This window comes from Agelaius phoeniceus, chromosome 3 (assembly GCF_051311805.1).
Source record: "Agelaius phoeniceus isolate bAgePho1 chromosome 3, bAgePho1.hap1, whole genome shotgun sequence".
Lineage (NCBI taxonomy): Eukaryota > Metazoa > Chordata > Aves > Passeriformes > Icteridae > Agelaius > Agelaius phoeniceus.
This window is the reverse complement of record NC_135267.1, coordinates 113,806,946-113,951,124: the sequence shown is the minus strand read 5'-3', so window position 1 is coordinate 113,951,124 and position 144,179 is coordinate 113,806,946. Positions and strand designations below refer to the sequence as shown.

General features: G+C 45.6%; 1 long non-coding RNA gene across 1 annotated transcript; it reads left to right on the top strand.

The window, feature by feature from the left end:
• The first annotated feature begins 57,218 nt into the window (after window positions 1-57,218).
• LOC143693745 (uncharacterized) lies at window positions 57,219-128,270 on the top strand. Its single transcript, XR_013181687.1, has 3 exons — window positions 57,219-57,322; window positions 126,565-126,691; window positions 128,187-128,270. It is a non-coding gene; the product is annotated as an uncharacterized LOC143693745 (long non-coding RNA).
• The last annotated feature ends 15,909 nt before the right edge of the window (window positions 128,271-144,179 follow it).

Here is a 144,179-nt window from a genome sequence, read left to right as displayed (position 1 = left end):
GTTCCTGGGCTGTGGGCAGCAGGGCCTGTGCACAGAATGACTTTGTGGATTTCTGGTCCGGGAGAAATTGGCTTCAAAATCCCCTGCCCCAGAGGTAGGTTTGTTTCAGCCTTTCTGCTCGGTGCCCTGGGATAATGTACAACACATGGCAGCAGTTTAGCTGGAAAACCACTGGAGCATATGTATGTGATTATACATATGTGTGTGCACACGTGCATGCATGTATAGATATATTTATAGTTCTGTGTTTGCATATACAGTGATACGAATTTATTTTAAAATCTAAACCTACAAGTGTTTTTAAAATGGTTGTCAGGCAAATCCCCCCTTTTAGACATTTTTGCTGTGACTTGTCTCATCTGAGCATGCCAATCGTGTCCCGTTTCATAAATGATGGGATGGTCAGTGATTTAACTAACATAACCTAATGCATCAAGGCAACACTGAGGTTACTGTCGGCTTAGGAAGGCAGAAATTGAGACCTTAGAAACTCAGATCCTCCTCTATATTTTTAAAGTCTTCTTTGATTGGTTTTTCCTTCTTATTTTTTTTCTTTTCATTGCAAAGTCCTTGTGCAGGAGAGGGGTTCTTAAATTCAGCTGAAATACTGTGTGCATTGAACACAGGCAGGGGAGACAGCCTCTCTTCAGGCCTGGACAGTGCATGTCTGGTTTTTGGGGCAGATCCTCCCTGGAACAGGGTCACAGTGAGTGGTTCATTCCCTGTAAACAGGTTGGGTGTCTTTTGTTTCTGCCTTGTTTGAGCTCGTGTCAGAGCCTGTCTCTGGAAACATGGCAGCTCAGTGAGGAGGGTGGGATGAGCTGACTCTCAGAAGTAATGGCACAAAACGAGTGGCAGCCAGCCCTGCTCAGACAGCCACCAGAGGCTTCTGGGCCCAGGGGAGAGCTGTGAGCTGCGTTGCCTACCAGGAGAAATCCCTCTGTGGTTTTATCTGAGGGGTTTTCCGGGCGTGCTTCTTTCCAAGGAGGGTGCACTGCTCTTCAAAACCTGGAGTATCTAATTTTTACAGCATCATTCAGCCTTGTGGCAGCGTCAGAGTAATGAATTCAGGAAGTGTGTGGCGAGGATTGTCTGTGCAAGAGGGTGCAGGCAGTACTTAACTCCCCATCGATTGCCAGTGACTGATAAACAAGTGAGTGCCTCCTGATCAACCCCAAAGGGTGCTGCAGGCCCCAGGCTCTTCAGGTGTGGCACTGGGGCCAGCATCTGCAGCAGCAGCATTTCAGCACCTTTCCCTTTGGAACAGTCAACTAAACAGGATTTGCTTTTTCTCTCACTGGGATGGTCCTCTCCAAGGGTAGCGAGTGTTGGAGAACTCCTCCGAGGTGGCTGCACATGCAGGGCTGGGCTGTGTCCAGCTGCAGGACCCAGCATTGTGCCCAGGTGCCACTGATGTCACACACACTGTGCTGGCCCCCTGGGAGTGCAGCCCTGCACCGTGTGGAGGAGGATTATGGCTGTGAACGGGGCAGTCGGGTGACCAAACACACTCCGTTTGTCACAGCTGCTCCTTCCCGGGCCTGATGCAATGCGTCTCTGTTGTATGCACATTTATAAATTACCAAATGATGAATATGGGGCCATACCACAGCAGAGTCTTCCTCTTGACAAAGTGCTGTGCCTATTCCCAGCTCTCCCTGGCCTCTGTTTTTGTTAATTTTACACTGAAGGATCAACATGCCCAGGATGCACGCGTGCATCCATCTCTCTCCCTCTCAAAGGAAATTAGTGCTTTCCTGTCACCGCAGGTGATATGAGAAGGGGAGGAAGTACACAAACTGATTTATCTGGAGCTGTCAGCTGTTTTGAGGATGTTGACTACTAAGGGTGTCAGCTCCTCCTCAGTAGTTGGCTGACTCTGAAGAAGACCCCATTCCTCATTAAAAGAGCACTGAGCTGCACTTGAAAGTGACTTTCCCACTTGTTCTCGTCTCACAAACATCACAATAACAGATTCACTGTTTAAAGTGGCATGATCTTCATGCCAGGCCCAGGCAGCTTTGTAAAATACACCTCTGCAGCACTCGGTAGCATCGGTACCATCCATGCAAAATTCATTTGAGGTATAAACTAGAGACTATCATCACAGATGACAGTTATAGCAAATCAGCACGCTGTGTACAGTTTCATCCTTTATTCACATTATGTATCATAATAAACGTCGTCCTAGCAACACAGTTTGTTGAGAGTCAAACACAATACCCCACAATGCCTTGCCACAGATGGATGTGAAGAATTGTGGCTCTAAGAGCCTGGTGGAGCCTGAAAAGGAATCAACAATTCCTACTGTCACTTTAGGGGGCTCTTTCCTCCTCCCAGCAGAGCCTTGGGAGAGAGGTGAGCAGGGAGCCTGTGTGAGCTGGGGGTCTCTGCTGCACGCTGGTCCGTGTGGGAGCAAAGTGGAGTGTCAGAAGCACTGGGAACTCAGTCAAAATGTGTCAGGGCTCAAAACTGGAAGGCTTGAGGAGGAAGAGGAGGGATTGTCATCTGGTTAAACTGAGAAATATTGGGGGAGAAATATTACTCAGGTACAAGACTACATCTTCTTTCTTTTTTAATAACTGTTTAGTGAAAAAGCACTTCCAAGGTATTGAAAGTGAAAGAAAAAGAGATCCTAATGTAAAAATATATGCCTTTGGTATAGAATTCCACTCAGACCTAAGAGAGATGTTTCTGAGTGGAGTCGGGTGTGATTCACATAACATTTTGCCATCCCCTGGGGAATGTCATCTCCTTCTGATGTCTCCATTTGCAGGAAAGGCTTCATTGCAGGTGCAGCACGAGGCTCCCACACCAAAGGGCTGCGCTCGCTTTCAGACCCTGACGCGCTCTTGCTCTGTGAGATACAGCAGCACATTTTCTCTAATCCTTGCCCTGGCACCTGCTCCAGCATGTGTTTTTCCTTATCCCTGCTCATGATAGCCCCTGCTCACATGCTCTGTATTACAGAGGAGCTGCTGCCTCCCCGGGGTGCCGGTCAGCCCACGGTGGGGATGCTGCTTCCTCAACACTGAACCCCTGGGTGAGGCCACAGGATGCTGTCCCCTGTCCCTAATGCAAATCATGTGTTTCTGCTGCTGGGAAAACTATGGGAAGAGAGGCTCCAGCTCCTGGCTGAGGTGTGTCCTCAGAGAGCCTAATGAAGGATTCTATTACATTGAAAAAAAGCCTTTCCAGGATGAAACATTATTTTCAGATGACCCTGATTAATTTTTTTTCCCTCCTCTTACTATTTTGCACAAAATTGTCACAATGTCTCTCTGAAATGGAAATACATTAATCAATATGCTGTTAGAAAAAAGGAAACATCTTGGAAAATCACCTTAAGTGTTGCTAAGATGCACCTGATTTCTGAATGAGCATGGAGCCACTCTCACGGCAATCCTTGTCCAGTGTGCAGCTCAGCAGTTCAACAGCAACAGAGCCAGTGAGACACAAATGCCAGCAGAGATAAAGACAACCCTTCCTTGCACAAATCCCTTGGGAGAGGAGGTAACACAGATACCACAGGAGTTCAGCCTTTACACAAAGCAAAGTGTAGTGCCAAGGAAAGGCCTGAAACTTTGAAGCCTGGACATCAGTCCACAACAGAGCCCTTCCAGCCTGAGGAGAGGTTTATTTCTTCCTCAAGGGTGTCATAAAACAGGATCATCCATCATCCCTCAAAGTCTCTATCTGGATCCAGAAATAGGTTTTGGGCTCAACTCTGCATAATTCATTGTTGTTGTGGAGTAGTCCTGTAAACCAAAATATGTTCTCTTGGGCATTTTTAAAGTTTGTGCAGGTTCTGGTGTTACAGGAAGAACATTTGGGTTCCTGTGGGAGGGAACCCACAGCACCACCAAACAAACAAAAAAAAAACAAAAATAAAAAAAAAAACCAAAAAAAAAGAAAGCCCTTATGGTTATGAATCAGAATTTTATATACTTTTCCATTCTCCTCTCCAGGAGCGATTCCAGTGCACAATAATTAAGCAGGAGCCCGTGCCGAGCGCGGTGCGCCCCCGCCCGCGGAGCGGTGCCTGGCTGATCCCATTGTCTGCGCCCTGAAAGCCGGGCCCGCAGTTAATAATTAGTGAGCAGCGCTTAAATGGAACGGCACAGCCGATCCCCTGGCAGGCTGGCAGAGGCGGTGGCTGAGCCAGCCAGGACTTTGTCATCTTGGCAGGGAGCAGGGGAGCTCGCTGCCATCCCGCAGCCACCGCGCCGGGCAGGGGACCTGGCGCTGGCACCGCGCTCAGCCCTCCAAAGAGGCACGGGCAGGAGGGCAAGGGAAAGGGGTTTTGCCATCTTCTGTAGGGGGAAATAAAAAGGGAAAAAGGGACTGACTCTTTTTTGGTGTGTGGAGGTTTCCCGGAGATGTCTCTCAGGTTCATATTTATTGTTTATTGCCCGTAAAACTGTGTTTCTATGCTTCACAAAGCCATCATTTCGATGTAGTCTGCCTAGCCTGAAATGATAAATGAAAGCAATGAAGGGAGAGGAAGGGTGTTCTGGTGATTAAAACTCTGGATTTGACTTGAGAAAGTAGGTTTCAGCTCCATCTCTGCCACAAACTTTGGGGTGACTTTTGACCAGTCGTTTAATCTCCTTGGGCTTATGAGGCCTGCAGAGAACAGGGATTTCTCCCTTTTGAATTTTTTTTTTGTGGGTGCTTTTATTTCCCTTGTCTGGCTAGGCTGTCCAAGTCTTTCCATTGGGAATCCTTTTTACTATGTAAAATGTGGCCAGAATGGGGTGCCACAGTAATTTGAGCTCCTGTTCTCGGTATTTTAACAATGCATTCATGGATATACAGAGGGAAAATAGTACAGTAATTAGAAAGGATGTGAATGGTGAGAGTGTGAACAGTGGCAAACCTCAGAGAGATCCTTTCCTGACTGGAGCAGGTTTATTTCCCTCAGTGGTGATTGAAATTAATATGGGCTCTTATTTTATGGAGGTACTCGTAAACTGGAGGAAGTGTGATGGCCTGTAGATGTAAAAGGTCAGAATAAATGATCTAATAGTCCTTTTTAGCCTTAAAACTATGAAGGAAAATGAAGACTTTTAAGAATTATTCTTTTTCCACAGTTAGACAGGAAATGGAGATGGGATGGCAGATCTAACCCCCAAGGTCGGACACTGCCTATCCCTGTCCCTTTGCTCATTCCTATGCCAGTAGGTTTCCAGTGGGGCTGGAAGTCCCAGAGGGTCTCAGAGCCACCTCCCTAAAGGGTGCCTGAAAGGCAGCAGAAAAAAACCCTATTGTCAGGAGGCTTTAATTCACTGTTACAGGTGATCACCTCTCCGTTGGAAGTGTAAGGGTCCATAAATCAAGAAATGGTTGAAAACTTCTGCTCTGGTCTTTGCCAGCGGTTAAAGACAGCTCACGACAGCCACATTTATGTGCCCATCTTGACTCTCCGTGCCTGCTCCTATTGCTGAACAGGGCACTTCTTGCCACCACTGTCAAACCAGCCTGTGGCCCTCTTTTAATTTTCCCTTTTTCTACTTACCCTGCAATTAAATACCCCCAAAGTGACGAACACACAAAGAGCTTAATCCACAGCCCAGTTGCACACCAGACACACGAGTGCACCTTGGTGGGAAGCTCTCCAGACAAAGGCACATAATCGCTCATCAGGGCCATTGTTTTTGCTACACGTGTGGTCTGGATCAAGGGCTCGGCATGCACTTGGCAGTGCAGTGATTCCCTTGGGGTTTGGAGGTTCCAAACTCGGACCAGTAGCCTTCTTTTGGCCATTTCCTTTACCATCTCCAGGCAGGGAAGCACATGCCACGAGCAATTCACACTGCGAGGGTGATGTTACAGCCCCCGGCATTACTGTCTTGTCAGGATGGAGGTACCTGGACAGGGACCTCTCCCTTCCCAAGCCCTATCCAGGTAAGGTCCCAATCCACAGGCCATGCAGGATCGTTGTGCTCCCTGGAACTCTCCTATAAATTTGTCTAATGGTGTTTACAATCCATTTGTATTCCTGGCCTCTTCTACCTGCTGTGCGCTAAGTTGCATAATTTAGTTATTCTTTGCAAAATGTTTCTTATGAGCCGGTTTAACCCTGCTGCCTCATAATTGGGTGTGCCCTGGTTCTTATGCTGTGAGAAATAATGACTACTTCTTTTCTGTTTGCTTTCCCTATACTGTTCATGATTTTATAGACTTTATTGTGTGTTGTCTGATTTTCCTCTATCATTTTGTAGCTTGAAGGGCCACATTTTTTACAGAAGTCAGCACAATGGGAGATAAGTAGAGGATTTGGTGGGTTATTGCAGACCTTGAAATGTAGAAGAAAAATTGATCATCAGCTGAGCAAAACATTAAACTTTAGACTTTTTTTAAAAAAAAAAAAGAGTTTAAAACCCCCAAACCTTTAAAAGACCAGTTTGACATTTGACATTAGTTCCATTTCAACATTGAATTCTTTTGTTTTTGTGCAAGCTGACAACTAAATGTCAGAGTCCAAGAGATTTTATATAAAAGGCTTGAGACATTTTTGGTTTGAGAGCTACAAAACGTTTGCATAGTCCTCTGCAATTTTCCTCCTCAACCTGCCCATTCATTCAGATAAAAATCTCAGCAAATCTGCAGCTTCCCCACCCAAAAGGCCTGGTTTTACCCAGGTAGGAAGAGAAGTTGGCTTTAAAAATGTAGCCTAAACCACACATATTAGACTGAATATAAAAACTCTCACAACACAAATCTGTCCAAGGTCTCGTGCCAGGCAGATTTCCCATGGATTTTACTTGATGTGCACTAAACACTCCACCAAACAAAGCCCATCCAGCAACGTGAACTCAAGAGCTGTTTAACACTGTAGATTTTCCCCTTGTATAACAATTATGGAAACAGGCTCACTAATTGACATCGGATGCGACACTGTGAATATGTGAATGGTGTTCAATAGCCATCATAATTCCTCATTTTACTGCTTTTGGTGGCGTAGCCAGTGGTTGTGTGTAGCAGGAGAGAATACAAAACACGCCGTTCTAGCGCCAAACTACCTGAAGATTATTGCTGTTCCCTGCTGGCCAAGTGCGCCTGGATTTTCTCACCTCTTCAAGCTCAGGTCTTTGCTCCTTTATTTATGTTTTATAAGAGGAAGAAACTAATTAATCTCTTTCCCGAAGAAATGCAGGCGTGTGCTTGTTCCCACCTGAATTTTGCTGAGGGTGAATTCCTCACTGCTGCGGTTTTGAGTCCTTGGAAATGAATGGAAATGGATTTGCCTGCTCCTGATGTCTGGGCTGGCCTCGGGTCCTTTTGGGGACCCAAGAGGGTAAAACTTATTGGTGAGAGGTTTGTCCCTTGTGTGCCTGCCAGACCCATGGGTGCTGGGAAGATTCCTTGTCCATAGCACAAATATTGTCCAGCATAGTTTGATGGTTGTCTGTGACTGCACTTGAGAGGTCCAGCTAATCTAAGCAAGCTTTTGCTTCCTTCCCATCCTGGTAGTGTGGGATTCAGTCTTAGTCTCTCTATTCTGAGTCTGCCTAAAAACTGATTTTTAGTCATAAAAGGAAGAATTCATTTAAAAATTGATTCAACCCACATATATAGACTTTGCTTGAAATATTCAATATCCAGTAGGAAATCCCTTGTATTGTATGCTGGCTTTATTTAGAGTAAATCTAGGAAGATCAAGACACATTTTAATATACAAATTACATTTGTTTTTGAGCTACAGTATTCTATCTGGACTCAGCCTGCTTCCATTTTTTTAAACATTAATCTTGCTTTTCCCCCCTAATCCTTTCTTTGCTACAATGAGCTTTCACTATGTGTGTGTGGGGAGGGAAAGCCCTATTAGATTATAACATTTTATGAGTTGTCAACGATATAATGACATTAGCCACCTGACTGAGAAAGTAAAAACCTTTGTGGTGTCACATAACAGGTTAGAATGGGCTGGTAAGCCCTTGTGAAATAAACAGGGTGAAAAAAAAAATCCTCCAAAATGTGTATTTAAATGGGTGGCTCTAACCCCTCCCTGCTTATTAGACCACTGAGAGCACATTAAATATTTTATATGTATATATCTTTCTGCTGCTCCAAAATAGATAGAGATAGGCACACGCACATCAGTACATGCACACAGGCATAGACACACAAGTCTTTCAAAATCAGAAAGGTCTCAAATTTAATTGGAATGGAAAATGCTAACTAATTGGCATCCAAATTTGATTTACTGTAGAAACCTCATATTTGTTTGAAACACAACACTGTGTCTTGGAACACAAGCCCAGTCCTTCAAAAATCATACATGAGAACTGTGGAAGAATCAATTAAAGTTGATTTGGCAGATCTGCTTTTGACAAATATAAAGAAATCTCTGATTAGGCTGAGAAGAAAAGAATCCCTCTTTCGTGCTCTCTCTATTCTCTCCCTCTTTAAAGGCAGTAGATGTCAGAAGGGGGTGGGTAGTGATATGCAAAACATGGCCTCCATAACCAAAGTAGCCTGCAAAATTAGGTGTCAGCATGCAAAGCTTATTGATGTATGAATGCGGAAAATGAAAGCCGGCAGTAGACAGACGGGGCTAAAGGTGAGACAGCCACAGTGAAAGCAGCTGTACATCTACGTCAAGGTGTTGCTATATGAGCCTGCTTTTTTCTGGAGGGCCACAGCCTAACAAGCTGTGCCTGGCCATAAAATGATGAAACAATACAATGTAGGCACACACTGTGTGAATACCAAATAAATTGACTCGGGTCCCCCCCACACCCCTTCAAAGTAGGCCTGTGTGTTCATTAATAAATTCATATTCTGAGTTTTCAATAAAAGAAGAAAATGCAGTGTAAACTGGAGTTACTTAGTGACACCCAGCTCATTGCTTTTTATTGTTGCTTGCAGCTACGAAGCCTTCGCTGTGCACTAGTAGAATTTATTACTGTCTGTCTTTGTGGCAAGTTGGCGAAGTGAGCCTTTTGAAGAAAATTGACCCACACTTCATGAATATGATGAAAAATGCCAATAACACTACAAAGACAAAGCTCTTGACATTAGTGTGCAAAGAACTAAGAGACGGTAATGAAAATATTGCAATTACAAATCATATCCCTCCTCCCCAGCCGAGGGGCGCGGGCATCTGGGGGCTGCTGGGGAGCCCCAGGACCCTGCTGGACGTGGGGTGGGCTGGAGAATGAGGGGGGGGCAGGCACCTTTTCACTGCCTGGCCCCCTCCCCATCCTCCATGCTCTGTAGGAGGGAAGGGGTGAGAAGAGGAAAGCAAGCAAAGTGCTTAATCCAACAAGGATTTCCCTCCTGGAAGGTTGGCCCTCTTCCCTCCGAGCCTGCGCGCGGAGGGAGAGTGGTCTTGTTGCTAAGGCACAAGATTAGCAGCCGTGGGGTCCAGCTTGTGCCTGCCCTTTGTCCATGCTCCTCCTAGAAGCTCCTGGACACAAACCACTACAAGATGGTGCCTTAATTTTCCCCCTCTGTAAAATATTTTTTTTCTTTTTTTCTTTATGAATGGAGCCTCTCTGACTGGTATCTCCTCTGAGCTGCCTCATTCTGCTTGTGTGCCTGCACCCCTCCACCTTTTGGTATTGCAGTAACAAGGATAAGTTAAAAATTAGCATTTTACAAGCAGAAAGGTCTGTCTCACGGTCTCTGTCCTGGAAAGAGACAAGAAGAAGGAATGTGACAGGCAAAAGTTCTCCATTTAATTCTTAACCTGGTGATATGCAACTTGATCAGTGAAAATCCATAAGGAACAAATAGGCTGGGCTTTTTTTTCCCCACCCAGCAGCTGATGGAGCACTGGAACAAGGAAGCTAAGAGAAAACGAGCTAAAAAAAATAAAATAATTAAAATCAGCAATGAAAGGTTGTTTAGCCCTATGTTGAAAATTTGCCACTTTCTGAACTTATCATCAATCAAATTTTCCGTCACCAAGATAAACTGTAAGTGCCAGGCGCTTTGTTTATGCATTCTGCTCTTATATTTATTGTGGAGAGACCTGCTAAAAATCAAATAAAAGGCAAGCATGCTATCTACTAAATTTGGATGTGACAGTCATAGGTAAAATATCTTGCCACGCTGGAATACTGGTGCCTGAACAAATCAATTAAGCCTTCCTGTTCTCGTGGTCCTCTTTCTGTTTGTAGGGGGTGACACTTGTAAGTGACAGCAAACCACAACTTTTCCTTTGTGATATGTGGTCACTGATGAGACAGATAATTGTGAAGTCAACCAGAGCAATTCTGCAGGTCTGTATGAACTGATAGACTTCAAATATGAGCTGGAACTCTCAGTACCTGGGAATTGCTTTTCCATCAGGCCTGTGCCACTTGTGGATCCTTTGTGTGATTCCCGATGTATTTTTGAGATCCAGGTCCAGCCTCAAAGTGCTCGGACCTCTGAATGCACATCAGGGTTATCTCAGCACCTTGAGCATCTCTTTTCTCATGGTGTGGTGTCATTTTTCTGTCCTGGTCATGGAAGACCTGCCACATCTGAGGAGTCATCAGTACCTGTGCCCCTGGATGGCTGAATCCTTCCATGGAACAGCCTCATTAGAGGCACCATGAACCCAGAGGGAGGAAATGACTCTGCTTTGAGGAGAACTAAACTGGATGTGATACACTTTTCCATGTTTTATAAATCACTTAGAGTTTTACAGTAAATTATGAGGACAAAAGAGATTGAAAAGGAAAGTGAGTAAAGAAGCATCCAAACAGCAGGAGCAGCTACTGTATAACAGGTGAAAAAATAGCAAAATGGACTGATTATGTCTGAACATCCATCCTTCTGAAGCAACTGCAGGTTAGAAATCATTGCTTGTGTTATATGGCTTTGGAAACAAGGCCGGTGCAGAAAGCTCTGGAGGAAAATATGAGACCACCACATAGATCAGAATGATGCAAGTATAAAGAAGAAAAAAAAAGAGCCAGAGAGAGCCAGCAGATTGTCCAGCTATAAAGAGCAGCATTGAAATCCAGAGGAAACTTTCATCAAAGGCTGACTTAGGTGCAAGGGTTCAGACCTGGCTAAGGAGCAGCTCATTTTTTGTTGCTGCAGAGCAAGACCTGTCCCCCCAGATCAGAGTGAGCGAGCGAATGTTCTCTTGCTCCGTGGAACGAGGCAGTGGCACAGTCTGGCCACAGATGGGGAATCTCACAAGTAATGATGGAGCCATTAGATAACATATTGGAGTGACTCTGCTGAGCAGGCTGAGTGCCTGCTCAGTGAAAAAAAAAGAGAGGAAGAGAAAACACTGTGTAATCATACAGCCACCCTATTCTACCTTCTCCTTCCTTCTTTCTTTCTTTCTGTCTCCATCAGCATGAGGCTTCTGCACCTCCTTCCTTTCCAGAGCACTTTGTGGCTTGTCTCTCTGGCAGGTGATGTCCCATTTACAGTGAATAACCTTCCACAGGAAGCTACAAGTTTCATGATGGGACACTCCTTCCTGCTGCTGGGAACATGGACCAGCCTTGTAGTGAGCTGATCCCCCGATCAAAAATGTTTGTTCACCTCATTCCTTGTATTTCACAAAAAGTGCAGCCAGGTAATGGGATGGTTTATTTGATGTAATTGATTATGGGTAATGATGACTGGAAATCCAGCTGTGACACTGCAGGACTTGTCTGCAAGTCAGATACAAGGAGATGTTTTTCAGGTCTTGGCATGTTTAGCATTTTGGGATGAACAATTTATCTAGCTGGGTTCATTCTGCTGCTCCCAGAACTGATTGTATATTAGCATGTCTCATGAAAATCATGCGTGACATTACTCTTGCATCTATATATTGAAAATAAATGAAACTGGGGCCGGATAAAAGCCCTTTGAAGTCGGTGGAAATGTCTCCCATCAACTTCAATATGAACAGATGAACACGGAAATACAGGATTGGAAAGGACCTCCTGGGTCACTGAGTCAGTCCTCTGCTGTCCCCTGCACATCCCTTCTCCATTGGTTGTTTCTCTTTGGCCTGTCTAAGGCTGAGGATGTGCTCAGCATATTGCTGGAATGGTTATCCAGAGTGAGATTTCTGCATTACAGGTAACCAGAGGCTCCTGAGCTGCGTTTGATTTGTCAGCTCCTACAGGCGGGAGCAATTCCCAGCGCGTCACTTTAAAATCACAGTCAGGTGGATGAGCGCAGGTGTTGGCAGGGCTGGAGGGGTACAGGGCTATCTGCATTCCCTCTGTGTGTTTGTCACAACTCTGAATACTCACATCACAGTTCCCAGTAAGTGGTGGATGCGATTCTTCATCCTTGCAGCAAAGAGTGGGGACAGATTGCAAAAAAATGAAAGGGCCCCAGTTTTGTGGCAACCTTAAAAGTTGCAGGTAAAGGAAGCCCATGTTGTTTGGGTTCTTTCTTTATTTTTGCACAGTGTTCCAAATGCTGAAAGTGAAAAGAAATTATTGAAAGGCAGGACAAGGAAGATTTTATGCCATTTTATTCAATGACAATTATTTATAAGGAAAAAATAGAAGAAAGGGCTGGAAAGGGTTAAAATTAAAAGCTGTTTCTAAAGCCTGCAATAATAATACAATAGACTGCTGGTAGCCACAGGCAGAATTTACTGTCCTTGGTCTAGTGAACCAGTATTAACCCTTCAAGTGTCCATGATGGCTCCGTGCACAGTGTCACTTTCTGCTCCAGTGTATGGATGTATGCTTTCTGTCAGATTGCTCAATTAATTATAATTGTCCTACCTTTAAAGGGATGGCCCTGGGCATACTAGGGGGTGTGGCCCTCATGGGGTTTTATTTCAAGCCATATCCTACTGTCTCCCACTCAGTCAATGAATCTTACTCATCAATATTTAATGACCCAAGTGTACCTTCCTTTTTTTTTCCCCTTTAAATTATTCTTCTACACAGCTAGACAGGTGCATTGTCTTCCTGTTACGTTCTGGCGGCAGAGAAGATGCTGCCTCGCTCTGTGTTAGCATCTAAGGAAGAGGTGGCTTGGAGCCACCCAAAATTTTGAGCAATGGGCATTGCAGACCTCCTGTGCTGCCTCTGAGATGTGACAATAGGTGTCTCACTACAGACTCATTGCCCAACAGGTTTTCAGCAGCTTCAAAGCTGCTTTCACCAGATCTAGCACATGGGAAGAAATCGTTTTAAGGAACAGGGCAGGAGAGACATCTCAAAGACTGTCCTTACTTTATTCTGTAGTGCCATCTCAGCTGCTCTGAAAGCTACCAGTGACACATATTGTGCTGTTTACACCTTGGTATACTCTTGGACAAGAACCACATCCTGTGTATTATTGATATTTTATGACAAAGTAAAGCAATTTTAAAACATCAGGCCGCCCATCTGCTCAGAACTACTTTTCACAATATTCAAAATAGATGTGTTTCCCTTTTCTGTTTTCATATGAGGGAAATGCAGACCACAGTTAGGTTATGAGACTGGGGGCCAGGAATTTTTCTACTTTTAATCCTGTCTTTGACATTGATTCCTTCATTAGCCTTGGGCAAGTCATTTCACTTGGATATATTTGAATCACCACATCTATAAAATGGAGATGCAGTGAGGTGTCATGGAGATTTATTAGGCTGTGTCTGCAGCATACTTTGAAGAAGTCAAACCTCATACACCTGTTAATGAATGGAATTTTAAAATATGAATGAAAACATTTTCTCGTTTCAGAAGCCCAAGTTCTGAAGGAGTGTCCCACAGACCCATGACTCCTGCCACAGTCAGCAGGTAGGATTTTACACTCACTGCATAAACTCATCCAGGAAAAATTACCTGGAACTTAACATTGTGGCAGCACCATGGTCAGAAATGTGTCGTTATATTGCTGGATATCTTATTGTTCCTGAGAAATGAAAAAAAGCAGTTTTTACAGTTAAAAAGTCAGGAGTAGTTTAGAGAGTTGGTGCTCTGGGAGTGGAAGATATAGAGGGAAATTAGATTCCTGCATAATTTGATCACTAAGGAGTAAAACTCTAGGCTTGTGTGAGTGTTTTGCTAGCAGCCTGGATGAAGCCAAGATCTCATCCGAGTGACAAGTAAGCTTCAGTGGGAGATTTGGAGGATTCATGAGGACTTGGAGCCTTTCCTGGCGGCTTGGTCTGGTGAAGGTCAGTAATTAGCAGAAGTGTCTTTAGCCCGAAGAGGAGCTTGTGAGATGAGTTGGTCCCATTTTGCAGTGCCTGCAGTGACTCAAAAGTTTTGGCGTGGGCAGAAAGGCATGAAAAAGGATGTGTGGCCCTGTCTGCCGCCCCAGCCTGAGCCACACACCTGGGGATGAGACACAGCTCAGCTTTGGCACCGGCCAGACCCGAAACAAGCCTGTACCACAGTTGCATTGTCTTTACTCATGCCGGACTTTCTGCAGACAAGAATAAACCCCTCCGTGAGTAACCTGTGCATGACTCACCAGCTGTACCACAGCCAGACCTCCAGGAGCTGTGGGAAGCCTCGGTGCACTGAGGCATGCTGGAGATGAGCTCTGACCCCTCTCAGCAGCCAGCAGGGCTCACACAGAATCTCGGGGCACGAGGTGACCTCTGCAGAGCTGGGGCAGCGGGGGCACAGCGTGGTCCCCAGCCCTGCTGCTGCCCTCCCCCTGCTCAGCCACTTCCCTGGGCCCTGCAGGCTGCCAGCTACCAACCCATCATTGCTGCTGCCCTCCCAGCATCCCTGCACAAAGCAGTGCTGCAGGGATTTTCAGGAAACCTGATGGAGCAAAGTGGTGGTGGGACAGCAGGGAGTGGGAACAGGTGATAGGAGCTCAGCCTAAAGAGAGGAAGACACCTCTCTTAGGAAACTGGGGTGTAAATGTGTTACAAGGAGATTGAGCAGCAATAGGAAGGGTGAGTCTCCTGCAGAAGACAAAGTAAGCCCCAAAAGTCATGGTGCAATGATAAGATCGAGTTCATTTTAGTCGCCCAAAGCAGTTTGAATTAAGCTCTTCCCTGTCCAGGCATATCTAACACAGAGCTCAGCTGTGACTGTTTCCTATGAGGAAAGCTGGAAACTTGCTTCTCCGGCCCCTGCTTAACTTCACAGTCATAACCAAACCCATTGTTTCTGCTAACATATAATATTACAAAAAGGATGTTAAAAAAGTCAAGAATTTCCCTGCATGGTCTGGTTGCAACACAAGTTTTAAGACTGTGTTCGGGCCTTGCTACTCTGTGAGCAGAAAGCAGCTGGGAGTGTTTCAGAGGGAGCTTGCTTAGCCCTGGGGGAATGGGTGAAGAGGGTGTTTCTGTGACTTGTTTGCAAACCCCTGTGGCTGTTTTGAGGAGAGGCTCCTGGGATTTTACACAGTCATGTACATCCCTTCTGACTCGGAAAGATGGCTTCTGTCCAGCGTTTGGCAAAAAAAAAAAAAAGAAAAAAGAAAGGAGGGGCCCCCTTCAAAGGCTGAGTTTCGCTGGTTTAGAAATAAAATGTGGTTAATGAAACCACCATTCACCACCCTCCCTGCAGTGCTCCTCTGCCCATTCCTACATTAAGTAAGGAAAATGAGGAATGAACGCAAATGTATCCAAGTTTGTTGTGGGCAGCCCTGTGGTAATAAGAGAGCCTTGGGCTCCAGAGGCACCTGGAAGTGCAGATAAGATCAGATGAGGTCAAAGAGGGAGCCTGGCAGCCTGGTCCTGCTGTGTGGAGCGTGGTGAGCCGCAGCCCAGCTTGCCAGGAGCAGGTGCCACTGGCCTCTCTTCAGCTCTGCACCCTGCCAGTCAGGGGCTGGGTCCTTTCCCTGAGAGACCATGGCCCGTAGAGGAGGGAAATTGAACAAAAGTGAAGTGATTTCCTCTTTCCTCAGCATCTCCAAGTTGCTGCGTGCTTGCTAAGCTTCGGTTTTCTCTTTCTGAATCTGGCAGTGTCATTTCCACACTGCAAGCCTGTTTCACCGTGTTTCTGGCAAACCCCTTTGGTTAGACTTGTTTCACCACATCTTGGTCTCTTTTTATAGCCTACATCTGCCAGGAAAGCTCTGTCATTCTTCGTCCTCCTCTCTGCTGTGTTCATTTCCAGCTGGGCCCAAAATGCCCTTGTGCTCCTGCAGTAGTGCAAAGCCTCCTGGCTCGGTGCTCAGAGCAGGAGGGATAGAGGGAGCGTAGTCCTTACACCACTGGATATAAGTGGTGTTCAGAAGTGGGAAGAGGAGGAAAAAGAAGGTCCCCAGCACACACAAAGTAGGCTGTGGGACTTGCACTCCCCTTCTCAGTGACATCCCTTCAAGATGCCCCAGGCACCTCCAAGTTTACACGTGTCCACTCCTGGCTCATTCTGGTGGACAGGAGCTTTTCTCCAGAAGAAATTCCACATTTGTGACTTTCAGGGCTTCATTTTTCCTCCCTTTCCCTGTTACTCGTCTTGTTATGGATGAGAATTGTGTTGGGGCAAACCACTGTGTTTAAACCTGGGACAGAACTGAAGCACAGCTGTATTTTGGTCACTGGATTTCTATAGCCATAGTGGAAGAGTGCCAGAAATATGTATTAATACATATAAAGTTGTTTAATTGCTGTTCTGTTGACAAGGTGGCAGATGTATCTATGGCAGAATCCATGGATACTTTGTACCAGGCCAAAAGGGAGCATAAAAGTCCTTTTGACCATGGTTTTGCTACAATCTCTTAGTTGGACCATGTTTGACAAAAGGCTTTCTTGAAGTTCTTTGGAGAAAGTTGAGTTTTCAGCAAACTTGTTTGGGGTGAATCTGGGATGGCTGGAAATGTGGGTATAAAATTGAGGTTTTGTGTAACATCTGCTCAAAGTCACACCAGGGCTGTGCTTGCTGCTCACTTAAAGAGCTGAAACCATTTTCTATGCACAGACCATCTCCATCTTCCAGAAACTTGGGCACAGATGGACCAAGGTGAGAATTTAATATGGGAGCAACAGTTATATTCCAGTTGCTTGCTAGGGGTGAATTTGGATTCCTGATCCCAAGTATCCATTTTTGACATTTTTGCTGTTGTATTTCTGCCTTGAAAGCAATGAACAAATTCCCTTTGGCCTCGGTGGGCTCCAGAGGAGAAAGCACACTGAGATAGAGGAAAGGCAGATGTGGGAGCCAGATCTCTGCTCTTCACACCAGAGCCCATCTCGCTCCTCTGTATCTCGCCTGTACAGAGACAAATCAAAATTCAGGGACTTGTGCCACACTCTCTTCATAATGCATGTGTACAAATATTTGCATGCAGCAGTGGTTCAAAGGAGCCTGGAGATAGTATCTTAACTGTGGTGCTTTCCCAGACCATTGCTGCGCTTTGCCTTTGTGAATAAAGGCAGTAGTGTCTGCAGTCAGGAGATCTCTCATATAGATTTAATCTGGCTGTTTTCCTCCCTGGGGAGCAGAGTTGAGGATAGCGAAGTTCAAGGTAGCGTGTGTTTGAGTTTTGCAAGCAGAATAGACATGGAAATTTGAAGCCTAAGTTGCACATTCCAGCCTTCTTATGGAAATGGCAAGCAAAGAGGAAGCAGAGCCTTTGGTACTGATCATGTGCCAGTTTTTAAATACCAATACAGATCCAGAGAGTTTATTTCCAAACACCCCATGTGTGTATGGGCACACAGGCGCTGGTATGGATGCACACCTATGTGAGATGTTTATAAACAGTGCCCCACCCCTCTCTGCTTATAGATCCCATTGATGATTGCTTTATTCATCTTGTGGCAGACCCATTTAAATGAAAATACATTCCCTTGCTACCATAAATTCTGTGCTATGGGGAAGCAGCAGAGTGCTCTAGCTGTACCTCCATGGAGAAATTCCCTGTTGAGGAGAGGAGCATTATACAGGGAACAATTGACAGCCCTTCACTTCAGTGGGTACATTTCTCTGTACAGCTGCATCACCACTAATGATAAATGAGTAATGTTTGATAGCTGGCTCCATTGCCTGACAGCTACAGTTTTGGCCAGAGGGCCACGACAGGCTTTAGACTTCTGTTCAAAATGAGTTAAACATATTAGGTATTACGAAGCCACAGAAGCCTCGAGAATGAGTGCTGAAATGAGTTATCAAGGTATGCTCCTGGGTACACAACTTGCAAAGCAGATGTCATTCTAATAATGTGTGATATAGAACATGTCTGGCCTAAACCCTGCTGGATGAAATATGAAGCCCCGTTGGTGATATTTAATACCATTTTATGAGGTGCCATCTTATAAAGACAATGCCCGCCTTATGTGGAATGCTTAAGGTATTTTGCCAAAGGCACTGGGAGGTATCTGAACTAAGTAGAATTTTTATTATTTTATAAGCCTTTACTTTGTAATATTTCTGTTTCTACATTATTGTGGTACTAGCTGCACTAACCCTTTGTCTAGTGAACTTCATGAGTGGTTTGCTGATAGATTGACTGATAGCCACAGCTGCCTGCAAAGGCCAGCTCCTACCTAAATATATTCCTAGCAAAAAAACAGAGTAAAGTAGAAAGCAGACTTCAAAAGGAAATAAAGCTTTACAGGAGGCACTCTTGGAAAAGAGGTCCTTGAAGCTATGAGATACAGAGGTTTCAGTGTTTATTAAGGGAGTAAGGCCTGGCAAGGTTGTGAGTTTGTGTATTACAGCTGCAACATTCATTTTGTCTTGAATTCCTGTTGTAAACTTTGACCTCCTGTTGAGATTTCTGGGTCCCTTTGCCGATATCCCAAGGACATACCTCGAGTTGCCTCGTTTCGGGAAGACGATGAGTGTTCTCACTCTCCAGTTCTCCCTTTATTTACATATTTTCATTTAAGGCTGCTTTTGTGGAACCAAATTGCCTCCTAGTTCAGGTCTGCTGGAAAGCAGAGTCAGAGTGAGTGCAAGCGGTTATTCTGAGCAAATTAGGTATCTCCTCCCCGGGATGCAAAGCCCGTGCTGACAGCACTGTGGAGCTAAAGACCCCAGTGGGGGTGATACTTACATTTCAGTGATGCTGAGTCAGTGCAAATGGGCTCTGTGCTCAGAACCCATCGCTGCTGCCAGAGGATCTGGTCTGCTGCATCAAGGGAGCAGTTCTCTTGTCTTAATCCTACATCGTTCTGTATCTCACAGTTCTTCTAGTCTTCCATGCTTCTCTGTTTTGCCTCTCTGAGAAGATAGTGCCCATGACCTAGAAAGCAGCCACTTCTCAGAGCACTCATCAGGGAAGGCTGATGCAGCCCAGCTTTTGCTCGGGCAGGCGAGGGACCCCAGTTCTCCTCCCTCCAGGGTCTCCTGCTCAGCCACGACCTGACTTGATGAACCTCACAGAATCAGGTCCTTGTGACTCCTGCTGATTTGCTTGTCTGAATAGACATCAGCACTAAAGAAATTACTCAGCTTGGTGTGTCAGTGACCACCACATAGAATTTCCAGCTAGAAAGACATCCCTGAGCTAAAATTTGTGGCGGTTCTTGCTCTTAATCCTAATGCTCTCCTTCTGCCTCCCTGGGTAAGTGATCTCTCAATGTGTGGTAGTGCAGCCTGATGCAAGGAGGTGTTAGGTTAATTCCCTTTGATAAAACCCTACTAACTTTTTTTTGCCCTTGAAAAACTTGCTTTCCCTTCCTAATGCATCATCCTGCAAGCCCAAGGTTCACAGATATTCAGATTCATCTTCCTTTATACCATAAACATGCCAGATTTATATAATCCATTTGGACACTGGCAAGTGATGACTATCAGAGGCAGAATGGGTACTGAGGGGCCCATAGTTATACAGTAACATCAGCCTGGCAGCAGCTCATCCATCGTGCTGGATGATCTGTCCATCTCCCTGCCTATGGCTTGTAGCACATAAAACACAGAGGAAAAGTCAGACCAAATATTCTGCGAGTGACGCTCGTCTCGTCTCAGCCCGGCTCTTCCAGCCCCAGTTTTAAATGCACTCGTGGACCAACTGTCTGGTCGAGACGCTGCTTTTGGAAAGAAACATGTCTTAGAAATTCCTGAAAGTCGCTGCTCAGTGTGTGACATGTCAAGTTACATCTGCTGTGTCACGAAACATCAGCGTGTTGCGAAAGACCATAATGCAAGGTGACAAGACACGCTGTAAACAGTTTCGGTCGATGTTTTTATTTATCCCAGAGCAAATTTCATGCAATATCACGATCGCGGGGAGAATTCACCTTCTGTTCCATCACTCAGCAAAACTTTTGCCTGTGGTGCTGTGACCCTGAACATTTTGGGTGTGGGGATAGGTCAGCTTTCGAGCCGAGCGCTCTCGGGATCACCACCCCTGCCCCAGCACGCAGTGGTGGGTCTGTGCTCGCCGACCCCAGGGACCCCTGAGGGGTCAGGAGTGCTGGGGTGGCATTTCCCCCAGCCTCAGCTGTGTCCCACCACCCACTCATGTGCTGCACGGGGAATTCCCCCCCTGTCTCCCAGCAAACGCGTGGCCGGGCGCGGGGCTCCCCGAAAGGAGCTGTGCAGGATGACTCAGGGTTCCCACGATGTGCTGGGCCCTTCCTGGGGCTTTCTTTGCCTCTCAGAGAAAGCTCATAAACCCATTTGCAAATCCTCCGTTTGAGCTGTACAGGTGGCTCATGTTTATCGAGGTTTTCTACTTGGAGCTCATTTCCTTAAAATCTGTCCTTATGTTTGCTAAAATCCCCACAGTCTCTGTTCCAAGCTGCACAAGGCTTTTAGCTCCTTTTTTCCTCTCAGCATTTTTTGCCTATATTGTTGCAGGAGTCAAATGGGGAAATGCACAGAGCTGGGAGATTAAAGATGTAAATTTTATAAACAGAAATCAAAGGTCCTAAATCCTGAGCAAAGAAAAGCCTACATAAGTATGAACATTAAAAAACATACATAAATAGTACTTCAAGGCTGAATGTGTTAAATTATTCAACAGTTAAGTCATAAGTGTTCTTAAACTTAAGTATAAAAATGCCCTTGACAATATTTCATAGCCGTGCATTTCTTTAAAATATTTAGCATTCTCATTAAAGAGAATGACTTTATTTTATATATTAGTTACACTCCTGCTTGTTAATATGAAGGAATTTAGTAGCAAAGAGCATTCTTATGTATATAAGCCAAAGACAATTTACATATAAAGTTGGACGACTATTCACTTTTTATTTATTCCTGGATCATCTGCATCCACACAGAGCTATATAGCATTTAAACAAATTTGTTCCTTAATGTGTAGTATTAATATCTCCTGCCCCAAAATATCATTTGCTAATGCCATCCCAGAGACAGGTTCATTCAAAGCTACATGGAAGTTCTTGCCTTTGAAAGACTTAATGAACCTTACATTTTTGGTATACTGCACAGTGTAATGCCTATTACATATTCATTGCCAGAATGGAAGATTTCCTTTAACTCTGAGCTTCCTGGTCTAGTTCACTGTAAAACATTGTCAAAAGTCACAAGAGACTTTCACTGAAAATTGTGACTCTTGATAGCAGGATGTAATGGGGAGGTTTAGAATAGAAGAACCAGTGGTATATGGGCCCAGGGGGAATCATTCTGACAGACAAATGGATGGATAATACAGTTTTTGACATAATGGGATGAAAAAGTTTATGCCAGAAAGAACTGAATTAAAGTTATTACTTTGAGGAAATTTTGAAGTTCTCAAGACCAGCGGTATTACCTGCATGCATTTCATTTTACTGCATCTCTGCATAACAAGTTTTTAAACAGGCTTGGTTTTGAATTGATTTATAAGCTTACTCACAAATCTGCAATCAAAACTGTAGCTACTTTCCTGGAAGTAACCCCAGTAATGTCATTTTACAGGGGGTTGTTTTGGGAGCAGGATTTTTTGATCTCTCTGGTTTTTGCAAGTCCTGCATCATCAGTTTGCCTCTCAGCTCCCTTTTGTTAGGACAGCAAAACAAAAAAGGCTATTATTCTGCATTTTCCTCTGGAATAGTAGGAGGTTGCACAGAGCTATGTTATTTTGTATAAATTTCTTTTTCTCAGTGCTTTGTGAACTTTGGAGATTCTCAGCTCTGAGATCCCCGAGTCCTGGTGAGACACAGAAATCGGCCGATTCACAAACCATCGCAAATCCAAGGCCTCAGTTAATCGAGGCCATGAAAAAAAAAAAAGAAAAAAAAAAAAGAAAAAAAAAGAAAAAAAAAGGGGCACTGTACGTTTTTCTGTGTGTTATTTTTAGGTGCTGGCAGGGCTGGGCTGGCAGTCAGACACGTTTCTGAGGGGTGCTGTGTGCACGTGTGCACCCAAGGGTTTGACCGCAGGTCCCTGGAGAGGGGACGGTGCAATAACAGCCGCTGCTGCCCGGAGCCTCTGCCCGAGCTGAGTCTCATTTTGGCTGGCAGGGACTGAGCCAACGGCTGAAACACAGAAATGAGAGCGGCAGAGAGAGGCCCTCAGAATGGCAGAGATGAAAAATGTGTTAGCAGAGAACAATGAAGTGATGGTAAATCTGAGATGCAGGCACCAGTCACCACTTGTACCATGCTGTTGTCAGAAGTGTGTCGAGATATCGGAGAGAGCAGGCTGAGAAAGGGAAGCTAATTATACCACATTATTCACTTCTGCTCATTAGGTGTAGTACAAAGGCCCTGCTTTTTATGTATATATTAAAGTGCTCAGGACTACAGGAATAGATAACTTCATGTTTCTTTTGTCTCTCTAGTGGGTCAGTCCAGACAGAAAAATTGTGTTTTCACCGACATCCAACTTTCCATCCTGCAGAATTAGGGATTTCCTCCTGCATCACCCCTAACAAATAGAAAAAGACAACTCCCCTCCCTCTTGAAACCCAGCAAGCAAAGCTCCTGTTCCTTGTGACAATTCCTCACCCAGTGCCTGTGTGAGGGTGTGTGGGATGGTTCCCACCTTCTCCCCTCTGCTCAGTGTAGACACCAGTGTCCATGAAAAAGCCCTTCCTGCTTAATCCCACTTCCCCACATGGCTCCAGGGGCAATTTGACAGCCCCTAACCTTCTCCATGACTGACATCCATACCTGTCCCCTCGTGCAGCCACTTGTCCCTCCACCATCCTGAGGCCACAGATACCTCTCCAGCTGGGTGCCAATGAAATGAATTCAGCCATTTAATAAACTTTGGGTGGTACATATAGCACATTCTGCCTTAGATGTTTTACCTGCCTCACAATCCTTCTATTGCATTTGGATCTCTAAATGAGCCATTAGGAAATGATGAAGGGGAAGGCAGAGGATCAGTTTATTGAAATTATTTATATATGAGAAATACCTGACTTTTTTTGAAATTCATGGCTCTTTAATGCTCAAGTCACAGAGAACACATTAAATCTAAGAGGAGAGGAACAGGTATTGCACTTCCACACTGAGGTGAATGATATCAGATTTGGGCATTGAAACCTATCCTTCTCCACAACGAAAATTGCCTTGCTCTTCTAATTATGAGCATCACAAAAGTCACTGCTTCAGTGAAATACCCTGCAGCTACACAAAAGGATAGACTGGAGAAGCACACATCTACCAATAAGTGGCACTGAGCATCTACTCCATTTCTCACACAGGTTGGCATATCTCTCAGTGGTCCATCTGGTAGAATTGGATGGCATTTATCAGGAAATAATCCAATTGTGGCATGCCAAAACCTGAACATGAAAAGTACTTGTGCCTAGTGTCAATCATTCACCCTCTGACAGTTCAATAAACATCCTTTCTGTGATGGTTTTCAGGAACACTGACACCCAAAATGCTGGAAACAATGCCAGAGATGGAAATGACAATGCTTCTGTGAAACATCAAAAGGGGCCGACACAACCTGGCATGGATTTTGCCAAGTGTTGCTTGGCAATGCCTGGTGCTCGTGGGCCACTGGCGTGTCGGGATTAGCGGCGAGGGGAGCGATATTCACACCTTAGCTGAGAATGCATCCTCCCCAAACAGAGCAGCACGAGGCAGGAAAGTGCAGCATCAGCAGGAGCAGGGGATGCCACAGCCTCAGTGTACAGCTCTAGGCTTCCAAAAAGCCATCTGCTCTCCCCAGTTGTCTTCCTCGGGCGTGGAGAGATGAAGTGCCTCGCCCCAGTGCCGAGGGGATGCGGTACTGCCCTGTCCAGCTTATGAGCTTGGAGGGTACGAGGAGGTCTCATGGCCTTTTTCTTTCAGAGGGGACCAAACTCTGCTGCCAGCAGCTGATGCAGGCAGAATTTGACCTGGGCTGGGCTGGCCTCTGGGCTCTCACAGTGGTGATGAAAGATTGAACCCGGAATTAGGAGGTGAATGGCCAATATGAGTCCCAACGAAACGTGAAATAGGAATGGTTATTTTAACAGCAGTAAGAGGATGTAAGGAGCTCTTGGTAACAAAAGGAAAAACTTGTTCACTTCCCAAATTTCCCGAGCGAGCCCCTCTCCCCCAGTGCCTGGATGTGTCTCTGCAGCCACCCCCACCCTGAGAGGGACCCTGGAGGGCAGAAGCAGCCTTTCCAGAAAAGCAAAGCATGTGCAGTGGCCAGAGGGAAAACATATTATTTGATATTGCAGGCACCACTTTGCCACTGAGGAGGAAACTGAATCGGGGAAAGTGAAATAACTTGCCTGAAGCCACCGACAGACCTGGGAACTAAACTCTGGCCTCCTTCATGTGCCAGATCCTGGAGCAGAGGCTCACGAGGTCTAACCAAATTGCCTTTTATCTGTGCGCCTGGTAAATGGGAGTGGGAGGAATGTCTGCATATCAAATCAGGGGGTTTTGTCCGTCTCGAAATTCCAGGTTTTCAGATCCAGGAACCAACTGACATCTGGAGCATATAAACTGCCTTTTTGGTGTGGTGAGGACAGACCTGCGGGTCCAAACACAGACGTGCCAGCCAAGCCTGTCCAAACAGGGATCTGCTGTGAGTCCAGAGCCTGGAGGGAGGCAAATGCCTGGGGAGGCACCTATGGGGCAGTGCTTGTTTACCACTACTCCTTTTGGCTCAGGGCAGACTAGTCCACAGACACCACGGTGGTGGTGGGGCTGCAAATTCCATGGAAAAGGTGCTTTCCAACAGAGTGCTCTGAACAGAAATCCTGAGGTGTGCAGATCCTTATATATACTTATGACAGTTTTCCAGGGAGAAGTGCAAGCTAACTCCATCAGTGCCTTTGAGCCTTGACTTGTTAATTGGCATTACTTCTAATTCCCAGCTATATTTTAAGGTATGAACCTTAGGAATTTTAAAGTCATTATGTGGGTGAGGGACTGATAAAAATAAATCCTTCAGGTTTGAAAGTGGCAGAGAGGGAATAAAAAGTGTTAAGAAATCCAGGAGTTTTCAGCCAATTGGTTCAAAAAAGCATCCAGGTGGACTGCAGCTCCTAGAGAAAGGTCACTGATACTACTCTGGATACCTCTTTTTATGAACTTTATGCATCACATAAAATAAATTTAAAGCAGTTTAATTTAACAGTCTAATTAGCCATGGTTTTTTCATCTTGTCTATTTAACTGTACATGGAACAAAGAGAAAGACACAGGGCCAAATTCAGAGCTGGCACAAATGAGCTCTGCAAGTCCAGGAAGCCATTCCTGCTCATCCAGGACTGAATACAGATGCCTGTGGCCAAATTTGTCCCTGGGGGTAACACCCCCTGTGTCTGGAGACTTGAATTTGGTTGCCAGGAATTAACTCTCTGCGGAGCAGAGACTTGGGTCTGTCTCAGTGTTCAGAGCTCGAGCCAGGCGAGCTGAAATGTGGGTTCAACACTCAGCAGAAATGGCTTTAAAGACTGGACACAGTTTGGAACAAAACTCTTCTGCTTGTTGGCCTCACAGAGACTCCTGCTTGCATTCCCTTCGCCTCTGCCAGCTTAATTCACACCTGATTTCGCCTTAAATTGCAGCGCTCGTATAATCTCATGATCTCCGGCACAGGGCAGTCACATGAGTGCACCCTCCACTGGGAAAGAGTGTCTCTCCACTGCCTTTGATGTGGTCACACTGGTTATGCCACTGCACTGAGTTGGCCTTGCTCTTCAGCTCCTGCACAGAAACCCTCAGCACTAACCAGGCTTTGATGCACGGACGTAAATCGATCCACCTTTACCAAGGTGAAGTTTCTGTGCAGGTCTCCAGCTCATAAAGTCTTAGGTCAGCTAAAGCCTAGACCTCCAAGCCCATGGTTATATCGTGGTGTTTGGGAAGGCTGTGATCCCACTGCTGGCTTTCACAAATCATTTCTCAAATATTTTGGATTCCAGCAGAAATCTGCCTGCCATCAGTCGAGGTGTTTGCTTTGCCATGTCCTTTTACAACAGCATGTGCTGGGGTTGGCAGGTTGGCATCTGATGCTGGCAGGCACTGGAGGGCCTTGGGAGGAGGCTGAGGTAGCTTAGCCATGTGTCACCCCAACCCTGAGGGACACGAGTCCCTTCCCTTTGGCTCTTTCCAAAGTTCCTGCGAGGTATCATTTCCCCAGCCAAAAATAACTACAACAAACAACATGAGCACAATAAAGAAATTCAAATCTATCTTAAACCACCTAATAATTAACCATGTTCAATTAGTCTCCGGGGTTTTCTGTGCTGCTGTGTGGTCTCCCTGGAGGCACCCCAGCACCACAGCGGTGAGTTAATGAGTTCTGGTTGTGTCTTGTCCACACGCTCAGCTGCCTCACCGTGCTCCCCCTCTGGCCTCATGCTCCTAGGAAGAACACCCACTTCAGAGGACTCTCTCCCTTTTCCTGCTGGAAGCTGATGAAAGGCTGGGTCCTCCCCTGTAATGCATTTACGAGGGCTCTGCAGGGCTGTGTGAGTTCAGGGCTCAGCAGGGCACTACCCCATGCCCCTTCTGGGCATTACCGAGCTTGCCTGCTTGGGTTGCAGGGTGAGGGTTCCCATATCTGTCACATAAAGCCCAGGTCTATCTTTAGACAATGTAGTTTCAAGAGTGTGGCTTAGTTCTCTCTTTGGGGAGGTCTGTAGACATCAGTGCTTCCTGCCAGATCTGGCATCTGTGTAAGTTACTCCTGTTTCTTCTGAAATTTGGTGTCACAGGACCGTCAGGCCTTCTAGCACATCTTTCTCTTAACTTTAATTCATGTTTCACTTGGCTTTTGCACTGCAGTACACTCTTCCCGAAGTTTTTTGAAGGTCTGATTCTGTATTTTATCCCTCTTCTCTTCGGGTTCAGCCAGCACCTGTGCAGACTCCGTGTCTCTACAAGAAATTGCATTTTCCTGTGAAATGCTGCACAATCCCAATGGTGCTGCAGGAGAGGCCCCAAAGTGAATCATGAGCATGAAGGAAAGGGACCCTCTGGACATATCCAACACACTGGGCTCAGCTTCCAAGTGCACCTCTCTGCTAGGTAATGGAAAATCCTCTTACTCTTATTTCCCATCTATGTGAACACCTGTAGGACAGGATAAGGCCTGCATCACCCTTCAGCCCTGCTCTGCTGGGAGCTTCCATCTTTAACTTTTCCACTTCCTTGTTGCACCGGGGTTTTGTTGTTTTGTTTTTTTCTTTCCATAATACCACTGGGGTTGGCCCCACGCTGACTTGTGCTCCCCTGCTGGACTCAGAGCCCCAAACTCTCCTTTTCTTCTCGGGGGTGAGTCCACCCATACCCAGAGGCACCAGCAGTGGTGCCAGGAGGGCCCAGAGCCAGCATGGTTGGTGCCAGCATTCTGCTTCCCCCACACTCCACATCCTCCCTCCTGTCTCATTTCCCACAGTGGACACTTGAATGCACCATTTTCTGCAGACTCCCAGTTTCACTCCTCATGCTGGCCCTGGCTGGGGGCTGTTTTCTTGCTGTACTTTGAATGAAGCTTCTCACAGTGCTGCTTTCCAGGAATTCTGTTCTGGACATGATGAATTCCTCTGCGTGGCAAATTTTAATTGTTTTATCAAGGAATTTTTTTTTTTTCCCTGAGTTTTCCAACCTCTTTCCCTGGTGTTTTGCCTCAAATCCCAGCCATAATATGTTCCTTCTAATAAGGGATTCCAACCTGACAGTTGCAAGATTGGCACTGCCACCACACGTTACAAAATCTGGAGTTTGCACCGTGTTATCTTTTTCCATGGAAAAATGAGGCACTGGCATATGGCATCTCTCAAGAGAGTGGAGGCTGAGAGTGGGAGGCCAAGAAAGAGGAGGGTAAGAGATTTGGAGGCCAGTAATGAGAGCTGAGAGAAGAGAAGCCAAAAGTGGGAAGCCCAAAGAATGCAGGCTGAAGGACACCGTAATCTGCTCCCTGGCCAGGCTCTTGCTGTTTTTTCCCTGCATTTCCTCAGTTTCCCACTCAGTGGCTGCAGACCTGCACTTGTGTGTGACCCCCCACACCCCCAAGGTGAGGGCAGGAGCTGCCTCAGCCTGTCACTGCAGCTCCACACTTCAGGCAGGCCCCTTGGCTCCGGGAGGATCATAACCCCTGAGTTGTGTCTAATCAGGCAGCATCTGAGATTAATTGTGAGGACTTTCCTCCACCCACCCACAGAGATAAATGCAGAGGAGCCAATTTGGTAATTGCCTTGAGTCCTGGTGTGCTTCTGAATTGTTCCCGGGCCAGGATAAGGTTGGGTGAGGGAATATTTGCAGAGACATGAATGGAGCACTCACTGTGGCCCCAGCTCATCAAGATACCAGGGTGTCTTCAATGGGGCAGAGCCAGGGGTGTCATAGGTGAACACCATGATGCTATAAATAAGAAAGAGGAATCCCCTGCCATGGCTTTGCTTAGACTCCCTCATGCTTTCAAACAGCTCTGGAGCCTGCTCTTGGGGTTTCCTAAATCTCTCTTGAACCAGAAAGAGGGGGGCAACTGTTTTGACCATCCCTGCTGAAGTGGCTGTACCTCAGAATTGATATTGTGAGGACTCAGCTGACAATGCCATCACCCAAAGGTGATGTGCTCATGCTTTTGGGTGACCTACAGCTTTGCCAGGATGGTGCAGGACATTCCTTGCTGTGTCATCCAAAATGTTGGGATGTAAGATGAATAAAGGATGGGGTGGGAGCAGATCAGTGCTTTACTGGCTGTGGGTAGGTAGAGAAGGGAAAAGCAGCCTTGGCACCTGTTAGTGGCCATTAAAAACTCCCATGTTCTGCTAATCTGTGCTCATAAAAAGGCCATCTGCTAATGCTCAAAGGTCATTAAGTTACCAGCCCTGTTTACTCCTCCCGTGCTGCTGGGCCAAGCCTTTCTCAGAAAACAGGGCTTAAATGGTCATTATGGTGGCGCCTGCTCAGCCTGCCTGGTGGCTGAAGGTCTGTCAGTATTTTCATTAGAAACCCAGACTTCCAGGGCTTTTTAAACTTGGCCATTAAAGCATTTGCTTCTCGCTGCCTGGCTGCACTTCGGAGAGGGAGGTTTTATGTTGGACTGGTTGGTGATGAAACTGCTCAATGTCTTTGTGTTTTCCCTCCAAGAAACAAAGGAAAAGCATAGAAAACAGAAGCCCACTGTAGGTGCAGCTTTAGGGGCTGTGCTGGGTGTTGGTTTTGGGGTTCAGGAGGCAGCAGCATGGTCTACCCATATAAATGACACCGTCCCCAAACAGACAGCGTTTGTGTCTCACACAGTCCCACCACTACAGGTGGCTTAGGGAAGAAGCTGAGGCCTGGACTCTGAGTTGCCTTGATTTCATAGGTTTTAGTCAAACCTTTAAGGTTACATTAACATAGTTTTCTTGTGGTTAAATGGAACTATCAAAAACTTTGATAATTCTTTTTTCCTTCTGAGACTTCCCAGCGATAAAATAAGACGTAGCTGCTCAAGTTTTTATCCTTCATTTCTGATAATGATGGTGCCTGTCTCATAAAAACCTGCCTTTTATCTTCCCCAATTAGCTGAGTTGCTGCACCCTTGTGCTGGGAAGTTCTGAGTGCACAGTCAGAGCACCCCCTCCCCAGCTCCACGGGCCAGGCTCTCCTCAGCACCCACCCTGCCGTCCCCGCTCCCATCAGCACCGGTTTAATCTTTTGCTTTCTGCATAGCATCAAGAAGAAACCTGGGTCAATGAATAATGAAAGCTCATTCAAAACCTGGACTCTTAGAGTTTGGTCTCTGCTGCCTTTTATTTTAAGTGGAACTTCTTTCACAGATCTCTTAATTTATTTTTTTTTTTTTTCTGGTTAATGCATTCAGGCTTTCCCTTGTGCATTTCGTGAGGTTTTTCATCCAGGATTTAGGGGAAGATCACACTGGTTGTGTGATTCGCTTGTTCTTTGGATTGTTTTTAATCAGATTGTTTTTTATTGTTTTTATTATTGTTTACGTTTCTGTTCTGACTGAGCTCCAAGGCCAGCTGGGGACAGGAGGGTGCTGTGCTGGCCACTGTATGTAAATAAGGAATATGGAATTCCTTGGAGAACTAAGAGTCAGGAATAGATTTGAAAAACAGGGAAGGATATATCTCAGTTTTTTTACAGAGTCTTTTCAAACCATGTTGCTGAACTTAAAAATTAAAAAAAAACAACCTAAGTCTTCATAACTTAGCAGAGATGTTTTTGCCAGAACCTTCTCATCAGCCAGTCCTTAAATCTGTAACAACCCAACAGGTAGTTAAAATAGTCTCAACAAATTGTAACCAGGACTGCTGGCTTCTTCCGAGCTATTGTTCTGATGAGGCAGCATGGCCAAAATCTTCAGGAGGTATAGAGGCAAAGTAAGAACTCAAAACAAGAACTACAGGCCTGGAGGTTTTCTAACTTGTTATTTAACTGTTGTAAAAGCAGGCCTCATGTCTCTGCTGCAGATGTGTCTGCCATGGGCTGGCTCATGGCGTGGTCCAACTCGGTGCTGCTCCCTTGACTTCAAGAGAAGAATGGATTAATGTGTTACAAATTGAGGGTTTCATTCAGATTTTCTCGAAGCACAGAAGTGATAAAATTTGTACAACTTCACACCACCATTCTAACATCAGCCTTTCCAGGAAAGTTCTTTTTTAAAAACATGGCCAAGCTTGGAGTCCCTGGAACAAGAGACTGGGGGAGAAATTATCTTGTGATAGACACAGTAAGGTATTTGGAAAGGCAATGGTGCAGTGAGCAGCCATCCATCCTCAACACCAGAGCGGTGGAAATGCCATTTTCCTTCCCCCTTGATCCCTGTGTTTGAACCAAGTACTAAAAAAGGTGTTTCATATTTTTGCAGTAGTCAGTACTTGAAATGTTTTGGTTCCTTATAGGTAGTGACACAGTCTGTTTTGGTGGTACACATGAAAACAAACAAGGAAGGAGACAGAAAGCACAGGCAAGTCCTCGGATGCCGTGTTTTGCTGAGGCTGTAAAGTGGAGGAGGCAGAGATTTGTTGGGATTCTTGCTCAGCACACACAGAGCCAAATTATTGGCGAGTTTTGGTGTTGAGGGAATAAAAGATTTTGCCCAGGGAAGGGTGAAGGATTTCACTTTGTAGATATGCCTCTATTTTACTGGGTATATTTATTTGTCTATCTCTTGCTTGGGAGTGTTGGGTAGGTCTGGCCCATAGGATTAAATCATATCCCAAACCATCCTGGCTTTGTGACAGTACAAACATTATTGGATTTAGTTCGCTTCTGCTTATCCACCTCCCGTCCTCCAAGATCCCCATTATTATTATAATAATACCCACAAAACTCCTGCTCTGAGATCAGAGGGGTTTTCAAGTGCCAAAGCAATCAACAAAACATACCTGGTCCTTTTAATCTCCTTTAATCCCATCTTGTGGGACTCTCCCAATGAATGATCACGTATCCAAAAATTCTTTCTCTGCGATGACATTCGAGTTTTAGCTCACAGTTTTCATGAAATTGTCTCATATATGAAAGAAGATGTACTGGGGCCTTCTTATGCCATCAATAAAATAAAAGTTTGGGTTGAAAAATTATCTTATGGAATAAAATAGAATAACAAAAATCCATCATTATCTATGTTTCAGAAAAGGATGGTGTTTTGTTTAGCATTTTAGTTAGAAATGATGTATGGCTACATCATAAAACACTTATATTAAAAAGATCTTCTCACCCTGAATTCAAAATATATATTGTACTCTCTTATCATCCAGTCATTTCAGAGTGAAAGTTAAAAATGCTCATCCTGTGGTATTAGTCACTGGTATTATATCTTATAGCTGATGTATTCTTCTAATACTTTTACTTAAAGGAGCTTTTACTCAGGGCCCATGAGAGCAGACATTTATTTTGTTATTGGAATGGTGATGCCATGGGTGGTGGGTTTGTATTATTTTGCCAAGAAGGCTTGGTCTGCCCTTTCTGTTGGTTTCTTTTTTTTCTTTTTTTTTTCTTTTTTTTTTTTGGTGCATATGTTGATACCCACTCCATTTTAAAGAAAATCAAGTGATAGCAGAATAAAGTGTGGCCCATGCTGTGGTTCAAAGTCTTGGGGGCATGAGCTGTCCAGGAGTTTTCACAAAAATCCCTGTATTGGGAGCAGGCAATATGACAGAAAGCAGGACTCTGCAGCATCCTGGTTTGATGTTTTAGAGATGAAAAGTTTCTCCTGCCTGAGGCATAAATTTTGGCTTGAATGAGAGAGCCTAACCCTAAGGCGAAGATGCTGGCACCCAGATTCCTGTTACAGGTTTGAACCACACAGAGCAGAGTCTTATAACTGACTGCATCTTGTCCTAAGTGAACACCCTCACCACTAAAAAGTGAATATTGTCAGGAAAAAAAAGGAAAAGGGAGTTATTTTCTGGTGGCAGGTTCCTTGGTTTGTTTCATTTGGGTTTTTCTCTTAAGGAATGTGGATCCATGCAGAACATCAACTTCTCTGAACACCCAAAGTTTTACAAGGATGGGATAAAAAACCCCCTATTCCTACACATTTGATAAGAGATTGTCTCAAGTTGTGAGAGTGTGAGGCAGAACTGGGTTAAGTCAGGCTGGTCACTTTTGTGGGAAAGCAAACACTGGGAAATCTGCAGAGTAACTAAGCTGGACACCCCTCTCTGGCCTGCAGAACAATTTACTGAGGGGGTGGTTAAATGGCACAGATTAAGCTCATTAATGGTTCAGATATTTGCTTGGTTTACACAATGCTGTCCAGCAAATTATATTGATGCTTGACAGAATTATTGTCATTATTTATTTTGCTGTAAGCCAGATTTATAGATATTTGTAGCTTTTGTAAGACTAAACATAAGAAACATTAATAACTTTACTAATTATATCACTGCTTTAGAGATATAGATAGTGATAAAAATGCCAAGTAAAGTGAGCTAGTAAAACATTTTAAAGAGAATTTTAAAGTGAGCTACTGATTGATGATCCCTTGGGTCAGTCTTAAGTTTTGAATGTGAGAGTGGTGCTCCCCAACAGGGCACAAGGGCCTTTTGCCTCCATCAGCTCTTACAGCAGAGATGAGGGAGAACAAGACTTGTATTGAGCAACTGATTATTAAATCAGATTGCATAATCTGAAATATATTGAAATCCTATAATAGCATAAACTGGGGCTGAACTTATTAAACACAACAGGGTTGGTTGTTTGGTTTTTTCACCTTTTCCTTGTCCTCAACCCCTCCTGCCTCCTGTATGCTTTATCTGCACTTCTTTGTCTCTTACCTGCTAAAATTGCAGCCTCTTTAGAGCAGGAGCTGCCCTCTCCCTCTCTCTCATTACAAATGTGAGCAGGCCCTAGTGCAGCTCTGATGAGGAATTCAGGGTCCTAACAAAAATATTAATAATGATTTCATGGCTGTTAAAAAATAAATAGAATCTTTAATTGGCGAGCAGAGTCTGTAGGGGGCTATATACAAATTAAAGGTGTGCTTTTACACAGCTGCCAAATGAAAAATCTGTTTTCCTACCTATTGATCCCAGATTTTCTGTGAGCACCCTTTTAAGGAGGGAGATAATGGGTGAGAAAAGAGTTAATAAATGTTCAGCCATTACTGCAAGCATGAATGGAAATCCATCATCAGTTCAAGTACTGGATGGGCTCTGGATGATAATCCAAGCCTGCTGACCACTGTCAGTGCCACTGGGAAGAAACCTGCAGGGCCCTGGAGCTGTGATCCTCAGGGATGTGCCTGGCTCCTTGCTTTTCTCTGATGTGCAGCACTGCAAAGCCCCTGGTTTTATTTTTCTCTGTGTTTAGCAATGGCCTGGTTGAAACTCCCTTGAAGCCATTGGGAAGACTGGCAGTCTCTAATGGCCTTTGGATCAGGATTGTGGAAGTGTTTTCCTGAAGTGAACAACCAGTGGGAATTTTCTCCCAGGTGTGGGGGGAAAAAAAATAAAATTCTTTTTTTTCTTTTTTTTTCTTTCCCCCTTGCTCTCCCTGCTTTGCAATTTCTGTTTAATTGGTCTTCCCAACCCACTTGTGGTTAGTGTATTGTGGATGTCCCCAGGAGGAGAAAGTTGGGCCCCACCTCATCTGTGGTGACATCCCATTGCTGTTTGATGGGATGAACACAAGGACTGTGGGTTTTGGGCAAAGCTTTAGAGCAGACCACAATGAGCTTGTACAAAAGACAGGGAATGTGACCCTGGACCCGCTGAAATCCTCCAAGTTTGGGCTGCCTCCTTGCAGCATGACAACAGGTCAAGCAAGTGACAGTGGGATTTATAATCCTCATTGGGAAACCAGGATGAGGCATCTCCACTGAGGCTGGGAGAGCTGGAAGAGTTTGGCACTGACACCCCTCTGCTCACCCACCCCATGTCAGAGTCTTTGCCATGCAGAGCAACCCAGAAAACTCATAGGAACTCACAGGAACATTTGGTGGAAGATTCCTGGGGTTTCTTTCTAGGCATGCTGTAAATATCACAGGGGCTGTTCTCCCTTTGATCCCAAACTAGAGATGAAAGGAACAATTCACACGCATTTTTGAACCATAAAAAACATGTGGCTTGACATTGGTTCCAGAAACAGGTCAAGATGTAGGATAATCTTACTTTTTTCCTGAAATATTTGAACTGTCTCTTCTCACCATGTTATGAAGCTGTGCCATAGCCTAAGAATATAAACAAATGAGTGTGCTGTGGGATTTAATTCTCAAAACATGGGTAAGAGGAAAAGTCTGTTTGACTTAGGTTAGCAGAACTTTCTACACCATACTGAAACTGAAGCCAGATCGCGTGATGCTCCCAGATTTCCTTATTCTCTAATATAGTCATTGTTCAATTTTTGTGGGTTGTGATCATGGAGAAAAAGCTTCACGTGTTCTTCCAGCTTGGAAAATGACAAGATAACAAATTATTCATTTAGTAGTCCTACTCATTATTACTGCTACTGGGTATCCTGCTTTTATGAGCATGTTTTGGACCATTGCTCTCCACCTGCACTCAGGTTCATGAGCTTCCTTCACTTTTACTCTGCTTCTTAAGATACCTCTTCAGCTTGCAGGTATTTTAAACTTCTTGGCGGCCCCAAATCTGGTCAGCTCTCCTAAAAAGATGGCATCCACCAGTCTGTGCATGGAACCCTGAACTTACAGGTAAAATCAGAAATGATATTTGCCCTCTGATGACCTTCCAATGAAATTATGGAAAAATTAGGAGGGCTGAAGTGGTTTTATGGTTGCCAAGGACTACCAGTCCTGAAGTTCCAGAAGGGTAGTGACTGTATGATGAAGAATACAGCCACGTTTAGCTGTCTTGCACCAATGAGGATAAAGGTTTGGCAGTTGAGTGAGATTACGTCAGGACTAGTCAAATAATGCCAGTATTTTTTACCTCCATGCTTTTTCCCCAAAAAAGGGGGATGTAGCATCTTTAATTAAATGTTATATGAATACATTCCAGATAGACCCAAACACAGGGCAACTGTGTTTCTGAAATGCCGTTTCTAGATTTAAAATGTATTTGAAATGTAATTTAAGAAAAAAGATAATGGAAAAAAAAAACCCCTAAAATAACTCGAAACAAGCCAGAATATAGTAGCTCATCATTACGCTAATATATCAAACAATATGAGCTTAGCTTAATTATCCCCTTTGAGAGTTGAGAAAACTAAGCACAACCTTCAATTTACAGCTGTTTGGTGCCGGGAACCTGAATTATTATTTGAGAAGAAGGGGGAAAAAAAAAGTTTATTTATTGTGACCTACACTCAGTTTTTATTCATCATGGAAAATCTGTATATTCGCAAATGAGGGCTATTCATCTGCAGACTGCAGCATTCTTCAGCTGTCCGGGGCTGCATCAGCCGCACTTCTTCAGCTTTTGTGTTCATCTCGAAGCCTCTTCATCCAAATTGTTCATCATCTTGATGGCGGAGCTTTATCTTGCTCTAGTGCAGCTGCATTCCCCTTATCCAAAGTGCCGAGAGATACAAGGGAGAGGGAGAGAGTGAGAGGCAGAATAGAAAAGAGAAAAAGCAATGGCCAGTGCTCATATGAGGATAATTTGTAGTTTCTCAATAATAATAATAAAAAAAAAAAAAAAAAAAGAAGGAGGACAGGCTAATTACTGGCTTAACTAGGGCAGCCTGTGGATCCTCATGTCAAAAGGACTAGCGTAATTATTTGCCATCAAAGCACATTCATATTGTGGTACAAAAGAAGGGCCTTTCGCAAATGGATCTCACTAATAAACAGGGCTGAGAGGAGCATTATGTGTCTCCCTGGATGCAAGCGCATTAACACAGTGACATGGAGCATAACTCTCAGCCTGGAGAGGGGGGGTGGAGAGGAAGAATGATAATTATCCCCCCTCCCCGGCTTTCCTCTCCTTTTCCTTTGTGTTGGGCTAGCAAGCCGAACGCGACCCGCTGGAAGGCCCAAGGCAGGCTATTAGTGACCTCTGAGCATTGACAAGGTGGCTACACTCTTAAAAGCCCAGCTCTCCATGTCAGGAGGGTCGCAGGAGCCCGGGAGAGGAGCTTTAAATGGTCCAGCAAACACTTCAACCTTAAAGACACCTGGAAGGTCATGACCAATTTAATGTAGATGAATCTGGCATGAAGAGGGCTCTTTTGAATCCATGGACAAAAGTTTTTAGTTGTTATCCTTTTTTTTTTTTTTTTTCTTTTTCTTGGGTGTTTTTTTCCCCCACTTTTTTTTTTTTAAGATCTTAGCTGGAGAAAGAGATTTGATTCTGGAGGCCACTCCTGCACCCGCTGAGCAGATGTGGTGGCAGGCGGCCTCCAAGGCTGCAGCTTCAGCTTTCCATGAGGAAAAGCAAACACGTTTGGAAAGAAAGAGAAGGGACCTGGATGCACCTTCCAGGCACGTCTGGAAGCCCTGATGTGCTAACACATCTCAAACTCAGACACATTGCAAAACGTTTGTGTGTATCTATAGGTTTATATGTGGATGCAAAGGGGACTGTTTGTCTCTGGGATTTTTTAGTATTCCAGCAACACCAGGCTATTCCCTACTGGTTCCTTGCCTGCCAGCCATGAAGTTCATCTGTTGGGATGGTGTCTGAGTGGGCCCATTGCTCATTATGGGTTCAAGGGAGAGCTGCTGGGAAATGTTCAGCACCACAATTTGGTTTTCCCAATCTCCTCCCTTAGAGCTGTACAACTTCAGCACTCAGGGGCATGAGCTGCCTTGGCTGTGCTGATTTTGCCCAGGAAATCCCTTCTGCTCCTCCTCACCCTTTCATGGAGAGGAGGCTGCAATAGGGGCACTCTGTGAATAATGGGGATGAGCCCATTGCCAGTGCTCCACTGCTCTGGAGGAGGAACTTAGAAGTTTACAATGCTGGTTTTACTTCATTTTCAGAAAGAACCTTTCTTTCAGTGTTCATGTCACAACTTCTTTTAAGTAATTGGGTTCTGTGCTTTAAAACAGCTCTGCTGGCCATCAGAACAGTAAACTGGGGTAGTCCTTTCTTGTGACACCCCTGCCTGACACCACAAAACTGGACGAGTGCAGCTGGCAGGAGGGAAGGTGGAAGGGAAGGGAGTGTGTGGCACACGGTGACATGGATCCAGGTGTGCAGCCACATGTGACTGGGATAAAAGGATTTGGAAGCCCAACTCTCCCATGGGACAAGGCACTGAAAGCCAAAGTTGCTTCTTTTCCAGAGCTCTTCTAGGTCACATCTAGGTCATGTTGCAGAGGGGAGCCCCTTTCCTGTGTCACAGCACCTGGGGACATCGCTGTCCTTGATGGGCAGGAGGAGCCCAGGTCTGCACATGCCAGTTTGCCCTGCTCCCCCCAGGAACAGCTCATGGAGCCACCTGGCTTAGGAGGAAAATTGTCACATCACCAACCTAACACACCCAGCTGTGAATCAGATTTGAAAAGTGAGCAAGTGAGGTGGCTTTAAAAATTGTGGAACTAAACTGGTGGCAGATCTTTTGCCGTTTCTTGTTTTTGTTTTGTTTTGTTTTGTTTTGTTTTGTTTTGTTTTGTTTCCCCCCATCCTTCTTGCTTGGTAACTCTAGAAAGGAATTGGATGCTTTCTCCATACTTCCCTCTGCAAGGAAAAAGAGTGGTAAACATGGGTTTGGAGGGGCAGAAGATAACCCAAGAGGAGGGAGACTTTTTAGTAGAGATCATAGAAACCTGATGCAACTCAGTGAAATAGCAAACACTGATAATACAGCAGTACAGACACACTCCTACCCAGGCAGGGTTCGAGGGCTGGGCCATGCTTCTGGGACATGACCCATGCCTCTGGCATAAAAAATTCTTAATTTTCACCCATCCAGGAGCTGTACAACCCCTCTTTCCCAGCATGGAGTGCTGGAGGGATGGAGACCCACTGGAGCAGTGGTAGCAGCAGCCCACCACTAAAGAGACACAAAGCTGCTTGCTCTCCTATGTTTCCTTGTCTCTGTGGCCCTAAAATGTTTTTTCCTTTTCCCCCTATTTCCCTGGAGGTTAGAAAATTCTGCATACAGCAAACTTTAGTTTATAGGAAATTGTAAACAGGGACTCAGCAGCAGATTTGGATCCACTGAGCTATGGATATTCTGGAGTAAAAAGAACAGAATTTATACAACTTTAAAATAAATATCTCAAGGATAGGGATTTGAAAAGTCACCTTTATAAAGTTGGGAGAGTGGAGGTTTTTGTATTTTTAAATGAATCCAGGTAAACTTTCCTGGCTTAGCTGTACCTAGCCATGCCAGGGACCAAGTGCTGATATTAGCAATAAAGACAATGTTATTAGTAGCATTACATCAATGTAAAGAAGGTTATAGAGTTAGTATTTGGTAAAAAAAAATCTGTTAATGGTGACTTTTTGCCATTAACTCACTCTTCTGCAGTATTTTATGCAGTGTTTATGAACCTGGGTATGTATTCCTAGTGTTGCCAAGAATAATCAAAGACAAATATAGCAGTTGCAGGGTTTCTTTCCTGCTGAAATCCTACTGCAGCTTCCAAACCCAGAGCTGGCCTCCAGGAAGGGACTGTGTCCTCTTGGAGTCAAAGTGTGCTGCTTGAGCTTACCACACAATGCTTTCAAGGCTGTGCTTGTCTAAAGTGCCTTAATTTGTGCTGCAGGAGTAGCCTCGTGCCCACAAACACACCAAAAGCCGCAGCGAGCCAGGGCAGCAGGGTTATTACTAATTTTTTATTAAAATCCCTTAGGCGCACACAGAAGGCCCAAAAGCAGCTTTAATAATAGACAACATACAGCACATTTTTCTTGTATTGCCATGTAATCAAATCTAAAGCTTCTGTTCACTTTCTTTGTTTTACCTAGAGGACCAGCTTCCAATTTAGTTGTGGCCTGCACTAAACTGATTTTTCATTGTAATTAATGCCTACTTTGGCCTCAGCCACTTATACAACTTTCCATTAGAGGTTTGCAGCCATCCACAGAGAATTTCACCAAGTTACCCTCCCGATCCTGCCACACTTGCAATTTTTGTTAAAGTGCCTTTCTTTTTTTTTTTTTTTACTTTATTATTATTTTGTAAAGAATGTTTAAATTACTGGGCCAAATAGGTTTCTTTTTCCCTTTTATTTTTCTCTTTTTTCTCTTCCCCCCCCTTCTTTTTCTTCCCCCCTGCCTGCTGCACCTATTAAAGTGGTTGGGCAGGAGTCCAACTGGAAGGAAAGCCTTTAAGTGATTTCAGAAAGGGCTAGTGGAACTTATTTAGGCCTGGGGTCTGCTGTGGTTAATTTTCAGTCTGTGTTTTGTGCTGTCCATTTCCTCTGAAATACTACCTGGGGTTTAAGGTTCCTCAGCACAGGATGTTAATAGGCCTCTGCAAACATTCAAAAGGCAGCTTTCCCACCACTAACCTTAAAAAGATTGTGGCACCGGGCCCAGGGTCAGATTGAATAGATGAAAAAGTATATGCTGTGCTTTTGCTTGCTCCTTGGACCTTTCCCTGTTGGCTTGCCTGACATTTTCAGTGACTTTTCTTAGTACCTTATTTTCAGCGTGCTTCCTAGAAAATTCTGCTTATTACCTTCTCCTATCCCCCAACAGCGTTGCTAACTCAACATTGCAGCACAACAATTTGGACTTTTCCCTTGCTGCTGCTTCCCCTGGCCCCAATGGACCAGCCGGGCCCCTCGGAGCGTCCTCCACACGCCATCACCCAGGGATACCAGGGTGCTCCCTGTGGATCTCTGCTGTGCCTCTCCCAAGGAGAGCAGCTTTGCTGCAAGGCTAAAGCAGAGCTAATGATCAATTATGTGCATCTCTGCTACCCTGGCTTTCCTCCCTCCCTGCAGCAAGAAATGCAACCATGGGAGCTCTGGGGTAGGTGTGCCACGTTTTGGGCACTGGAGCCGCACATTTCCCAATGTTCTTCCTTGCTGTGGCACTGCTCAAAAGGAGCTGGAGGATGCTGCACCCTCCCACATGCTTTGGCACATACAGTCACCTCTCTTCTAATTGCAGCTGAGAAATCAGACAGGCCCAGTGCCAAAAGGTGCCTGGTGTCCCCTGGTCTGAGCTGGCAGCTTGTTGGTTGTGCTGGCTGGATGTGCTGGCTCTGTGATAAGGGACCAGTCCTGCTGGACTTCCTTATGTGGGTGCAGCTCCTCTCAGGAAAGCGACTGGATGAATTTAACTGGATTTGATTTCAGGGCTCTCTTAGGTACCATAGCTGGGTTCTTACAAATGTGTCCTGTCAGACCTCCTGGGACTGAGGAGCAGAGGATGGGTATTTGGGATCACACAGGTCTGCTCTGTGTTGTTACTGTGCCAGATGTCCCCCTCTGAGTGTGGGAAGAGTAAGAAGCATTTTTATTTTATTAATTTTCTATTTTATTAACTTTTTTCCTAGAATAGTGGTAGCTCCTCCTTAATTGACAGGGGAACTAAAGTAGCATTTGAGAAGAGCACGTGGAGACTCCCAGACATTCCAGGTGATGGCCACAAGCTAGGCCTTGAATCCCAGACAATGGGCCTACGTCCCTACCCAAGCCAGCTGCCCTTCTGGCTCTTTTGACTGGTTCACAGCTGGATGATTTGCAAGCTCAGTCCTTTCTGGCAGCCCTGGGAACCAGAAGTGTTCCAGGTGAAGCAGAATGAGAAGAAGAACCAGGCCGATGGAAAGACAGTGCATTATGTGCTCTGTGTGAACTGGGGTCGGGAAATACGGATACACTGAATCCAGGATAGTTCTGTTGTGAGGATCTTCCCCTTTGCACCCAAGAGCACAACTTCCAGGGATATTTCCTCCAGGAGGGACCTGCAGCACTGTCCAGGGATATTTCCTCCAGGAGGGGCCTGCAGCACTGTGCCCCTCTGCAAGAACAGTGGCTGCAAATCCCTCTCTGTCCCTGGGCCTGTGTGAGCACCCCCGCAGCGAAGCCACTGATATTGGTCTAAACACATTTGTGTATCTCTGCCTGACATTTGCTCTGTTAAAAGGTCAGGCTCCTGCAGCACAGGCAGGAGCCTCTTCCTCATTATCACACATTACTGCCAATTTCCAGCCCCAAAGTTTCCAGTGATTTCTGCTGCTGCTCTGGCTGGGGCAGTCCAGCACAAAGTGCCAACCTGGAAGCTCTGTCCTGAGTCACACCGATGATGCTCAGGGAAAGAATCAATGACCATTTGGGGACAATTTGTGGAAACCCAGTGAATTTTTTGCTGCAGTAAGTTCCTTGCTTGCAGCGATAAGTTGGGGAAATATGTGACAAATTTAACTTAGAAATGCAAGTCTGCAAGAAGAAAGGGCTGCTCTGCAAAGAGCCATTCATATTTTTCAGTCTTCCCACAGAAGTGCTGCTCTGAGTTTCTCTGTAATCTCTGATATTTCCTAATATCAGAGCACAGTGCTGGCAGAGGCAGAACCTGGGGCTAAACTTCAGTCTGTGTTCTTCCTCAGAGGAAGTGGATTCTGGGATCTCTTTGGCTTTTGAATGTCTAGAGGCCAGGCACAGAAGCAAAGGAGAGGGGAAAAAAATAAAAGTTGTATTTTTCTTGTTAGACGAAGGTCTTGCTGATGGGAAGACACAGATGCTGTAATAAAAGTGTGTGTGACACTGGAGTTGGGCAGGCTCTTTGGGAGTTCACTGAACAGTTTGCTCTCTGTTTTCCACACCACCCTCCCTCCTGCCAACTCAGGAGCAGTTATACAGATTTTTACATACAAAAGGGTCTCCAATTGTTCAGAGACATTTGTTGTGGAGACAGCAGGTATTGCTCTTCCTTTTGGAATTGATCTGGTTCTGTCCAAAGAAGAGGCTCAAGGCTCAGGAAAGGCATTTCCTTGATTGGTAGCTGACCTGGCTGGGAGAGGGATGAGCATCTTGCTGGTCCTGCTCAAGTCCCACATGCAGTGTGGATGGCCACTGGCTGACATTCCCGATTTTTCTGCTACTGTTAACATGCTGTGAGGTGGCCACTCAATGGTGGCCTTGGGAGAGGGGATGATAAACTGCTGATTTAGTAATAGAAGAGTTGGGGGAGAGGAAGAGCCTTACTTACTTTGGCCTCAGACACGGGTGAGACCTGGGGAGCCTTTTAGAGCAACAAAGTTGAAAGAACAAATGCCTCACAGCACAGTTTTGATGTAGGTTTGGTTCTTTTTTTTTTTTTCCCAGTAACAACCATAAAGAAAATATACTTTGCAAGCAAAATATTTTTTTCACATTCTTCCCCTTAGTTTTCATCCTTCCTGTGGTGGTGGCAGACCACAGGGCTGCAGCCAGGGAAGGCAAAGTCCATGCTGGTATCTGCTCTGAAGATATTCAGATACTACAGATGATGGTGTAGCAATTTCTCTACGAGTGGTGCACCTACCTGCTCAGCCCTGCAATTCAGGTGGGTACCCACTGGAGAAGGATTTCCTTTAGGATTGACTGCCACAGAGGCAGGGTGAGTCTGCAGGATGCTTTAGCCACATTCCTACCCTAATTACCTCTACTTTTTCCCTCCCTGCCAGTGAGGGAAATGCCTGACCAGGAAAAAGTATCTCACATAATTTCCTTGCTCTTGCATTTTTGTCTTACAGAAAATATTATTTGATCTAATGTTTCTAGGTGCTTGGGGTGTCCCTTTCCCTTGTGCCAGTTTATTTATGCTAATTCAGTAAAGCAAAAGGGCTGCATTTGAATTCATTGCCATTGAAGTTGTGACTGAGGACAGTTGCAATATAACAAGATGAGGATGACCTCCTTTCATCTGCTCTTGCTGCTATGGAAAGTTAGTGCTGGCTTAAACCCTGGCTGCCATTAATGAAAAATTCCACTATTTTTATTAAATTTCAGAATCATCTCAGCTAGCATGAAAAACAATGATATTGGATTTCTTTTTAAAATTAACCATGTATGTAACACAGTGAAAAAAGCTGACATTTACTTAGTGCCTGGGAGCAAAGAGACTGCGAGGCAGACGGCGAGCTCTCCTTCATCCTGCAGCCTGGGAATGCGGGCTGGAGACGTGGGGAGAGCTGGCTTGGGGTGCATCACACAGCCAGGATGAAAGCCAAGAAACACCACTGCCATTGCTACCTTTCTGCAGTAGGAGAACGTCAGGGCTCGCAGGGGAAGGGAAAAAAAAAGATTTATTTTAGCAGCTGGCCTGGATGTCTGCCAAAACAAGAGGGAACTCAGAAGTGGAGCCCGGGATCTTGGTTCAAGGATGCAGGAGGTGTGAGCTGGGGCTGGACAGTCACCAGCTCTGATCTGTGCCGTGGTCAGGCTGGGAAGGGACCTTGAGCCCCCTTCAGATGTCGAGGGACATTCACTGTCCACCCCTGTGCACCATCCCACCTCTTACAGAGCGAGGAGCCAGCCAGAGAGGGGAGCTGATGTTACTCTAACTTGACTTTAGATATTTAAGGCATGTTTATTTATGGTTTAAAATTATGGCATTAGCATTTTACCTTGGGTTCACTTCAAAATTCACTCTCTTCGGGAAGTTTCTACTGCAATCAGCAGAATCCCTAATGAAAGTAAAAGCAGGGAGGTGCTTCATACCTGTTTGCAGGCATTGCAGAGGGTGCAGTGTCTATAGAGACCAGCCTATCTCAGGCTGGAAGTGCTATTTGATTAACAGTCTGGGGCAATCTGGAAATGAGCTTGCTCTTGAGGAGAGTCCACAGATCACCAGGAACACGTTCTTACAGGGCAGTATCCTCACTGTATTCCTAATTCATTCCTCCCCACTTCATCCAACATGCATTGCTGCTGGATTATTGACTATGTGATTCCTTTGCTTGATGCCACAATAGAAAAGGCATTACTGTACAAGGCAGGGAAATAAAGCAGGGCTCTGTGAGTTAGACTTGTGGTAATGCTGAGCAGGGCTGGTACAGGGCATACTCCTCCTCCTTTAGGGCTTGGTTCCCACCTTCCTCTGTGGATGCTCTGGACATGTAGAGCACATGTGGGATGAGAGATCTGGCCAAGGTCTCCCTCCACCCTTGCTGTGGGGGACTCCTGATCTATCTGGGGGGCTCACATAGCACAGAAATAGCTCAGTTCCAGTGACGGTAGGCAGGACCAGCCCTCACAATGCAGGTTATAAACTGTGAGGAAAGTGCAGCTGGGAAAACTCATCCCACCTGCAAACACAGACAGGCACTGGGCATCCAAGGGAGACCACGTAGGAAACTCGTGCTAGGTTCTGTCCCTCACAAAAATACCAGTGCCACAAATCTGCTCTTGGTACTGGAGTGACTCTAAATATCCCAGTCTACCCTGTTTCCCTAGGTTTTCAGGAGCAGGATCTCACTGTTGTGTGTAAATTCCCTCTTTACAAGGAGTGCTTGGGAGAGGTGCTGCAGATTTCTCCTGTTACCTACCTCAGCTTCCAGCCTTGGGTTGGGTGCACTAAGCACGGTGCAAAGATGCATCAGTACAGACAGACATCCACACGAAGGGTGCTCTGTCCATCTACACCATCACCTGATCAGTCCTGATCAGCAGTAGGGAGTTATAAATAGCCTAAAAGCAGCTCACTATCATCCCATGCCACCATGGTAATAAATGTGCATGTTCTTTAAAGGCTTTTTACTCTTAGAAGAGAAAAAGATATAATAGCTTTTTTTTTTTTTTAATATGTCACATAATTTATTCCAACAAACAGATGTATTTTGTTGTTGCCATTATCATTTGATGAAATACTTTAAAGCTGGTCCAAGGTGGTGCATTTTCAAATATAATGTATACAGTACATCTAGCAGTTAGTGGAATTTGGATGTGCAGCATAGAATGGTCATTATTTTTACTGAAAAAAATAAAGGCACTAATTACTTACAGACAAGATACTTAGCACAAACAGATAAGCTTCAAAATGAAAAATTCTCGGTTTATGATAATTATGTTCTCTGCTTTGTTTTCGGAGACTGATAATTTGAGGCTTTAAAATCACCAGGAAGCCATTAATTGGAATTCTTCAATAAAAAATAAATTACATAGAAGTTCATGATGAGTTGTAAAAACACAGAGACTGTATTATGCAGTGAGCGACATTGCTCTACTATTTATAGACATGCAGAGCTATGTAACAGCAAAAACTGTAAAGAATTTGAGATGTGCAGATAGCAATTATTCACGGATCCCAACGATCTGCAGATATTTCAAATCACTGCTTTTAGCAGATCAGCTATCCAATAAAAGCAGGGCTTTATTTCCAAGTGGCACTCTTCTAGCATGTTGCTTCTTGTTTTTGACATCTTGTATGACATTATTCTCCTGGAGCTGATCGTCACAAGGAGATGTGGAAATCCACGTACGGGAGCAGATGTGGAAACCCATGTGTGTGTTTATCCAGAGGAGCTGAGGAAATTTCTCTTGGAAGGGTTGGTCCCTGTGCTCCTTCCTCCTGTAGCAGGCTGAGATCCTGAAATCCGTAGCAGCTGACCAAAAGAAACTGTACTGTTTTTCTTCCTTGCCCCATTTTTGTGCTCTCCCCCTTTTCTTTGCTTTCACCTGGGGCCACATCCTCAGGGATGATCCTGCCGGAGGTGGTAGGGGGGCTCAAGGACTAAAGATCTGCCCAGTGGCACCGAGCACAAAATTTCTCTTGACTTAGGAAGGAGCCAGACCAACCCCTCACTGGAGCTGTGTGAGCAATCTGGGGGTATTTAGAGCTGCTGCAGAGATCTTCTGTCCACCCACACCCTTCAAGGGCCCACTTCTGTCCTTCTGAGCACATGGGGCAGAGCCACCAGGCTTCCAGCAGCTTTGGAACCTCTCATGAGGAGACTGGCATTCCTGCTTTCCTGAGGGAGATCCGACACCTCTTTGCTATTGTTTGGATGCAGGCCTGAGACTCCAGCCACTAATGGGGCTCAGTTAATTGTCTGCCCAGAGGATATAAAACACTGCAATATTCCAGCTGTGCTCTTTTCATGGCCACTGACACCCCGGGCTCCTGCAAGGAGCTCTTTAGATAAAGCAAGGAACAAAAGTGATCACAGGAATCCTTGACACGTGCCACCTAGCACAGGAAACAGAGCAGGTTTCAGCTCATTCACCACTGAGCTCAAGGGGATTCACAAAAGAGTGAAGTGGCCTTGGTAGAGCCTGGTCTAAAGTTACACTTCAGGAAGACAGAGGAAGTGTTTCCTGAGGACCTGATCAAAGGCTCTCTCTTCAGTGCCAGCTTTGTGCCTTCTGGCCACCTTCATTCACAGGTACCATTCAGGGGCTTGATGTGACTCCCAGGCAGGTTCATTCTCCTCACTGTATCAGCAAGCACAGAGCTTTAAACTATCCTTTTAATATTTTGTGTCTAGAGTTCAACAAAAGCATCAGCTGGTTTATTCTCCCCTCCCTAGTTTGTTTAGATCTGTGTTAGTGCAATCACAGGGAAGGCTGGACAATGCAAAGGAGACAAGGATAAGGGGAGACAATGGGAAAGACTCTGCAGGGAGGTCAAGACCAAATGGCATTGTGTCAGGAGACAAAGCCATACAATGAAAATATTGGGTCTCTGCTGCCACTCGAGGAGTATCGTAATTCTTGGAGAACAAAACCTCCCATACATCATCCAAAATCAATTGATAAGAGATCTCAGAGAGATTAAAAACTGTTCCCTCCCATTCATTAGGAAAGGTGGCTTCTGTCCAAAGCTGATTGTTGGTGTGGGCCAACTATGATAAATGCTCTCTTACTCACCAGAAAGAAACACGTCTTAATGAGCGATCAGCTTGTGTACATTTTAATTTCCAAATTGCTGTTGAGTCCATACACAGTTCCCCAGAAGTGACAGTGCTGCTCGAGGCATGCTCCCCTAAGCAACACTTTGCTTTCTTTGTAAGCCCATAGAACTTTCTGATGCCAAGCTAATCCCATGACCTGATGCCTCTGCATGACTAATATTGCAACAATGAGCTAATAAGTTCTGTTTCCATGTATTGTAAAACAAGAAGTATTCATATGTGGTTAATGAGTGGCACCTCAGCATTTGTGGGATGTGATTGCAGTGACTGGGCACCCACAGCTCCTGATCACTCAGTTCCTGATGCTCAGCATCAGGATGTTTCATTGTGGGAAAAGCTCCTTCCCAATGGGATGGTTCTGCCTGTTCTCCATGATTTGGTTATGTCCTCTTTCTCCATGTGTGCCCTAGCCTAAAAAAATGTCCTTCTGCAAGTCCCCATGTCCCTTTGGGAGGGCAGGGACCAGGATGTCCCACACAGAGCCTGCCTTTGCTTTCCTCCTGCATCCCTGGAGTCTGCAGCTCAGCACCGAGCCAGTTCTCAGTCCTGGAAAAGCCTTGAGTGTCCCATCCTGTCTCCAACCTCACAGATCTCAAGGAGCATCGGTGGCATTTACCCTGTGTCTCTAAATTATTCTCGGTAGAGTGCTGCTTGGGCCAGTGACAGTGATGCTGCAAAAGGTCACTTGGTGGACCTTGATGCCTTGTTTTATTTACTTAGTTTATTTGGCTTGCATTGGAGACAGGACATGCTTAATATGTTGGCCACATCACAGGCAGCCAAGCTCCAGTGTCCATCACCTCCTGAGATTAGAGCATTTGTAGGAGGTGTCAGAAGAAATGGAAGGAGTTCAGCATATTTTTTTGGTACGTCAGAATTTCAAAGGATTTCTGAAATTTAATGAACTCATTTAATAGGCATAATTGTCTTGAGTACATGTGAGAAAACTTCTGAAATAGCAGAATTAGGCATGCTCCATTTTGTAGCCTTTCAATGACCTCCAGCAAACGTGTGACCCAGATATGAGAGCCTCCTGTCCACTTGCATAAACATGATGTTTTAAAAAGGCGGGGGGCAGGGGGGGCGAATAAAAGAATTGAGCTCTTAATGGCACATGGACAGAGACATACTGCAACTGCAAAACAAATTCAGCAGCAGCAGAGAGAGAATTGCCTCCAGACCCTGCACGCCAAAACTCCGCTGCCTCCCCAAGACAGAGGAGCTTTGATGGCCGGGGACCTTGGGTCCACCCTGGATTTCCCTGCACCAAGGCTCAAGTGATGGCAAGAGGCACCAAGCTGCTTCAGGCCCAGGAAAAGCTCTGCTTGGATGCTTGAGTGATGTCCACACTGCTGTTTCTTCAGGTGCCCTGGAACACAGGGCACTGTTTTGTTTCCTGGCCTCGGTGGAGGAGGTGAAGGGGTGGCGGTGGCCATGCCAGGCACTGAGGAGGTGGCAGCTGCTCGCTCCAGCCCTCCTGCCACTTGCATACCAGCTATGGGGCGAGCAAAAGTTGTAATTTAAAAAATCGTGTTAATTAACATGCATTTTTAATACATCATTAACTTCCCATCACATGTCTTGATCCAGAGGATCTTTGTGGCTGGGTTCTGACCGTGGGCTTCTTCGTCCCTACTCACAGAGGCTCTTCATCAGTTTAGGCCCACCATTTCCTCAGTAGCCGGCCCTGATGGACAGGGCTCTGGATTAACATGCACACTGAGGAGAAGGGGAGGGGGTCCTGCCAGGGGCACCACTGCTGGCCCTGCTCATTGCAGGCTGCAGCTCCAGCATCCCACCTACCCCATCCCCACTCCGTTCACTGCTATGAGTGAGGTTTAATTAAAAGCAGGAACCAGCAAAGTGTGGCTGGGTTTTAAAATTATATGCTGTTAGTTATTAACTGCTACAAATTAGGTAGATGTTGTTTCAAGGAGAGCAATTTCCACAGCCGGCGCTGGTGGAGAGAGTTGGCGTGGGGTATGGCACAACTTTCCAAAGCAGGGATTGCCAGCTTGCTCAGAAAAGCACTTTTTTGGCCACTTCTTGGGTTTTACGCATGACCGAGATTCAGCATTGTTCATGCTTGCTTGCAGCAATGATACTTCCCTGTCTATGAAAACTCATTTTTCATTTTAACAATAATTCCTGGGCAGGAAAAAACACGTCCTGGTTTCTCCACTGAGCCAAGCACTGAAACAGAATATTGGGCCAAATTATGCTCTGATTTTGCAACTTTAAAATCTGCCTTTGCAAGTTAGCGCTGAATTTAGTTTGTTTCCCTCAGGCATTTTCCATGCAATAAAAATTGTGTTTCTTTTTCTTTTTTTTTTCTTCCCCTTTTTCTCCTGCCATTGGAGGAAAAGGAAAACTCAAACAAGAGAATGAAATCAATTGTTAGATCAAAATTATCTGAACTCTTGGTATTAGAGGAAAACCATAAGGAAAGCTCACTCCAAGTATCTTGCCTGGAAATCTGAATTATCAGCGTGACTAAATTCTGCTGATACAGAATGAAGCATTTTGAGTTGTGGCAGCCAGTGATTAAAAAAAAAAGCCCTGAAAAACAAAACTCAGAGAAAAGCAAAACTTTGAGACTTCAACACTTCTGTTCAGCCATTTAAAGGGAGAATGCAGTGAGCTGGTTTGAAGATTTTTCCTTCCCCACTACTTTTGCCGCTTCCACAACCCTGCAGGGGAGAAGCAAACAGTCTTTGAGCTGTAATAGGTGTCAAACCAAGCAAATTCAACAAAGTTTTAGTGAATGAGAACGGAGAGCAGCGTTCACAACATTTTGTTTGGCAGTCCCTTTATAGGTACTCAGACGTGGAGACCAGGAGTGTGATACACAGAGACAGATTGCTCTGGGATGGAGAATGCGGAATTTGAGGTACCATGCATAGCACAGCTTTCATTGGGCTAAGAAGTGCAGAGTGCAAACCACGGTCTTTGTCACAAAGAAAAAAGAAAACGCTCTTCAGACCAAAGTTTTTATGTTTATCTGGTAAAAACAGTTACAGAAATTATCACTGGTAGCTTTTTAAAAGCCAGTAAGGCTGAAGGGCACAACGTACCCATACCTTCAGAGCAGATAAATGAATTTTTTTTCAGGAGTTAACCAATAGATGTCATGTAGGGGTGTGTGTATAGGTATGTTTGAGTGTATATAAGTTTTCCTGGGAGCGTGAGAAAAAAAGTGGTTAGAGAGGGAATTTAAAAGATCATTATTTTTTGTCATCAAGGGTGGCAAAGGGACAGAAATTAAAGAGGCTGGGGGGGAAGTGAGCGGCTGTAGCCGTACTGACACCCGTAACTTTTCACCAGGGTGAGGCAAAGCATCAGGACATGAGACCCTGGCTTCTGCCCTTTTGAACTTGCTTCTATAGATCACCATGAAATAGAGAAGTGAGAGAAAGCCTCCTGTCCCCAGTGGGGAGAGAGGAAACCAGCAGCTCATGCAAATATTTCGGATGAGAAGCTGAACACACGCCCTGCTCACATCCGCAGGGCCCGCCACGCTGAACGACACCAAGGTCTGTTGGAGGTGGAAACAGGTCTGAAGCAACAAGGACATGAAGAGAAGTGTGCCTTCCTCATGCCCACTCCTGGGAAGTGTAAAAGATCACTTTAGCCACGGTGGGGCCCTGCAAAGGCACCAAGTGTGGGGGTGGTGCCCCTAAACGTGGCTGGTGTGAGGTGCAGGATGAGCTCTGTGGGACATCATGGCCAGGCTGGGGCTCAGCTGTCCCCAGGCACGGGCAGCAGATCAGCAGGTCGTGCTTTTGCCCTGGCCATGGGCTGGTGGCTCTGCCTGCCAGAACCAAGGATGTCACATCCCTGCTGCCACCGGCTGCCAGGCAATGCATGAATTACCCTGTGGGACCTGTGCAGGGAGGTGTTTGTGCTTGGAGTGTTTTGTCCCTGAGAGCTGGCCCTGAAGGTCCCCTCCGTGCTGGGGATGAGCAGGGAGGTGACGTGGCAGCAGACCTGCTGCTGAGGCTGCTGGCCATGCCTTTGGGGTGCCCACGGGGCTTTCCACGGGCCCTGCCTGGCAGGTGTCAGATGTGGAGCGGCCAACACGCCCCAGTGGCTCTTCAGACGCTCCTGGTGTCTGTCTGCTGCTCAAATGGCTGTGGCTGGGCCCTGCTGGGTCGGGAGGCCTTAGTGTGGCACTGTGTGCCCGACAGTTTGCTCCTGAAAGCAAATTGAGAAGTGAGAGGCAGCTGCCAAGCTCACAGACCCTTCATGAAGCCACGGATCCCAGCTTGGCCTCTTGGCCAAAGAAACAGAGTCATTTGCAAGACCCAAATTCCCCTCTGTGGTAGTCCAGGCTGCCTTTCCACTAACCTTAGGAATCAGAGGTAGTGAGGAATGCTCAGAATTGAACAATACCCAAGAATATTTTGCTCTTTTGGATTAAAACAAGCCCCCTCTGAAATCAGATTTCTGCTGAGGCCAAGGGGTGCTGCTTCTCTCCTGCCAGCTCCTTCTGCTTGATTTCTTACCCCACTACCTCAAGGTCCTGGCTGAGACAGGAGCCCCACCATTGCAGGAACTGTGCACACCCCATTGAAGGAAAACATTTCCCGTCTTACAGAGCTTCAGATTTAAACAGAAAATGTTGTGAGGGGAAGAAAGCAAATAAAGTGACTCAGGGTTGCTGTGCTGCCTGGTGGCAGGTGTGGGACTGGACTCTGCTCTTCTGCTGTTCTGGTGGCCTCAGGATGAAGACAGGTTTCATCCTGGTGTGCCAAGTGTGGGACAATCCGGCCTCTCTGAACTTCACAATGGCATTAAGCAACAGCAAAAAATTGGGGTTTTATGTCTCTATGCATGGTGAGTGTCATCATTAATATTAGAGTGAATTATCATTGATTAGGAAGTTCAACTGCATTGCATTGACATGGACTGAAAAGCTGGAGACACCCAAATTTCCAGAAAACATCTGTGTTTTCAGACAGCACCACTGCTGCTCGGCGGAGCACTGGAGGAGAGGTTTTACATGAGCGAGATTTGACATGTGTTATTTAAAAATGCAAAGATCTCTTGTTTTGCGTGAAGAGGCACATTTTCAAACAGGGAAATGGGTACATAACATCCTCTGAAAGCCCCTGGAAGTATGAGTGTCTTGGTATCTCTGCAAAAGTTGCCCTGTCTGCACTCCTCTCACAGTGCTTTGGTGACAATTTGTGAGCGACACTTCAAGGCTGATTTTAGTAAGCCTGGCTCTGCCTGTGCTTTCCAGACCTTATTACCCACTCTTCAGTTGTCCAGAATTTGCTGTTATGTTAAAAAACTGTATGTCCTGAGAAACAGTTCTATGGGTTAGCTCAGAGTTTCATCATCTGCATCTGTTTCAAAGTGTCTCCGATAGTATTTAGATAGTCTGGGGACTTGTAAGGGATGGTTGCCCTTTCTGCACTTCAAATTTTCACATACTGACATTAGGGTTTGTTCTTGACTGTGAGTAGTTCAAAGGCAGCTTTGGTCCAAGCCTCCCTGATGGTAAATGTTGCACAGCCATAGCTGCCTTCACCCTTAACAGTGTACAACATTTTCTGCATTATTTTGTTTTATATTCAGCACTCCTTTCTTTTCTACCAACATTTGAGCATTTTGAGTCCCAAACCTCACCCTGAATGTGTTTTAACATTACCAGGTTGCATAACCTTTCTCAGGTAAAAAAAAAACAGTGAGCATGTTACTCCTATTTAATTTATTAAACAAAGCCTTCTGTGGCCCAAATGGCTGCCCAGATTTTTGGGGAAATTTCCTGCTCACACAACTCTTGAACTGCAGGTGTAAGCATTTTGGTGATACCTCATCACACAGGTCAGTGTTCACCCAAGCCTCTGCTGCTGCTGCTGCTGGGGACCGCAGACTGCAGAGTAAAATCCTAAATTCAAATGCTGACAGGTAGAGATGTCCTTTTAGGGAGAAATATTCAAACGAGGTGCACAAACACCAGGAAAAGTGGAATGGGGCAGGAGTCAGGGAGCAGCAGCCTGTCCCTTGCAAGAGAAAGCAGCAAATAACGAGTTGGTTATGGGAGAGATAAAAGAAAAGCTGACCTCTGCGATAAGCATGGAGGTGGTGGAATGCCGAAGCAAGGAGGCAATTATCCCAACTCTCTGGGATGAAGTGGGTACAAGAGCTAACAGAGCTGAGCAGTGAATTTCAGCAGCAAAAAAATAAAAAAATGGATCGTGCACAGCTGCAGGGGTTACTGCCGGAGACTGTATCAGAAAGAAGAAAAATGGATATTGCCTGCAGAGGGACTCAACACTTTATTGGGCTTCCAGGAAAAGTCGGCTCCAGCGTACGCAGGAATTTCTGAGGAGATGATTTCCCAGCTACTTTAGATTCACTGCAAACAGGTTTCAAGTGATAAAATTCTTTGGGGGATATGGGTTATAATGAATGATCCGTTTTAGAAGAGGAAACAAACAGTGGGATGTTGCAATGTTTTAGCAGGGAGAAAGCCATTGTTTCCAGATTTGTATTAATGATACGGAGTGGAAGGAGAATGGCGAGATGACAGCATTTGTAAATGAGGGAAGTGATCAAAGATCAGCAGCAGTCCCAGGAGGAAGGGTGAGAGCAGTTAGAAAATACTAAATTTCAGCTCCAATTCTCATACATCCCCTAGGATATTTTATAAATTTATTTCTTCCTGAAGAGTTTTCTGGGCACCCCAACTCAAGGCAGTGCACAAAGCCTGCACACCTCTGTGATTTGGCCAGCAGTTAAATCCAGCTCCAGCTCCTAACACAGATGAGCTTGGAGTTGGGAAAGACCACAGGACTCCTGTGCTGTAAACAACAGCCACCTGACATTGTTCCAAGGCTACTGTCACGAGCACAGCCTTTGTCCTGTGAACAAATGTGTGTATTACTCACTACTTGTAAGAACAAAGTAAAAAACAGTATTTGAACTGTGTTTTCTAAACAACCACATGAACTATACTTCGAAAGGAAAAATTTCCTGTCAGGTTTTATATTCAACATTTCTTTCTCTTTATGAGACATCAGGAAAAAAAAATAAATTACCTGCCCTGGAGATCTAGATCTGTAGGCAGAAAGATGCAAACTAGGAAATCCCAAACCACACAAAAAATTATCTTGCTCAACTAACATTATACTTCTTGCATGATAATAATTATAAACAGACACACCATTTGATGATTTACAGATTCATTTCTCTTCTCTACTTAGTTCAGCTAAAATTTGTAGAATATTTTCCCTCATTTGTGGAGTAATTGACTTGTTCTCATGACATGCCTGGGCTTACAATCCAAAGCTGAGTGTGATCTTTCCCTCGCAGCCGGATGTCTCTGTGAAACAAGCGCTGGGATTTCATCCCATCTCGCTGGGTTCAGTACAAAAACTGCTGTTGAGATGCAAACACCTGGGCTGTGCAGAAAAGGATGCCAGGGAGCAGAGGGGCGGCTTGCACTCTTTTCATTCACTGAAACAGCAAACCCAGAGGCTCTCCCCTTCACACGATGTCTGTAGTGCTGCCAAACCCAGAAGCTTTGGAGATACAAACATCTCAAAGAACCGCATGTCAGGGGACAACATGAGAAGGCTTTCCATTTCCAGCACTCTGTAGGCTCTCTGGAGCAGCCTGCTCTGCCATGGCTGTGGGTCAGGCTGCCCACACTTCCTTTGCTTCCCCTGCTTCCACTGCCACCATCCCAGACTGCCTCATCTCCTCTGTTGAAGGATAATTTCTGCTGTAGACATGCTCTTCAGGCAAGTTTGCTGGTTGTCCTGCAAGGCTGTTTGATGCCTTGGCACAAAAAAGCTGGGCTTTGTCGCTGGGCTCCTCCTCAAGCAAAGCCCTTGTGTATCCTTCATTAGCCCCTGGCACCCTGATGCCTTCCTCTGGTTGGGGTGAGGTGACACCTTGGCTCCCAAATCTCCCTCCTCTTATCAGCCTTTCCCTGTCCTTGCATCAGCACGGCCCTGGAGGAGGGCTCTCCTGTACATGGAGTGAACAGCCTGTCTCATGTCTGAAGGCACAGGGAGCTGCCACACTTCTCAGGCTTTTCATGTGGCACAAAACACCTGCCTGTGCACAGAGTCACCTTCTGCCTGCAATCAGAGCCCTCCTCACACAAGCACCACTCTTGGCAACACTGTCTGGTTCAGATCAGCCTCCTCCTCCCAGTTATCATGTACTGGTTCCTCATCTTTACCAGAATGGGCAGCTTTGGACTTAAAACCTGCTTTGGTTTTTGCTGCTTTGTGTTCATGTTGGGCATTTTTTGGTGGGGCTTTTGTTTTCCCTGTGGACCACGCTCTTTCACCCTGCCCGTTTGGTCTGTGTCTCCTCACTGCCTGGTTTTCCTGAGGAGCTGGTCCCAAGCAGAAATGGGAAGTCACCTCTAGTGTGTTTCAAAAATTTGTAAGAAGTATTCATTAGGAATCAGATATTAAATCTGCACATAGAGTTAGAAGAGAAAGTATCAGTGGTATCAGTACCCTTTTAATGATATTCCCTACAGATCTTAGGTATAAATATTTCCAGTGTTGAACAAGTGCTGCCTTAAATCATTCAGTCACTCTCTGTAGGCTGCAGCTCACTCAACAGCAAAGTTTTGTCCTGTTTCCAACCTCTCCTCAACAGGGAACACAGGATTGTTCCATCATATTCACTGTGTGTTCTTTTCTGCTGCCAATTGCCGTCCTTCTTGGCTGAGTAGTTTTTCCCCAGTTGGGCAACTGGTAAGAAACCAGTATCTTACTGTGATTATTTGACTCCATTGATTTCGTCTTTGCCTGTAATCAGGTGCAAGTCCAACCTCTAGCAGAGGGTCAAGAGCTTTATCATATGGGTGACCCACTATGTGTGACTGGGGCCAGGCTCCCTTGGACACCTTGTCCTGTTCTGTCAGCAGAGTTACACCAGGGAAAGGTTTGGCACAGGCTGTAAAAACTAAACCTTGACCCAGCCACAAGCTAATGAGAGTGAGGCAGCTGTTTAAAATGCCTGATGGTGAATTCAGAATAAACCATTTCAATATTGACTGAAATGCTTAATTTTATTGGCACTGGCTACTGTGAGCACGCTTCCCTCTCAGTGCCAAGCAGTGGGATAACCCAGCTCAGAGGTCAGCAGGTGGGCTCTCCATCCTTGGCTCCCCTCTGAGGACAGGGCTGGAAGAAGGGATGATCCCTAGCACAGGCCATCACACCCTGCCCTTGAACACTGGGGCAGAATGAAGCAGATGCAATTGGCTGGTGATCTGGTTTTCAGCCCAGCACTTCTGACCAGGGGACGTTGGGCTGTGTGGCCAGAAGCCAGTGAGCTGCCAGCAGAGTGTTTGTGTGAAGACACATATAACATCTTTTGGCTGACAAACTGCATTACACGTCTGTCCTCATGCCCAGGAGTAGGCAGAGCAGTTCTCTGCTTCAATTCCCTGTGTTATATATATATATGTGTGTGTGTGTATCCATAGCCAAAAATGTGAACTTCTTGTGGTGGTGATTTCTCCAAGCTACTGCCCAAGACAAAGCCAATGCCCCCAGGATCTGTCTGGAGATGGGGAAGGCGCTCTGTCTGCTCAATCAACGCGCTGACACCACGGTCCCTGAGAATTGGCTTGGCAGCGGGCGCTCTCCGAGCCAGAACTGGCAGATCAGCAGCTGCTGGAAGCAGACACTCCTTCGCAAGTTCTGGTCCTCTCTGGTGTCACCCAAGCTGCTTCCCTGACTTCCAGCGACGGCTTTTTGTTAATTAGGTCACGCGTGGCCCTGCCGCACGACGCGGCGCCAACGCTTTGGTGCCGGTGTGTCTTTTCACTTTGTGAGCCTGGCATTTTCTTTGCTCTCCAGGTTATGCCAAGACAGAAGGAGGGACTTGGAGAGGGAGGATTAACCTTTCGCTGGCCACGATTCCCTCCCTCTTATCGCGGAGGCTTCGGCAAGGCGCCCCCCTCCCAGCCAGCCTATCTGTCTGAATTGCTGAAAGCATAATGCTCCCATATGAGAGATAAGTAAGTGAGCTCTCTTTCTTTTCCGTAGGGATGAACTATAGTGTATGCAGATTATTGGGAGAAGAAAATAATATCAGAGAAAGGTGGCTTTCTTAAAAGGCATTGGTAGCATTAGTGTCATGTGTGAAGCACCCATTTGTGACAACTGTACAGACCTTTCAATGGAAAATTGTGCTGTGCTACCTTTTAAAGTATGAAATGCTAATTTTGGATTTACAGTTTTTGAACTGGAGGGCTGCATTTTGCATGGAATTTTGTTTAATTTCCCAGAGAAAAAAGGCATTTGAAACACAACTGCCTACAGCCAACTGTCAACAAAAATCAACTGTAATAACACGCGGCCTGTCACTGATTTATGTGGTGATGTGGTAATCTTCTCAATTTAGCTGGATATTTCTTCTTCATACCAAATAGCTGAAAGTCTTGCTAGACATTTATGAATATCGGGAGGTGCTATTAGGATGATAATGGGGCAAGATTAAAGAGGTGCTCACTAGTTCAAAGTGCCAGTTAAAGAGACAGGGAATCAAGAGGTGCAGATATATATGGCCCATTGGTATAAGTGAACTTTATATTTTCAGAGTTGCTTCAGATTTGGGAGACGGCATATTGAAATCCATCTGCCAGGAGAGCGTCTTTCTAAAGGGAGACTGGGGGAAGCAACTGTATGCTTTTTTTTTTTTTTTCTTTTTCCCTCCTAAAAAACATGCTTTTGTTTAGCAGGAGGTTTGGACAGAAAATCTTAGGTATGGAAGCTGGACCAAGTGAGTGTGGATGGTGCTTTAGCAAGCAGAATGCTGGGAATTTTCCCCCTTTTCTCCAAAGGTCTGAGCCTCAGCCATGGTCACTTTGCAGCAGGCTGTGTCTCAGCCAGGACTGGCGAGTAACATATCACACTCTACATGTTACAGCTAAGAAAAGTAATTGGCCTCTCGTAAAGAGCTAGAACTAATGCAGACAAAACGATATTGCAAGACTTGAGCTGCAAATAAAGAGACAAGTTTGTGTTTTACAAAAATGTATAATTTACCAGGCATTTCATTATGCTGTATAAAAAGGCAAAAATGATAATTGAAAATAAATGTGGCTGCCTAGCTACAGTATATGCTGCCAGCGTTACTGGAAATAGAAGTGCTTTCTTGCTGAAGAGAGTTAAAATTTTCATACAACTTCTGTCTGCAGACTTGTGTAATGTATCTTGTTAAATTTGTTTCAGTTTGGGTATTTGTTACAGAGAAGCAGGCAAAATGTGAGGCTCCGTCTGTGTATTTTTATATCTAGGGGGTTGTACAATTATATTAATTATTAACAGCCTCTTCTGCAGATGCACACATCTGTGGAGTCTGAGGCAGGATTCATCTTGCTGAGTTTATTCCAGAGTGGGAAAAGTACATCAGTTGCCTTCAAGGTTGCCAGAGATATTCCACAGCAAACTCCTGTCTTCCAAGGAACATGGTTACAAATATAGATAAACCAAAGTAATGCAGTTGGGTTATTTTACCCTGAAGCAAAGGGAATTCTGAACTGCTGTTTTTCTTCGATACATGGGGCTACTTGGGGAGGCTGAGAATTACTGGAGGGGGAGAACACAGGTCTAGGAATTGCCATTGCTTCTGGCCTGAAAGCTTCTTTCAGGCCCCCTCATTCCTGGGGAATGAGGAAGCTGCCACAGACATGGTGTCCCTCTGTGTCCAAACATCTGAGTCTCCCTGCAGCAGCCCCAGTGCTCTGCACACCCAGTGTGGCAAAACCTTCCCCAAGGGAGCTTTGGGGGGAAAAAACCCTCCTCTGGATTGAGATTTTCCCTCCAAGCTCTTAAATTTCTCAACAGAGAGAACTGTAAAAGGCTCTAGGCTCAGTTCTTCCCGGGGTCTGCTCATGCCCCACAGCAACAAAATGCTGTGCAGGTTATCTAAGTTGAAACTACTGAGTTTCCATTAGTTCTGGAATTAAGCTAAAAAAGAAAAGGTGAGAGGTTTTCCCTTGGCTTTAAAGGCCAGGGAGGGAGGGGCAGAGAAATGGGATGAGTTCCTTGCTGGCACTCCCATTCCACAGATCCCTTGCCAGGGTGGATGGGATGGCAACAGAGTGGACAGGGTACAGGGGAAAGAACTCATCGGCAGGAAGGTTATACTTCCATGTGTGTTTAAATCCAGTGTTTAAAATTATCTTCTTTTTCATTCTTTCTTTCCATTTGGGCTCTTCTTTTATCTACATTCTCAGCTGGGCTGCATTGTTCAGATCGTGGCTGTGTTTGGATGGGTCAGGCCCTATGAATTCGCTTGGCCTTGAAGCAAAAAAACTCATCATGAATAATGAAAGAAAGGAAAATAATGCCTGAGACAGAATGACTTTAAAAATGATTAATATCTATTCTTTCCCTCATAATTTGCCTCCAGATTTTTCCCTTTTCAAAATAGCTTGCCATTAGCAGTTGAACTTTCAATAGTCAGTAGTTTGATGGAACTGGTATTCTGAAGCCAAAGGGAACATTATTATTATTATTATTATTATTATTATTATTATTATTATTATTATTATTATTATTATTATTATTATTATTTGGAATCAAGGTTAATTTTGATAAGTTCAAAGCCCTGGGTGAATACAGAAAGGCCCAAGTTCTGCCCTCCAGCACATCTTGCTGGCTCAAGCTGGCCACTTGAAACACAGCAATGTTTGCCAGGCAGGTACTGAAATTGTTGTGACCGTGGATGTGTAAACAGCAGCATCAGTTCCCATCCAATAACTGCTGACAGGAAAGCTGGTCCTGTGCAGAGCAGCACCGAGGGGATTTGCAATTATGAAGGAATGGGATATATCAGGGATGCAACTGACTGCCACTAAGTAGCTCAGCAACTCTCAGGGGCCTCCACTCGGGCTCCCAACGCCTCCTCTCAGGTAGGAGATTTTCTTGCTTCAAAGGCTTTTATTAAAAACCAGTTCAGGTAAATGCTGACAATAAGCAAGCAAACCTGTTGAGCCTCGAGTCCACAACTTGCCAGGCAACAGGATGCTTCCCTGTGACATTTAAGAGTGCTAACACCTGAAGAAAATATTGCATGTTTTACCCTTTCTGCTTAAAATAACACAAAAAAGTGCTGCTCTTGCAATTGCATTTAGGGGCATTTTCAGCAGGCTGTCCCCACCTCTGTCCCCAGGATCTAAGGGCTCTCAGCTGCCTCTGATTAAAGGAAACCTTCCTTATTAGTGCCCTGGTTGGGACTCTGATTTAACCCAAAGCAGCTTTATCTACCCCAAAAGCAGCTCTACAATAAGAGTTTAGGGTGTGCTGAGGCAGAGCTCCTGGCAGGGTGTGGAGGCAGAGCACTGACAGCCAATGAGCTCCAGGGAGTTAATTAGTGTGTTATCCCAAACACCTGTGGAGCATGCTTTTAGCCTCAGCTTGCTCTGGCTGGAGTCAGTTTTAGTGTGTGCTGCTCCACGTTCCCTCAGGACAGCTCCCTCCAGCTCTCTGGGCTACTCTGAGCTTTGGGTGAGTTTTTCTGTTTTTCCTAAAGTTTTACAGATTTGTAGCACTACAATGCTCCAGGTTTCCTTGAGGTGATGAGCAGAGAAAACTTGATGGTTGTAGGACCTGAAGTTTCTCCTTGCTATGGCTGTTGTAAGGTGGAGTAGCTGCTTGAGATGTGAAAGGTAATGATTTTCTGTGGTGAAGTTCTTACTTTTTTTCTCTTTTAAGCGCTCTCTTTATCTATATTTACCCTCAGTTCCATGGTTCTGCTTTGTTGGCATATTTATGCACCTGTGTATGTGTATTGTTTCTCTTGTGAGCCTTCCCCTAGCTGGTCATCTGTGGAGAGGATAAGGATTTTGTGGGACTTCAGCAGGATTTTTATGGGAATTGGTGCTTCTTAAGTCAGACTTCTTTGATTTTTCTGTCAAAATAGCAGATGATTATTTTGTGGGTAATGGTCAGCTGTGAGCATTGTGGTCCTGGCAGTATGTGGAGTCAGAATTGTTATGGCCTTTAGGCAACGCTCCCATTGGGTGTGGGGATTTTACCCCTGGTTAATATAGGGGTTACCACAAGTTCCCACTTCATCCCTTTCCTGGTCCTGGAGGAGGGTTGGGGAACAAAAGGTGAATCTTTTTCCTCAGCTGCTGGAGCTTCAGAGAGCCTGGGCAGCATTAACAAGGCACAGCTGGGCCTCGTTTAAACACTTAAGGCTGAAGGGTGAAGCCATGAGGAGCTTCCAGAACCTTCTGGGCTTTTCCAATCAGGCTGGGGAGTAATTAATTATCTCTGCCTTCTGCTGGAGGTGGAAGGAAGCCTTTTAATGTCTGCCAGGGGATAAAGCTTCTTTTTGCTGCCCACTGGAAGCATAGCAGCCTCAGCTCAAGTGGGTGAACCTGTGTCACACACCCCATTTTGGGGACTTTAATGGCCTGGGGGAGGAGATCCTACATGGAAACCCCCCCCTGATTCCAGGGGGTTCACCTGCAGCGTGTGCCAGGCTGGGTTTTGAGCCATCCAAATGCACTTGTGTGTTACCTGCAGAGATAATTGAATGTATGTGCACATCCCCAGCAGAACACCTGTGCTGCCTCCCTGGCACGCATAAGTATTCCCTGCATGCCTGTGTGTTCCCTGCAAGCTACACTACACATTAATAAGACAATCCATATATTGCATTAGGACAGACCCTATGCAGACAATGCTCCAGGTACTGATTTTTTTCTTTCTTTTTTTTTTGTGTGTGTGTGTAAATCCTGAAATATGGCTGATATGGTCCACTGCAAAATGAACCTATATTGGAAATGGCAAAATTGTAATGTAAAATATACTGGGGTCAGTGGGGTGTGATGTTTTTTGCATACATTTTTTCTCCCTTGACCCATGCCATTCTCCTGCATATCGGGGGAAAAAAGCTTCATCTCACACGGAAATGTGATGTCCTTTACTGCCAGAGGCTGTTGCTGTTTTAAATGAGGAAAAAGCACAATGCATGAAGAAGGAAAATTAAAGCATATTCATTTTGGAAATTAGATACGGTGTCAGGAGACTCTCTGGAAATAGCGTGGTTTGAATGGAGCACCAGACTACAAGACAGTTCACTGAACTTTTGACCACTATTTATACTATGGGAGCTTTTGAAATGGGAAGACAGCAAAGTATTTTATAGCTGTTTAATAGTGGATTGTGGTTTTTACTAGACATTTATCTTCCCTCTGAGTGTATATAAGATAAGTAAACATTATGTAGTGTAATTGCCTTGTGTTGGAAGCGCTTTAATTTAGGGCAGCTTTATGCTCCCTGTTTGTGGCACATCTCGTCCCCAGGCACTCTGAGGGGGTGCAGGTGCCACCTGAGTGCCTGACTCCATCCCAGGATCCAACACCTAGCTGAGCCTGCTCCTGGCATCTCAGTGATGCTTTTGCTGTTTGTGTTGGGCAAAAAACTTAAGCCTGAAGCAGAGGTGGTTGTGGCCCAGGACTCAGGGAGTCTCAGGTAACTTCTAGCTCCAGGCCTGACTTAATTCCCTTATCATTTCTATATAGTGCAATTCACTTTAACCTCCTCTGTGGCTTCAGTCCCTCTTTAGCATTCCAAGTGCAGGGAGCAATCCACCCTTCCAGGGCTGGCAGCTCTCTCATCACAATTGTGACGATGCATCACCAGGCAGACAGGCATGAATGGAACACTGTTTGCAAAACCAAAAATGTGTTTGGGGTATTTTTAGGTCCTATTAACTTGGGCTGTTGTTCAGGGAAATAATATGGAAAGATCAGAATTTTGGCGTAATCTGAGAAAACGTGGTCTCGGCGTAGTCAAGACTTTTTTTCCCTTCTCCCTTTACTTTCCAACTGTGTAAATTTTTAGCTTCAGCTGGCATGGGGAGAGTTGCACTGTGGCTGTGGGTCTCGAGGAGCAGTCATTTGAGAGGGAAGTGCTCTGGAGAAGGAGCTGCCACTGCCAAACCAGCCACCTCCTCCTGGATCTGAGGACTCAAATGGAGTCATGCTGCACTGGGATTGGTGCATGTAGTGCTGTTTTCCTTCTGCTTTTTCCCTCTTGGAGACAATTATAAAACAGATCTCTTACTGCTTAATACTGAGAGGCAAGCCACAAAGCCATTTTTTTCCTTTTTTTTTGTTTTTTTTTAGTGTGCTGTTAGGGGAAGTTGTGTCTGATGGACATCCATTGCATGGTCCCTTTGTCTTTTGTCATAGTATAGCTTAGCCTATGTGGGAAGGAAAAAAAGATTTTTTTTTTTTTCCTTCTGCCATGGAAGATGCTTTTCTTCCTTGGACCAGAAGCTCCTCTCCTCTCACTAGCCAGTAACAACCCTTCTGTTCATCCTTATGTCAGAGCCCCACTGTGGAGCTAATAGAGATGGCTGACAATTAGGGATGAGCTGAGATGCTTTGGCAGGCTCCGGGTGCTGCGGCCCCCGGGGTGCTCTGGGATCCCTGGGAGCAGCGGGTGCCAGCCGTGCTTCCCACGTCCCCTGTGCTCCTGGGGATAGCACTGGGCATGCTGAGCCCAGCTGGGCCTGGAGGCTGGAGCAGAGTGTGAGGGGGAGTCTCTCAGATTCATCTCTTCCCTCCTGGGAGGTGCAGCTCTTCCCTTCCTGGCTGCTCTTTGTCGCTTCTTTTTGCCAAGATGTCCCAGGCACTGTCAGGTCTCTTCTCCTGTGGGAGATGGATGTGACAATATCCCAGGATGACTCTATTTTTTCCTCAGGAGTAGCTTGATGGGTCACAGCTGGAGAGACAGGGTCCCTGGAACACACAACAGACACAATGCATGAGATAATGTTTTTAAAGGAATGCAAATTCCCCATCAGTGCACACCTCCTCAGGTGTGGGGTTTGTTACCTCTTTTGTGATGATTATTCATTTTACTTTATTTTACTCTAGACTTAGAGTATTTCTATCTTGTGCTTTCTTGTTGCCCAAGACAATATAATGAAATACCTTGAGATCCTATTTATGCCAAAACTGTATAGGACAAGTGGTAATTTTAGATGTTTTCCTTACTCTTTATTCGGTGTGGGACTATTCAGACATAACTTGAAACAATACCCCAAGTAACCATTGGTGAAAAAGCAAATACCCCAAACAAATGTCTCAAAATTAGAATTTTGCCATGGGATGGATTAGCTGAGCCATGACCAGCAGCTTCTCATCTCTAGCATGGCTTCCACCCTGAAAGACTGAATTTACCTTTTCTGCTTGTCCTGACTAGCTATTTGTGGGAGTGTGGAGAAAAGCTGCTTCCCCAGCCTCATTAGGGAGCTGTGCTGCAGGAAAATTGCTTAGGGAATTTTTGTACATCATTTGAATCCCGTGAAACTGAAATGAAGAGGTGTATTTTCATTATTTTATTTCACTTTTCTTAAGGCTCCAGGGTCTCTTTCACTATGGTGTGGAAATTTGTACCTCAGTGTTCCTGTCTGCCAAGTGTGTCTGATATTTGTGGAGGACTTTGGAAGTGTCTCAGCCTCCAGCCCAGTAAAACTTTTAATCTGCACCATGTGTCTATTAAAGAGGAGTGGTAAAGTGCAACAGGTGGCCAAAACCTAGAAATTAGCAAATTTCAATTTGCATTTTGGAGGCGTATGAAATACATCTGTGTCGTCTCTAGAAACACAGAGAGGGACCATGCTGACAGATCTTTATCCTACATGTCTGCACATGCTTTTCTGAGGAAAAAGCCCACAAAACCAGACCAGAGCCAAGGCACAGGGGTAGTGAAACAGAAAAACGAGTGGCTTGTCCCCATGGTTCGCACCGTGGTCCGTGTGAGCACATCAGACATGAATTCTTTGTGTGTGTGAGAAGATAACAGATCCACATTAATTTCAGAGCTGATTGCTGTTCTTTATTAATAGAAATGTGATGTGGTGCCAACGCCAAGCCCTGCCAGCCTTTCCTTTTTATCTCCTCTTTCAAACATAGCGTGGAAAGCCTGATCAGGAGGATCCCCCCAATCCCTGTTTATTTCACAGCTAGTTAAGCTGAGGGACAGTAATGGCACCTTCCCACAGCTGAGGTGATGGGGAATTGTCAGCTAATGCTGTAAACATCACCTGGAAATTTTTTTGGAGGCTGGAAATAGTTTCTGTGGAATAATGCTAATTTAATACAGCTTCATAAATTGAACAGAATTGAATGAGTGACAGTAGATTTGTGAATAATTTGCAAATTGAAGCAGTGATAAAATTTGTCAAATAATGTGTTTTCTATTAATAGTTTGCCCTGCTCCGTGTAGCTGCCGAGCAGTCTTGGTTCTCTTGGGTTTTTTTGAGGAAAAGCTGGAATAAAAATTCTTTTTATTATTTTTGTTATTTTTTTTTCCTTCCCTGTTCCAAGAGCCATTGTTTACTTCTGAAGTGGATGAAAGATGAATTCAGGTTACGTTCTGACATTACAATGAAATTGTCAATAGAAATCAATGCCTTGTCAGATGATGAGTTAGGGGCTATAAGGCAGCCTAACAGTGTCCCTATATCTTCAGGCTCCCTCATTGTGCTGCCCTCCTCGGGAGCCAAGCAACTGTGCTGTTATGGAAAGGTGTTGTCATCGTTAAGGGGACAGTAATGGAGTTTAATAAACCTGGCAGCCAAGGCATGGAGCCCTCATCCCGGTGCCAGGGTTATAAAGCACCACGTTGTCTGTTGAGCCTGGTGCTCCCATCTGCATTTATTATTGACCCTGGAGAGGTAATACCAGCATGAGAGATGGAGGTCAAGGAGCTCACCTTCAGCTGCTGCCCGTGGCCACCTTGAAATAGCACCGTGTCACCTCTGTCCTCCCAAGGGCCTTGGCACGCTGAGCCATGGCTGCTTCCTGATGTGCACCCAGGAATGGCCAGGGGCTGTCCAGGAATGGGGAATGCTGTGTTGGGAACGTGCTGTCCCCACCCAGGGAGGCTCTGGTGTCACGCAGAGCCCTGCTGGTGGGGTTTGAGCTCTGCTGGCTGGGTGCTCCCAGGGCATCCCTGCCTGATGGAGCAGGGATGTAGCCGGGCTCCTGCCCTGGGCCATCACTGCCATTTGCAGCCTGTTTGTTTGGGGAGCTGGCTGTGCTCTCCAGGTGTGCCTTTGAGCTTCTGCTGGAATGGCCTGAGAGTTATTCCCCTCTCCCCTCCACTCTGTCCACATCCTAAATTCCAGATCCTCTCTGCAACAGAAGCTCCTTCAGCTTAAACTGGTTCAGCCCTGGAAAGTGTTACCCCTAAACAGAAATGATATTTATTATATAACCCCCCCAAAACACACCCAAAGAACCTGATTTAGAACAAGACACAGGAACAATTTATTCTCTCTCTCTCTCCATGGATTAGAGGGGTGGTACTTGGAGCAGCTTGTTAAACAGAAGTGCTTGGCCCCTGGCCTTGCACTGCTGTTTAATGATCCACTCTTCATGTGCCACCTCTCTAATCCACGGAGAGATAGGTACAAATTGTATCTATAATGTTATATTATTTAACAGTATAATGTATTATAAATCATAGAATTGCATCCCTGCCTTGTAATTGGTGAGATGTGTTGCATGAGAAATCCCCTAATTCAATATAAAGTGATTGCTCTTATGCATAACTACCTCTCTGGATCAAACCAATTCAGCCCAGAAGTGGTGAGGGGAAAGTTAAAGCTTTCTTAATTAAAAAAAAAAGACAAAAATATAACTTAGCATGGGTTTTTAGGCCCCTCATTGGGTTTATAGGCTCCTGCCCTCAAAGAGCTGCTCAAGAGAGGAGCTTGTCCCTGCAGCAGGAACTGGTCTGTCCTGCCACTTCCCAGAGGATCCTGCCTGCACACTGCTCTGTTTGCACCAGGACTGATCCTCACTTCTGGTGCTGAATCATCCAGAAGGAAGGAAAAATGTCACAGAGGGGCCCCTGTCCCTGCTGTGGCCCCAGCCCCTTTTGCAGTGCCTGTCTCAGTGATGTGGGAGCACTGCTGCAGCAGAGTCCAAACTAAGCCCCCTGCTTTATTCCCCCCCCCTCCCCTTAAACCCAATGCCTTGTCCTTGAATAGTGACCAGAAACAGCCACAGCTTCAAGGAAGACTTGAAAGTATCAAAAACATCCTCATTATGTAACACATGAGGAAAAGAAGTATTTTTTTCCTGACCCTGGTAGTGATCCACTCATATCCTACAGCAGTTTGAGTGATGGGCTGTCTGGTTCATTCCGTGGAGTTGCAGCTAACAGATGTGTCTTCCCCATCCCCAATAAATAACTAACCTTTCTTTAATAAATAATAAATAAACCCTGGAGCTGTTCTAGACAAACTATGCTTAATTAAAGCCTCTGACACTGAAACAAGTTGCATTTTCTAATTGAAAAGAGAGGTATTTTTGGTACAAGAAAAGAAAATTTAGCTGTAAGAGTTTGTCTAAATTCATGATAGGAATGGGCCTTAATGAAAGCAAGAAAAAAAGCTTTATTTCAGTCTTAGCTAAGCTTGGCTCTGGGTTTAAGGGTGCTGTGATGGGTCCTAACCAGGTGTGGTGTTGACCTCACTGGACAAGATCCTGTTGGTCTTGTATGGTTTCCAAAAGTAATGGAGACCAGCACTCAGACAGGTACCCAAACTCTTCAGGCCTCTTGGGGGCAAGAACTCTGGAAACCTTATGTGAGTAGCAATAATTTTATTTTTTTTCCCCCCTCTCTGCTGAGTTTGGGCAAATCTGTGAATATTTAGGGAACTTTATCTTGCTTTTCACCTGTGAGAAGAAATCTGGCAGGCTTAAAACAAAGAAAAGGAAATAAACTTTTTAGACCTTTTAATGACTTGAGCCAGTGCAAATTTGCATTGGGGCTGGGGGGAAGGAGTCAGTCTCATTTGAGGAGGAAATGATGTGGGGTTTATTTCTGAATCAAAGCACAGATCAGCCATCCCCATCTCCTCCAGCACTCACAGGACACCCTGAATTACTGACTCAGAAAAGTTCCTTCATGACCTGTGCTGCCTTATTTAAGAAGGCAAATATTCCCCTAAAGCCAGGGGAGCTGTAGGGTTGTTTCCCCCTGGTTTTATACACATCATATAGAAGGTGACGGGCTTTATTAAGTTTTTTGGAAAAGGGAAAGAGCTGAACTGTTTGTGTTCCAAGTTTTGTTTTGCTTGGCAAATAGGAGGTAGTGAGAACCTGGGAGATGATACTTTTATCTGCAAACAAGGCAAGTGCTTCATTCTGAACCTGAAATTTGCATGAAGTGAGGCCTGTACAGAATCAGTGCTCATCCCTGCATGGGGCCTGAAATCTTGATGTGCTGATTCCTTCTGCTCTTGCTTTTTGTCTTTGAATTTATTCTTCTGAGGTGCAAAGATGCCACCAAAACTCAGAGTGAAGTTTTCCAACTTTTTTTTTTTGTATTTAAACTGGTGAAGCCATCAGAATGACAGTACTTCTCAGGGAAATTAGACAAGACTGTTTTTCACCCAGGTTGTTATATTTATGTTTGTTGTACCCAGGTTTCCTTCCTGCTAGAGTTGTTTTGCTTTAGCTGAGTGCGAACTGTGTACAGAAGGAATGCTTTTATACATTTATCTCTTCTTTCTAGTCAGTTTTACCTGCTCTTACAAGTGAAAGCCTGGGGGTGGGAAACAAGGAAAAAAATAATTTCTGACTGTTTTCCCTCTGAAAGCCCCCAATAATTATGTGGAGTGGGGCAGAGTATTTTTCTCCTGTTTCTGGCTGCAGTGCCCCCTCCCCTCCTGAACCCCTGCCAGCCCTGGGGCACAGGATGTTGGTCCCCAAGGTGGGCAGGGATTCCTGTCCTCCCCAGCAAACAGATCAGGGTCTGCCTGGCAGAGTGGGGATGGGGAGAGAAGGGTGGGAGGAACTGAAAACAGAGGGGCAGGAACAAAATGCTTCTTTCTTGGCGAGCTTTAATCGGTGCTCACCTCATACATTTGTAAAAATGACTGCCTAAGAGGTGAAAAAATCTATTTCTCCAGCAGCATGCATTTACTCTTAAATCAATCCAATGCAGCAGGGCACTTATTTTTTTTTACTCCTGACTTTTCTATTTATTTGCTTTGTATGACAACAAAGTTGCCTTTTCCTGGACTGAAGTGAGCAGTGGAGTGCTGTGCCCCTCTCCTTTCCCCAGGCTGTGGGATTATTGGGAGTAAGGTGTGAACACCCATTCATTTTGTGGAGTTTTTTTATGCGCCTGTCTGCATAAAAATAGGATGTAATGATGTTGAGGATTAAAGGTATGGTCAGAAACTTTTTTAGTATGGTATGAAATAGCTGCACTGAGAGCAGCTCTTTGTGACCCTCCAGGACCTCCATACTGAACATACAATGGCAATAAATCCTGCAGCAGATTAAGCAATTTCCCCACAGTAACATGTCTACTGGAGTTTCAAATAACCCAGAGTAGCTTGAAACATTTGGGTATTCCAGTCTGTATCCCATCTGTATGTAGAAAGTTGATGGCAGGGCAGCATCCTGAACTTTGACTCCTTGTAAAAGTTTAAATTGCTGCCCTGCTGGGCTGAGTGAATGCTAATTACTTTGTCTCTTACAATACGTCCAGACTACTTATTTAAAAAAAAAAAAAGTAAAAAAAAAAAAATCCCTGAAGACACAGCTTTTGCATGCCAAATATATTGCACTCAACAAAACACAGGGAGCAGTGGGCCTGTTTGCATACAGCCAGTGCCATTGTGAATTTGCTGGGTTTAGTAGCCTTGAGGGATAATTTCAGTTTTTCACTGCTCATGTGAAAATCCTCAAGGCTGAGCAGCTCCTGCCTGGGCACTGCCCTGGTGGCAGCTGGGATGCACAAAATCCATGCAGGTTTCTCTGAGGACCTTGGAGCATGTCCCCAAAACAAAGATGGTCTTGAGACTGAATTTATTTATCTGTGAATTGAGCAGGGTTTCCTGCAGCCAAGAAAGGTACAGCTGAAGTAAGGCCACAGCTGTAACCCACGGAAGCAGAGTCCAGCAGGCTCTGTCTTCCAGGAGATGCCCAAAATCTTTGATGCTGCATTGCCAGAGACTAATAATTAATGACAATTCTGTAATAACAATATTAATTACCAGGGAAGCCAAAGTTCACTGATGATTTTTTGGTTCCTTTTAGCAATTGTTAAGCACAATTGGAAGATCAGCCCTGATGAGTTCTGGCAGTGATGTTGTTTGTGAGGGCCACTCCTTGTGTCACTGCTGGGGGAAGAGTGGCTGTTTGTGGTGTTCAGGCTGCAGAGGTGGCATCAGGGTACCCTGAAGGGAAAGAAAAAACATCCCAAAAAGAGAAAAATTTAAAGGTAATGGAGCTTCTGAGTAGGGATGGACAAATCACACTGGGAAGTGAGAATCTAAACAAAGGTTAGGTAGTGGAAGACTTTGGGCTTAGGAAATGAGAATGACCCTCTGCTGGGCCCATTCCAGAGCTGTCAGTGTGCAAGCTCACACAAAAAGCTGCTGGTTGGTTACTTGGGCTTTGCACTGGACCAAAACCCAATGCCCTGAAACTTTCCTGAGATGTGGGGGAGAGCACAGGGCTTGTTGTCCCATTTATTCTCTCCTGGATTAGAAAGTGGTGTTGCGTTGTGGGTTTCTTTTTTCCTCATATGCAAAGAGAAAACTCGCTTATTTTCAGCCGGGAAAAAGCTTGTGCTGCACAATGATTGAACTGTCACCCAAGAGTGCTGGGGACACTGAGATCTGGGGAGGAACTGAGGGTTTCAGGCCGTGATAAATAATTTTAATAGAAGATGGTCGTCTCCCAGACCCTGGGCTGTGCTTGGCTCACACTAATCTGAAATGTTGCACCCCAGTGTTGCAGGGACAGCCCTGGAAATAAGTGCTGATGTGTACCAGCTGCAGGGAGTTAAGGCAAATGTAGGGAGCCAACACTGGGATGTCCTGGGCTGGAGGGTGTTTGTACACTGGGCGATGCTGTGACCCCCCCTCAAAGACCCTTGGAATCCCCCTTGCCCTGATTTTGGGGAAGCTGAGTCTTTGTGGTGCCCTGTGTCCCTCATGATCATGTGAGAGGATGGGGAAATGTGCTGCTAGCACTGCACACCCAGGGCTAAGGGAGTATTTTGGAAATAGGTTAAATGAAAGGCATTCCTGACGTGCTACCCACCAAATGTCCCAATGAAAAGGAATGTCTTTTGTGGAGGGAAACAGCCTGCAAATAATTAATTGAAAACAGGGGGGGAAGGGGGCCGAATTAAAGAATTTCATAATATTTCAGACTGAGAAAACGTGTCACCAAATCAACAAACAGAGTATTCATTAGGAGAAATTTGCTTAATTTCAGACCAGGGATGTGGAAGTGCCGTGAGAGTTGTTCTGAGGGAATTTTTAGCCCAATCAGAAACGAGAGAGGACCACAATTATTATGGGAGTCTGTTCTTCTGAGAATGCCAACCCAGTTTTGCAGACCCAAGAGGTCTGAACAATCTCAAATCAGGTCTGGCTGTAGAGCTCTTCCTCTCACTGCTGTCTGTGACATGAGGCTGCTCGCTTCTGTTTTCAGAACCAGCGTCATGTTTAACCTCTGAGGCTCTCCTGAGCTCAAAGTGGAGGAGTTTACTCAGCAGGGCTACCTGTCCAGATCTTCCCTGCAGGCAGAGCCTGACCCAGGAGAGCTGGCTGGGTTTGCTGAGCTGGCTCTCACAGGGGCAGGGCTGTGGGGTTTGGGAGTGTCAGACCGCGTTAAGAGCCTTGATGAACATCACCAGACCACAGGCCTGATGGTCCCCTCTTCCCTGGAGGCACCTGTGGAAGGTCATCCTGTAGCTTTTCCCACTGGTGAGCAGTCCCAAAGTTTCCAGATTTCCCAGCTGGAAAACACTTTTTTGGATGCCTGGTCCTCCAGATGCTGCTGCAGGAGGATGTGCAGGCCCTGGCTGCTTGTCACCAGGGCTGATTCACTGAGGTACCCACAGAGCAGGCAGTGGCGTGGTGGTACTGGAATTAACAACTCAGTGTTTTAGATTACTCCCTGGATTTATTACCTTCTGGGAAAAGAAGTTATTTCTAGACCCTCTGCCAACCCTCAATTTCTAGTAAATGAGAATATACTAGTTCTGGGACTTAGGATGTTTTATGAAAGGAGGGGAGGGGGGAAAAATGAAGAAGGGAAAATGATTTTGATCTGAGACAGAAATTCAGACAAAGGATTACCTGTGTTGTTTGAACAGACAGTGCATAAACATTACCTTATATTAGAAGGAACAGAGACTCGCAATGTCCAGGAAACTACTTTATTCACAAAATAAAACTAGGCCCATTTCTGCTTATTCAAATACCACCCACAACTTTCTGGGGAAAGATCATATGCAGAGCATATTTGGAAACATTATTAGGAATGCATAAAGTACAGTATTAGTCAATTTTATATGCTCAGTTGCATGAAATCTGTGTGTTTAAAAAATATAATAATTTGCATTTCATGGCTTTTGATAACCTCAGGAGTGCACTTGAAATTCAGCACATGCCCACAGCACCTCCCAGCTCACCCCATTTTTAACTGAAGACCAATGGTTTCTATTAAGGGATCAGGCAGGGACTCTGACAAGCCAGTCAATAACTATGTGAGGTTACTTCATTAATGCTATAATGGCTGATAGAGTGAGAGGCAAAAAACAGGTTCCTGACAGCAGCAAATGAAAATGATAGAGATTCCTGAAGCAACGCGCCTTTCCTTTGTCATTGTCTTTTGCTTGGCTTATTCAAAATGTGGCATTTATGTATTCAGCCTTGATGAATGTTGCAGGCTTTAAGTACTTTTTCCATCTCTAATGCAGTGCCGATTGCACATTGTTCTTTCTTTCTCTCCCTCTCCTTTTTTTTTTTTTTTTCTCCCCCCCTTTTTTCCCCCCCCTCCTATAACCTCTGCTGTCAAGGCACCGTGGGCTGAAGGGTTGCAGGCTCTGGCTAAATGGCTTTTCTGCTTTTCTGCTGTAAACGGGGAGCTGATGGCACCATGGATCATGAGCGCCGCCGAGGTCACGCCAGCCCGTGGGTGGCAGCGGCTGGAGGTGTCCCAGCCCTGCAGGGAGCAGGACCTGAGCCATGAGGAGGCAGCAGCCCGCCTCCCCAGGTGTTACTGGGGTGCTTTAGGGTGGTGTTTTGGGAGCTTTGTTGCTCAGGGGTCTCACAATTTGCTTTTTGAGGGATGGTTTGTCCCCAGGACAAGCAAAAAGTCCATCCTTGGCATTCCAAATCTGGGTGTCCCCTCTGCTGGCTGTCCCAGGGTGGTCACGTTTCTGCCATTCCCCCAGAGCAGAGTCATGTGTGGAATTTGAACATCAGGATAATGGGCCTGGATAATTTAGCTTCTTTAAATGTTTGTAAGTATTGCATATAAATGCCCAAATTGTGGTTGGAAGCGTGATAGAGATTCTTACAGTTTGCTTTCACTCTTACTTCCTTTCATTTAACTACTTACAATATTGCACATTTGATTTTTGGTGGCAAGTTCTTTTTGGGAATTGTTTCTCTTTAGGCCACACAGACCAGAGGGTCGAGGCAAGGCTGGCCTCTTGCAGAACTTGACACCTTCATGTTTGTGCTGTGGAAAAAAGCTTCTAATTTATCATTGACCAGTCTTAAAAGACAGTGCTAAAGGTGAAATAAGTCTCCTCAAAGCTGCCACACAAAGAGTTACAAAAATAACTCTTTTTAAAAATTGTTCCCTTCTCCTAATCGTTGCAGATATCTCAGCCATGTGTTGAGTGTTTTTGTCCAAAACAATCTATTCCTTTCATAGGGTGTTTGTGCACACCTGCTAAGTACCCTCCCATCCTCTGGTTTTCTATTCCAAGGCAATTCTTTACGTGCCTAAACCCCAGTTTGTTTCAAGCCAGCTTCTGAAGATGCTGAGGCTTAATTCAGAGCAGTGTTTAGCCATGTGCTTATCTTTAAATAGTCCCCCAGCAGTCACGTTGCAGAGGCAATATTAGACACATGCCTAACTCTCTGCTGACTCAAGCCTAAAAGGCCTAAATATCCAAATAATTAGATTAATTTGTGGCTTGATAGTGGAAGACTTTTGGCCTAGGAAATGAGAATGCAAAAAGTATGTAAAGCAGTTGCAGATGTGCATTTCCCAGCGAACTTGGAAGAGACCGCGAGGCAAAATGTTGATACTGGGCGTGCAAGAATGCCTGAACATTAAAGTGCTCTAAGCTCCTTTAAGAAGCAGCTTGGGTGCAAACCAAAGCTCGGGTTTAAATTGTTTCCGCAGCAGAAGCAGAGAGCTCAGAGCTTGCATTATTTATTTTTTTTTTAAGGCACTGGTAACTTCAGGGATTTTCCCATGTTTATGGTTTAACAAGAAGGGAGCCAAGTGTGCTGTGGTTAATGACATAAGCATTAAAATAGAAGGATGAGGGAGATCGGGACTCACAAACCTCTTTAGGGATTTTGGGCCAGCCAAATGACCCTCTCAGCAAAGAGGGTGGGCTGCTGCTCTCTCTAGCTTCTTCTCCATGAGCTTCTGGCAAGTGTTGCTGCTCAGCACAGGAAGGGTCTCCAAGAGACCAATGCCCAATCTGGGCATTGCTGGGATAACAACTTGAGATCACCCAGACACAGAGGAGGGGCCCAAGCTGCTCGTTTCCAGTTGCACAAGAAGATCTGTCAGAGAGACCTGGGGTGTGGAGAAGGTGTTTGTGGCAGGGGTCGTCATGCCAAGTATCTGCCTGCCTCTCTCTGTAGGCTGGAATGAGAAGCTTAGTTTGGAAACATAGCTTTTCTTCAAAGTGTGTGGTTTAGCAAGTCTTGAAACCTCTCTTGAGGTGGAAAAGCCTGTATTTATTCATATATTGTGAAGTGATCCTAACTAGCCATGCTAGGAGTATTTTTCCACTTATTCACAGAAACAAAACTCTGGAAACCAACAGCTTCTTCCAAGGAGGAGCAGCTCTCGCTTGGGACTCCTGGGGTTACCTGCAAAGTGTTTGAAGTGGTCCCAGTTTCCAGCCAAATGCTCATTCAGTTGCTGAGCACACTCTGTGTGTAAACTGATGTCATTCTGTGCCCTGTGGGACTTTAGGCCAGGGGGATCCCACACCATGTCCATGGTTTGGCTATGCCTGTGGTTTAGTACCTCCCTGTTAGTCTTCACACAACTCATTTCTCAATCTGCCTTCAGCCTTGAGTTATTCCAACATCTTCCAGGCACTCAGCACCTCTCTTTTCCAGGTGGCACAGGCTGTGATCCCTCTTGGTGCAGCCAGAACAGGCTTGGCACATCTCCATAACTGCAAATACTGGAGCTGTGGCAATTCCTTCAGACCCAGGGGTCCCTGCTGTGGAGCTGAGGGTGAGGGCTGTCCCTGGATGAAAGCTGCCTTCCCCAGGAGAGGATTTGGGGTGGCTGTGCAGCAAAGCTTGCCCTCCCTTAGGATAAACCTTCCTGGAGAGGCAGCTCTGGGAGGTGCAATTTGCGCCTCTCTGCACAGGCAGAGGTGTGAATTGAGTGAGGAAGCTGCCAGGCTTTGCTTCCTGCTTGGGAAACCACCAGGATTGTTTTCCACCAGGCAACAAGGAGAAAGGGACATTCATTTTGCCAACACAAATTTGCTGTCCTTGCCCAAATTGTTTTTCTGGCAAGTGGGTTGGTGGGTGATCCAGCACCTCCTGCCCTGCTCCTGTAGGATGGGGCTCCATCCCTGGGCTGGACTGAAGGTGGGAGAAGTGATGGGCCTGGGTGACAAACCTCCCTTCTCTGCCTTTACTCCATACAATTACTGATAGTCTTCACTGTTTTGGCTGATATTTGTGTGCAAAATCCTGCTTTTTAAAAGGTAGCAGAGATTCACAAGTTAGCACTAACCCAGTGTGGTTTTATGTGCAGAGCTGGGTGGTGGCTGAGTCAAGTTTTCTTTTTTTTTTCCTTAAGTTGCAAAATTGCTCAGGAGTAACTTGGAAATGCTTTTTCTGACAGGAAACATTACACCTGTCTTACCTGTTCACATTCACAGGATGCTCTGAGCAAAAAGGAGGGCATTTAATGAACTTAATGAATCCATCAATTAAAGAAAATTCATGTGCTTTCCATGATCAGATTCTTATTTCAAGGCCAAACTCTATTCAACTCAGCCCAGAATCCCCTAGTAGATAAAATTTTAAAATATAATATCAATTGTTGCATATAGATATTTATTAAAAGAGATATTATGTAAAAGGTATCAATGCCTGTGTTACACAAAGGTAGAGATGTAATGAATGTTTTCACAGAAATAAGATTTTTTTTAAAGAATCCCCTGCCAATTTGTCTGTGTTCATCATTTGCTCTTTTAAACAAAAGTTAGAGACATTATTGCTAGCAAACAAAAATCTATTTTAGACAAACACAGTATGTCCTCAAAGATCCAGTTTGTCGTGCTGGTAGTCTCATTGGCTGTGATTTGTATATTAAAAAGATTTTAATTGCCCAGGTAAGTGCCTGCACCTGCTAAGACATTGAATATTAGAGCACTTTATTCTAATCTCTTATAATATAGGGCACACTTCACCCATAAAATTATTCTCTACACAATTACAGCTTGGTTTTGCTGAGGTAGAAAGTGCAAGTTAACTGTTTGGTTTTGCTCATTATTATTAAAATCATGCAAATGAGGACCATTAGGTACCAGTTGTGTAGTTAACCACTCAATAGCCTGGTGCCTGCTTTTCCTCCCCACTGCAGAAATTACAGGGGTGGGGATGTGGCTGGGCTGGGTGGGCAGGGAGCTCTGGGAGTGTGAGGTGCAATATCAGATGTAATATTGCCACCAGTTTTGTGCAAACTGCTGGGTTTTCTCATGCATCCTCTCCCCATTTAACTGGGCAATCTGTGGTTTCAAAATGCAGAGATCTGTTCAGAATGAGAGCAACTGGCACAAAGTTCGAAATTGCCTGTAAAAAAACACATTTCTGGGACATGCTCTTTTGAATTAGTCAAAATGTTCTGGTTCAATAAATCAAAAGGTTTCATTCCAATTCAGTATTTCTTTTATAATTAGGGATATAATGCAAAGTAACAGTTCAGAACAGCTTTTTCTTTGGCAATGAATAATTGACTTGCTCTGTTCCAATGAAATTTAATTTTAGGGTTTATTCTCACCAAAACGCCATGGTTCAATTTTTGTTCTAAAGGAAACTCTATCAGAACGTGCTGGCTCCTGCAAAAAGTTCCTATCCAACAAAATGGTGTTTCGTGATGGAGAATGTTTTATCCCAGCTGCTTTGACCAACTCTTGCCTAGGTCCCTAAAACTCTAAACAAAACAGGGTTATTCATTACTTTCTCTATTATACCTCTAATGAAAGAATCCCATGCAGTTGGAAAGGGAAAATCCCATGCTCTGAAGTCCAGAACTCCAGGGCCTTCAGCAGAGTTGCTCCAGGAATAAATCTGACTCCCCAGTTTTCATCCAGGTGGGTTTATTTGGATATCACAAGGTAACCATGTGGCCATAAATCCATAAAAGGATTTATGGTTCTTGCAGGCAGCTCCTGCAGGTCCCGAGGTGAGATGCTGGAATTATCAGGGTGATTTGTTTTATTTTGTCATATGTGAAGGAGGAAATAAATAGTCATCATTTTATTTAGGTGTGTAACCCAGAAATGTTGGTGCTGGATGCACACACAAAGGTGTTGGGGAGAGGAACCAGAACCTCCTGGGTTCGGGGTGAGTTTCCACCCAAAACTGGGCTTAGACTAAAGCTCCTCTGCAATGTGAGAGGCTCACACAGCCATAAATGTAGGATCTGACATTGAAGGTAAATATCTTCAGACAGCTCCTTGCCAAAGTGGTGAAATCCATCCTCAGCAGATGTGGCTGCCTGGCTTCTTTAGGAGCAGAAAAATTCAAGATATCTCCTGTAAGGAGTTTGGGTAGACAGGAGAGCTGCTGGTGCATGCATAAGAAGAATTATCTGGGATGTTTTAAGTGGAAAGAGTAATGGCATGAAACTGAGCTAAGGAAAACTTCAAGCCATGGAAAAAATAATACAGGCTAGTGGTCTGTGGACTGGTCTCCTGAGAGATCTAGGAAAGCCATGCCATGCTGGCCAGTGAAAACCACAGTGGGAATAGACTAAAGAAAAATATTGTAGTTGTCAGCAGGATGGACAAGGTGCCCTGTGGGATTTTCAGAGTGATTCAAGGAGTATTTTTTTTCATGTTTTGTTTCCTAATTGGCCAAAACATATACAGCAGACTCTCACAGGACTGTGCTGAGCCAAAACTCTTGCTGAAGTCAGATGAAGAACTTTTGAGCCTGTCCTGTTGGAAAATGTCCACGGGTAAAATTGTGGGAGGTACAATGTGTGAGAATTTCCCACCAAAATGCTCATTTTGCTGTACATCCTCCCTCCAGGGGACACGTGTGTAATTAGCAATTGCTTCCAGTAAATGGCTCTCTGATCATAATGAAAATCCAATTTGGAGGAAATTGTTGCAAAAAAGACAATTTCTGGCTGGGCCCTCATGATAACAAGTGCCTGGCTGGTGGAGCACCTCTGCTTCCACCCGAGTGTTGCTGTATCAAGGGTTGGCTTTGGGGTTTGTCTGCCCCAAACCAGCATGGTGGGGGCAAGGAAGTGCCCTCCTGAACGTGGCTGATGTTCCACTCTGTGGCATTTCACAGCTTTTGTGCACCGTGGCCACGGGGTGGTTGGAGGATCCAGCCCCTGAAGAAGCCTCTCAAAAGCAGCTCTCATTCTGTTTTTTTTTCCTGGGAGTGATTTTGCCTCGTGATGCACCGCTGATGTAAAGTTCTTATTGTTAGGTGTCCCATGGGGAGAATCCCTCTTCCCTCTCACCAGCTGGATTGTCTCGGCTTGGCATAATTGAGGATGGAAATCTTTCTCCCATTTACTCCACTCTTTGTGAGACTTTACTGCTTCTTCAGACCAACACCGTCTCTCCAGTGTCCCTGTGCTGCAGAGGATGAGCCTTGGCTCTTGTCCCAAGGGTGTGACCCTCTGTGTCACCAAGGGTGCCTGTCCTGCTCTGTCCAGGGCCCTTGGTGGTTGCACTCACACATAGGAGCAGCTCAACACTTACAATGCTCTCAAAGAGGGGTTCTGGCCACTTTGGTGTTGTTTTAGCCCCTCAGGGTTGAAATTGCCATGTTACTGAGTCTCCCAAAGTGAGTGGAATACACTGAAAGTTCATACTGTTTTACTACTGCTTTTATTATTATTATTTTCAAAAAGATCATTATTCTGTGACCACATCCCTACCTGGTGAATCAAGTCTGCAGGCACAATAGCTCCTTGCAGGCCATTTCCCCCTTGGTTCCTTTTCTAAATCATAAATATTGCAGATTGTGGAGAAATTCTATAAACACAGAGGCTCATATCTGAGCTCATCAGGACAATGCTATGTTTATATAAACTGCTACTTGTGGTGAGGGGGTATATGACAATTTTTTATTGCTAGCAAAGGACATATTATTCAAATATATGAAGGGAAAATAAAATGAGCTTGATAAAATTAGGATGCCCCTAGCAATCAGAGTTTCACTTTAAAATAACAATAATAATTGAAGTGCCATTCTGCTCACCTGCACCACAATCAGTGTTGTACTCCTTTTGGAAGTGCCATAAGCTTCTTATTTTGTGCAGGTGGTGTGTCTGTGGTGGGTGAGGAGTTTTATCCTAACTTGGGATGAGCTGCTTGGGAATGGGCTGGGAGATCCCACCCTGCTGATGGATGGGCAGCCCTGTGCTGGGATCCGGCTCCGTGGGGCTGCTGCTTCCCCGCTCTGCCTGCTGACCTCGCTGCTTTTACCCAGAGTAACCACATGTGCATTTATCACACGACTTTATGAACAGTGAAGGTTTATTACGTTGCACTTAAACCTCGTTTAACCTTTCCTCAGGAAGCAATGCTCTACGGTGGGATTGCAGGAGTTTGCGAAATTCTGCGAGCGCTTCCCGGGCAGGGCGTGTACAAGCTCCCCCCAAGAGAAAATGCAGGTACAAACCCCACATCTGTTGTCTTCATAGTTCTGCTGTGAGGAAAAATATTGCAGCCTAGGAAAGATATATGGGAAGACATAACTTTGGATTTTTTAATTTTTTTTTTTGAATTTCCAAATTAATCATTGGCTCAAAAATATGCATCTCTCCCTCTTGTATGGTGGCACTTGCAGCCCTGCTATCTCTCTGTGCAGGTGGCCTTGGGGCAGTCCTCAGGCCCAAAGACCTCCTGTGAGCTGTCATACTGCTCAAAAAGCTCCAGTCCTGCAGGGAAAAGGGAGAAATAGAAAGCTGGAGCTGAGCAGTTCTGAGAGCTTCCTGGCAGGAGCAGTGCCCCAGGGGAGCAAATGCAAATCCTGTCACTTGGGATGGTAAAAACTGGAGTGAATGAAGTTCCAGCCTAAAGATAGCAGGGAAGCATCCTTCACAGGTGAGGAAGAGGCTTGGGAGACTCCCAGGCTGGGTAGTCTTTTTCCAAGTGTGCTTCCAGTGATTTACACTTCTATTCTAGATCAGCCCTTAGCTTGTAAAATGTTCGTGTCATTCAGAAGTGGAAAAACACAATGGAAAAAATGTGAGGGGTGATCAACAGCACTTAATGAAATGGCAAACAATCTTAGTTCTGGCAGAGAAAAAACCCCTTCACTTTTGGTTTCTACAGAGCCAAAAACTTTATAAAATTAGCTTTGATCACCTCACACCTGATGTCCCCTCCACCTCCTTGGGCATCTTCTCTCATAGGAGCTGTAGACACAAAAGTTCCTGACCATTGTCAATGAAGAAATTTCTTAGGAAGCCAGAGCCCCTGCAAGAAGCAGCCAAAAATAAACACATCTTCCAAGTGGGTGGCAAATGTTGCCAGAGGTTGATAGGAATTTTCTGTAGGTCTGGGAATGAGTAGGAATGGCTCAATTGAAGGTGCTTGAGCCAGAGAGTGCAGCTTGCAAGGCAACCTGACAACGACATCAATAATTTACCTCGTGGTACGACTGAGATGGGTTGAGTCTTCCCAAATCAACCTGGAGGTAAGCAAGAATGTGCCATAACAGTGTGTTTTGAACCACAGGATAGAGGCTTAATTGATTTGCTCTTTATTCTTTGCAAAAGACAGCTGAATGTCAAAGGTCTTTCTTTTGTGAAGTAGTGGAAAACCCGTTGTCAAACAACCTCCACTCATTTAATAATTTATCCCATTTTGTAAAAGAAAGGCAGCTGACACGCACTAAATCTAGTCCATGTTTAAATTACTGCATTGAACAATAATAAGAGGAATGAATAATCTAGTACATCTATTTAAAATTAAACATATATGAAACTGTTTTTCCAAATGATCACCAAGGGCTATAGTTTAAAGGCAGGACAGAAGCCACGAACAGAATGAAAATGCCGAGCAGTAGTTTGAAAGTGGCAGCAGAATTATTTATTCTATTTTTTCTATACATAAGGAATAGAGCTAAATGAACAATGTTTAAGCATGTCAGAATTTCATCAATTTTGCATGAGCATTCACAAATATCCTGGTGGGGGTAATTGCTTGCAAATACATTTAAACTAATGATATGTTATGTCCTTACTTGATATAAAACTATTAAAAGATACGTTATTGCATTTGACAATGCCATGAAGCTGGGTCAAAGCTTAATGACAGATTTCTGCATTCGTAAATTAAGATATACTCTGCTGGAAGCAAATATTTTGTAAAAATAAAAGCCATCTACTAGGAAAGTTTGATCATTGATCTAAGGTTGCTTTTTGGTTTCTCCAACCACTGGGCTGGCAGAAGTAGAGGAAAGGGAGATTCCATTGCAGAGGCAGCTCTGGAAGTCCCAGTGTGGCTCTTGTACATGCAGCAGGAGTAAGGAGGCTTGTCTGAGACCTCCAGTGGTTTCAACAGTCTCATTGGAGACTTGGAGTGAAGCTTGTGCACCAGACGTTGAGAGTTCTTGGTTTTCCTGTGGGAAGAGCAAGAGAGTTTGTTCTACCTGAAGTTGAATGTGCTGAGGAGGCTTTTTAGCCTGAGAAGAAATTCAGAAAACAGGTACTGATGGCATCAAAAGACTCTGAGGAAGCCTGGTAGGGTGAGGTTGGTGTGATGAGTTTAAGGTCTGGCCATTGCTCAGATCCCTGTCTGGTTCAGTGTGGCAGGAGTGTGCCATGGAGCAGCTCTGTGGGCATCAGCTCTTAATTTGTGACACTGTGCTGGTGAGCAATTTCAGTTATTTACTGAAGGTTACATTAAAAATGAAACATTTAGAGAATTAAGTGTCCCCAGGATGCAGCCAGGCTGTTTTCACCAGGCAATAGAGAGGTCTTGGGACAGTGCAGCCGCCCTCTGCCCAGCAGAAAGCGGACAGGCACCAGGAGTGATGTAAACCCTCATTTGCCCCATCCAAAACGCCACCTCAGACTGTTGTGATGGCCATGGGATGGAGCCTGGATGGGTCCTGGCCCATGCTGGGGCATCTGGAGGGGGTTTGAGCAGCTGCTTGGGGATGCTTTATGGCTTTTGCCACAGCCGGCAGTCTCCGCTGCGTGGCAATCCTGAAATATCCCTTCTCATCACCTCTCATGCTCCCTTCCACTCTGAATTGCTCTGATTCCCAACATCATCGAGGATTATTATAACCTCCCCTCACAAGGTACTATAAATTTTATTATAAAGCACGAATTCTTGGGCTCCCCAGCCCCATCTTGCAGGGAGACAGCGCGCTGTAGTTCTTCCGCTCGCAGTAATGTGAGCAGAGAGCTAATGAAGATCTTTATGTAAATTTTCCAGTTATCAGGTGAGATCTTCACATCGAAATCTGTCACATGTTATAAAAATTCTTTATGTTATCAAATGCTAATGATAACTCAGAACACAGAGCCCATGGAGGAGCTTTGAAATACTTCATAAAAACTGCATTCGGCCCCAGCAACCGGAGCCTTGGATTTCTACTCCGACTACTCCAGTTTGTAATTAGCATAGTGCAGGCTTCTCTGCCCTCTGAAACCATAATGTTAATTACAAAAATTACACTGTGTTTAAAAGTGCAATTAAGAGACTGTGCTGCACAAAGGGAGCCGTGGAACCTCTTTGCACACTTTGAAGCCAGGTCACAATGCAGCCCATGAAAGGGAGTCCGAGGCTCGCTCCCTGCTAAAGGCAGGGGAAGATCATAGGGAGAGCTCCGCTAAAACGAGCTCCGGTGGGCTCTGCTCAGCCCTTAATGAATAATGCTCTTCCTTGGGAGGGAAAGTGCTGAGAGGCGGAGGGTGGGGGGAGAATATTGAACTAATTAAGGACCTGATCCTGCTGTGGTTCTTGCATCTGCTTGGGATGGCTGCTGCAGTGGGGAATAATGCAGGATCAGGCCTTGGGAGGTCATGGCGCAATCACAGCTGCAAGCAGCCCATGATTGCCTCGGTATTTACACTGCACCTGAAAGTGGAAAAGGCCTGTGTTTCCTTGTGTCTTTGCCGTATTGAGCAACTTGGAAAAAATGTAATTTTTCTGCCCTGGCCTGCAGTTAGAGGGTTTGTTCTGCCCCGGGGAGCTGGGGTGTCCCCTGTGGTTTGGGTGGCACTGGGTCTGAGCGTGGTGGGTGCCAGTCGAGGGAGCCCTTGGTCCTGCCCTTCTCAGCTCACAAAGGGAGGAGAAGGCAGCTCTAAAGTATTTGCGGAGGAGCACAAAAAAAGCTGGAAAGCTGAATTGCACAGTGCCAGATGTTGCATGAAAGGTTTGGAAAAAAACAGATTAAAATCTTTTTTTTTGGCCTCTTAAGTCACTTGATAATACGAACTTTGGTAGTCCCCTCCACCAAAGACCTTCCAAGTGCCTTGCAGAAGGTGTTAATTAATTAATTAAGACCCAGAGCACCCCTCTGTGGTCAGTATCTGCACACCAGCTTGTTCGTAGAGAAATCGAGGCACGGCCAGTGGCAGGAGGGGATGTGGGCTGCTGCACCCAGGGCAGGAGAGCCCCTGGAGCTTCATCCCTTCCTTCTGCACCATCAGAAAGTTGTTCTTGTGCGTGTGCCTGGCTGCAAGAAACCAGGCATCCCTGTGGCATTGGCTGCCGTGGGTGTTTGGGAGATGGGTGGTGTGGGGAGCAAACACCAGTCCCCACCCTGTCAGCCCTCTGCTCCAGCAGAATTCCAAGGCCACCTGCCGGCTCCATGGGCACAAAGGGGAGCTTGCCGTGCCTCTCCTGGGGCAGAATTAGGCCATGCTGCCCTGGGAAGGCTGTGGGCCTGGTTCTGATATGAACCATGAGCCGGTTCCTTGAATTTTCCAGTAACTCTTCCATACAGCCTCATGTAAAAAAGCTTCAATAAGTATTCAATAAATCATCCAGCTGACCTTTTCCAGTAAAAATGAGCACTGCCATGGGTGATGCCGAGAGAGTGTGTGTGTGGTAGGGGCATGGGGGAAAGCAAAGAGGAGCCCAGCTTTGCCAAGAAACTTCAGTGCAGCCAGCAGCCTTGGGTTTATTTTGCTTTGGTGTTTAAAAAAAAAAATCCTCTTTCCTTCTCTTTGCCTTCTACCTGCCCAACTGGTTATAGACCCAGACAGTTTACATATGTGATCCTTCCTATTTAGAAAATTAATGGTGTTTTCTGGCTCCAAATCACAGCTTGTGGTGCTCTGCAGGCGATGAAAAACTTGGCCAGCTTCAGCAGCAAAGCAGCCATTAGAAAATTAACCCTTGGTGGCAAAAGAGCAAAGGTACCCCAGCGAGGTCCACGAGAAGTGGCAGGCTGCAGCTTTCAGGTGTACCTACATATGTTAGCAATGTAAAACCAGCGCAGGCAGTCCCCCCGGAGAGTGCCCATCAAGCGTGTTTGGAGCTGGATACTGTGGAGAGGGCATGGCCATATCACTTGGCAGCGAGAGCAACCAATATGCCACGGTTTTCATTAGAGCACAGGAGCAGTGCTGAGCAGAGATTATGAATCAGAGATGCCTCTCTCAGCTCTACCTGGCTGCACAGCGCTCGGGCGGCCGCTCGCCGGTGTTCCAGTGCTTCCCCGCGGCTCCAGCCTCGGCTCTTCCCCCTTCCTTCTGTTTGTCCTTGGCAGCAGTGCTCAGGAGCATGGGTCTTGCAGAAAACTTGAAATAATTTTGTAAAAAATGGGTGTGAGGGGGCTTGTGCGCATTGCTGCATGCTCTGTTTTGGCTTTGAGAGGTGAGCTCTTCTGCGTCGCAAAGCGTGGTTGTGGCCGGTGCTGTCATTGCCCCTGTCCCGGGGAGGGGTTTGGGGATGGGGGAGCAGCTTGTGGGTTTTGCAAAGATCTTGTATTTCCATGGAGTGAAAGCTGTCACTTTGTGCCAGGGGGATCAGTGGTGCTTCCCCAACTGTCCCAAAGCAGAGATAAAATTAACGTGGAGCATCCAGAGGAGGAGTAATGGTGCAAGCTCCTGGGCAAGCAGAGCCGGGGACCATCCATACCCAGCACCCTTCCCTGTGCCGGGGGGACAATCCATACCCAGCACCCTTCCCTGTGCTGTGAGGCTGCCCAGGGTGCCCAGAGCCCTGCAGGGTGGCCATAGCACAGGTCAGGGCTGTGCTGCCCCTAATTTGGAAGGAAATGGGGCGACGTAATTTTGCAACAGGGCAAGTGGGGAGATGCTGCAATGACAGCGGTGGCACTTTTCCTCCCGGAGAGCTGAGGGATCTCTGCCATGGGACCTTCCAGTGGCCATTTGAGCTGTGTGTGGCTATGGGATTGTGCTGGCACCATCCCTTTGGGAGAGGCTTCACAATGCTTGTTGTACCATGACAGGAGGTGCAAAAGCTGCTCTTTGGGTTTTCCTGTTGCTTGCTGGAGAGTGAAACATCTTTGGTCCTCAAGTGTGTTTCCCATGTGCCTGCTTGTCCCTTGTCCTACAACAATATTTTTGTGATAAAAATTGTTGGTTTGGCCTGGTTTTGGAATGGAAAAGCATCAGGACAGGCAACGCCTGTTCTGGTACCTGTAGCAGAGGTACCAGAGGTCCCTGCCAGGTCTAGGGTCCTGTGTTGGCTGCAACAGAAAGGGGGCAGGCATTGCCTCTGTCACCCCCTGGCCCCATGCATACTTATCCTGCAGCACTAAACCTAAAGCTGGCTTTATCTCTGGGCTCACAGTTCCGGAAACCACAGCCGTTAATTTCACTGCCTCTGACTCGGGGCTGTGTGGAGCTGAGTGAAATCAGCCCGTCCTCCTTCCTGCCTCCCCAAAACTGGGCACGAATAGCAGCAGAGTGTGAATTACTCCTCTATGGTTTACTTTGACAAAAATGCCCTAAACCGAAGACTGACATGATTACAGATGATGCATTTTCAATTAGCCTTTGTTAACGCTATTAATAAGATTAATAACGTACAGTAAAAATGTCAATAAGCTTATCTCCATGATTTTTGGATCAGCCTTTTGGCTGGCTAGCAGCGAGCCCTTCCCTGCGCAGCCTCTGCGGGCTCGGGAGCGAAGTTGCTGCAGTAGGATTTGATTTCCAGGGAGCAGATAGGGCACGTTTGTGTTCTCCCTTTGGCAGCCGCTGCCTGGAGACCCAGGGCTCGTGCTTGGAGCGCCAGCAAACTCGGTGCAGCTCGGGACTTTGCAAAGTTGCTGCACAGCAAAATCTCCTCTAAAAAAAGCTCATTTTGTATTACCTGGGCTGGCGTCGGTGACCCCGTTCTGAACTGGATGATAAATCGTGCGGGGAGCTCGCGTTCCTCCTCCGGTTTAAAACGTGCGGCACAGCAGCCACGGGTGTTAATGCACAGAATTAATTGCCCCGGTGAGACACTTCTTCCCAAAAAGTAATAATAGTTAGGACTTAGCCTGGCGAATGTGAAAACCCTCTGGTATACTAATAAAATGAAAAGGTTTCGCGAAATAATATCCCAAATAATTGGGTTCCCTCTACCAGAGGACCCCATGTTGTTTCTCTTAAGCAATATATAAAAAAAATTGTGATTATTCCTTTGGACTTAATAAAACGTAATTGGAAAAAATCATGAAAGAAAGCGTAAGGTAATCGCTTTCACTTTTCCCAATCAAGTTGATGTTGCTTTCCCTCTTCCATCCTCCTTGTAAGGTGAAGAAGTCTTTAATGCATTTGGATCATTCAAGAGGCAAAAAAAGAAAAAGAGGGGGGAGAAAAAGAAGCAAACCAGCTTTTTTCTCTTTTTATTTACAAATGGACTCACAATGTTTATTTGTGGTGGTAGCACACTCACTGCAGCTCTCTGTGGTTTGAAGGGCTGGCTGCTTTGGCATTGGGAATTTTTTTTAAATATTTTTGGGGGGTTCATGACCGTTGGAGGGAGATTTGGGTCTTGATAAATTTTTAAAATTTTTTTTTTTTTTAAGGCGCATTTGACCGTTCAAACTTTTGAACAGCCCCGGCTTGTAAATCCAGTGCCCGTCGCCCCCTCCTCCTGCTCCCCAGAAACTGCATGCTCCTACTGTGCTGCATTCATAATCAAATTAGTGCGCTGTGAATAGGTTAAAAAAACTGTTATCCAGCCGCTGCCACGAAAGATATTTTAGCCCACTCCCCCCCAAAGCCCTCCCCTCCCCGCTCCCCCTGCCTTTTTTTTCCTCCCTCCGCGAGACATAAAGACATCCACGCGGACGGGGAGATCTTTACCTTACTTCTCCTCTGCAATCTTAGCCCTCTTTTATTTATTCCCCCCCCCCCACACACCCTCCCAACGTAAGAAAACAAAAGTAAATTCTCCAGAAATGAGCGACTGGTGAGAGAAAAAGGGGCGCTGGGGGGAGGTGGGAAGGCGGAGGGGCTGCTGCGCCAGAGATGCTATAGGGAGACAGCGCTGGAGATAGTTGTCCCAGCTACGAGATAAAAGCTACATTACATGAAATTAATGGAGGCTGTCTGAGACATACATGAATCACTGTTTCAACACTAAGAAACCAGCACAAAAGAATAAAGAAATCTGAGTACTAACTATATCTTCAAAGGTCTCCTATTTACCCAGCTATACCGGGTACTGACACAAGTGGGGGGAAAATATAAGAAAAAAGCACTGCTGTGATCGAATGAATGAGACCATATGAGCTATATTGGTGCCGTATGCATTCTATTTAGCTGATATCAAACACAGTTTAATGAAAGTTAAATAGTTTCTGAGGAGTGCATGAGCTGGAACAGATTAGATTCCACTGAGGGGTCTGTCAGCATATTGTTGCTCACATGTATTCCCTGCTCAGAGCTGCCACAATTCCAGCACTCCATTAGCAATACACAAAAGACTTATGCAGATAGCGGGCATAAGCACGTACCGCCATGTTGGGAAATAAAAAAAAAAAAGAAAAAAAAGAGAGGGAAAAAAAAGAGAGAGGAGAGGGAAAAAAAATACCCAGATGAAGGTTTTGTTCAGTGCGTTCATCTGAAAATAGATCTCTGTAATTCGAAAGTGATAAGAATAGATGGAGAAAAGCAGAAGTGGTGGGGGCTCTCAGAAAAATAAAATAAAAAAAAAGAGGAGAAATATGTAAACTCCTTTAAAAGAACAGATATTCCACCAAGTATATAATGAGGTTTTGATCTTTCAGGGGACAATGACATGGGTGAATGCTGTGGCCTTTTGATTTGCAGGTTACATCTGGTCTTAAAGGCACAGCGGTTCCCGTGGCCTCTCTGCCCAGAAGTTGCAGTGGAAGATGATTTTTTTGGAAGGGGGGCGGGGGGGGGAATTCTTCCTACAAAACAACATCTCTCAGGCTCCTCTGTCTTATTTTAAGATGCAGAATTCATCCCAGAAATACCACCGGACAGCCTGTGTGCCTGGTACAATCGCTGTCACTGAAACTAACATGAATTGAGATTAATTTTTATCACTTCAGAGGATTTTTATTCCTCTCCCTGGGAAAAAAAAAATCCTCCTTCTCTGAGGTGTCTGTTTTAAAATTAATAGTAGGATAAGGCTGGTGGGGGTATTTAGATATCAGATGGCAATTGCTCAGTGATTATTGCATTTTGATTTAATCTGACAGAACTGATCTTGCACCATGAAATCTGTATTTTCACAGGAAAATAGGAGTTGCCATACTGGAACAGACCATTTGTCCACCCAGGCCAGTGCCTGGACCCGTCCATGGGGGTAGCAAATTCCTCCTGTACTTGCACCCTCCACAAATCCTTACTGATTCTCACTGGGTGGGGGCACAGTGTTCCTCCTTGCTCCTGACTGTCAGTCCCTCCACACCCTACGGCAACAGCATTTCTTTGCCCTGAAACTTTTTTTTAAACCCAGCTAAGTGCAGCCACCAATATTATTTCTGCCCACAGAGACGCTGCAAACTCCTTCTGGAGCGTGCCTGGAGGTGACAGGGACGTTGTCATCCGCTCAGGTGTGGGAGGGCAGGCGCTCCCCCCATCCTCTCCCCTTCTCCTTCTCTCCCCACCCTCCTCTCCTTTAATTCGGTCAAAGAAAAGGGGGCACAAGTGAAAACAGGATGATTTGTTCGGGTTTCTTTCTCTGCAGCTGGGAGCCTGCCTTATTAATATTATCTGGGCTGGGAGCGTGCAGTGTTTCCTCAGGCATCTCTTCTGAGTCATTTTATCATTATTCATAGGGATAAAAATGGCCCAAACCAAGGATCCATTTAGGGTTGCCTGTCAGATCCACTAAGGTAATTGGCTCCATTTCTTCATTCCCATTCTAAATTAAAATAATTTTATTAAGTGGTACAGTAGGTGTTTCACCTGTGTCACCAGCTGCCTATTAGAGCCAGAAAGGGCTTTTTCACATTATTTCTGTCTGTTCTTATAACATTATGTCATCGTATTCCGTGTTACCTCGTGTCAGAGGTGGCGCAGCCTCCTGTACTGAAGTCCAATGGTTACAAAATGTAGGTCCGAGATGCCCTTTTCGGGGCGAGGGCAAAGTCAAACACACTTGACCGTTTCAGCTCTGCTCACTGCTTCCCAGATAGAATTCACACAGCAGGGAAAACCACCGTGAGGCTGAGAGCAGGGTTTGTGATGCGACTGAGAGCGCGCCACCGACAGCAGCCATGAACCGCTGGTGGTGGTGACGGTCCCAGCAGCAGCATTGGGAGGGGAAGAGCTGGTGTGAGAGCTGTGCTGTGCCTGGGAGGAGAGCACGTGGATGGGTCTCTGTGGAGGGAAAAATGTGTGGCACGACTGGTCTTGGCAGGTAGCAGCCACGGGCGGTCCTGCTGGTGGCACTAAGGTGGAGCTAAATAACGGAGCCTGGCCAGGTGTGTTTAGGGTTAGTTTCTTCTTCACAACAAGGTGGTTCTTCCTCATGGAAATTTGTCTGGGGTCACTAAATCCCACTTTAAAGAACTGAGATGAGGCTGGAAAGCACCATGGTGAAGGCATTCTGTGCCAAAATAAGGAGTTTGCAGCTCCCAGGTTCATGTTTGGGGCATCCAGCCATGTCAGTCAGGGAGGGGGGCTGTGCATCCAACAGCAGTGTTTGCATTTAGTGTTCAAATAGAGCATAAAGCATCTCCAGACAGTTTTTGGCAGGTGGATAAATACACATTTGAGTGTCCATGTGAATTAGACTTCTTGGGGATGGGTCATTGGCAACTGAGATCCCTACATCCCATCAGCACAGGGGAGCCAGGAGCAGTTACAGAAGCAAAATGAGAGAAAATTGCTGATTTAATTTTAGGCTCCCCACAAACCACTAGCGACCAGCCAGGTGGAAGTTTCCACCAGCAGATAAGACAAGCTGTGTTATCTGAGAGTGAGAAAAGGTCACTTTTCCAACGGACAAAGTCATTTCCGTTCAGAAAAAAAGTGCAGTTGCACAGGAACATTCCTTGTGGTTAGATAGGGAAGGAGGGGGGGACAGAAAGCATGTTTGTTCAGTTTTCAGGGATCTTGCAACTGTTTTTCTTCAACCTGCAGGTGGCATTAGCACTAAAAATGGATTTTTCTTTCTTTCTTGAAAAGTGTTTAGCAATGAAAGGAAGAAAGCTGCGAGGGGATCTGTAGTAGGACTGCGTGCTTGGAGTTAGTCATGCTAACTGCAGATGGCATTTTTGCATGTTTTATAAGGCAGGGATATACAAATGCTTTAGCACCCTGAAATATAATATCTCCAGTTTCCGGAAGCAGGCGGGCTGGGAGGACCAGGGGAGCTGAGCTTGGGATAAATCTGTGAACTGAGAAGGAGCAGAGCTGGCAGTGCCAGGCTGGCACCTGGCCATCGCCAGGCAGCAGGTGACACTGCCCCTGCCACCTGCAGCCAGGCAGCTCCTCGAGCTGCCAGCTCAGCCCCAGCCCTCAGGTCTGGCTGTCCCACGCTGTGAGGGGCAAAGATGGAGCTCCCTGGGGGCTGAGTGGGGCAGGGGCAAACCCCCCTGCCCAGCGAGGAGTGCCGGGACAGAGCTGCTGCCTGCAGCTGTTGGGTGGCTTGGATGGCTTGGCTGTGTCATGTCATTCCCTGTTTGCCTTCTCTACCTGGCATGGGGAGGTGGAAGTACTAATTAGTGCTGAAACAAGGCTTAGGCAAAACCAAACTTTTCTATTCTTTCTTGGGGGTTTGTATTGTTTGTTGGATTTTGTTTGTTTATTTGCGCGTATGAGGAATGGCAATGAGCTCCCATTTTAAACTATAAGACCCCCATCTCAAATGCCATCACTAATGCCTCCACCTTCCCAACACACCAAAGTGCCCCTCGGGGCAGAGTCCCAGGGCTGTTCCTTCCAGCAAGGCTGGAGCCTCGTTTCACCTTGTCCTGGTGGACGGAAAATGAGACTTTTATGGCTGTAGTCATTCAGATTTGAATTCCTGTCCAGGGAAGGTCCACTCGGGGTGCACATGAAGAGCAAACCTGGAAGAATGAAGCCTTGCAAAGGCATTCCCCGAATTCAAAATGTGGAATGAGCATCATAAGGAAACACAGTGGCTGCTGGCTTTCCTGATATTGAAATCCCCAGAAGAAAGCCAGGAGAGCTAAAGAGAAGTGTAGAAGCAAAAGGTTGTCAGAGAAGGAAACCATCAGCTGAGGTCACAGAGCTCTCACCAGAGGCTGTGTGGAGATATTTTTTCCTTTTTTTTTTTTTCTTTTTAGACAAACCATTTTGTTACTGGAAAGTGCTAATTTGTGAAAGCAAAACAACTCCAGGCAAAGGGTGTGCTTTGACAAATTTCCCATATTGAGGAGGGGCGGGGAGAAGCATAGAAAAGAGGAGAAAATAAATGTAGAACGATTGCAATGTCATGGGGGGTAAGTGGTACGTTAGAGACAGGGGCTAAATCACTGTTAAATCACTGCAGGCAGAATTGATGTGAGATTGGAGCACACTGAGAACTGGGCAGGGGCATAAACCTAATTGATTTGAGGCTGGAGCAGAGAGTTAATTGGGGGCCAGGGTGGAACAGTAACTAACAGAGTGCCGTGATAGCCAAAAGCACATCTCACTTTCTGCCATCCTGCCTGTGCTGGGTGTGAGTGCTGGCAGCTGGGAATCACCCCAGAGCCTAAACCACAACTTCACCTGGTGGCTGGAGGCCGGCTCCGTGCCTTTGGAGAGGGCTTGAGCATCTTTTGGAGCTCAAAATTGCTCCCTGTCATGCTGGACCTCAGGAGAGAGCAGCACTTGTCACCCACAGCCTTGTTTTGGCTGGGGAAGGAAAGGTGTGATTGCTGCCAGAACAATTATTGCGGAGAAGAGTTCACTCTCTCAGAGAACTTCATTCCTCTTGGAGAAGCACCACACGCGTCCCCAAGGAAACCACCTAGACCAGGTCCACAGTTACTCTGTACAAATGTTCCCTTTTTAAATTTTTTTTTCCTCCTAAAGACTGTTGAATTGAGCACTCAAAATTTGAAAATGCAAAGATGAAGGTTGCCTGGGCAACTGCTTTGCACTGAATGAGGAAATGATCTTGTGAAACAAACATTAAGTGATCGTGTAATTAAAGACTGAATCAAAATTCCATTGTACCAGGAAGGAGCCTAAATTAAAGTTGACCAGGCAACTTTCAGTTTGGCATTTCCTAAGTTTTAAGAACTTGATTTGAATTGACTTTAATTATTTCTCCTTTTGCATGCAATCTTAGGGTGTTTTTGTCCTAAAAATTTTATGACATATTGGCATGTTGTAGCCATGCTCACCTCTAGCCACAATCCAAGTTTCAGCACAGGAGCTGTAGACTCCCAGATTCCCAAACGCCCACCACTGGGACAGAGGGTGCAACTTTCATCTGCTGCCCTTTGGGGAGTGACAGCTGAAGGAACAATGTGACTTTTGGGTTTGTTATTGTGTACAGTTTGCCACGCTGTGTCAGATGGGCACTGAATTTAGTCTGCACCAGATGCACCAAAGAGGGATGCAGGAGTAAGTGTGGAGATGTAGAACAGTCTGTCCACAGGAAGAATTCACCCAAGCCATTTGTAGTTAGAGGTTGTTTTAAACCCTCACGAATAACTTTTATTTCACTTCCAAACCCTACTTTTTTTTTTTTTTTTTTTTTTTTTTTTTTTTTTTTTTTTGGTGGTGGTTTTGGATTTAGATTCCAGCCTTTCACCATTTCCATGACCCACTGTGCCAGAGGAATGTGGTGACTCGGTGCTCCTGAGGTCTGCCTCAAGCTCTGGGGCACAAGTGTGGTGCACTTGGTGAAGGGAAACTTCAGGGTGACGTCCAGTTCTCTACAATGCATGGATCCTTCCAAATAACACCTTCCCTTTTGCTCCTTTTGCAAAACCACTGTGGCACCTTCCAAGGCATTACAGCAGTGAATTTGCCATTTCAAACCTGTATTTAAGACTTTGCATCAGCAAACTCCTCTCTTCAATTCCTCAGGAAACACAGTTGCTTTTAGCTCAGGCATTTTTTAGCTTACTTAAGTGATAGTTACACAGAGCTCCACCGTTCCCTTGCTATTTTCAAGGGCAAGAGATGTCCGTGCACGCAGCATGTGCTGGGGCCTGGCTTTTATTATTATAATTGTTATTGTACTTAGCTATCTGTCAATGCAGAGCTTCAATTTTACACAAATTATCTCCGCAGCGCCGCGTTCCTACTGCGAGATGCTCTCGCGCCTCCCAGCTCCAAGCACAGAGGCAAAAGAGTGGTTTTAACCTTCTCCCATCTGCACCCAGTCTAATTTTACCTCATGATCTCACCTAATTTTTTTTTTTATTTCTTTTTTTTTTTGATGAATCCCTGTGTATGCAGATAGTTCCTAAGAATTATGTCAGGAAATATAGCGATAGGGAAGAGATAACTTGTATTTACAGAACTCACTAGAGGTTTGGGGCACCTCAGTTCTCATCTTTTCAGGGTCACAGGGAGACTCAAAGGGAGCACTTGCCCATGAATGCTTGGCTGGCTTCCCTCTGTAGCTCTTTCCTCTCACCACTCAGGTAGTCTCTGTCAGTGTGGGTTTTTTTAATCTCACTGATCATTTTATGATTTTTTCCCCTCATACCCTGTGTTTATGCTGGAAGCAGTGGCAGAAGTTGATGCTGTTTTGGGATAAGGGGGCTGAATGGCCTCTCCTTCCCCTTGCTGATGAGCACAAGTAGTGCCTGTTTCTAAGCAAAGGAGGCTCCCTGTCTGTTGAACTCTGCTTTGTGCTGCTTTCATTTTTCCAGGATAGGTTGGGAAGTTCATTCAAAGTTCTTCCTTTACTGTGGGACATCCCTGACATTTTCCCATTGACACAGACCAACTGGTGTGATTCAGTGACCTTCTGCACCGACCCTTCAGTTGGATTCTGTTCCTGCTTCCTCACCAGCCTGCCCCGCCATCATGGCCTTGTCCAGCTCCACTGTTCTGCTGCCATCAGCTGACTCCCAGTCTCATTGCTTGCCCAGGCACAGGCTCTATTTAAAAAAAAAATATTATTATTTTTATTCCTACTAGTGTTTTTATCTCATGACTTAGCCCAAGCAGCCTTACTCTTCCCCTCATCATTTAGCACCAGCTCCTCTCTGCAGAGCCTGTGTCCACCCAAGCAAGGCCAGCTGTAACCCATCTTTCCCATCCCATATTTCAATTTTGCTTGACCTGTTATCCCGTGAATTTCTTTCCACCCTCACAGTTTTCCTCACGTGTCCTCTTCTCCCCCCATTAAATGAAGTTGTTTCCTTTTCCGTGTCTCCGAGACCTGGAGATACCCAGGGAAAAATGATTCCCCTTGTTCTCTCCAAGGCCCCTCTTCCAGCAGCTGGAAGCTGCAATTACAGAAAAAGTCTGGTTTGAGTTTGGCAAAAGTTAGAAGCAAATGAAACAGTCCCTTATAATGGGAAGTGTCATACAACCTTAGTAATAGACAGTGCCATCAGCCCCACCTAGAATATGTGTGTGTGTGTAAAAATGAAACCTGAAAACTGAATGAACATGAAAAGGCCTCGACCTACTTTCAAACTGTTAGGAATGCTCCCCATCCCTAATGGAAGCAGACAGGACAGGCCTTGTACATCTCTGCCTTCATTTTGCAGGAGTGTTTTACAAGTGCAGAATTAGTGTGGAAAGGAGTCTTGCAGACAATAAAAGCAGGGAAGGGTTTTTGCAGGACTCATTTGCACAGGGGTAAAAAGCACAGGCCCCTTTGAATCCCGACCCAGCGAGCCAGGCAGATGCTGAAACATGAGGGAACCAAAAGTTAGGTCCAAGCCTGGGCCCTCCAAGTAGACAGATCTGTCTTCTGACAGGCCCAGGGTCTGCTCTCCAGCTGCAGCCCAGAGGGAATTCAGAGGGAGACTGGGATTCGGAGCGTCCTCTGTAAGCCCCCCATTGGCTTACTAGGAAAGGGAGAGCTCTTATTCCTGGAAGCAACGTTTTGTGAACTGTCATACTCATTTCCTTCACACGCTGGCACAGATTGCCTGCTTGACCCCAGGGCTGAAGCCATTTACATTTTTGATCTGCTCATCTCTCAGAAACCTCCACAAATTAGAAATACCACAAACCATGTTTGTTGTTGCGAGGGCAGAGAAGTCTGAAGCGAGGTCTGGGTGCCGTGTTTGACCTTGGCTGAAATCCTGGTTCAAAATAGACCTTCTTTGAAGAATCTCAGAGTCTCTAAACTTCAAAGCACTGGCTAATGTCTAATTGACTGTAGGTGAGTATTGCTTTACAGGAGAGCTCTTCTGCACCAGAGCTCTCAGACCAAGCTTCTCTTGTGCCTTAGAGGTGAATGAGAGAATTCAAAAGCTACTACGATCTCCAAAAAGATTTCGAGTTGAATCTCCATAATTGCAGCACTTTTTCCTTCTGTGTTAAGATTCCTAATGAGCTTTTTACAGGAGGCTCTGGGTGTCCCAGCTGAGAAATGCTGTAAGACAGCAAACACTTTATTTCCTTAACATTTATTCTTCCTCACAGTGTCTGTTTGCCACAGGTGTGCTCTGCCTTTTGCAATGAGGAATGTCCATCCTTTCTGCCTCCCTTTGGTCCCAGCACCCTCAGATGGGTGGCAGAGGCGGCTCTCTGGATGGGACCCTCAGAGCTGGCCCTACCCTTCTGGCATAAGAGAGGGTGGAGAGTGAAACCCTTGGAGCAAGCTGGTAATGCTGCAAGATTGAGTGTTCAAAATCTCAGTATTTTTCTGTGATGAGGCCATTTATAATTTACCACTATTCCCTCCTGCTGAAAAATTCCTCTAAATCTTCCCACGTGAATGGACAGTGTGAAAGGAATGCCGAAAGTTTCCTCTCTTGTTCCCCCATTCATTTTCTTATGCTAAAGCCCTGTGGGTGAAACCCATTCCAGGTGCCAGAGAGCTTTTCCTGTAATTTACCCATGGTATTCTTATCAAAAGTGTTACCTCCAAAAATATTTCCTTTTAAAGTTAATTATCCTTTGAGCCAGCTCACTCGCAGCACACAAAAGGGTACAGAGGCTTGACAGGATTGGGTTTTTTCCTTTTTTTTTTACCTTTTTTCATTAAGTACTACATGTACCTCTCTTTGCATATATGGAGGGGCTTCCTACTACCTTGAAGACATCCCATCATGTTCTGTAGGAGCCCAAGCTAACAGGTATTATTAAATGGGTTGTTACTATTTAGTGATGTGCTGTGATGTTTCCCATATGAACTAGTGAGGAGGCTTGTGGTGCTGGAGGTGTAAGAATTAAACTGAAAGTCTAAACAAATAGGAATAATTAAAGAAAAGGGACATGAGCTGTTGCTAGGATAACATTTTTGGAGGATGACTCTTCCCTGGAAGGTTTGGTGAGCCTGAGTGTGTCAGCAAGGGGAGATGAGGATGTGATCAGCCCCATGGGCATGGAGGTTGAATACCTGAAGGCAGCCCCAGAGGAGCTGGGGGAGAGAGAGGGGTTAATCTCCTGTCCTTATTGCCTAGCAGGGAAGGTCTCCTTTCCTTACATGAGTTAAGTCAGCCTCTGCTTTGTTTGATGCTGCCCATTTGAGGAAAGCTTCTCCCTGACCTTCTGCCAGAGAGACTGATGACAAGGACGGTTTGAACTAACCTTGACATTCACCAGGGTAAATGGCTTTTTCCACAAGTAGTCAGCAAGCCAGGAGAGCCAGTCAAGAGCTAATGAATCTGTACCTGAGGAAAACAGAACAACAGTTGTACTTTTAAAGAAGGAAAGTCCTCCCTGGCTCCATCTGTGCTTAAATGCTGGAGGATTAACTCCTCCAGCTCACGCCTGGGCTCTGCCACGTCACCTTTTGCTGGTGGCAGGGAGGCCACCAGTGGAGCTGTGGGTATGGAAAGCCTCTGTGGGAAAGGACAAGTGCTCAGCTTCCTCATCTGTGTGCAGATGGATGAAATCACCCCCTCCATGGTGGGTGATATCCCCACCAGAGGCCTGCAGTGCCCTCCCCAGTAGGGAGCATCAGCCACAGGGATGCCAGCAAGGACAGAAGGGTGGTTGGGTCACTGCTGCCTGCAGGTGCTGTGCCCCCAAATGCACCTTTAGAGGGGTTTAAGGTCAAGTTTCAGTCCTGGGCTTTAACTCTGGGCAGTGGAGTGACCACTGTGGCCATCACCAGGGCTAGGTCGGGACTTGGTGGATGGGGATATCACACCTGGGCTGGTTTGGAACGCCAGGGAGAAGGGAAAAGGGCCCAGCTGCTGCTCCTCAGCCCGGGGTTTTCACTGGGGTGTCCTCAGATTGCACAAGCAGAGGCATGTGGAGCCTGCTGTGCCCTCTTCCTGCTCAAGGAAGGAGGTTTCCTTGGCTGCTCAGCTGATACTGGAAACAATAGAAAGAGCGTTGGCAATTGCAACATATTTCACTTTTCTCAGTACTGTCCAGATGATGTATTCCTAGTCCTAATTAGGTTGTTCAAAGCCCAGTTTTTGTGAATAAGCCATCATTGTGAGAAGATTGGCCTGACAGTCCTCTGGCCTGTTCATTCACAAATCTTGCCTGTTGCTACATTTAGCTTTAACTCATGAGGGATCCCTCCTGTGGCTGGAGGGAAGGACTGGAGGTGCTGCCCTGGAATGGGCTTCCTGGAGGGGTGGATGGAAATTAGGGTAGACTGGTTTCAGCCCACTTTGGTGAACCTGACTATTTCATGGGGTCTCAGGCTCTTGAAAGAAGTTTGCAAGGGGACTGGCTGGTGGAGTGAGAGTCTCTTTTTCTGGGATGCTCAGGAAGTGACTGCAGCCAGCTTTTGTCTGGCAGCACTTGGACTGGAGGCACAGGGACTTCTGAGTCTGCTGCTAATTCGTGTGTGCATAACTCCTACTGGCTGGACTAAATCAGCCTCTGTAAAATGTATTTATTAATACTTACTTCCTAGGGCTGTTTATTTAAATGTTTGCAAAAGGCTTTGGAAGGCTAAGCAAGGGGAAGGCACGAGCTCCAGCGCTGAATCTTAAGCACTGGCAACGGAGATGGTTGGCAAAAACACAGCAATACATTTTCCTCGGGATAACAAAAGCAGCGCCGGTGCCATCTCTGTTGCAGGATCATCTTCCAAGGGATGATTTAAAAGAAACCACTCCAGCGTTCTAAGGAGGGAATGAGGCAACTCTGGGAAAACAAAGTGCAGCTGGGATGTGAGCTGGGTGTGCTTGCTTCTGAGATTTCCCCCGTGGGGCTTTGCCCAGGTTTTGCCACTGTGTGCGAGTGGCAGGAGCGGAGGGGACCGGGGGCAAAGCGGGGCTGGAGTGGGGCTCTGCCAGGTTTTGTGTCTGCTGATCAGACAGATGAGGGAGAGGAGCCCAGGCACAAACCAGAGCGTGGTGCTGGCACAAGGGGTGCCCTGCAGCCCCCCAGCCCCAGAAGAGGCTGGAGATAAAGGGCTGGTGCTGGTGAGGCTCCCGGGGAAGAAGTTGTATACAGAGCAGGAGATAATATTTCATCCCCCCGCGGGTCAGTTGGTGCTCAGCAGTGTTCTCTGTTTGAGATTTGAGGATTTGCAGACAGACAAACTCCACAACCCAGCAAAGGTCAGTCTAAATATCAGACAGATAAACAGCACCTTCTCTGTAAGCACAACTCCGATTTATGGTGCTCCGTTTTCTCTTTCCTTTGCATGATAAAGTGGAACGTGTGCTTCTTCTGAGGGCGGCAGCTGAAAAATTTAAAGTAACATAACTTCCTGAGGTGTTTTTAAAGAAATATGCTTTCCTGTAGCCACAGCCTGCTTCCCCTTAAGACTTTTTTCCCCTCTCTTTTTTCTCTCTGTATTGCTTCAGAGAATTTATCCTTGCTGGTTCCCCAGTCCTATAGAAAAATGCAACACCTGCCTTGTAGTCGCTTTTCCAAAACAAGACCTGTGTGAAAGCGTGTCTGTAGGAGCATTGCTTTGACCAAGGGCCACCCAGGAGGTGTTGGACCCTCTGCTTTGACCAAAGCTGTGCTTTGGTGTTTCAACCTGCCCCTGAAAAAGCCAGCAAGGTACAGGGCAGCATTCCAGATCTGATCTCAGCTGATAACACAGCTCCTTTATCCCAGGCTAAATCCTTGTAGTTGGAATGGGCTCGTGTCATCCTCAGCAGAGCCCACGTCTCCCCGTGCCCCATGAAGTATCTTCAAAGTGAATATAAATTATGGTACAATGGAAAAGCACCTCTAACAGTATGGGAGTGGGGATAGGGAGTCACAGTAAATCAGGATCAGACTCCCTTTAGTTTTCTTCTTCCTGACCTTGTGGACAAGACCTTTGTAATTAAACCCTCTCTGTAGGTAGTAAAAGTTCTGAGTGCAGAGCCTGTACCAGATCCTTTTTTTAAGCTAAACTATTTTTCATTAGTCACATAATTGAGGAAATATTGCACTGCACCATAAAAACATTAAAAAACCCAGTATTTCCACTCTTTAAAAATATTAATATTGGGGTTTAAGGGTTTTTTTGGGGGTATGTATTATTTTTGTTTGCACAAATCCAATGTGTGCTTTCATCAAGACTGAACTCTGACCAACTTTAGGAATTGATGGTGTCTGTACCGTGGATTCCTGGATTCTGGGTCTAATTTGCTTCCAGGCTGACTTTTACAGCAGTTATTTAGCAAATCTGTGGAAGGTGATTTTTTTACATCACTGTAAACACAATGTAGTTTAATTATTTTGGTTCATTTGCTTTGTTTTGGTGGCGTTCTTTTTTTTGTTTTGTTTTTATATTTTTTTTAAATTTGGTTGAGGTTTTTGGTTTTGCTTTGTGTAACCTGCTTCTGGATCCCTGCAAGGTGACATTTTTCAGGAATGTGCATGGCTGTGGACTGTTTGTCACAGCAATGATCCCAGCTGATCCACTGGTGCCCATGCAGCACCATGGCTCAGCCAGCCAGCTCAGCACTTGTAGCTGCAGCCTTGAAATCACACAAATTATCTGCCTGGTCTCTAATATTAAGGCCAAAAAAAGTCCTTTTAAATAATTTGTAAGGCTTTATAACACAATACAATCATTGCAACATGATGAAAAATGCTAATATTAGCTCCCAATGCTTTGAAGTTTGTTCCGGGAATTTGGATTTTGCAAGGATGTCCCTACAGGTTTTACAGTCAGTAGAAGACATTTGGGTGGAGAAAGGGAAGAAAACTGAACTTCCTTCTCTCTTGCAAGCCTTCTCTAGGCTTTGGGGGGCTCAGGGCAGGGAGTGTGAGATGTTATTTTTCAGGCAAAGGCGACCTTTGAACCATTAAAATAGAAAGCAAAGTTTTAGTGCCTCAAATTCATCATTTTATCCTCTGTTGTGGGGAGATGCTGCTTTCCTTGAAAGCACAGCAGGTTAGGGAAGAGGAGGCAGCTGGGGAAGGATTGGGACAGTGGTGGGGACCCCAGGGGGTGGATGTGTGGATGCTGATGATTGAACCCCTTACGGGGCAGGCCCTGGCACAGGGCAGGTCCCCCCACTGCCCCTCTTACAGCCCATTCACTGCTGCTTTATGAGACAGAGCAGTGACACACTATTAAAATTGGTTATTCTAGATGGTTCACCTGGGGATTTGCTGTAATTGCTGGAATAATCCCCTGCTCCCTGTGGTCAGGGCAGTGGAGATGCAATGCCACATTGTGCTGCTGACACAGCCCAGCTTACAGACAGCTTCTTGGGGCTGCAGTGGAAGTAGCATTCAGAAATTATTTTCTTTCTTGTGATTTTTGACTCGCTCTTCCATGACCCAAGTGGACACAGGGCTGATGACTGAGGCTGGGTGCACATCCCATAAAACAGTAAATAAATCCATCAGAGTGCAGGCATTTCCATATCCTAACATGAATTCTGGGTCATCCTGACATGGTCATTCTTTTCTGTGCAAAACATTGTGGGTGAGAGCAGCAGTGACAACAATTAAAATTCCATCTCCTTTGGAGGAAGTCACTTTTTAAGCTTTTTGCTTACCCAGACCTGAGGGCTGTGTTCATCTTGCAAGGCCTGTGCTGGTTGTGAGCTGGAGCCAGCCAGTGCAGCTGGGACAAAGTTTCATGGCACCACCCCACGTGTCATGAAAAGCCATATTCTTTTTCTTTTATCTTCTTGGGGTTTCTTTGGGAAATGTTACCAGTCTTCCAGTCTTACTGGAAGCTCACATTGCCCAGGAGGAAGGATGAAGAGCTGTGTGGTGTTTCTGCATCTCTGCAGCCATGCTTTTTTGGGTTTTGTTGGTTTTCCCACGGTCGAGGTCGATCTCTCACCTCTGTGGGGTCAGCGTGGGACAGTCCCCTTGCCACTTCCCCAGTGCTTGAGCATCACCTGAGCACTGCTGGGTGTTTCCATGGTGACCACAGCAGGGCCAGTCTCCATGGATACGGTGGTCCCCTGGCTGTGGGATGGGGAGCCGATGCTGGTGCCTGGGGTACCTGTCCATCCCAGGACAGAGCGGCCTGGGGGGCAGCAGGGCTGGCAGGCTGGGGACAGCAGGTCACAATCAGCAGCTGGAGGACAGTTTGTCACTGCTGCCAGCCTCAGGGCACAGAGCTCTCCTCCTGGCACTCTCTGAGGCCTGCACTTTCCCTGTGGGAGCAGGGACCAGACCCCAGCTCCATTAATCACCTGGCTCCACAGATCTCCTGCTGTGTCACCGCGAGGGTGGCGGGAGCAGCGTCCACATCCATGCAGGTGTCCCTGTCCCCAGGAGAGCAGGGAAGCTCAGGAGCAGGACCTCCCACAGGAGTCACAGCCAGGTGCTTTATTTTGGCCGGGCTCACACGATGTGCACCTGCACCAGAGCCACGAGCCCCTGCGAGGAGAGCAGCTGCTCTGAGGCTGAGCAGAACGTGCTTAAGTGAGCAAATCCTGGTGGGCAGGGATGGCTTTCTGTGTCAAGGAAGGCTCAAGTGGGTAAGGTCACACATGAAAATAATCTGTGCACCTGCTGAAGGGTTTTTTTAAAATCTGTACGTTAGGCGCTGAAGGTGAACTTTGTATTTCTTGATCACTGGGCAGTGAAAGGAGCTTTGTTGGGTGCTTTTATCCCTCCATTAGTTTGGTTGAGTGCTGCCTGCATCCCCAGACCTGATGGTAGCTGTTAAATTATCTACCAGTTCTTACAGAAACCATGGACTGTGAGGGAAGGCATAGACTGGTGTTGTTTCCAAAGTATTGGTGAAGGAATGGCAATTTATTATTTCAAATTATCTAATCCTGGTAAGGGCAAAGAGTTTCATAAGCACAATAGCAAACAGCATTAGTGTCACCAAGGGCTCTGGGACATGTTGCATCCTCTTCATGTGATGTGGCTGGAGGCTGCTTCTTCTTTTTAACTCTTCTTGAAACACTATCAATGATCCAATTATTTATCTCTGTCTCCTGGGAGACACAGAGCAGGGCATGCCTGCTCTGCCATGGAGCAGGGGGAAGGACACGGGGAGGATTAACCTGGGAGTGATTCATTTGTGTAAAAATGATTGTGCCAAGTGAAAGACAAAGAGGATGAGGGAAGTGAATTGGAGGAGCTGAGTTCAGCCCAAATGTTCCTGTTGAGAAGAAAACCTGTCCATTTTAAAGCACTTCCAGTTAAACACATGCAAAAACGAAGCTCCTCCTTTTCTGCCCAAATTAGCCAAGTCACTGTTGAAAACAACTTTCAAAACTGCTTTCCAAACTTCTTCTGCACGTGCTGGTGTGTCCTGGTCCCACCCATGTCAAGGTAAAGCTTTGGCCTGGCTGAACACAGCAGGACTAAGCCCTGCCACAAGCAGGGCACAAGCACTTTGCTGGGTCCCCGTGTACCTGCTGCTCTGTGGGTGGCACCTGGTGTTACTGGCACTGCAGAAGGGGAAGAGAAAAGGAAAATTATTCTCCTGGTGTGCCCAACTCCCTTGCTCTGTGCAGTTTTCACCTGACAGTCTCTGCAGGCTTTTTGCAGAGCAAGAGGGAGAGAATTGCATAGTGAAAAAAGTAGAAATTTGCCAAAATTAGCAATGAGATTGATAACCAAAAAAACTCCACTGTTGACCATCTCCAAAGTTTGTTTTTCCTGTTGCTGCAGTGGAGATGAGCCCTTGTGTTGGCCCCAGAGGCCCTGTGACCTCTGGGCTGCACAGGGTGCAGGAATGAGCCTGGAGCTGCGGCCCCTCATGGGCACTGTGGCCAGAAAGGGCCTGGAGCTGAACACATGAAGTTTATCTGCACTTTAAAATGTATAAAAGAGGTTAAGTGTGTGTTCCATTGCCTTTGCCCAGTGCTTGAGGATTAGAGAGGTGCTCAGCAACTTTCTGGATCTGGGTGGAGTTAAAAACAGAAATTGGGGTGATCCTCACCAATACCCCAAACCACTGCAGGGAGAGTGAGGGGCAGGGATGGCCTTGCCATGCAGCTGCACCCCTTCCCCTTCTCTCAAAGCTGCTTGTATAAAATAATTCAGAAATCATCACTGCCCTTATCTCCCATCATTCCCAAGGAGCAGCAGGGCCAGGGCCTTACCAGAGGCATGGGTGCCCCGTGGCACCTGGCTGAGGGAAGGTCAGTGCCAGGACAGGCCTTGGCTTTCCCTCCTCCTCAGGGTCCGGCTGCTGGAGCACCCAGAGCCCTGGAGATTGTTAAGAACTGGTTTTCATTTCTTCCCTCTTTGATATGAGTGTGTTTCACTGGAAGAGGAGAAGCAGGGCTTGGTTGGTCACCATGTGAGCACCCCCTGTGCATCCATTCCAGGGCTGTGCCTCTCAGAAGCTGTTGCTTTAGGGGAAGGAGCCCCAGTGTTTGGGATTGGGTGGGAATGCAGCCGGGCTCTGGAGCACGGGGCTGCAGGAGTGGGGAAATATTGCCTCGCCTTCACCAGGGATTTTATTTTCCCTCAAGAAAAGAGAGTGGCCTCTGAATGTCAGCCCAGCCTGCCTGTCAGTTCTCAGCTGCACCATGGGATAAAGCTGCTGATCCCTTTTATCCCCTTCTGGGAGTAGTATTAATAGTATATTCATTTTTGTTCCATTTATAATTCATTACTGCCCAGTTATTTGGATTTACTTGTGTTAAAAGGCATAACGAGACAAAAACTTAGCTGGTTATGAGCCCGGGGAGAAGGGGAAGGCTCTTCCCCTCCCTCCTTCCCTGCCTTGCCTCCAGGGCAGGGGGAGCAGCCGGCCAGGGCCGAGTTTGCCAGAGAAGGGAGGTCACTTTGTCCCTGGGTTGTTAAGCTTTGGAGGTCAGCACTGATTTTGTAGCTCCAAACCCACAGGAAGAGTGTTAGTTCTGTCCAGACCAGCGCACTCCCAGATTGATGCACCTAAATCTCACTGAATTTAACTGCAAATCAAGCTCCCGTGGGTGTTTAAAATCCCTCCGTACAACTAAAATATTTATACTAAACAGATAGGAGCATGCATTTTTAAATAAAAATTTCTCCTTATTGTTTTAACCTCCCTCTTCCCCCTGCTCCGTTGCTTTTATCTGTCACATAAGCCCTGGCTGTCCTCTGGGCATTGCAGGCTCGGGGCCAGAGGCTCTGCTCTGCCCACAGCACAGGCTCCAGGAGAGGCCCAGATGTTCCAAAAGGGGCAACCTCCACAACCCAACAACAACAACAACAAAAGCTGTGGTTTTTTAAACCACCTTTATGCTTTCCTGCTCCTGGGATAAAACAGCACAAGATAAAACAGCCTGGAGTCTGCTTTATGTCACCCCCAGCTGCCCACCCTCCCCGGGGATGCTGTGGCACAGGGGCTCAGCCCAGCTCCTGCCCAGCTGCGGTGGCACCAGCCCCATGGGGACCCTGTGGCCAGGGCTGGCCCCATGGCCACTGCTGGGGGCTTTTCCTGTCTGTTTGCTTTGCCTGAAGCAGCTGGGGCTGCTGCTGAATTGTTTTTTCCCCTAAGCTGTCAGGCTGCCTTCCCAGCAAAGTGTGGCTTTTGTGATGGCTCTGGGAGCCCTGCTTACACCAGGACAGAATTTAGTAGGGACAGAATTTAGTCCCTTCTTACAGCTTGGCCCGAGTAGAACAGACTTGCTCTTGAGGCTGCTCTTGCAGATGGTGCTGGTGCCCCTCACCCTGCTGTGACCACCCACGGGTTTTTTAGCTGGCTTAAATTAGCTGCTGATATAGGTCTGGGCAGGTCAGCCTGGACGTTCACATCCCAAATATGCTTTTGGGAAATGATCTAAAATATGGGCAGGAAGTTTTATTTTGCAGATAGACCCATGCAGAGCTCTGCAGACAGGGAAACATAGATGGACACATCAGTCAGATGGGGCGTCTTTGATCCTGAAAGCTCCCAGTCTTTGAAGGATTTTTTTTGTGTTTTACTAAGATTCACAGTCTCAGCCTTGACCCAATTGCTCCCATCCCAAAGGGCATTTGCAGATGTAGAGCTAGAGTTACTGGTGGGCTCCCAAGAGGAGAAATCCCAAATTCCTGAGGAGTATACTGTGGGTTTCCCAACTGGAGCTCCCCAGCTTTTGAGTCAACACCCAGAATAGCCTTTCTGAGGCTTATGGAGCCTCTTGGGAAGAGATTTTCATATGGCACTTGCTGTTTCATATGGCAAACCCATAATTTCCTTTTATTTCTTTTTGCAAGACTGTGGACTAGAGGGTAAGGCAGTACCAAAGGCTCATCCTGTAGACGTAATGGTTGCTTGTGATCAGTACTGGTAATAAGTACTAGAAGTAGAAAATATATTTAATTTTAATTCAAATTTTCCAATGTAATTGGAAGTAATTTTAAGTATTTTCAATGAAACTTTATATCTTCTCAGGGTAAAATGACAATATTTAGGCCCAAGTACTTTCCAAACTCCTTCTGCACTTTGGGCTGCATATTGGCCTTCAGCAGTAAAATTTGGATATTCTCTCCTGGTTTTGGAAAAGTTACTCAGGATTTGGTTAAGCATAAGTGAGATGACTTTGGGTGTATCCTATAAAACATTTAACGTGTTCTGCTTTTATCTCATGTTCTCTGTGAAGCCATTTTTGCTATAAGCTAGATGGGAGAAGAATGTCACAGTGTGGGTAAGCAGTTTCTCTTTTGCTCTGTTTTTCTCCAAAACCCACAACTTAAATCAAAGAAAAATCAAACCAGGTCTGAACCCCACCCCTCATTAGTGGTGCCAGTGGAACTGGAGGCCAGTGGCCCATTCCAGAGTGTAACACTGGTGCTTTTGCACTCAAAGGTTTGGTTTTGTCCTTGCCACCAGTTTTAGTGGCACACGGGGCAGGTGGCACATGGAGAAATTACGTAGCCATCAGACTCCCCCTGTGAAACACAGCACCTAGTGACTTTGTCCACGCCTTTGGTGTGTCTTTGGGTCTGATGTGTCTCTGAAAAGGGAGCAGAGCAGGAGGAGAGGGGGCAGGGAAGCTGCTGGCAGCCCCTCTAACAGGAGCACGGTTTGCAACCCCATTCACAGACATTGTCTGGCATTGTTGTACCAGACACGCTCCATTCACGGCCCCTCTCTTGTCCCTTTTCAGCAAGTGCCCAGTGGTCCTGCTCTGTTTGTCGGCAAGAATGAGCCGGCGGGAGCAGGAATGTTTCCCAGACGGGGGTGAGGAGGTCAGTCTGGACCTCTGGACAGTGGCATGTGAAAGCAGGGGACCCTCTGGGGGCCTTGTTTGGATATGTGCAGCTCAGATCACGAGATTAGCTGTCAGGTCATCTGCTGTGAAATCCATTATGAGAAACGCTCAGACACCGGTGCTGGACTTGAAATCCTTCCTTGGTTAAACTGCAGAAATCACCTTCCACAAAGCTTTTGTGGGCTCCGTGTGCACGAGTAAAATATTTGTACATGCACAGATATACAATAATGTTTGCAGTAATGCCTCATGCAAAATACTCCTCGAGTAAATCTGTCACTGCAACTTCAATTCCAGATTACTGCACTCCAAGATCTGCTATTATCAGTGAAAACAGATCTTTAGAAAGTTCACAACAGTCTGAAGTAGATGAGCTGTTGAAATGCAATAGAAAATCTACCCCTCGTGGATTAGTCAAATAATGAATGTAGCCCTGCACGTAAACATTGTCTAACTGTATTGGCAGGGTAAATGGTTCCTGATTTACTGCTGCAGGAATAGGTGGCATTTCCTCACACTGTGAATACAAATATCAATTATCTCGAGGAGAAATACATTTCTAATCCGTAAGCGTGGTCAAGCGATGCAAATAGTGGCAACAAATCAGTCAATTATCAAATTATTAAACATTTCCAATATTATTATTAATTATCTCTGGGAGCAGCAGTGTACAATCTGCCAGGAAATAAATCGTTAGTAGATCTTGGAGTACTTGAAAAAGTGGTTTTAATCTGTGGACATCCTGAAAAACCACAATGCCTGAGTCAGGGAGATCAAAGAGGAATGAGGAGTCTGGGGTTTTGGATTTCAGAGATAGCCTTTCATGGTGGTGGTTGTGTTGCCACGCTCAGTGTTTTCATAGCGCCTTGTGTGCATTAGGGATTTCTGCAGTAATAGCCACACTTACCTTTGCAGCCATTTGGATGTAGCAGCAAAATATGAACTCCTGAAGGAGGAAAAGAGGGGAGCAGAGTGATGCAGGTATTGCCCTCTCTGTCGGTGGCCAGCAGTTTCTGCTCTGTCTGCAAAACATTTCCACCTCCTCCACATGATCTTCCTAAGGAGCACTCTCAGCCTAGTGTGTTTTGATGGAAGTGATTGAGGTACAAAGGCATGGAGAAAGGAAGAACTTAGATTTGTGCCAGGTAGAAAGTTTTAGATCATTTTAGTCCAACCCATTGGAATATTTGTTGAGTTGTTTTTAAAATGTAATACCCTCCCAAAAGACCCTTGGTACCAATTCAAAATGCTTATTGAGGGCTCATGCCCTGGGTGCAAAGGAAGCTTTCATCCACCCTTCTACAAATGGGTAATTTTGGTGAGGGGGTTGGATTTGGCAGGTTTTCTTCAATGCTCTTAAGTGGCACACCTGCACTCCGAACAGATTTTTGCAGTGCCTCATCTCACAGCACCAGCCTCATCTCAAAGCAGCTCCAGGCCTGACCAAAGGAAACTGGTATCCAAAAAGGCCAACAAACCAGTGATGATGTGGCAGAAAATGCCCTTTCTGGGCAAGTGATGATGGTCCAGCCCCAGCACAGGCAGATTGTGCAAGTCATGGATGAGAGTGTCACCATTGTACTTTTTTATTTGCATAAAACAATTATCCCATGGACAGTGGCTCTGGAGCTGTCTAGACGACATGCTTCTGATGGTATCACTGACCTCAGACACACTGGGCTGGCTCTAAATTAGCAATGAGCAGGGCTGGAGGGATGTATTATGGCAGTTATAAACCATAAGAAGGTATTTAAATAGATAGATAAGACACATGCAAATCTTTCCATTGCCATGACAACCATCTTGATATAGGTTTTCCATACGTAGCAAGAACGGCAGAGCAAAAGGCACTGGAAAAATAGCAAGAACCTGTAATGATAACGAACCCTGACAGTGTATTAGTCTAGATTTTGGTCACTTATTAACTCTTAATAGAATACAAACTTCTATAGTAATGCAGTGTTCAGTGGGTCAGGGAGCAATTACTTCTAAACCTTTGCTATAAGGATCTCTGCTATATGGCTATACCTAATGTACCAATTCTTCACAAATTGATCTGACTGATTAAAAAACACTTTGCTATTAGATGTAAATTGCTTAGCTGCTCAAAAGCGCTTCGCAGGGACGGGTTGCACAAAGCATGAAAATATGTCATTTATGGACATCTCTATATTTCCCTCCCTGTTTTATTGGCTGGGAGAGGAATCTCATAAATCCGGATATGTGGATAATTGTCGTGTAAGAGCTGGGGCCACCAGTTTCAAAAGGGAAACACAGGGCAGCCCCCCAGCACGTGTGTGACCCCTCCCCACATTACCTGTCTGAGCAGGGCAGAGCTGTGTGTTTATTCTTTTTTGTTGATCCTTCTTACCCTTCTTCATTCCTTCTGAGTGCAAGCTGGTTTGAAGGCCAGCTCACGGCTCTAATGATGCCTCCTGTGGCCAGCGAGGGTCCTCTCCAGCAGTGTCTTTCTCAGATAGATGCACGGATGAAAGCAGCTGCAGGAGCTTGGACCTGGAGGCATCTTGTCCAGCCTGAGTCCTCTGAGCTTGTTGTCACACAGCCCAGGGATGCTGGGGTGTGGGTGGCCAGGTGGGAAGGACACGGCTATGCTGCCCCGCTTCAAACAGCTTCCTCCACAAGGCAGGTGCATCAGCAGTGACTGGGGCCTTGGGAAATGAATTAGGGTTAACCTTGCAGTGCTCTGTTGTTGTTGTTGTTGTTGTTGTTTGTTCCTTGATGTTACTGAAGAGGCTTAGGCTTAGAGGTGACCAAATTGCTGCCTTCCAATACCTGAAGGGAAAAGAGGAGGAGAAAGAATTTTTACGAGAGCATGTAGTGACAGGACGAGGGTGAATGGCTTTAAACTGGGAGAGAGTAGGCTTAGACTGGATATTAGGAAAAACTTCTTTATTGTGAGGGTGGTGAGGCCCTGGCACAGGTTGCCCAGAGAAGCTGTGGATGCCCCAGCTGTGGAAGTGTTCAGGGCCAGGTTGGATGGGGCTCTGAGCAACCTGGGACAGTGGAAGGTGTCCCTGCCCACAGCAGGGGGTGGAATGGATGAGCTTTAAGGTCCCTTCCAATGGAAACCATCTTGTGATTCTGTGCAGTTGTGGGCATCCACCCTATTGCAGATCCTAATTCCTTGTTACCACTGCTTGCTGTTCCTGGGATGGATGGTTTTGCTGTGGAAGGGTGTTGGGAGGTGGATGGCCCACACTGTGCTTCCACACTGCCCTGTTCCCTTCCACCTGGCAGGCAGTGGGATCCCTGCCTCCCCAGCCTGGCTCTGGATCCAGAGCAACTGAATCTGTCACAGCCACAGTGCCACCTCCTGTCACCTGCCCCTGCTGCCTCTGTGCTGTCACACCCCACATTAAACCCTCACTGTCCTTGTCAGAGCCTTTCCTGAAGCACCATCCTTTTATTTATGCTTTCCAGTAATAATTTTGGCCAGCACCATCAGGCTTTGACTGTGCACAGCACTCACACCAATCTTCCTCCTTCAAACTCCCTTGGGGTTCCTCTGAGCCCTTGAAGAGAGCAGGCAAGGCAGGGTGCTACAGCTGCTCATTGTTTGAGCTGCAGCCATCTCTCAGCAGCCTTGGGTTACCTCTCTGCCCAACTTCCAAGGTGGGGGGAAGCAGTTTGGCTGGGCCCCATCCTGTCCCCCTGCAACGTGCAGCCCCAAGCACAGCAGCCCTGACCAAAACCCAGCGGGTGATACCGTGGTGCAGAGAATAATTAAAAAGCTGCACTCGTTTCCCAGATGAGATGCACTCCTGTAGTGTGTAAATCAGTCACAGTCCTGGAGGAATAATCCAGGCGGGATAATTGTGCAGGGGAAAGGCCCCAGACGTGATAGGGGTTTGCATTAGCAATGCCTTTTCATCCATCTGTCTTTTGACCAGAGCTAGAGAGGGCCAGAATTTTACTTATAAGGATGTTTTGATCAACTGATTATTTCAGTGACAGAGCTCCTGAAGTACAAGCTCCTGAAAGTACCTTATTTGTGTACGGGAGCAGCCAGGAGCCAGGGACTGAAAGGTTTCTTTCTTCAAAGATTAATCTGTTTAGGATCTACCAGTTCCCTTATGATCCTGGACAATTCAACCATCAGCTTGACTGGGGGAAATATTTCACCTTGAGTGTTTATCTGCAGAGCATGGTGGAAGCAGAGGCAGGACAAAGAGGAACCTGGCTCAGGGCAGGCATTAAATTATACAGCTTATTGGTAAACTGCTGTTATTTATTAATTAGGCTAAAGAGGAGCTGAAGAGCCCTGCTCGTGGTCTGAGCTTGGTTGTGGAGTTCAGGGGTGTTGGGAGCCCTCTCTGTCAGCTGCAAAATGCTTTTAGGTGTCACTAGGGGAAGGTTAAATGTCTTGAAGCTGGCTGGTACCAAAAACTATCCCAAGGATGAATGTGAAAGCAATGCAAGGGCAAATGCGTTTGTCTTGCAGTCAAATGCTTTTACAAGTCCTACGTAACAAATGTGTTGCTAAAAGCTGGTGAAAAGTGGATCTCACAGTTTAGAAAAGGCACTTTGGTGCTCTGGAAGAGAAAGCATCCCTGACAGACTCCACCTATGTGTTTTCTTTTTAAGATCATCTACACTTTATCGAAGACTAACCACAGAACTGAAAATTGTTGGTATTAACACTCTAGGGCATCCTGTGTACTGAAGACTCAATTTCTTATCCTGAATACGTGTTCTGGCTGACAAATTTTGGGGTGTTATTTTGCCTTCTAGTTATTCAGATGTTCTTTGGACATCTGGGAATTTAATTAACAGCTTTTGCATGTATTTAAAGCAAAGTAAACTTTCCTGGCGCCTCCTGATGGTGAGGAGCCATCTTATTTATGAACACTGGCACCTGACATATTAATTTGTACAAAGTTTTTGATTTATCCTAAAAGAACACATTACACAGTGGATTTGGAGGAGTTAAAGGGAACCTGCAGGGTGACTTTAATCTTTATGTCTTTATATACTTGAGGGCATTTTACTGCACCTCTGCACTGCTTTCACCACACAATCATTTTCTGCTTTAGAAATGTAGCCATTTGGATCAATAGCTGCAGTACAATATATGGTACTTCTGATGGGAGCCTCACAGGACACCTAAGAAGCACCGTGGTAATTTTGCAAAACGCTTGGCTACACTCTGAAATATATCTTAAAAGTAAAAGTTGCCAAAACAGACGCTGTGCAAAATTACAAGAGCCCTGGTGAAATCGTGCTTACTGTATTTATGTGTCTTAATAGTAAATTAGGAAAAATGGTGTGAAAAGGGATATTCCTTGCCTGAAACATGTGTGTTTTATTAGGAAAATCTTAGGGGCTGGGCTGTCTGCATTTCTTGTAGCAGCAGTTTTAAACTCCTGTGGAACGTGTTGGCTGCTCTGGAGGGGTTTTTGAAGGGAAAGATTTCCAGCTAATGTGATATGTGTGTGTTTCCTGGGCTTGATTTAAAAGAAAGCAGAAGTAAAAAGGGGTGTTTGGTGACATTTACTCAGTGCACAGAACAAGAAATGAAAGAGGATCTAAAAGCATACGTCCCTTAAAGCGTTAACAAACGTATCCTGCACGTTGCAGATTTTACAGTAAATTCTTTATCTATAAACAAACCGGGTTATCACAGCTGTTTATTGTACTGCTAGCCCTGATCCTAACCTTTATGTCTTTATTGCTTACATACCATTCCCTTGTTTATATGTCTGTACCAGCCTGTGCCCTTGAACTTGGCCCCGGCGAGCCCTGACCCAGCGCTCGCCTGCCCGCTCGCGGGGGTCACAGCGGCATCAGAGACGGGACATCGACACCCCAGCCAAGCCCCGCTGCCTGCCAGGGGCACAGACCACGGGGACACGAGGAAAGGGCAAGGAAAAGGATGAAAGGGTGGGCAGGAGTCCCTCTGAGGAGTGTTTGTGGTGCTGCCCTGCTCGCCAGGGCCTGTCAAACCTGCCTGGGAAGCTGCACTGGGAGGGGGCAATGCTTCTTTACAGCAGAACCATCAGCCCCCTGCCCTTTCCAGCTGCCCTGCTGGGGCCTGGGTGCTGCTTAAGAAAGGCTTTTCCTCTCCTCTCTTCTCCCCCTCCTCTGATAAGCTGACAGCCAGGCGTGCCTTGTTCTGATAAGTCAGCAAAGTTTGGTTTTCCTAGGGACAAACAGCCTGTGCCCTCCAGCACCTACAGCAGCAAGGCCTGAAGGGCAGGATGGAGCAAGCAGCACGGGGACAAGCAGGGACAGGGATGTGGCTGGGAAGATCTGCCTCCAGATCACTGATAAACTTCATCCATAAGCCAAAAAGGGTTTTGCAGCCCTCACAATGTCCCACATGGTGGGTTTTGGGGCATAAAGGATTTGGGCTTAGCTCAGTGGGCAGTGTTAGAGTCTTCCACCACGACCACAGTCAGGGCATGCTGTGGGATGAGCCCAAAAGAAGGGCTGTCTGAAAAGTGGGCAGCACCAAACACACCAAGGCAAAACAGTTCAGTCTGAGCCTTCCTCACCGTTCCTGAAACTATCACCCTGGGTTTGGTTTCAGTTAGTTGAACAGGCTCTTCACTAAAAACAAACCTCCTGGTGCAAACATCTCCAGGTCGGAATCACATCCTTCATTTGCTGCTAAAAATAATGGCAATGAATGGAAGAATTCGCAAATTCTCCCAGGGAAAAGAAATTATGATCCCATTAACCTACATTACAGCCATCGCCATTAAGAGAAACCATTAACCTGCAGTTCCCACACTGCCTTGTCGGAGAAACTACAGTCATCCCTGTAATTCTGGAGATGCTGCAGCCATCCCATAATTGTGTGGTAGCTCTGGCAAACACTGACTTTTTAACAGTGCTGCAGCCAAGTACTTTGTTGGATTATAAACCCCAATCCACGCAGCCTTTCATGAGGGTTTTGGCTGCTCTGTCTCAAGCCACAGCAGGATTGGGCCCCCCGTGCCATCCAAAATTACAGGATTTTTACTGCCTTGCTAGGTCATGAGCAGCCATAATTGATCAATACAGAAGGTGATGTGAGTATCAAGAGTTTTAATGGCATAGCAGCGTGTGGTAGGAGTCGTTGTTTCACTTTCCAAGGGAACACGTGTGTTTTCAGTGGCTTTTCTTCACACATTTACTGATATTCACCCTCCAAAGTGAAAGTGCTCATCCTGGTGAATGAGTTTAACAGAGTCCTTCTAGTTGGAGAATTGGAATGTTACTGCTTAATATAAAGTATCTATATATATACATTTATTTATATATATATAGGATCAATATTCTATATTCTATTTTCTTAATCTGTTCTACTTCCTTGACACATTTAGGCTCTGATTACAAATATTCTGTTAAGTCTAGGAATCAAATTTTCATATATTCAGAAGCTTGAATTTTCCTATCAGCCTTAAATTTTTCTTTTTTTTTTCTTTTTTTTTCTTTTTTTTTTTTTTTTTTTTTGGTGGGCTTCTGGAGATTTGTTTTTTAACTCAGAGGAAGCAACTGCAGGGAAGTCAGTGTGGTTTTTCAGTAAAGGAGCTGGAGTGGTCATCAGGATTCATGACTTATTTCAGGTTTTTAGTGCTCAACAACTTTCTCAAATCCAAAAATAAGCAAATCTGTATGTTGAAGGCTATAGCAAAGCAGAAACTTTTTCTCTTAGGTTAAAAAAAAACCCCAACAAGCCCAAGTAATAAGATGTATATTTATGTAACAAGAAGTCGGATTTATGAAAAATGCTGCTGTGGATTGCAATTCCACATGAAATGGTCCAGTCTGGAATAGGAATCATTGGATGCTGACACGTAGTGATGTGCACACTCTCCTGTCTGAGCTGAGTATATTTCTAACTTTGCTCTAATTATCAATCACTTGATTCATGTCAGACCACTTGCATTTAAATCAAGTTTTTGTGCTATTTAGACAGGTGCTCTGTAAACACAGGCAGAAGAGATGGTTTCTGGAATGAATAGGAAAGGCTGCCTGAGCGGCTGTCGGAGTCCATGTTCTGTATGAACAAATTAAAAGCAGGAGTCTTTCATGCTAAATTTGTATGGCCTCTGCACAAATTGCCCAATTTATTTAAGTATTTTCTGGTGGCGAGGTGTTTTGGAATGTGAGGGCAGATAAGAAGCATTAAATAAAACACTGCAAGTCGAATTTGAGGATAAAATGAAATTCTTTCTGTGTTGGGTTTGATGTTCTTAATTTAATCCCTGGTGGACAGTAGTCTGCATTACAAAACCTTCACACATAATTTGGCCGAGTTGGGATGATTTGCAGTCTGTCCCTGGCTGTGTCTGCAGAGGATGCCCCGAGCAGGTCCTGTGTGGAGGCTGGGTGACCTCTCCTCTCTCAGGAGGGTGGTCTCCTCAGGTCACCCTCGGGGTCATTGCTGCAGCAGAGCAAGGAAGCTTTGACTGTTCCTTTGCTCGTGGGGGTAAACAGAGGACTTCAATTTCCAGCACTACCGGTCCTTAACCTTCAGAAGCTTCGGAGGGGGGTGGGGAAGAGATGCCAAAGGAAAGTGCAGAGCAAAGAATGTAAGGAATTTTGCTTATCTGTGACAAGTTTCTAAGCGTGTTTGATTATGGTAATAAGGATACCTCATTAACAAAGGATTTTAAAGGCATGTATGCCATTGATAATCAGTCAAAGTACACCCTACCTTTTAAACTTTTTTTTTTCCTCCCCCCCAATAGGATAACGTTTGAAATACAGCAGCACCTTAGTTAAAATGTGGAATTTCACTTGGTGCAGGAGGGTGGGGCTGTGGCAGCTAAGGAAGGAGCTCTATCTCCTGAAGATAAAGTCCCCATCACCAGGAGATGACTGTAAAACATGCACAATTCCCAATCCTTCAAACTCTCCCTAATTGCAAATCTCCTCATTGTTTTAACTTATCTCTGCCCGTGCTGTGCTGAATTAGTCCTTTGGAGTCCCTGAATGGGATCAAGGGAAGAGAAGAGGAAAGGAAGGATGGGAATGAGAGCCAATGAGGAGCAGAAAGCAAGATAGCCAGAGAAAAGGAAAGGGGGTGGGTGTTAGATGTAATTGCCCTTTGCCTTCCCGTTAAACTGCAAAACTTTTGAACACCCAGGGATGAACCAGCCCCAGGGATGTTTTCTGCACCCCTGCTGCATGGGAGGCATCTGGCCTGATGCTGGGTGGGGGTAAAAAGGGAAGAAATGGTGCAGCAGGAGTTTTCCTCTGCTCAGATAATTTCCAGTGTGTGTCTTGCTGGAAAGTGGCCCAGTGAATGTTCCCCCACCAGCCTCTGTGCTGATCTCTCTATTAGGTCCCTTGGCCATCCCCCCCTGCCCCAGGTCCCCACTTGAGGGTGGCAGACAGAGCCACCCCCCGTGCTCACCCTCTTTCTTGGCCAGCCTGGCCCTGTAGCAGGCAGCTGTTTCTGCCAGCCCTCCATCCGTGGGAATTTACTCCAGCTCCACCTGATACCTGGAGTATTCCTATTTTTGCATCCTTATCTCCTAATGAGTTTATAATCTAGAACAGAGCAGTACCCCTGCAAGTCTCCAGGCTTCTTATCAAATGATTTTGCTATCAGGCACATTCAGATGCCCGAGAGCTGCTTCTGGCCCCACACGGGCTCCTCTGTGGGGGCTTTTTTCAGGAGGAATAGACTTGAGCAGAAATTCTGTGTCATATCAAATGGGAGAAAAATGAAACCCACCTATGCATGGGGCTCTCCCAGCTTCTTCCAGGTAGAATATTTGAGTGCTGTCTGCCCAACCCTAAAAGAGGTGGATATAACCCAGTATTTTTTCTTCTATTGCCTTTGGGTTGAAGAAAGCTTTTTAATATCCACACACCTCTAAGAAACTAAAGCTGTAACGAGGCTTTCTCTATTTGTATTGCTCTTTTGTTGTCTCCTATGTGCATTTACCATTGATTTTTGCAAAACTCTCCTATACTGTAACTATGCAGTTATAAACTGGTGTTATTGAGGGGAGCTGAGGAGGGAAGGGATAGCCATGAAATTACTGGTTGCAAACAAACACTGCGGCTCTGTTTGGGCATTTCTCAGAAACACCTGGAGATTACTGCATGCAACCTTCCTAATCAGTAAATCAGCCAGCCACCAATTGTTTCCTTAGCCACATCAGGCACAAATGGAACAGCTGTTTAATTTACTTTTTTATGGTAGGAAATTCATATCCTGAATCATCGATATCTTTATTTTGCAACTTGCTGCCATTGATTCTTTTATTTTCTTTGCTCTCAGTGTTGCCTGCCATAAAAGACAGGAGGGTCTCTGTGTGTGGACGAGGTGACCTGATGTCATCTTTCAGGATGGTTCATGGAAACCAAGTGAAACTCTCTGGAGCTTCACTTGGACACCCTCTGAAATCCAAGGGTTTGGAGGGGGGGAACTTGGGACACTTGCTAACGTGAGCAGGAACTGAGGGACACAAAGCTCTGCAAGCTCTAGAAACTCCAAAAGCAAATGGCTTTGGTTGGCTAGAGACTGAGCAACAGCCAGCCACAACTGAATGCTTTATTGCCGTCTGGAAGTGTTTATTTTCTGAACATAAATTCAAGGGACAGATTCAAGGCATGTCTAGAAATAAAGCATATCATCATGTGAGCTAAGCTGACAAGGACAATTTACTGTACCCTGCATTCGTTCTGGGCCAATCGGAAGAGAAGAGGCTATTAACATCCTGAAATTCCCGCTGTTCGGCTCGGCCTGTCCCTTCACTGAACTCGGGAATGGCATGTATTAACCCCTTGGGGGCCTCCCGTGCGCGGCGCACATCCCGGCAAGGGACGGGACACTTGTTTGTGCCCCGGGCCATGTGCGGCGCGTCCGGCTCGCACTGACAGCGAGCGGAGCGCTCCGAGAGGCCCAGCACAGGGTTAACATCTCCTCTCCTGGAGGCGCTCTCGGTGCTGCACACCGCTCTGCTTAAACCCCCGAGTTCACTGGTCAGCTTGACCTTGGATTCTCTGGCGGAGGCAGGAACAAGCTGACACGGAGCTCGCGTTCCCAGCGGCTGCGGAGTTCAGGGAATACAATGCAGCCGCAGCCCTCGTGCCGAGAGCGTCGCTTGGAGAAGGGAAGGGAAAGTTCATTTCCTACTTTTTAAACGCTGCCAGCAAGAAAAGTAACAAAACCAGAAGTCAGGAGGTAAAACACAAAGGGCACGGCAGCAGATATTGCAGAGGAAAGGTGGCATTCATAGGCAGGAATGTGTTATAATAAAACCCACTAGCAAAAGTCCACAGAGGACTGTTTGCATAGCAGCACTACAATATCTACATGTGTAAATAGAGGGAACAGCCTTTAAATCTGCCTGGCAGCAGCAACTGTTGGGTCTTTTACCTGCTGCTTGAAGTGTTCCCCCCAGCTTGGTGGTTGTCCTTGTGTAGGACGGCACGAGCAACCCCATTCCAGTATTGCAGCTGAGGGAAATGCATCATTGTGGCTCTGAACAGGAATTTTCTATTTTCTGCATGCAGCACTGCAGAAGGCCAGTGCAGTTTAACTTAACTGGTCTTCAGCTTCTTCTTTTCCTCTGCTAGGGAGTATGGATTCAGGACAGCTAATGCTTTCACAGTAAAAGTCTTGGGCTGGTGCTTCTGATTGATTATTAATGTTTGTCATCTTGTTCTTTTTTTTTTTTTTTCTTTTTTGTGTGTGAGTTTAGAGCTGAGGAGCCTGTCTCATTCATTCCCTGGCATTGCACAGGGCTTAAGTATCACGGCCTTCAGTACCAGACCAGAATAATATAAGAACCACAAAGAATCATTTATCTGGCATGACATATTTTATGCTCTTGTGTAAGTTTTCCTAGGGGACTTCTGAATGTCCTACTGGGCGACTGTAAAGACACCAAGGACTCAAAGTCATGGGCATCGTTTTTATTGCATGCCCTAAAACACTCAGTACAAAGACAAAGCTGAGTGATTCTAACTTTTCTGAAATTAAGGGACTCTATTGTCTCACCAAAGATCCCTCTAAGAGCCGAGTGGTTTGGGGCTAAAATTGATCCTTATCTTCTATTACTTATAGGAATGTTTCTGTGCTTTAAAAATTCAGTCCCCATTTCTTTCTTGCAGACTACCCTAATCTCAAATTAGCCTTCTGGGCAAAGGTCAGGAGTGCAGGAGTGCAGGTCTTATTGGTTCAATTAAAGGAAATAACACAAAATCAGACAGGCTATTGCTGGAGTCTTTGTCAACAACTTCCTGAATGCTGAGAGGCTGCTCAGGCATAAGCTGTCTACCCAGCCAGATAGGGCTGCTATTAGAAACACGTTAGTGTGAGAAATTAAAAAAAAATACATACATGGCTAATAGCTACATTCATCTGATGTCTTTCACAGCAAAAGTCTTGGGCTGGTGCTTATAATTAATTCATAATTAATAATTTGTTGTTTTGTTCCTTTTTTTTGGTGTGTTTACAACTTAGCCTTGCCTCTCTTTTTTTTTTTTCCCAAAACACACATAACAAAGCTCAGATAACTATGCTGGTATCTGTTGTACTATTACTTGCCTTAATAATGTCCCTAATAATGATGAAATGTTATGTTTCCAATAATGTACCAATAAATATTTTGGAGTTAGGGAACTGGCAGGTATGTGGGGAGGGCACTTCGTGTTAACAGCTGATATACTGTTGTTACACTGCTGAAAACTGGGGCTAATGCACTTGTGTAAAGATCCTCTTTATAAAAGTGATTTTCCTTTATTTCTTTCTTTTCTTTTTTTTGTTTGTGTCCTTGTGCCTGAACATTTGACCCTGGAGGAGTAGGATGGAAAGATTGTTTAAAGAGCAGAGAACTGTTTATTTCAATTTTCTCCTCTTTTTTCCCCCCTTTGCAGTTCTTTTTACAGGTAAATCACTCGCGATATGGGAGAATCTCAGAGAGTTCAGAGGTTTGGGGCAGGAAACGCCTCCCCTCCCCCTGAAGTTTGGATTCAGAGCTAAATTTATCTGAATGCTGTCATTTCCCTGCTTTTCCCTCTCTACCTCCTTCATTACATTCCTCTTTCTCCCTCCCCATTCCCAGCCACCCAGATCTTATCCTTTCCTTGACCTGCAGCTCCCCCTCCCTAGCCTGCCACGGCTCTAAAATGTCCGGAGGCCTCGGCTGAAGGTGGCAGCTGCTCCTGGTGGGATTTTTGGTTTTATTTTTTATTTCTGAGCTGAAGCATAGCGAGAAGTGCTCTGTAATCCCCTGCCCTCAGAGGCTGTGTCCATCAGAGATGCAAAAAGCAGGTTTGGTGGCTGCTAAGAGGAGAAGGCAGCAGTGGTGCCCAGCAGAGCAGCCCGGGCAAGCTGGTGCCTTGCTGGGTGTGAGCATCTGCCTGTGATGCAGCAAAGGGCCCCTGCAGGTACAAGCAACTTGATTCAGGTAAAAGAATTCAGAAATAGGTGTTGAAGTTCAGCCAAATTTCCATGCTGCTCCTGCTTTTCCCTGACACATTCTGCACATTTGCATCACTTATCACAATCTTGAACAGGTCTGTCCCGGTAGGAAATACACAGAGTTCAGCAAGAATCCCTCTCTTTTTGTTTTTCCCTTTTCCTTTTTCTTTTTTTTTTTTTCCTTAATATTATAGTCTTGCACTGTGGCTATTCTAGTTTTTCACAGAAGTGGCAGGCAGCCAAAGACTGGAGTCATTATTTGCAAACTCTAAAAATAGAGTCAAGATTTATAGGAAGAAAACAGATATGTCTTGTTATAAAACCATGAATAAGGATTGGCACGAACATAACGGTTTATTCTTTTTTGATATTGCTTATTGTAAATTGCACTCTATCTTTGTGGGAGATACACCAGATAGTTACAGTGCAGAAATGCTTCCTTACTTGAAAGTGCTGCAAAACTGCAGTGTGTTTGTTGTAAAGACTTGATTATTCAAAGGAAGCGATAAGAGATGAGGTAGCCCCTGGGAATTTTGTGCATTGTTGGGGTGGACAGTTTGTTTTTAAAAAAGTATTAGTGATCTTCTTCTGCAGGTCACTGCTGATAAAAATTACATTCTGTGCCCAGCGAAAAGGTGCCTTGTGAGCTGCACTTCTGGTTAATACTGCTTGTTATTGTACACCATGAACATCACATCCCTGATCTAACTGTGGGTAATAACACTCCCTGCTCTATCCCCTGCCTCGTAGGCTCTGGCAGGGCAGCAACAAAGAAAAAAAAAAAAAAAAAAGGAGGGGGAAAAAAAAAGAAAAAAGGAGGGAGGAAGTAAGTAGAGGGAAAGAGAGGGAGAGACTTTCACAAAGAGTTAAAAAGGCCTGATGAAATCCTTACAATGTACACCATATGGCTTGACATTTACCAGATTAGTTAAACATTTCTACTGGGGATAAATATTCCTGCACATCGATGTAAAGAAATTGCAGGAGACAAGGGCACATACAACATATTTATGCCATGGAGTAATCTTTTTTTTTCTTTTTTCCCCCCTCCCTTCCCCTTGGCTAGCAGAATTCAGGTTACAAGAGCATGTGAGGGACAAGTGTACTAACCCAAAATAAACCCCAATTCTGTGCACTCCTGAGCTGCTGGTGGAGTGGCTTCCAGCATTGCCCCAAACACACCTCAAAAGCCCCCTCCCCAAAAAAAGTTTTGAATGAGCAATCTTGCTATAAAAAAATACCAAACCCCAACAATGTGGAGAAGCTGAAGCATTAAAGTTTGTCAGAATCTATCTGAGCACTCGGATTGCCCGTGGAAGATGCCTGTGATGGCTGCCAAAGTGATTTGAGCGGGTTGATGCAGAGGAGGTGACTGCTGGTGCCCGTGTCTGGTGCAGCCTGCCCTGCTCCTTGGTGAGCAGCCCTAAAGCCATAGATTTCATCTGATCTTTGCAAAGGCTAACATTTGTCTGCTGTCATTTTAGTGAGATTGATGACAGGCTGGGATGGGGAGGAGGAGGGAGAGCGCAGCAGGAGGAAGGCTGATCCCCACAGCCCCTGTAGTCGGGGCCAAGCCCATCCAGAGTCGCTATCCTGGACCCTCTGGTCGGCTCTGGCAGTGTCAGGAAGTTCTTCCTGCACCACTCCAGCAGGAATTGCATGGAATTGTTACAGGAGACTGCAGGAACTCGGAGACAGGAAGGCAGCACTTCGCACCTTGTGTATCTTAATAGATTATTCACGTCACAAGGAACACAGGGCAAAATGTTATGACAACCATAAGAATGTAGTTTACTGTGGCTTAATGTGGCTGGGCAGTGCAGGGTAAAGCTATCAAAAATATTTTACATTTTTTAAAGTTTCAAGAGAAACTAAACAATGTGGACATGCAGCTATTTTTATTTAAACCCCCGAATTTTGGCAAACTCTTTCCAAGCTATAGCAGAAAAGGGTTTCTCTTTTTATTATTAGTAGGACTATCCCAGTGCCAAACTAAAAATCAGACACCTTCCCACTTGGAAGCTTTCTTGCAGGCTGATGTAATAGGGGAATCTTCTGCAAAGGACACATATGTCCCAAGCTGGGCAGCCAGTAGCTGGCTGCAGCATGTAAAGTGCCTTGGAAAAAAATTTAGCTTTCACACTTGTGCAGGATGAAGTCCATGTATCTTTTTCCATGAATGAATGAGTGACTATCAATGCTGACATTCGATCTTACCTCGGAATCCTAGAGATTTACATTTCACCAGGCACATGTATGTATACATGGAGGGATCTCAGCACTTCTGGGAAAGAAATGCAGAGTGAATGGGTTACTGCCCTTGTGGAGAAACATACCTGCAAATCTTAATCCCAATATCAGATTGGAAACCATTGAGGCAAGGGCTGGAAGCTGCCCTAGATCCTCTCTGGGAGCTGAAGGGGAGACGGGTGCACGAGCCAGTAACTCTAACAAGCTGGAATTCAAAATATGCCTGACCTAAAACCTTGGGCTGGGACATGTTCAGGCTTGGGGAAAGCTCAGCTCCAGCCCCTCAGGTTGAGATTTACAGTGCTGAGGCCGATGCTGTGTGGATTTTAACCACCCAGTGTCCCATCAGACCAAAATGACATTGTGTGAGGACAGGGTTCCAGCTGCAGACAGGGAGAGAAGTGGCGGAGGATGTGAAAACAAGGTGTCCCCTTATTCTGGCTGGTCAGAGAGGAGCAGAGACTCCCACCCGAGTGGGAGGGCGGCTTGGGTGATCACGGGTGGCTGCGTTGATAAAGAGTGAGCCAGAGAGATAAATACCTGTACGGAGGAAAATAAGAACAGATAATGGATTGGTGCAAGTCGCAGTATATTTTCTCCTGGTGATGAAGGGCTAAGAGTGAGTTATAGATCTTTCCTCGTGATAAGAACATATTTCTTTCCGAATCATTTATCTATAAGATACTGAGATATTATTTTGGTCTGCATTGGTATTAATTGGGCTCTTTGCATTCCCACCCCGGTCTTTAGCAGGTGACAACATGGTAGGGACCCCAGAGGTTCCGTCTGCACCTCCCATGGGTGAGGTGCTGCTTTCCATGGCTGGGAGCTGGGAAGAAAGCGGGAATGTTTTTCCAGGTGTCTCAGGTGATGGTGATATGGTTATTTATGCATGACCAGGGTTTAAATCTTGCTTTGTTCAGGTCCTTAATGTACAAGAAGCATTGCTGAGAGTGTTAGAAGGTCTGTTACTGCTTTGGGACAGAATTAACTTAAACCCGCAAGCATTTACACATTCGGGTGATATGACAGGTGTGTGTGAGGGCAGGAGACTGTGTGGGGAGAAAAAGCAGCGTGGTTTTGTCAGCTGGGAAAGATCAGAGCACCAGGTTTGATAGTGAGGGGAAACGGCTTTTAAAGTTTCAATTATGTTGTTAATAGCTTTATTATTGGGTAGATATTTTGTATAATTTAGTAAATGGCTGTTGCTCGGCCCCCTTTCCCCAGGGCAGCGGGGGCGGCGCGGGCCTGCCCTCACGGAGGGGCCGCCATCTTGAAGCAAGGGTGAAAACCCTCGGGGCAGGGGAGAATGGCTGAAACAAGAGGGAAGCACAAATAAACTGGTGCCAGACAGCCTTTGGGGCTGTGGGATGAGGCAGGTGGCATGTCAGGGCTGTGGGATGAGGGGTTTAGGGGTGGGCAGGTGCCATGTCCCAGCGTGAGGGCTGTCCGTGGGCAGAGCAGCTCGCAGGACAAGGGGCCTCCGGTGTGTTTTCACCTGCTGTTTTAACCTCAGCCTTTGCTGTCTTGCTTAAACCTCTGCTTTTGGATCTTCAGAGGAACCTTTGCTTTGGTCAGTAAATCCTAATGTTGTGCTTGCCCTGGTTTATGAGATTTCCAGGAGATTTGTCACTGGGTGGATCAAGCAGCTCTGAGGGCACAGGTTTGGGCTGACGGGGGAAGACTCCACTGTCTCCATCTCGTTAAGATGAGCTTCAGGTTCAGTACATTAACGTGTTAATAAGGGAGCCCTGTGTTCCCACACTGCTGTTAAAGGAGTTCTCACACTGCTGACCTGACCCCCTTAATCCTGGCTTTCCTGGAGGAATAGCTGATCCGTCAGGCCTCCTGTACCTAAAATGGGATGAAAGGGAGTGATGGGCCTATTTCGGTGCTGGTGTTTCTCAGGTACCTCAAGCAGCCTTGTTCTTTTTGTATTCATCGCTTATTTCCCTGGAAAGGAAAAAAAATGGAAAAAAAAACCCCTCTAGATGTGAGGGCTCAAATCACTGAAGATGAGAAGCAGCAAAAGGAAATAAAGAGGTCAACCACCTAAGTTAGCTTATGATTAAAAAGAAATTAGTGGGGCTATTTTTAATTTGTTTAAATATATTACTTTCTATTAAAGAGGTCTTTATATTTCACTAAGTATGAGATGAAGTGTGTCACCAGAGGAAGATTTTTTTTCAGTTTTAGTACCTTTTCTCTTCAAAACTTAGAAGTCCGATGCCACTGAAGCCACAAATGTGGAGACAGTGGGAATGGCAGTAATGTGGGAGTTTATAGTACACCACTGCAGCTTTCCAGTTGGGCTGGTTTGCAGGAAATCAGGGAAGAGAGACATTCACTGTGCATGACAGGTATGTTGTGGGGAGGTCTGTGGTACCACACAGCTGCCCCCCAAATACTCAACCTCAGGGTGTTGTGCAGCCTTGAGAGCCAAAACTCTGCGTCTCTGCCCACAGAGCCAGCCCAAGGGTCCCAGCCCAAGGCGCTGCTGGGAGCCCCCTCAGAGGCTGGAATACATCTCATATCTGAGTTTAGCTGCCAGATCTTACGTCTTTTTTTGTTAAATCTGCTAGACTATGGGTATTTTCGGGCTGCAGCTGACAGAAATTAGAAAGGATAGTTGTAAATGAAGTTTTGTAATGCCAGAAGTCTATGACGGAGCTTTTATAATCAGTGCACAAGCTGAACGTTGATCTAAGTGTTCCAAGGCTTTCCATGAGATTGCTGGTTTTTTCATTTCTCTTTTCTTTCTTTTGCTAAATGAAGTTCCTTGGGAATAAACACAGCAACTGGGTGAGACTGCAAACCTGTGAGGGAAACACACCATAAGGTTTGAATAAAAATAATAAAATGTTTGCTTCGGAATTTGTCACAAAGCTCCAAAACAATGCAAACACTCTCAGTCTCTTGTTTTGTTCCCAGCTGGGAAGCCAGGCCAGAGTCACTGAACATTTCACCAAGTCTTGCTAACCTTCTGAGCTGAGTTGTGAGAAATTGTTCTTGACATCACATGAGCTGGGCCACAAGGCAGGACTAATGTGATATTTGCTGTTGAAGGTTTCCTAGGAAACATGCTACTTAGAGCACTCAGCCCTCCCTGCCACCCTTCCTGCATCCTCCAGCTTCCCTTGCTCCCACAGGTTTGGCAGGGATGTCCCCTCTGACCTCTGGACACCCTCAGCACACACCTTCCCTCTTCCCAGCTGAGCAGAGAGGGGCTGTGGAGATCCTGAAGCTCACCCACCTAATTGCCCTTTTTTCTCTGATTCATCTCTTTTTTTTTTGTTTTTCCCCAGCATTCTGAAGTGGGAGAAGTGAGAGAAACTAAGCTGCATCCTGCAAGACTGGAGATGGAGAGGAGGAAGTTGGAGCCTTCTCAGTGAACTTAAGCTTTTCTGCCATGGGGGAAATTGGTGGAAAAAGGTTAGGAAAATCAGCACGTAACTTACAACTTAACTTGCCACATAATTTGCTGCTATGGTACATAACCCATAAGTGTTTTCCAGCAGAATGGAGTTCCCCAATTTCTTCCCATAATTTCACCTGGTAGGTGCTGTCCTTGACATCAGCCCCACAAAATGATTCCTGCTGTCCAGGCCCAACTCTTCAGCTTGGCCATTTGGAGCAGCAGGAGAGTTCCCATTGAGGATGGGATGAATGGAGTCGGTTCACACATGTTAACCAAATGCAAATCCTTAGATGGAAACTCATGGTCAGCTTTTTCCACTGCTATTTTCAGAGCTCCCACAAAAGACCGTGCTGTGATTATATGTATTCATGATATGTATATCATGTATTCAGCTCAAACAATATTTGAATGATGCATTTAGAATTCTTCCTAAAAAAGGACCATGCTTCTGTAAACTGCATCATATTTGTAAAAAGAGGGGGGAAAAAAAATCTAGCTTGCTTTTCCTTTCTTCCTCTCTTTCTTTTTAATATATCATTTCATAAGGCTGTAAGAATTGGTGTTAATGCTGCCTTACACACAGACACACTTCCACATAATGGTATGCATTTGCCTATATTCCATACATAAACAACCCTATGGAATCCTGACTCCTCATTGTTAAGTTTGTCTCCATATTTTTCAAAGCAAAGCAGCTCTGGGTGTCAAACAGTTGCTTTCTTCACTCTTGTTGACTGGGCTTTGTGGAAGATGCAGCCAAACAAATAATGCATTGGGAGTTTTGAGAGTTGGCTGGGTTTTTTAGTTTGTTTTCAAATATTTTTTTGTTTGTTTTGCCATTATTGGGGTTTTTTTGGTGTTTTTCTCTTTATTTTTGATTTTGGTGATGGTTGATTGAATTTTTTGGTACATTTTTTTATATATTTATTTTGGTTTTTATACCTGGCCATTTACAACTGCCTCTTTTCCCTCTTGTCTCCTCCACTGATAGAACACCATTTTTACGACTCTGTCATCAAGTGTCTTTCACATTGCCAATATTGATTTCCCCAACCCCTGGAAGGCCCAGAATGTCACCTCCATGACACTCCCTGAAGCCACTGGCTTGGAAAACAGGAGCACTCAGGTTGCTGCTGCCAGACACTGGTTTCCCATGCAGCGGAAAGGAGACAAGTAGCCCCAAGTCACTGGGCTGATTCATCTCTCTCCACAGTGCTCTTCCCTTCACCTCCCTGCCTGTCTGTGTGCTGGAGCTGTGTGGCCAACATGCCCCATGTGCCTTGTCTGAGTAATCAAAGTGCAGGAGGTGGAAAAGAAATTCCATTCTGGAATTCTGAAGGCTCTACCTTCAGTTTCTGGTGGCGTCTCAAGGACTGGCGTGGCTCTTGGGCTGGCTTTGCAGAGTGCCTTCAGCAAAGGCAGTGGTGCCCCACCTGCAAATCTGGGCAGAATTGGGGTCTTTGTGGCCAGAGAAGGAAACTCAGTAACACTCTTCTCTTTCTGTTCCAGTTTAGAAAATATTCCTCCAGGAGTGAAGTCTGGTGTCAGTCAGCTTCAGAGAACCAGCACCAGCTGAGCTGAGGACCTGCAAGCAAGTGTCAGGTCTGTACCAATCTCTTAGATCAGCATTTTTCTCTGCAGAGTCACTTTTCCCTTGCGTGGAATCATGATTTGCAACCCCCCCCTATGCCTGTGAGATACCATCATGAGACCACATTGCTCACAGAAGGCAGAACATTTCTATGTTATGCCAGGCTGCCCAACATGTGAGATACTGGTGGGCCCCCAGACCATTTGTTGTTTTCAGAGCACTCTCAGAATGTCAGTCCTTGTGGCACCACGTGTGACGTGTGTTGGGGGCTATTGTTAAACCCCCCTGCCAGCTGAGGGAGGCAGGAAAGGAGATACAAAACCACAGCTTGAGTTATTGCTGGAGACAGGGCTGGAACTCAGCATTTCCTGGGCAGATTACCACCCTTCACTTCTCCCTCAGCTGGTATAATTAGCTGTGTCCTGGATCTCTCTTATTCCCATGCAAGCACACATCTGAATGCATTTTTCTTTGAAATTGTCTGTCTTGGGGTCATTTGTGTTGTGCACTTCAGGCTGTTGATGATCTGTTGTCTGCAGTGAAGTGCTCACTGGTACACTGTAAATCATGAAGAGATGCAAAGGCATCCATTTGTTACTACTGATTCAATCTCAGTGGAGTTGTGGAATGGGCTACCTGTAAAACTTTGGGAGCCAAGTCTTGAAAAAACCCCAATCCTTTGTGGCTCTTTAATTTTTTTGTTCTTGGCTGCTAGCCATGCAGAAGGATGTCTTACATCCTTGAGATGAACTTAGTGCAGTCCTCATTGACCTAGCAAGCCATTTTTTCCCTGATGACAAGCTGGGATCACATTTTGTAATGACTGCTGCAAGATTGTCTTGTTAGGGAAAGGGCTAAGGTGGGATAGTCTTTAATGACAATGAAAGCACCTCATAAAACCTGATTCTTCGGTTTTACAGGCATGGCTGTAAGAATTTTAGCCAATGCAGACTTAGTAAATCAGTCAGTCAAAAATTATATCAGTTGAAGTATAATGTTCGTGGCAGTCCAAAAACCTGAACATGTAGGTGATTTGGAGGGCATTTTGTTAACTCTTTAATTGGTCGTTTGAGTGCTGGAGGCAGTAGCTAATTGCCTGTAGGTCACAGTAGTCCTAGAGCTTAGGTAAATGTGTATTGTCATATGTCACATTTTCATATGGCTCCTTTGCACAGGTTGGTAAAAATGATTGCTGCATAATTAAAATTAAGACAAGGTGGGAAAAGTGATTCAATTAAACCCCTGAAGCCATTGGACAAATTATCTGAAGTACCAAAAACTAATGAATAGTTAAAACTAGTTTTATCTTTTTACTCTTCATTCCTGAATCCTGAGGGTATCAAAATGGCTGAAGTCTCTCTCAAAGTTCTCAGAGGTGAGTTTTTGGGTGGGCAGTGCAAGTATGAGTCAGCACAGAGGAATCCAGGCCTTTTAAAATACCAGCACACAGAAACTTTGTTACCTACTTGTTTGGAATTGAAAATAACCAGACCTTACGCACAAGAGACCTTTTGGTTTCTCCACCAGCCCAGAATTATTTTGAAAACATCTGCAATATTTCACTCTGCATGCAGCAGGTATTATATACCAGGGAGGGTGATGACAGTAAAAATAAATGAGATACGTTGTAACCAAAACATCCCAAGTTTTACATCATACATTTCACAAGCCTAGCAAGCATCCTGTGCTCTGACTTGAAGGCTGTGAGGGCATGTGGTAGTTTTACAAATGTCTATTAGTATTAACAAATATGTTCCATTATTAGACAGTGTGCCACTGCCCCAACCTCCCAGTGCAAGAGGTGAGTTAATATGGCTTATAAAATATAAGAGTGCTGCAGGCACAAACTGTGGAAATCAGAGCCCTGGCTAAGCAGGAGGTCTCATTACATTTTGTGGGACAACTTACTAGAGGCCTGAACATGAGCATTAAAGCTGCCTCCCAGCTCAGGCTTTTTATGGTTCCTGTCCTTTCCCAGAGCCACACAGCTCTAGGAGCTTTAGAGCAGCAAGGTCTGCACCTTTGGATACTGGCAGTGTGCTAATTCTGACCACATTTAAAACGAGAGGATTGAGATGGGTATGCTTGCACTTTGCTTTTTAACAGAACTGTTGGAGCCTGAAAGTAGCAGGGCACTGAGGAGCTGTGCTCTTGTTGCTTTTTGGGTTTGTCTTCAGGGTTTTTTTTTCTTTTTCTTGCATGGCTCTGCACTGGTAGCTGTAAACTCCCATTTCTTGGAAACAAGAGTGTTTCTTGGCCAGGTTTGCCAGCACTGTGTGTGTCTGCACAGAGAAGACCCAGTGTGTTGAAACGGTATAACACAGTGCATCTTTCAGGGAAGCAAAGTCTGGTTGCTCTTCATTAGAGCAGATACTGCCCTGCAAGGTTCCTAAAATAGGCCCTGGTAGGGACTGTCTCCAGCCATCCAAGTGGAGGTGTCTGTAGGCATTTCCCCCAGAGGGATGGTGTGCATGCACGGATGAGGAACACAGTGCCTTTTTGTGCTTCCTCCTCTTTGGAAGCGATTCTCACCCTGCATTTGAAACAGTTAAAAACCCTCTTCTGATGCTTATCCAAACTTAATCACAAACCTTAAACAGGAACTAATTTACTGTCGCAGGGTAGCATGTTCATCTTAGTACTAGCTTTATCAAACCAAAAAATTCCCTGCTGAGGACCAGGGTGATTCAGGGAATAGTAGGTTATGAAAACATGATGATGTCAACTCACTAGATAAGTCTTTCATTAATGGGTAAAGCTTCTGTAGGTAGAAAAAATAAACCTTCCTAAAGATCTCTGTGGAGCAAAACCCCAAGAGATGAGGAGAGCAAAGAAAAAGGAGAAAACTGAAGCACAGGAGGTGTTCAAATCGCGTGAGCTCTCTGCTTTCCCATGCTTCCTGGTGGAAAAGCAAACAGCCAGACATCGTCAGAAGTGTCCTAAAAAGTCAGAATGTGAGTGGACAAGTTGCAGTCTCCCCCTAAAACATTTTTTCAGTCTTTTTTAATGTGTGTTCAGCCTAGACTGCTGGTAGTCAGAGATGAAATTTCCACTGCCTGTGATTCAAGAAAAACACTGCTTATGTCATTAAACAGAGTGTTTTTCTGTAGCCTTTTCTGTATGGTCTTGGCTTGAGACCACCCAAACTCCAGGTGAAGCAGTGCTTGGGGCAAGCTGAGCTTTTCCTTCCACACCAAGGCATAAGCAGCAGGCTGCAGCTGATTTCATAAATGCAGACTGATATTTTTAGGAGGCTACCAACAAAAAACAGGTTATGGGATGGGCTGTCGTGGATTGCACCAAGAGAGTGCTGAAATTCCTGCCCTGCTTACAGGAATGTGGAAATGACCCAAGAGTGTTTGGGATGCCTTTGTGAATTTCATGTGTGTGTATAGTATAGTATAGTATTGTGTTTGTAGAGATGTATATGGCAATACCATGCAGGACTAATATGAGACATAAAAGTTGTTAAAAGACATTTTGTGGCACATTCACAATTTTTCCTCTGGGTACAGAGAGTGAGTCAAGGTCATGACACCAAATTCATCTTTCAAAAGTGCCTCATTTCACTGACTATGGAAAGCTTGGACCACTGCCCTGTATTTACTATAAAAATATATATTTTAAGCTATTTAAAAAAATAGTATTTTGATCTGTTAATATAGACCTTTTCAAAGAAAAAATGCAAGCTTTTGCCACCAGCCAGGCCCATTCCCATGTCATACCCTGCAAATAACAAGCGTATTAAAAAAGTTTAAAACTTGGATTGAAGAATACAGCCAGGGTTGCTGGTTCAGGAGCCAGGAGCACAACCCTTGCCTGCTGGGCTTTGTGGAGAAGACCTAGACTATCAAAGCTCTGGGAGGTAAAGGAATGCATTAGGGCTTTGAAGAAATTCTTTTAAAAGCCTGTGGTATTACAAATACAGTGAGAAAGGATTTCCACAGACTTTCTGGAAATGCCCTGTGACTCACTGGTGGGTTCCCCTGGGAACTGAAGGAGGCAGCAGGAAGCTGGTAATGGCCTGTTAAATTCAATAGGACATGCTTTGGTGGTGGGTGGTGGGACCATGGCACTAGTGAGCAGCAGGATGTGCACACTGTGCTTCCTTTGGGATGCATTTTCCATGTTTTTAATTCATGAGACAAACCTCATTTCAAGTGAGTCTGGGGTCCCACCATCCTCTTGTTACCTTAGGGAGCTCACAATAATTCCATGTCCAAGGACCAAAAAAACTGCTTGAGGCAAGAGTTCTTGGGTCAGCCCAAACAAAGGGCAGGGATGTGAGAGACTCCTTTGGCAGTGGGGTTGCTCAGGGATACATCTGGGAGGCAAGGTCTGCTCTGCCATGGGTGCAGCTATTACAGTGATAACATCACTCAGCTCAGAGGCTTTCCAAGAGGATAATGTTCTTTGCATGTTCCCACCTTCTCCTGGCTCATACATAAGGTGACAGCAAGGCTGAAAAATCCCTGCTGGGTGCCCAGAAAGGGACAAGGTTAACAATGACCAGTGTGCAAAGAAAGACTAGACATGAATAGAATTGGATTGATTGCCTCAGACAACTTTATGGCTTTGTTTTCCTTCCTAAAGTCTTTTTGTGTTTTGGTTTTTTTAGTAAAATAAATCACAGCTCATGAGATAGCACTATGCAAATATGTCAGGGTATTTTTGGTGGTTTGCAATTAGCCTCGATAACCCAAAAGATGGAGGCTGGCATATGCCATGGGTGGAGTCAGGGGTATTGTGCATCTTTGTGTCTGTGGACGTGTGACAGATTTCTTCAGTCAGATGCAGGCCAGGCTGAATTTAGCCACCTTGGCCTGGATATTATCCATGTGGCTAAAATTGCCAGATCATTTACCCTGGAAATTATTGCAGTGGTGCACTGCCAAATGCACAGTTGTATTGTTCCTTTGCTTCGTGCTGTTGGGTGTTAAATGTACCTCTGAGCCTTAAGCAAGTCTTGATTGAGTGTTTTTTGTTTACAAGAAATTATAGAGGGGGAGAGGAATATTTTGGTGCTCTTCCAGGATCTATCAAAACCTTTGTCATTTACTTGTAGCTTAGGTAGTTAGGACTTAGAGGGTGAGAAGGAAGTAAAAGGGTTTATGTAAGAGCTCAGATGATGGATCACTTGAATTTATAGTGGGAGATCTGTGTTAGCGAAGGCTGGAACGGGAGCCAGAAAATTTTAGGATTTTCTACACACGACAAGAGATCAATGACTAACCCAAGTTTGTGAGCCATAAAATGGGCAGGCTGTTTAGGCCTTAGGTAGGTGGTGACAATAAATCTCCTGGTGATGTGGAGATGAAGGCTCTCCTGTCCCTATCTACAACAACAGCTGTTTGCTTGGAAATATGCACAGAGAGACTCTGCTGTGTTAAAAACCCCCTCTTGTGCCATTGGAATGCTGAGACTGTCCAGGCTGGGAATTGTGGGAATCCCTTTTTAAAATGTGAACATGTTCAGGTGTCCCTGAAGAGCAGCCATTTCAGGCACCACATCTTCTGGAGAGCTGTCAGGATCTGCATGCTTGAGAGGTGGCATCCCAAGCTAGGGAGGAGATGTTTGTTTTCCAATTAGCCCTTGTCTAAGGAATAGAACTACAAGAATGAGCCCTCCATTAGGAAAATAACTGTAAATGACAAATTCTCCACTGTTGTTCCTAAAGGTGAGAGATTTATTCTGTTAGGGTCACCCATTCTGCAACAGAACTTCTCTAACAATTTCATGAGGAGATGGTCTTATGTCTCTGTGGGGAAAGGTTCACTTCTCCATGCAGTCCTCCTTTTGGGGGGTAGGATGAGGAAAGCAACTGCCAGGGTGGAAGAGCAGCAGCTCTCCTGGAGCTGGCAGCCCTCTCTGGGAACCAGCACTGCCCACCAGGGAGAAGCTCTGTTCTCCTGCAAACCACACATTTCACTGGGCACTTGCAAGGCAAAGGTGGCCATGATATAAACCTGCATTTCAGTCAATAAAACCTCAACACAGACAAGAAATATCATGTCCTTTCTTGTTTGTTTTACAGAAGAGAGCAGAGGCTTCTTGGCACCAAGAGACACCTTTTTTTTTTCTTTTTTTTTTTTTTTTTGCTTTCACTGCCATTTTTCCTCTGTGGGAAGAGGGAGACATTGTGGCTCTAGTTGCATCTGTTTGCACTATTGCCAAGAAGAAAACTTCCATTTTCCAACTGAACTTAAGGTCCAAGGACCAGCTTAGTTTCCTTCAATAATTTCTGAATCTTTCTCACATGATCACGTCTTGTCATGATGAGCATGAGAAGGAAACCAGGAAGGGCATTCCAGCTCTCCAAAGCAAAATCTTGAGGCTCTTTTCTGAAATTCTCACCAATTTGGGTCAAGGTTTATTGCCAGGTAGAATTACAAACATGCATGGCTCTAGATGCCTGCTCTGTTCTGTGCTGCCTGCTTCTGAACCTTGAAAGTCTCTCTGTTAAGAGCTTGCAACCAGTGTAATCCCCCTGCTGTCTTGCATGGATTCAGCCTTGGCTCATGGGAACAGACAGTCAGGGTGCACATCCCAGGTCTGTTTGAAATGCTGCAAATGGTTCCTGAAATGCAGTGTTTCTTTTCACCCCATTTTCTTCCATTTCCCAGCACAACAGCACTTTTTAGCCTCCTTTTCCCCTCCATCTGGCACTTGCCTCCTTCCTCTTTCCCGCAGCCCACAAATGTTTGCTGTTGGATGAGCAGGGGCTAATCTGGGAGATGAGGGAAGCAGTGGTTTCCCTCAGAGCTCTGTGGTGAGCTCCCCTCTGGCAGCAAGGCCCCACTCCCCACCTTCCCCTTTCTGGCTGCATCCCTGCACCCAGAGCGAGTCCTGGGAGCCACAGAGGTCCCTGCTGAGCAAAGATCATCGGGTTCAGAAATGAAAAATGGCATGGATCAGATGGATTAGACAGAAGATGAATTGATGGTTCTTTTTTAGTTGAGTAACTTGAATTTTTAAAAGCTACTTGAATTTTTAATAATTGTAAGAATTTTAGATTTTTTTTTTTTTTGTTTCATCTTAACTGGCTGAAGGTAAATATCTGCAATTTTAGCAATACTGCTTTATTCTGACTGGACACTTGGTGCTCTTTATTTATGGAATGAAATACTGTGCACACCCTTCCAGCCCAAATATGAGTGTTCTTTTAAAAATCTTCTTTCTAGGAATGAACACCCCCATAACAGTCATTGCTGAACTGTTTGCAGCAGACAAACACAAAAGGGCTGCAAATGGAGCCAGAGATCAAAATCAAAAGAAAGATTCTCAAAAATTTTTGTCACTGTTTGCTCACCTTTGGAATATACGTCCTGTTCCTCTTCTTAAAATACTTTATTTTATTTTTTTTAGTATAGCTGGGTGAGCTGGTATTTCTTTTGCTCAAGCTGTCTCTAAACTTATATTTCCAACAGTGGCAGCAGATTATGAGACGATACTTATAGAAATGACATTATATCATTCTTTAAAATACTCATCCTGAAAGGCAAAATCTGGAGAAATTATAGGACTAAGAGGCCTCCTTTGAGAGGCAGAAACTATTTTAACTTGTTATTTTTAGAGCTCTGCAAATCACATATTTTTCTCTTCACTGGCAATTCAGAAAAAAAAAATTGGAAATTGTAATAAGTTTAAAAAAAAGGACTCCTTCACAACTTTTTTCTATAAAATGGAAAGTTGAAATATGTCATTTGTGGGCAAATGAGATGCTTCACTTTAATTTCACCATTTTTATTTTAGTTCCTTTTCTCAGATGATAAAAATTAGACACAGAATAGTCTGACTGCTCATGTGGATGGGATGGTGGTTCTTGGCCAGGAAGCCTGTCCTGGAGCATGAGCAGGGACATGGACACAGGGACACCATGTCCTTAGCTGTCTGATCCATGGTAAATGTTCCTGGGGGTCTGTGGGCCTTGTGGCCACCTCCACCATCCACCACAAAGATTAAAAAGAGATTTGACAAGGAATGTTTCTGAGGAAGAATGCTGACACCTCCGGTGATTGTGGGCATTATCCTTGAGTCAGCCTTGCACATCGCTTTCCAGGGATGGCAAGTGCTGTGTGGGGAGCCCTGCCCTGCCCTGGGAGATGCTGGATGTCCCAGCCATGGAGCATCCACACCTGTGGAGCACCCATGCCCATGGATGTCCCTAGGCATGAGGGAGGGATGCTGCCCTCCCATCCTTCCCCGTTTCCAGCTGTTTCCAGTGAGGAGATGGGGCTGGAATGGGAGCAAACCTCTCTGAGACCTTCTGGCATGAAGGAAGGTTGAGCACTGAATTTGTTTTAATGGGAGGGGTCTTGAGGAGGGGCCTGACTGGGAACAATCAGCCACTAAAATCTGATGCAATAGGAAGAGGTGAGTGCAAGAAAAAAACTGGGAGTAGGAGCAAAATACCATCAGCAAGAGCAAGCTTGGGGCAATAAATGAAGATAATTCCATTTGGAAGCAGAGGTTCAGGAGATCTGGGGAGGGTTGGATGCTTGATGTGATATTCTGTGAGATGAATTCAGGGTTTCAGTGTCTTAGGAGCAGCCAGGTGACTGGATCCCCACATGGGGAGATAACACTCATGATCTCACACTTCTGGGGTGGTGTCAGAGAGCACCTTCACTTGCCAGACACTCTGCTCACAAGCACATGTCCCAGAATATCCAGTCTGGAGCCCTTTCCAGCTTGGGAAGGGACCACTTCAATATTCATTGTGGATAAAGAATGGTAATGCTTCTATTTCTCAGTTCTTTTTTAATGAGAAAAGATCTTAGTAGACAAAACTTGTTTTTCAGACATCTCACTTCCAAAACTTTTTTCTCAGAGTGATTTAGCCTGCAAATTTAGAGTTTGTTTAATTACATTTTTAAACTTCCCTCCTTTAATTACTTCTTTTTTTTTTTTTTATTAACACCTAAATATGCTACTATTTGGGGCACAAACAGACAGAGATTACAATTAACAGAATAATTACACTCTTTTTGTCAGTGTAACCTCATGGTACAGAAAGTATTACAAATCCATTTTAAAACATATTAAATGTTCATATTAATGAGGATAATAGAGAACAAGTACCAGCAAACTAAATATTGTTAATGATTTTGAGCTATTAAATTCATTACCATTTCCTTTCATAATAAAGTGGTTAGTTGCTAATTAGACCTTTTTTAACTCATCATTATTGAATTCATTACATTGTGTGCAGTTAACCCTTAAAGATCTGCCTGGGTTTACAGATGCAATTAAAAAATAATTTCAGCAGCATCTGAAGCCGAGATGCCATTCTCAAACCCGCTTGTATTTTTGACAGTAGCTCCATGTACTTTTCTCCTGGTACATTTTCTTGACACATCATGCCTAGCAGCTTCTCAGCTGTCACAGCAGCTCCAGCAACACGTTCGATGGAAACATGCTGTATTCATTTCATTTAATAGCGTTTAATGTTAAAGCTAAAGTAGAACCCACTTGTTTAGCCAGGGAAAAAAAATACCCATCAGCGCTAAACGGCTGACGTCAAGGAGCTGCTCTTCTCCAAGTGAAACCTGCTGGGAGCTGGGATGAGGTGCCTCTTCCTCCTACAAGGATGGATGTGCTTGTGCCTATCTGGGTATCTGGTCTTTCTCTGCAACCCTAGATGGAAATCCCATCCCTGCCAGGGTTCATGTCAAAAATTCTCTTGGTTTCAAGGCATCCCTGAACTCATCTTTCAGCAGCTCTGAGGGTTTGCTCCACTCTTGGGGATGGGATGAGTGCCACCGTGCCTGTGTCTTATCCCACAGATCTGATTCCTGGAGAGGGCATTCCTGGGGACTGAATCAAAGGGCTGCTTTGCTTCTCCTTCTTCCTCCTGTCCTCACTCCTTCAAGCGAGGGAGACAACAGAGCCTCCATCTCTTAATTTCTTTCTTTGCGTACTTTGTGCACACTTTTTTCTTTTCAAAAACCCAAAACACAAACACCCTCCTTCCCCCACAAACACTTTAAGGTTACAGGTATTTAAATAACGCTGGGCCTAAAGGACATCACTCCCTGCTCTGGCTGGCAGTGGCACAGCAGCGTGGCAGGAGAGGGGCAGTGGTGCCTGGCTGGAAAATGCCATTTCTGGAGCGGCTCTGCCATGGCAGCAGGGCTGTCACAGTGCCCGCTCACGCTACTTGCTGCAAGCAACCCCCACCAAGGAACAATTTTACTTGGGTAAGAAAGGTTTGGTGACACTTATTGCTGCTGTGCTTGATGGCTGGAAGCTGGGCTGATGGATACCCTGCAAATCCAGGAGATAACAGATGAGCTGTGCACACCCTGCACGGCTCCAGAGAGGCTCTGGCCGCGCTCCTGTCCGGGTGGGGTGCGATGTGGGGGTACAGCTGTGGGCCCCACGCCTGTTCCCCTGTAAATGCCCACAACAACAGCACGGATCTGTAACCTCTGTTTTATTTAAAACCTGCTCCCTTTCACCTGTGAACAGCAAAGGTATAAATGTGCCTCACCAATCACATTGGACTATTGTATTATACAGTCTATTGAATGTTTTTGGCAGGCACGAGCCCCTGTGCTACTGTGTCCTTATTTTATTATTGTTTTGAGGGTAGAGCTGTGTGATTATCCATTCTTGCTTCAGGCATAGCAAGCCATCTGGAATGCTTATTAAACCCACAGGCAGATCAGAAGGATATAACTCTGATGATGTACATGTACATGGGCTGTACTACATCATCAGAGCATTGCTTCTCTGATGATGTAGTACACATTAGTGGGCCTAGATAATGGATTAGGACTAGCAGAGTGAAAGTTAGACTTTTTGAAGGATGGATATGGTGAGGTTTTTTTTTTCTCCCTCTGGGTAACTGCTGGCATAAGATGTGGAAAAGAAAATTTAAAAGTGAGCCAAGGAGGCTTCAAAACTTGTAAGTGCTTAGCTTGTCAATGGGGAGGGACAAGTGGTGATCAAGAGGCTTAAGGAGACAGCTTTGAAACCCTGAATCATTGCAAAGAGGTCATATGTACTTGTCTGCTCGAGTGAAAAGGGACATGGAATATGTCCAGGAAAATGCCGCTTCCCCGATCCTCCTCTGCTTGGTCACCATGGGGTGGGTTTTGGGCAGGACTTTGGCTTTTCCTCATCCTCCAGTCCTGCAGCAAAAAACCCAACACCCTGTGTTATGACACACAGAACTAGTTTTTCAGCAGTTTCCAAATTTATGCTCATCACATATTTGCAAGTACTATTTAGAAATAAGCTTTTCAAATGAACGAGGGATCTGATCAGCTTTCAAACTAGCCATGTGTCTTCTTTTCTGAGTATGAAAAGAAAATCAACATCAGTAAAAAAGAAAAACAATCTGGGCACTACGTATGGGCTGTAGGTGAAGAAAGGAATAACTATTTGCATCTCTCTGGAGTTCTAAATATAATTTCTATTTCTCTTTGTTCATAACCCTTTTTGCAATGCTTTTCCGAGGTAGCTGATATTTGTCTAATCATGGAAAGGTGTTTCGTGTCTAAACAAAACCTTTTCCTGTGAAAGCTGGGAAGGTTTATAAAAGCTAGGTCATTCAGTCGGGAAGCTGAATGTGTGCTATGCAATTTAGATAACAAATTGCACACTTTAAATATCAAACTGTAAATATCAAGTACTCAAAAGAATATTGACATTTTTGAGCAATTCCAAAGAGTAACAGAACTTTCAAAAAGGAGCCGTACATAGTGAACATATGCTCTAAAAATCATAGCTGTAAAGTAAGGCAAATGCCTGTTTTAACAATGGCAAATAGCAAGTGGGGAAAGGGATGGGTCACGTTTTATTAATGCTCAGTGAGTCTCAGGTTTGTCAACACCCTCACCTGTGGGGCTGAGGAAGGGTGCAGATTGAGCGGGGAGGTGCACATTAATTTGTGATTTTGGGTGCAGAATAGCAGCACTTGAGTAATTGCTTTGCCAAAATCTTCATTTTAGGTGACTGTGTGGCTTTGCAGTTTGATGGTGACCAGGTTATCATTAAGGTGTAAAGGAGGGTTGGTAAAAATTCCCGGTTAGAACTGGAGTTTATAATTTACATGACTGTCAACTGATAGACAACCATTTGACAGATTTTGAGGTTTTCTTGGTGAAGAACCACAGTGAACTCCAGCTTGTCACCATTATGTGCTTTTCTTTAGTTGGGCTTGATGGACAGAAGGAGAGTTTGTTTTCACTTTCTGAGCAAGATTCCAGAGAAGTTTCTGTTTCATTCCTGTGAAAAATAGAAGGAAACTTGGAAAACTCTTCCCTCTGACTGCAAATCAAATGGACCCTTTTTGGATAGTCCATGCTAGCACAGCTCTTGGGTAGCAATTTTGGCAGGAGGAGGGTGTGTGGGTGTCCGTGTGTGTGTGTGTTGAGAGAGGTGCAAATCTGGAAATCAAGTGTAGCATCCAGCTTTTGCCCTTGTTCAAGCCTTCCTTCTGTTCTTTCCCTGGGTGCCTTACCATGGTTTTGCTCACAGGAACACCTTCCTTCTCTCCCCCCATGAGCTGCCCTCTGGATTCTCCATTCTTGCATCCCACTGCAGGGCTGCTGCAAAGCAGCCATGTCCCTCACTCACCTTCTCTTGCCAGTTTGCTTCTTTCCCTGCCACCACTTTGTCCCCAGCTCCTGCTCGCTGGGGAAGGAGATGACAAACTGTCACTTTCTCAAACACCCTCTCCTCCACCGACTACTCTTAAAGAGGCAGTGGGATAAATGAAATTCAGCATTGGAAAGGCTCAACTCCTCCAGAAAATATTCCACCCACAAGTGGGGAGCTTCAAAATCCATTCCTAGCAGTTAATGCTCCATCCTAAATGACACAGCTTTTCAGTAGTGACATGTGCATTGATCTGCATTACAAAAATAAGAGAAATAGCACTTCTTTTCAGCAGCAGATAATTACCAGCATACATCAGGTTCCCTCCTGCTGATACCCACAGGGTGGAGGGGATGGGAGTGGGCATTAGGTGGAGGGGATGCGGCTGGCTCGCAGATCAGCCAGATAAATAATATTGATTGGGATTTGTGTGGAGCCTCGGCACACCCCTCCTGGCTGCTGCCACGAGCCATGGGGGGACATTTGCTCCAGTTACAGGATTCACCCCAGCCATGTCTGCCTCACAAAGGTGCTGGTTAGGCACAGGCAAGCTGGGAGCTGAGAGCTTCTCCAGCCCTTGTCAGGAAAGATCAGAGCCAGGTGGCCCAGGTGGAGGAGTGGAACAAGCTAGGGGACAGACATGTAAGAAACCCTCCCACTCCATCAGTGGGGCACAGCCACCCCGGCAAAAGCACAGAATTCCCCTCTCTGCCTCGCCTGCCACCCCTCTGCACACAGGCATTCGGAGCTGTGGGAGGTAATTCCCAGTGGCTGACTGCTGATTCTTGCAGGCTGCATGAAGAAACATCGTGCTCCACTGGGACCAGGCTCTGCCTGAGGTGGTCAAAGTCCCCCTCGCTGGGGTTTGGCTCTGGGCTCCGATGAGCAGCCTCTGCTCTACTCAGGTGAGTTCAGCTGTGCAGGGGCTCCTCTGCAATGAGCTCCCCTTGGGCAGGAGACACCCCAAACATCTGTGAGGGAAGGGGTGCCACTCACCGGCCACCAAAGCCTGCACTGCCCTCAGGCAGGACAAGGGCCTTTACTTGACTCTCCTCTCTTTGGGGCAGATATCTGAAAAATCACTGCTGTCATTTTTCTGGCTGAACCATCAGTACACAAAAACACCTTCAATTTCACAAGGGTGCTGGAAAAGCTGCAGCTAGCAGGGAAAGGGGCTGCTGCTGCCTGTGTGGGACTTTCCCATTTCTCACTTCATAGTCTGTGGTACTTTAGAGGCGAATAAAGCCCATTGGCAACGGGACTGAAAGTGCTCTCTGGGCCTAAGCACGCTCCAGTGTTTTAGCTCCACTGAATTTCCTCTCATCAGTGAATGCAATCTGCCGTGAGAAAGTTTTACTGTCTCTGAGTCCTTATGAAAACATTCTTAGATAATTGAGACATTCCCAAACAATTAAGATAACCAGATGTGTCTGTTATTTGTAATTACCTGAACATGAATTCTTTCTTCAAGAACAGTTCCATTTTTTTGTGCTTTTTGAATTACTCCAGATAATGGATAGGAAGATTAACTCCTCTGAAAAGTAATCTGTGGTTTGTACCCAGCATGTCTCATTCTGATGCAAAATCACCTCCTCCCAGAATTAAGTACTGGGGCTGAAACAATATGTGAAATGAACTTTCCAGTTCTGCTGTACTTGTGATCCCCAGCCTGCAGTGCCCTAGCAGGTGACACCATGGGGTGAACTTGGAGGCTTGAAGTCTCTGAACAACCCATGAAGAAGATGCTAAAATGATTTCTTCAAGCAGGGAAAATTGCTGAAGGCTCGAAAGTGGTTTCACAAACCACTTCGTTAAGTAGCACAGTTTGAATAAAAGGGCTTTTGCACATGCTGCATTTGCACCTAGAGCTTCTGCAGCATTTTCATTTTACAAAGCACCTGGCTGTTCACTGCATTGCAGCGCCCAAGGAGAAGGAAGTCGAGGCAGCCTGGCAAATCCACAGTGTAGGAAAGACACCTCTGCATTTGGTCACTTCTTCTTCTGGGCTTCAGTATCAAAATTGGTATTTCCAGTCATGACTTCCTGTTGCCAAACGAGTCTTCTGAGTCTTCCCCCTTCCCCACATCATCAAACAGAGCTTGATTGAGAAGGGGCTGCTCACACCCAGCTCCAGGGCTGGCATTTGTCTCTTTTCTGAGGAGCCTCTTTCTCTCTGCTTGCTCCTGGTGGGTTTCCCTCCTGCTGTGCCTGCAGCTGTGCTGCTGTTTCACCAGGACATGGGCTCCATTCCCATGGTAGTGCAGGCTTTTTGGAGGCAGCTCCCTAAATTCAGCTTCCCCCCAGGACCAATGTGTCAGTGGTCCTTTCTGCACCAGGGTCTGTAGCTCTGTGCTGGTTATTGCTGAATTGGAGTCGTTACCTTCAAATCCCTGCTTCTGGTCCTTTCCTGGCAGTGTCTCTGTGGAGAGACAGGCAAAGGGCAGCACTGCTGCTGCAGGATCAGGGCAGTTAAGCTGTTCAATCACAAATGTTATCCTCACATCTTACTGCTCATCTGCTACCTGGGCACTGGAAGGAGGAAGGGGCAAGTGTCCAAGTCCCAAGGTTCTGGTGTGCTTTTCCTCTCCTGGCTCAATGGCCTCATCTTTGTCTTCTCCCCACACAACTTCCTCCCACTCAGTGGTGAGTCCAGTGGTGATGACGCCATCTTCAGTTGTTCCAAGACAAGTTTATTTTTCAGAAAAAAGGGAAGAAAAGCAATTCTCGCATGAGTACTTGGTGACTGGTGAGTTCAATATTAAGTTTATTTTTTCCCTTGAAGCTCCTTCCCTCTTTCTCTTGACAGTTTTGCTCTGGGCGCTGTTATCTTTGTTGTCCCAAAGGAACATCCTTGAGTTGATATGTGTCATGTACATATCAACTGAGACTTCTGTCACCGCTTTTCAGCCTGCTGAGGACTTACAGATCACAGTATTGTCGGGGTGCTGAACATAGATGGGGCTTGGAGATGGTTTGGGGGACTGGTGAGAAATGCCTGTTTGCACTCCTGCTCATGGCTGGGAGGTTTGCTCTGTATGAGGTAAAGTCCATCCTCTCTGCTGCACTCACGGAGCTGGGACACCCTTCCCAGGTAGAGGAGCACATGGTGGAGGATCTGGTGGTTTAAATTCCCTCTCCTTCAAAAGTGGAAGGCATCATTGATTTGTTACCTGGGAGCCTACTGATGTTTTCAGGCATTTTTCATCCATGGAATCCAAGGCAGGATTTCTGGTGCAGGAATGCAGTTTAGCACTGATTTCTTCACTGGGTTCCTTCAGGGCTGATTCTCCTCAATCAGAACAGTC